The following is a 144,179-nucleotide window of genomic DNA, read 5'->3' on the forward strand; positions in this document are numbered from 1 at the left end:
ATAGTGATTCAATAACGTTCTACTTTGAGGAAAAGGACGTAATGATTAAAATTATCAGTATTGACTGCCAACCTAGAAAATGTGTGAGCATAAAACGCGTTTATCATTGTTTCAATGCAATGGTAGAGATTATCGTCAACGTCAAACGGTGGCAGACTAGCAAATTAAAACTCGTTACTGGTCTTGCCCCAGTGCCTCAATCCGCGCTCCCCACCCTCCTTTTGAGCCGCTGTGCGTGAGGGAGATAACCGCGTCGTCTGCTACGGAGTCTTCCATTACAGACTTTTAGTTTAGCGCTGTCGCTTACGTCGGCCGTCTACCGCTACCGCGCACCATCAGCAGAGCACGCGCTGATTGGTCCCTGCGTGCGACGTCCGCCGAAATTTGACAGGAACAAGGCGTCATCTACCGCCCCCGGGATAATCAGCGCATGCATGCTGACGCTCGCACGCTAGCAGTAGGCGGTAGCGGTAAGCGGTAGTGCTACACTAAAGGTCTCCATTATGCCCACTCCGTAGGCAGGCAGCAGGATCCACGCAACTGCCTGCGCATATTTTTTTTAGTCGATATTTATTGCCTCAGGGCATCAGTAGGGTATGAGATGAAGGATGAATAAATGATTAAATGAATGGAAAAAGGTTGGCTGATTTTATGAAGTCCAGAAGTGAGCGATGATGAGGTCCCTGCGTCCAAGTGACGTGTGAGGCAGGATTGGTTGCTGAAAGGACAGCTATGCTCAGGTGCCGGATTCGTGTTGGCTTGAGTGCTTTGCAGTCCCACAGCAAGTCGTGGATGTCGGCCTCGACATCTTCGTTGTTACAGATCGGACATCCTGTGCGAGCCTGTACATATTGTTGCGGGAAAAGGGGTGTCACTGAGAAAATACGAACAAAGGATCCGGCATCGGCAGCTTGCGCGGCTGGAGTAGGAGTTCATGCGCCGACTCCGCGCCCAGCTCTAGCTTCTTCCCCCATGGTATTAGGAAGGCACCTGTTGGCGCATTTTCTGCTCCAGCAGCAGCACAGCATATGGCGTAAAGGGGTGACCCGCAAAAGTTCGTTTAGGCTCACCTTCGTGTTCTCATTTAGTTCGGCCCCGTATTCTCCTGCGATCTAGCGCCAAGGTCGCCGCCGGTGCACTGAGAACGGGAGTTAAAAGCATTTATGCTTAGCACTTTCATAAAATCTCTGGACAAGGACCCAGCTACCTGACTCCTGTGCATTTTTGTCCTTACGCTGTCACAAGAGGTTAAAGTTTTAATTGGTAGCCTCCTGCGGAATCCAAAGTAAGCGAAAAATATTTCTATTAAATTAACTGCAATATTTAATGTTTTGCTTCAGACAAGAAAAATGGGTATAGGCGGATATTTTTCACCAAATTTAGACGCATTCTTGTTTGTTTTGTGATTTTTTTTTTTTAAATATGGAAAAAACTTCCGGTTTCCGAGTTGATCTTACAATGCTAACTATATACCGCGTGCTTCCTTTTAACTGTTTATAGATCGTTAATTTAAACCATGTTAGATGTAAGTCAGTCTGGTTTGGGGGTAGGTTTATTGTACATTAAGGCGGACATTATGTACATGATAGAGCTCAGTAAGTAGCAAATAATTAAAAATGTTAGCTAATAAACTTTTTTTAGCCTTGAGTTTAAGGGCCCAACGTTATATGAATAAAATGAAGGCCGTCTACAGAAAAGCTGAGTCCAGTTTTTGAATCTCAATGCTTCAATTCTGTTCGAAATATTTAACGTCAAAAATATTAATTTTAGCTAGTAAAGCTGGCTTCCCGTGCTGCACACTTTTAAAGCGGCGACACTTTTCCGGTTTTATCCCGTAGAAGCAGTGAACGTCATTTCCGCTACAATGCCACGCCCAGAGACGCCGTTTTGATAACGTTCAGTGTAGGACGGCAGCTTTACACGCATCACCTGTTGTGCACTTTGTAAACTCCAACATAAAAGATTCTTGAAAAAGGAACCAAAGAGCTGGGGTAAGAAATCCAAGACGAGACATGGTAGTAATGAAAAGGGAGTCTTGCGGCACAACTTATTTTGGCGAGAGGCGTAGAATATAGTTTTATGGCCACCGGCTCTACCCCCTTTGGCAACAGCAGCTGCAGCGGCCACCCGTTCGTGAAGGCATGTCCAGGAAAGTAATATAAATGAACACACGAGGTGTTTCTGCAGCTCTTTAAGTACCCGTTCCATGACAGTTTTTTTTTTCTTTTCGTTCCACATAGAAGATATATGAGGCAGAAACGCAGATTACTCACGATTATCATGCACCATACAGGCTTAGAGCTACCTATAAAAACAAGAAGAGCGGGCGTCGACAGACTCGACAGCGTTTCGCACCGCGGTCGACACGCGGCGCAACCATCACAATGCTCGGGGCGTATATTATATTGTTCTGTTGCTGTCTTCACCGAGTACTCAGTAATTAATTTGATTATACTAGCGTGGTTATTTGTCATTTCACATAAACGAGGTGATTTTTGACGCGTGCGTCCTGTTCTTTTTTGTGTGCGGTGTGCATCTGTTGCAGATGAGTTCTTTCTAATTGAATATTTAGCCAGTTGTAGTAATTTTGTCCTCGACTTGAAAAGGATCAGGTGGCGCCACTTTCTGGCAACGGGTCCTGTTTTAACGTCCAAATAAATAATAACAGCCGGTAAACTGAAAATAACAAACAGGAATAGCATGTACAGAAGAACAACTTAGAAAATCGGAAGATTATTTCAGCGGAAATCAGTGAAAAATCAAATCATTGCAAGCAGCATCAAACAAATATGTATAAAATCAAGTCAAAGGTAAAGCAGTAAAGAAAGGCTTTTCTTTCGCTCTTTTTCACCGATCCCAAATGAACCAATTAAACAAAGACAGATTTTAAAATATGCGTTCTAAACACATTCCCCTTTAGGCACTTTAAAAAGATCAGACCATGAAATATAGCACTCGCAACGATACGCTATTTTCGCAAGCAAACTCCAATGATGCTAAGTCATTTTCTTGCACGAAGATCCCAGAATCCAAAGATTACCGCCCTCCACTTTCCCTTTGCTGACCACAAAGATCCTTTTGGTCTTAAAGTTACAAGGTTCAATTTACTGGCTACGAAGGAAACGCTTCGTTCTAAACTCAGTTACCTGCGTACGCCCTTTGCTGCTGAACAAACAGCGACAAAGTATATATCCAATCCATTTTTACATAAAGCAGAAATTGGGCGGAAATCTTTTCAGTGTTGTTTTAAAGCTTTGAAGCGGGAATCTGTTCTTACCTTCATTCAAATCTCTCGGCTGTTAGCTTGTGTCATCAGCTTTCTTTTTTCAGCCAGCCTTTGCACTTCCGCAATGTTCAGCAATTCATTTAACATGGTATAGGTTAGAAGCGTGATAGAATCAATGCGCAAAGCCATCTGACTTATTATCTGTCAGGTACTGAACTATGCGGTTACTGTCAGTTCTTGGCGTGTACGTTACGGGATACCCATTAAATCTCCTACTCTTCTTTTTTATCTGCGAATAAAGCAGCTGCTGTTTTTGCAGTGTTTATAAAGATGTGGTTATTGACTGCATATCGGTTAAATATATTCGTAGAATCGCACTGGTCTGCACGAATGACGCACCCGTGTATCGGAGTAGCATGTTCTGATTAGATATTCAAAATTTATCACTCTGAGAATAGTGTGCACTCGTTCATTTTCAGTATATTCTTAAGATAACTATAAATCATCCCCCCTTGAAAGATAGCTGCGATAAGAAAGAAATTTTGGGCAAGGTTTACACCTGCTAAACCTAAGTAAACAAAGCGAAAGAGGGGGCACGTTTCGCTCGACCCGCCTCTCTTCGTCTCTGTGCTCCAACCTCTCGGCGAGCTACGTCCACTGGATGATCGGATTCTGCCTGTCGTCTTTGCAACCCCAGAGATGCAGGCAGTTTGCAAGGTGTCCCGCCTGGATCATCCATAATAGCTGCTGCCGTTAAACTGTCGAAAGCTGTTGCGATCCGTTGGCACCGGCTAAGAGCATTTAACCCGACATTTACAGGTACCTGGTCCATTGCCGTGTTTCGCCACCAAAGAATATGGTGGAATCAAAGAAAAACGCAATCAGCCGTCTGGCATTTACCGCTTATGGAAGCATCGGCCCGAACCCACGCGTGAGCGCCCCTGCGCTCCGTCTTTTTCAACAGCAGCGGAGGCCATCTACTAAACAGAGCAAGCGCCACGGCCTCAGCGTAGCTGCGGTGGAGCGACGTCTGGTTTTCACGAGACTAGTCAGAGGCGAGTGCGCGGTTACCTCGGTTTCGACGGTGGTGCTACCGCCGGCGATACCGGCTGAGTGACGTCATATCTGCCACGGGGTTTCTCCTCGGTTGAAGGTCAAACACGCGGGGGGGGGGGGGGGAGTAAAAAGCTTTCGCTTTTTGAAAAAAAAAAATGACAGGTGGTTTTACTCATCCAACTTACATAGTATCGTGCAAAAGCTTCCCCATTTCGGCTGTCCGCCCACATTCAAGGTATTTCTGACCTAAATGTTGGGGGTGAGCTAAGTCGGCCTAGAACGCGGGTCACCTCATTTTTCGAAAGTCAATTTCGAGGGTAGACGAGTATGCTGTAGGCGTTGTCTCTGCCGGAAGCGCCTCATAACGCCGTGGGCACCGAGACCTTTCTTGACGCCATCGGGGATCATGAGGTCCAGCGCCAGGTACGTCTCGGGCGCCCTGCTTCGATCCCGGACGCTTTGAGTCTCGCCATCAAGGCGACAGGCCTGTGGCGCAAGTGGTGTCCAGATCAAGAGGCCTACTTACGGAGGCAGCTGGCCGAACGAGAGCGCGATCTGGAGGCTGAGCGCCAGAGCACCTTTTCACATGCTGTGGAGGTGAAGGAGCTGTCGCAGAAGCTTGATGAACAGGTGACTAAGGTGCAGCAACAGAAGGAGATTTTAAAGGCCCAGCCGAAACTTGGTCAGGAGAGGTCGGCACAGCTGCAGCGGCGGATGCACCATCTCGAGGTGGAGTTACAGCGGGCATGGACCTCGGTGCGTGGCCGCTTATGTTCGCGAGAGGAGAACTGGAGCACTCCTACAGGGAGACCCTGAAGAGCGGGCACGAGAAGCCGGAGGCTCGCCTTGCTCAGGCCCACGGGCATGCCGAAACCCTGGAGGTTGTGTTCGCTCACCAGCGGCAGCGGCTGGACCAGGAGGTCCATGAACTAGCTGCCCAACCCTGTGCCTCCGAGGAGAAAGTGAAGGACCTCATTAAGATGCACCAGATGGAGCTGGAGGTGGAGCGGGTGGAGTTCCGGCACCACCTGAACGCTATGTAGGGGCGCTTCGAGAAGGAAGCCCACCTGACCCTGGAGTTGCGTGCCCGCCTGTCCGAGGTGGTCGAAACCCACAGCCGTGAGGTCAGCGAGCTTTCACGCAAGCAGGCGGTGTTCAAGGGGGCCGAGCAGCAGCTTACTCAGGCCCGAGAGGCTGTTGTCGAGCAACTGCGTCAGGAGTTGTACGATCAAAGTGCCAAGAATCACGAGCTGACCACCAAGAACAGGGAGGTGGTAGAGGTAATGCGGGCGCACGAACGAAAAGCGGAAGCCCAAGTCATGGTGATGAGTACGGAACTGGAGACGCTGAAGACTAGGCACGCAGAGGAAATGAAGCGCCTGGAAGAGAGGTTGTTGGCCATAAGTAAGCGGAAGGAGCGGGAGCTGCTCGAGCGGTTGTTGCCTGCTGTCAGGACGGATGGTGGTCTGGCCCACTCGTTGTGGCCGTGTGCTTTGAGAGGGAGCTGCGAGAATGGCTCAAGAAGCAACAGCTACAGCGTGGTATGGCCGCCCACCTCGCACAGGAGAGCGTTTTCTCCACTGCAGATGTGGAGCGCCTGGAGCAGCTCACCAAGATCAACAGTCAGCTGGACAGATGTGCGTCTGGAGAGCAAATTGTCCAAAAATCGATATGTGCTCATGTTGAAGGCTTGTATAGCAGTTTTGGCTTTCTTCTTACTGGTTTCAGGGAAGGTCTCATGGGCTGAAATAGACCTGGCACTCAGTAGAGAGACCGGAATGAAAGAACCAACTCTGGATGTGGACAAGTCCAAGCTGGCGCCTGAGGTGTAGAAGCCCACGAAAATTGAAGGCTTCGAGGGAGAGACCAAGGTCAGAGAGGGCAGCAGTGGTGACGGGGTCCAGGGAGACCGGTCCATAAAATTGGATACTGAAGTATGGGGACTCCTCATCGAACAAGGAGGGTGAAGAGGAGAACGAGGACAAGGAGCTGATGGTCGAGCCAGACACCACGCCCATGCTAACAAGGTGGACATTTTGGCCATGGGTGTCATTGTCCAGCTGAACGCCTTGAAGCTCAATCAATCGAACTTCGACCAGGTGGTCAACAACATGCGCAAGATGCTCCTCAACTTCTACGCGCCATGGTGTGAGCACTGCGTGAAGTTGGAGCCTGAGTACGCCCGCGAGGCCACCATTTTGAGGCGGCGGGATCCGCATGTGCTGTTGGCCAAGATAGACACCACGGTCGAAAAGAAGCTGGCCAACAGCTTAGTCGTCTTTACGCTCGTCTTCTCGCACCCGGGTAACCTGACCGAATATGAGAACACCTTTTTGACCGAAGGGATCATCGATACGATGGCGGAGAAGACGGACCAGCTGTTTTCGCCACCAGCGGAAGCATTGCTCGAGCTGACCGCAGTGAGCTTCAAGCTCACCGACAGCAATGCTAAGATCATGCTGGCCTACTTCTACGCCCTATGCTGCAGCCACTGCCGTCGCATGTCCCCAGAGTTCGAGCGCACGGCGCTGCTCCTCAAGGAGTACGGCGTCGCGCTAGGCAAGGTGGGTGCCAGCGAGAAATGGCGCCCTGCGCGTAATGACAACGCCTCGCTGCACTTCAGTGAGCTGCCGTTGCCGTGGGAAGGCATTACCTGATACTGCCGTGCGCACCGGCCGGTGCACTTCAGTGAGCTGCCGTTGCCGTGGGAAGGCATTACCTGATACTGCCGTGCGCACAGGCCGGTCTTCAACGGACTTCGACTGGACACTGTGCTTTCCCTGGACTTCAAATTTGACTGTGATTGTCTAAACTTTTCCGATTGCTGTGTTGGTGTGACCTCGTGTGTTATCATCTATTCTGAGTGTAGTCTGTTTGCGCGCGCGCGCGCGTCTGGGTGTGTGTGTGTGTGTGTGTGTGTGTGTGTGTGTGTGTGTGTGTGTGTGTGTGTGTGTGTGTGTGTGTGTGTGTGTGTGTGTGTGTGTGTGTGTGTGTGTGTGTGTGTGTGTGTGTGTGTGTGTGTGTGTGTGTGTGTGTGTGTGTGTGTGTGTGTGTGTGTGTGTGTGTGTGTGTGTGTGTGTGTGTGTGTGTGTGTGTGTGCGTGTCTGTGTGTGTGTGTGTGTGTGGACATGTTCAGTGCATTTCCTGTCCCTCTGCTCCCTCCGCCCCCCCGGTGAAAAGATGTTACGGTATTGAAGACAAAGAAGTGCGGCGCTAGCGCGTACAAGAAAGAGCGTGATGAAGACGATGGAGCCGGTGTTCGGCGAGTGACGTAGCCTCTCTCTGCTCTGTGACTGTGTGTCTGTGTCTGTGTGCTCCTATCCCGTATGCGTTTTTCCTGACGGGCGAAGAAGAAGCGGACAATGGCGTTGGCAGGTGCGCTCGCACTACTTCCGCCATCATTCATTAAACGTCATCTATCATCGCCCTCGGTCATGTTCTGTCTCCTTTCATCATCGGCTTGCCGCCCCGCAACGTTTGGTTGGTGGCGCGGGGTACATCATCATCACTCGTCATCCTGGCCCGAAGCTTTGGCGCCCTGTGTCACCTTGCGCCGTCGGCAACGGGTGCCTGGGACAGCGCATCACCTGGCTGTTCCCCAGCCTGCTGTACTCGACGCCACATCGCCGTTCTCCACCCCCGCCCAGTCCGCCGCCCTGACCAAAAGACACGAAGAAACACAAGCAGCCCAACTTTAAGATCCCACCGACCTAAGACGCCACGAACACGTGCAAGCACACATCACAAGACACAGAGCATGAAAGACCTGACCGAAGGCTCCGACCGACCCGAAACGCCGACCAGATGAACCCACCGACCCGATACAATACTACACGTGAAGACATCGCCCCCGCCTGTGCCGTTTGATGCGTACCTAGGACCCAGCCAAAAAGTCCTGGCGACCGGCTCAACGAAAGCTTCCTGGGCCAGACTTCATTGGTCATCATGGCGGCAAGCCGTTACCTTCTCTCTCTTCTTTCTTCACCGGCCCGCACAAGATCACCGTCATGTCACAAATCTGATCAACTTTCACTTCTTCTTCGTCCACCGATCGGGACGGTCGCTCGGTGGCCCCGGGCAGTGTTACGGGCGAAGAAGAAGCGGACAATGGCGTGGGCAGGCGCGCTCGCGCTAGGTCCGCCATCATTCATTAAACGTCATCTACCATCGCCATCGGTCATGTTTTGTCTCCTTTCATCATCGGCTTGCCGCCCCGCAACAATATAAACCCCCTAAATTTTGGTGCGTAGGTCAAGTCCAGTAGTCCAACTGCCTCTAAAGCTAAAAACACCTTAAGACAGCACTGAGATAGCGGTGTATTTGAGTCCACTGCACGCGGATAAAAATTGATGAGGGTGATATGCAGTGCACAGAGCGAGAGAGTGGCAGTAAAGCATGTGGGGTGATCGGCTACGGTGACAGCGACTAGCTCGAAGCGAAGAGTTGCCTTGTGGTAAAGCTACCTCCTCGCATTCAGAAAGTACCATGTTCGAACCCTGGTGTCGGCGGGTGTACCCAATGGGTGAGAGATTCCTCCTGGCTTGGTGTTAGGCTTTTCTGGGTGGAAAATGTCACAGACCAAAAAAGGGATGCTCAATAATTCCAGAAGCCCATATGTAGCTCTTCTTTTAAGAAGCTTCTCCCAAGCGCACGTCCCCGAGGAAAGCCGAGCGGCAGATCAGGGTCACTTGCATCTATTTTCATCGGTGGGTGTCCGTTGGTGGGTCTCGAACCAGCCACTTCCCTCACCCTAACCACAAAGCCACGACTGCGGTTTCCGTTTTCGCTTGTCATGAGGAATTCCTGTATTCGAGTGCGCTCCCAACAGCGCACTCCTTCTCTTCTCTCTAGTTCAGCAGTCTCAAGTGCCCTACAATGTTCGAGGTTAGGTTCGATCTTGCTAATTAGTGTTTCGGTACTAAAATCTTCGATGCTGCATACGTCCGTTGACGGAAGGACAAACGTATTCAGAGCTGACTAGTGGAGCGTCGAACTGCCAATACGGCGAGCTTTCCTCCAGTTGGGAAAGTGGCTATTGAGGCCGGTCCTCTATAACCAAGAGAGACGTCAATGACGGCATCTGGAAAGCCGCTGTGCACGCTATTTTGCACGAAGGAGAGAGACGACAGAGTTTCCTCTAACTCGGTTCCTCAGATTGCAAGAAATGTTGACACGCACATGAACTCTGCTTTGGCTTCATAGATTTTCATAGTTTATGAGATACAATTCAGCTTTTGAATCTCTAATCAAGCGGTGTTCGCATTTCTGATAGCATGCGAACTCTCCACCGAAAAAGAAATTAGGCGGAACCTCCAGTGTTGTAAGAACGACGGTCGCCTCCGCTTTGGAGTACACTGAAGGCATTGCATATGCGCGAAGTGCGTGCCCTAGGGCAGAGCAATAAATGCCCGAGGCCATGATGGCACTGTGTGAACGAAGTTTTTCCCAGAATTGAGAGAAAGACGGAGACAGAGAACTGTGAGAACAGAGACAGGGTATTTACTTGAAGCCGGCGCTGCCATTCGTAGGGGTTCGCGCTCGAATCTTATTCAGAAGCTTTGGAATGGTTCTTCACGCATAAACGTCATCTCAAGTTTCAGTCTAACTTACCAGCTCTACGTTTTTGCAAAGCTTTTTAGGCCGATCTGTTCTTCAAGTGGTTATTTGGCACAAAGACACTCTTTACAGAAGTGGTGAGATCATCGCTCCATTACTAAAAACTCTTCACACTTAAGATCAATTATGTTGAGCAAATCAAGGCAATCAAAATTTGTGGTTCAACGAGTAAAGTCTGGTTCATTTTGTATTCTAATTGAATTGGAGACACCAATATTCGGACGCCAAATTACTGGTTTAGCTTCCTTTTTCAAGGAAGGTAATTTGGTTGAAAAAAAGTTCAAATGTTTGCAGAAACAGACACCAAGCCCGATCAAATGTGCTCTGTTTAGCCGCGCTTCCCGCATTCAGGTGAAGCCGAAGGGCAATAAAACTCCTGAAAATATTGAAATTAAGACGGCCGGAAAAGCGTGCCGTAAAAACTAGTCTACTGGCGTCTTTCAGGCGACGTCTCTCGGCGTCGTGTCTTATCGGTTTGGAAAGTTGTGCAGTCAAACATCGACGTACTCCAGCACAAATCACAGCTGCTCTTGTTCGGATGATAAACGTACAGCATTACACGATTGTGTTTTGCTCATTGTTTTCTCCCCTCACAGTTCATTAGGCGTTCATCCTGAGCCTACTTTGTAGTAGTATGCCAGTGTTAATGAACTGAAAACTACCGTCTAGCCTGCATTAATGCAATTGATATAGAAATATTCTTTCTCGTTCACGGTTATATTGATCGATCAATACGGCTGTCTGACATCCAAAGAGAGAGACTGAGTGATGATCACTACTATGGCAGAAAGAGTCAGCTTGAAAAGGCATTTAAGAATCTCATAGTTTGAGAGAGCGTCGAATAGCGAGGCCAGCAAAATAAAGTAGATTACGAAAAAATATTGCTAAATAGACGGCGATCGCTAGAAAAGTACTCTGCGAAAAAGTATAATGGCGCTCATCTTGGAAGAAATAAAACAAATACATGCGCATGGAAGCAGAGAGAACTGCAAATGAAGTGGTATTGGCTCACATCCTACAAGTTATTAGAAGGCGATTAAAGGACATAAGGAAGCGGTGCCCATACACTGCAACCGATTTAGCGATCCATAAAAGACCTACGGAGGGATTCTTTTTATATAATGCTATAATGCAAATAATGTCTATACGTGAGCCGCAAAACGTTGGGGTGAAATTCCAAAGCGCCCAGAATCAGTACCAGCCAGACATTGAATTAAAAATTGTCGTTGGAATTCCAACTGAAATTGGAATTTCGTCGTTTCCAGCAATCCTTTATATTATCACAGGGCGCAGAAAGAAGTATGAGCCCGAAACCTGTCCACTTAGCGGAACGTTCTGACACGCTGGATGCGTATCTGCAATGAAACCAGGGCCAATATTTCCTTCTATTCTATTTTATTTTCCATTAGTTCGCTCCTCTGTCACCGAGCCTCCAAGAGAAATAGGCCTTCGACGTGTGCAAATGCTGGTTGTGGCAGATGCACGCACAGGATGCCTACTGGCATGGATGCGTCCTGCACCTCGTTGCACGGTGCGTTGAACGCGAATGAGGTGCTTCATCGGCGCCGCTCGTGCTGCCTTGGAAAAAAAAAGAAAAAGAAAAGAAACCGTGCGTCGGTTGTGCGCTGAACTTGATGTTCGGCAGGAGACCTGACAGAGGCAGAGCCACGTGACAAGACAGGCCATACCTTCAACTGCCGTGCAGTGTTTTCTTCATTATTGAGGTCACGATCAATAAATTGATAGCTCAAATAGACGTTCTCAAAAGAAACGGACGCGCGCGCGCACACACACACACACACACACACACACACACACACACACACACACACACACACACACACACACACACACACACACACACACACACACACACACACACACACACACACACACACACACACACACACACACACGCGCGCGCGCGCGCAAATCAAGCCCGGCAGGTTATTTTTCACTCAATGCATAATGGCTTGAAAAGTGATCTGACATATAGTTGGGTTGCGCGAAAGGACGCGTCCATATAGAGCACGGTAACGGAAGACCGCTCGTCTCATACCCTGTCTTGAATGTTTGTCCTAGACGCAACTAAACCATTTTTGAAGAATTACGCCAATTAGGATGATAACATGATTTACTCGAATAGTAATTATGCCAAGGCTTTGACAGTTCAAGGTACGCTCTTAGAAGGCACCTACGCTTGCATCTGTATACATGCGAAATTCAGCAATATTGTGGCTAAAAGAGGCCCTCGTATGCACCGTTTTCGCAGCCGTCCAGGATTTTCTTCTTTTCGTTTTTAGAGTGTTAGCTCTTTTTACTACTTACCTCGGCCTCGCAACTTCATTGTTTTGTCGCAGTCCGCAAGCACGTGGCAGATAGCAGATGAAAATGTGACGAGAGCAGAAATCCTTCCTTCAGATTTACAGGGAGGAGGGAAGCGGAAACTGAGGGATGGAAAAGGTAATTGGAGGTGACAGTGGCGTGATGCCTTGGATGGTTTCGGCTACAGCGAATAAATGCGCATCCGAAAGGTGGTTGCCACAACAAGAACCTGAAGGGTGGCGACAGTCGAACGAGGAGGTTATGGAGACAGAGTTTGGATAATTTTGAGCTCAAGAATGGTCATTCAAGCCACCAGGTTCAACTATGCAGTCATTTATAAGTTCACATGCCTATCTTAGGACGTATCCCCTGACGCTTACTCCAAAGGAGAGGAGCACATGGAATAGCTGAAAGAAACCTATAGTCAAGCGAAGGAGATCAGCAAATAGGTTCAACGCTAGATGCAAGCCCACCGATAGGAAAGGAACAAGTGACAATAGACTCCATTTTGCCACAAAACTCGCAAAGTTTCGTCGTAGATAACCCCGATTGGCATAAATAAAGATTCTCTCGCAGTATTCTGCAGTGCAGTAAGGCCACAGACCGTTCGCATCACCTTGAACTACAAATAACGCGCGCTCAAACGAGAGGCCTAGTGTTGAAAGTACGCTGCAGCCAGGAGAGGCTCATAGCTCAAGGAGTGCAGACGCTGGAAGCGTCCAAAGAGTGCTAAAGTCAAGTACCCTGTCTCCAGAATCAACGGTATAGCAGGTCCACCTAAGGCGCACTTCCCTAAAAGATCAGCCCTTAGAAACAGTTCCGAAATGTTTCCTTTGATTCTTCGATTGATGTCAAGATGGAAACGATGTATAAAAGTGTAATAACCTGTGAGACGCTCCCGCGCTGTAAAATACCAAACTCTCGCAATATTCTTTGAGTACACTCGACTTCATCAACCAATTCGACTTCCATTCGTGCGACGTGAATTCTAAAACCAAAACCGAAGTGATAATCAAAGTGCTTGCGTACCAGAACTCGCATTTGGACTAATTGTTTCGTTAGCGAAAAAGCTTTCTTTTCTTGGGATGAAGCCTCGCGTTAATTAGCGGGAGAGCCACTGCTGACCTGCTACGATCTAGAGGTTGCAAATTAGAGTGACAAAAATATCCTCTTTATTCCTGTAGCCAAAAAGTGGGAAAGTCGAAATAATGGGATATAAAGAAAACTTCGATACGATTGTCTTTGTTACGGCGTCTCTCATAGCCTGAGTCGCTTTGGGACGTTAAACCCCACAAACCAACCGATTGTCTTTGTTACGCTCTTTATTACTACTTAAGCAGATTCGAATAGACATACGCTTTCACATTCCATCCCAGCGATAAAATTGATCGCGCTAAATTCAGCCCCCTGTTTAATCTCGACAGAGAACAACCTAGATTAACGAGAATACGCAAAGTTGAGCAAAGTGACTGAATTGGCTTACTTCGAATTTAGCGACCAAAATAAATCGAAGAATGGAGTTTAATTTTTAGGTGTAACATTCTTCGATTGTGCGTCGTGGTCGTCGGTGTCACCGTAGTCGTCGACACACGGCCCTGCCCGCCGCGGCAGGTAATGTCAAAGCGAAACACCATCTCACATGGCCAGCATGGTAGAGTCATGAAATGGAAATTTCCTCTTTTATTTCACGGGGGAGGGAAATATAGTGTGAGGAGCAGCCAACAGCTTAGTGGCTTGGGCATTGCGTCGAGGGCGAAGAAATACGCATCAGGAGTGAGCTGCTTCTTCGGATTAGGCCGGAGAATTACCATCATCATCAGCCGGACTATACTCACCGCAGAGCGAAGACCTCTCGCATATTCCTCCAATTAACCTGTGCTCGCCGCATCCAATTGACCCCTGCATAATTCTTGACCTCATTCGTCCAATTAACTCTCTGCTACCTCCTGTTAGGCTTCCTTTCCCTTGGAATCCAACTTATTACTCTAAGCGGCCATCGGTTATCCTCCCTTCGCACTACACGACCTGCTCATGCCCATTTCTTCTTCGTGATTTCCCCTAGAATGTCATTAACATGAGTTATTTCTCTGACCCACTTTGCACGCCTCCTATCGCTTAACGTTACGCCTACCATTTTTCGTTCCATAGCCCTCTGCGTTCTGCTCAACTTCAGTAGAACCCTTCTCGTTAGCCTCGACGTTTCAGCCCCATTGGTGAGTACAGGTAAGATGCAATTGTTGTATACTTTCTGCTTGAGCAATACCGGTAAGCTGATAGACATAATCTGAGAGTTCTTGCTAAATGCGCTCCATCCCAATCTTATTCTCCTTGTTATTTCTATTTCGTGGTCCAGATCTCCGGTTACTACCTGTCCGAAGTAGACATATTCGCCTACTACTTCCAGTGCTTCGCTATCTAACGTAAAGTGCTGTTTTTTCCCGAGGCTGTTGAACATCTGCATGTTCAACAGCATGTTCAACAGTCTTCTGCATGCTGATTTTCAAGTCTACCTTTCTTATTTTTCTCTCTAGGTCATCAATCATTATTTGTAGTTCATTACCTGAGTTACTTAGCAAGGCATGCAATGTCGTAAGCAAATTGCAGACTAGTTATTCTCCATCAACTCTTATCCCTAACTGCTCAAATTCTAAGTCTTGAATACTTCCTCTAAGCAAGCTGTAATACTACTGGGGAGATCGTGTGTCATCATCTGAAACCATTTTTATGGGAATGTTTTTACTTTCTTTATGCAGAACTATGATTGCCGTGCAGCCACTATAGATATCTTCCAGTACTTTCACAAACGGTTCGTCTAAACTTCGATTTCGCAATGCCTGCATCACTGCCGATATTTCTACTGAATCAAATGCCTTTTCGTAATCAAAGAATGCTAGGTATACGGGCTGGGTATATTCCAAGCATTTTCCTATCACCCGGTTGATAGTACGATTATGATCGATAGTAGCGTGCCCTCTCCGAAAACCAATCTGATCTTTTGCTTGATTTAAGTCTAAGGTTGCCTTGATCCTATTAGTGATTACCTTCGTAAATAGTTTATACGTAACAGACAGTAAGCTGATTGGTTTGTAATTTTTCAAGTCCTCCGCATCCCATTTCTTACGAATTAAGATAATTTTTGTGTTCTGCCATGATTCCGGTACCGCCGATGACACAGACATTGCGTATACAAGTTGGCCAGTTTTCCACCTGTTGGCCAGTTGTCCACTCGGGTCGCTCCTTTCATATCAGAATCAGCCTGCCATAACCGTTTGCATTTTCGTTACCCTTATGACACGCAGGCACGTCCATACGGCTTGGTTGAAGCGTGACTTTATATGTGGGCTGGTCATAACTCTCGCGTCATGCCCTGAAAGGATGAGCTTCAGTGTCCCCAATAATGTAGCATTTTACACTGATCGGATGTGATAGAGAAATAATGAAGCAGGCAAAAGAAGCTTCCGCCGTTTCCTTCGCAATTTAACTATGGCTAACCTGAGCTAAACCACAACTAATTTTTGATTGGCTTTGATATCTCTGCCAGTTCTATCCTGTCTCTTGAGTTGGATCTTTGATACTTTGGCGTCTATTAACCAAATCTTTGGTCTCCTTAGATAGTTTACCGGTGCCCTCTCTAACAATCCTATCGTGTACACCTACCGCACGCTCAGTAATGGTATCTGAAATTAAGATCATCACCCTCTGTTAAAGCTGTACTTCTATACTGTTGCGAGATCCTGAATTTTTCTGCCATCCCCTTCACCGCTAATTATTTGATGGACTTCTTTCTTACTAATCTGTTACGTTCCCTCTTCAGAGCTAGACTAATTCGATTTCTTAGCGTCCATTGGTCACTGCATCGCACCTTTTCTATTACTTCTACATCCTGCATAATGCTGGGGTTAGCACACAGTATGAAGTCAATTGCATTTTTAGTCTTCCCGTTACAGCTTTTCCATGTCCATTTCCAGTTCTCTACCCGGAGAATGCGGCTGCCGTGAAAGGAAGTTGTGAGAAGGGGTGAAGAATTCGCAGCCTAAATGTGGTGCTGCAAACAGAAGAGGAGTAGGGTAGGCCTTAGTCAGTAATCTATAATGCATTTTGTCGGCTGATCCTCGGTTTGCATATGCATTGAGAACCAAAACCCAAAATAAAAAAAAAATAACCAAAGGACCGACCCCATGTAAGCAGTAAGTCGCGGGGAGAGCTTAGGATGGCACTCCACTCAAGTACGAGAATGAATTAAAGGCAGAAGAGAGGGATACGACTTGAGAGTAAGGAGTGCAGCGGTGGAAGACGGAAAAGTGGAAGTGGAAGGTGGAGAGCGGAGAAGAAGGGTACGTAGTGGAAGTAGGCGATGTGAGCGAAAAATCTCGAACATGATTTTGGCATGTGTGGAGTTTGTAAGTGGCATGTATTGCAGGCATGAATGTAGTAGAGACTGTTGTTCTAATGTAGAGTTGCTACTTCGGAATCTGGCAAATATAAAGGATGGCTTGAAATTGCTCTTGGGACCCATGGACCTTAAGTGAGACATGTAACCACTTGGCCACGCTGGAGCGTTCATACACCTTCGTTACAGCTGTGTTTTATATCTATGTCGGGTGGTATTCCACTAAAAGCTACCGCTCACTGCTACCCGCTATCTATATGTTTGAAACGGTGTGCGACACCAGAGGCACAAAATAAGAGAGTAGTGACTAAGAGAGTAGCGATGTGCATGAACGTGAATATAAATTTGAAAGGTGAGCCGTCCAAGGGAGGTCATTAACTCTGCGCTATTTGCACCATACTGGTCAAGGCGGAGGCTACGTAATGACAAATTTTTTCGCGCTGAAATGCGTTTGCCCACAAGAAAAACACACCCACGTTGCGCTGGCGCTGCTCGAGGTGGGGTTGGCGAACTATGGCGGCAGTGCCGGCAAGTGTCGCTTTGACTCCTCCTTTACTTTAAAACAGTCAAGGACTAGAAAGGGATTGAATGCCGGTTTAAAGATGAATATACGGGTAAATATAAAGTTTAGGCTTTAATTGCAAATATAAGCAAAGATTTCTGTTTGAAATTTTTATCTCAATTTATATCGAACTTCGCCCTACCGAGTATCGTAATCGTCGGCTATTTTTTTTTTCATCCTTAGCGAAAGAAGTTCAGTCAAAGAATATAAAAAAGAAAACGCATATCATGTTTACGCGCAGGAAGGTTTCTCATTTTGTTAGAAATTGGCAGCAGGAGGAATGGACTTCATCACGGACCAGTTACCTGTACGTATACTCGCGCAGGTGGCCGCGCATAGCAGTGCAAGCGGAACAAAAAGCAACGGGATATTCACGTTGGATACGACTGCCGATGATTTCGTTGTTGTCGTAGGCAAACAAAACTATAATACAGCATATATGCCGAATGTGTTTTCCGAGGTCTAAGAATTTGCATGAAAAGAGAACTTGGTTCAAATTTATTTAAGCCCTGGGGCTGTGCTGGGGGGCTACGGCGAGCACCAGATGAGAGACAGAATGATTTCATTTGTTCGCTAACTATAAAAATAAGCTAACTAAATTTGCGGTTTGGAGCCTTGCTGCAAGTGCGGAATTGGGGCTTGTCCTTTAAATAGTATAAATGAGACGTAAAAAAATCTGCACTGCATTGAGCTTCGTTTAAAAGCTTAATGGCGAAAGCCTTTCCTCCTCCTCTTCTACCTCTCCTCTCTACCTCTTTTCTTCTGCCTCTTCTCTTCTACCTGTATCTTGCATGTTTGTGTACTTAATATAATTTCATTTCTTTCTCTTTTCTTTGGCTTCGCCGTCGTCAACATGGGTATCTCAGGACTCCTCTCCTCAGCATTCGAGAATGCAAGCTTTACCACCCGAATGGGGAAATTATCTCGACGTCAGAAGCCATTGCGACGTCTCGCTGACGCATCTCGCGAACACGGGATTTTCCCCCTGAGGATAGAAAAGCTTTCGCCCAGACCGCTCCCCCCAAAGTTTTGCCCTTCACATTGCTGGCGTCAACTGGGGCCCAGACTGTCACGTAGCGGTATCGTTGACAGTTTTGCTTCGCCCGCCGCTTTTCGATTTTTAAAGGCCGGATTGGAAACTAGCGAACTGGAACTGACGCGATGGCAGCCAAAGAAGCCACGAGTGCCGCAGCGCTAAAAACGATACCTCCGTGCACCCGTCTGGGCCTCAGGTGAAGCCAGCAGTGTGAAGAAAAGCGCTAGGATGATATGTCATACCTGCCGAACTCTGGGCCTCAGGTGAAGAAAAGCGCCAGGAGGAGCGATCTACGTCACACCCGCCGAACTCCGCATTGTTGCGCTGTTACCGCTTATCAGGGCGACATGTGCGCTCCTCGTAAAGCGTGGTAAATTTTGGGGGAATTTTCGACTTTGGAGACTAAGCTCCCATTCTTCGAGTACAAATAGCACCTGAAAACAAAAACTGAGAAAAATAATCAGGCCATTTTCTTCATACCAAACTAATTAGAGCCTTATATCTCTTACATGGTGCCCGCCGTAGCTTTCAGTACAGCCCTGGGGCGAAGGTGATTCTGAAGCACTCAAACTATGACCTTTAAAAGAAGCAATCAGAATACGGCAAAGATAAAGCAGCGATGTAGCTAATGGGGTCTATTTGTTGGCTTTGGTACAGCCTTACCTGGAAGAGACTGTAAGTGAAAGATAGCGAACATATTCATGGTCTATTTTTGAAACAGAAATGACTACATTAAGCCAGAAGATGCTCGTTTCTCCTGATGCAGTAGTTAAAGCACTGTTAATCAGCACCGAATGCAATACTCGCTCATTTGTCTCGTCTTCAAAGCGACAGTTTATTATAATGTATATTTTAGTCACCTACTTTTGGTAGCGAAATTAGAGACCAGTGAACATATGTTTAAACACTGCCAATGTACCCTACTTCAGCGCCCTACTACTGCGCAGCCTCCTGTAGCGAGCTTAAGTTTTCAACTATATCTATGGCACAAACACTTCATTTTAACAACCTTTGTAAGGTCAAAGCATTTCCACACCGCGGAACATCTGTTTCAACTGGCTCGACTTGAACGTGGCATGCGAGAGTGAATCGAATAGAAAAAAGAAAGGTTGCTATTCCGTCCCTGACGCCGTTCCCAATTTTTGTATATTATTGTCGTAAACGCACCAACTACGAGCGCTCTCTCAAGCTCTATTTATTGCATCGGTGCGCAGTGCATCGAGTATGTTGGTACTCACGTCAGTTCCACCAAAGTAGGCTACACGTACGTAAAATCTAGACTGAATTTTGCGAGCTAGGAGCTAAACTGTGCCCAACTTTCCCAGGAAGGCTGCCCGCAGAATTGTGCTATTATTTGTGAATATATCATCGCCAGAGACAAACCTCCATTATTACTGCCATGGACTTCTCGTCTTTAGTTGACCGTGTGGTGGAAAGCCATGGCGAACATTTATGGGACATTAGTCGCTTTCTATGCGAAAATCCCGAGTTAGCTCTAGAGGAGTTCAAAGCCCACGATGAGCTTTGCGGTCTATTGGAGCGTCATGGCTTTGTGGTCCACAGAAGGCACCACTTGGAGACTGCATTCAGAGCCGAGTTCAACGCTCCTGGTGGGACAGACGGTACGCACGCTTCAGATTTCATTTTTTTAATGCTGCAGCGTTTGCTCAAACTTTAACAGTTCTATTCTGGAATTAGAATGACAAGCTACAATATTGAATCAGTCAAGTGAGAACTAGTGTAGCATTTTGTATGAGCTAGGTTAAGGTTCCCTAGATTATACTTTTTTATAAAAAGGCAGCTACAGAATAGGGGGTGTTTGTAGATGCCTACTGAATTCAACACATCTGTATTTTTGCAATAACATTTATCGCGGAGATTTCATGAGTTCTTGTATATTCATTCTTCACTGCATATGTCCACAGTTGCCTCATTAGTTAAACCAAAATTTAGGCAAAATGGCGGAAAATAAAGACCTAAAGCTTCATCCAGGCATCTAAGGTACGAATTAGTGCGACCAAAGTTAAAATTACGCCATAGTTGACGCATATATATCAGTTTCGATGTCGCACGCTTCTTATGGCACAGGCACCATATGGATATACATGAGATGACACTGAGCTCGTGTATGTCTGAGTGATGGCTTCTTTGAGTTGCTTGTTTTGAATGTTTGAACGAGCTCTACGCCTCATTTGTGCCAAATGGAGCCTTTAGAGTCACTGTCATACATTAAACTAACTCAGCGAGCCCCTTTCTCGGTTCGGGAGAAAACGACTATACACAAATATTCGGTGTTCACACTAGCTTTTTCCAATCTATCCTCTCCCGGTGGCTCTATCCTGCAATCCGGCACCATCGTACGAAGGAAGGCGAGGTGCCTTCAGTAAGCATTGCTTATAGGCCCGGCAGGTTGTTGCCCAGGGCTAGCCGAGCCGAGGCTCCAAATCTCCCACAGAGAAGGCTACGAAAGAGCAGCGTTGATGCATGGAAGAAGCCACATCTTGATAGTGAGAGATAAAGCAGCCCTGCTCCAGCCATCGCGCAATTTTTGCGTCAACGGCGTTCAATGAACGAAGCGCACGACATACATTTAACAGCTAATAGCTATAAACAAAATCCACTCCTTGTGTAGAAAGCGGGAATGACCTATATTCCGACCTACCGAGCAAGCCAGTTGTTCCTACACGGCCCTGACACACGTATGTCGAGCAGGAAGACGCAGGGGAAAGCGGTGAACTTACTAAGGACTGTCAGAACAATATGCTGATTGTTCTTATTTCATACAAAGATGGCATGCTTACGAATGGCGATTCACTCGTATTTGATTTACTTCCCCCCAGAGACAAGTGGTAGATACCGCATTCATCCCGCTTAGCTTACGCGATATAGAACACTTCTGGGAGGTTTGGCACCTTTTTTTTTCTGGTCTAAAACATCTTTCCTTTCAAATAAATTGAAAAGTTTCAATAGCGCGGAGTCGAGCACGAGCTTGAGTGGCTGATCAGGCGACATGGGAGACCTAGGAGAGGCTTTTCAGTGGTAACAACCGCGCTAGACGTCATGAAAGGGCGATCAGGTTATGCTTGGTCGCTTATCGTTGCCAAATTTATTCTTTTTTTGTGTGTGTGTATGTTTCCCTTGCTACAGCATCTTTGCGCTCTCGAATAAGCCTTACCAAGTTCTTTCTTGTTGTTCGATCGAAAGGTGCTTCCCGTCGCAGAGGGGGACGCCTTCGTTACTAAAGATATGACGAAGGGATTCTATGCTGCGTAAAAACCAACAGTTACTGAGTCGCCGGTGTCTTCGGCTAGCTCTCCAACTACCGAATGATTGTTATGATAGACGGCAACAGCTAAAGCGGGCTTCCGTCTTTAGAGATTTGTATTATACACGGTGTATGGAAACCATGAAGTTTAGCCAAGCCATTCTTTCTGCGGTGGCACTACGGATCAAATGCGATCAGTATGTGTATCAGTATAGAATTAACGTTGGAGCTCATGAAACAAACATGAAAAGAGAAACAGCTGCTAAATAAAAAAATCTACAAAACTGTGCAACGGCCTTCCTTCCTTCCTTCCTTCCTTCCTTCCTTCCTTCCTTCCTTCCTTCCTTCCTTCCTTCCTTCCTTCCTTCCTTCCTTCCTTCCTTCCTTCCTTTCTTCCTTCCTTCCTTCCTTCCTTCCTTCCTTCCTTCCTTCCTTCCTTTCTTCCTTCCTTCCTTCCTTCCTTCCTTTCTTCCTTCCTTCCTTCCTTCCTTCCTTCCTTCCTTCCTTCCTTCCTTCCTTCCTTCCTTCCTTCCTTCCTTCGCTCCTACTCCAACGTTGTCATGCTGGCACGAATTTCATACCAGACAGCATTTCTGAAAGTTCGCAGTATACACTCCCTCTCTGCGACGCTTCCGGTGCCTCTTTCGCTACTGCGAGCTGTCGTCGGCCACAGTCGGTCATGATCGGCTTTTAGCTTGCGGTACGCAAAAGTTGGTCTTGTGGACATCACCGTGGCCCCTCAAGGGTTCGACGAGTTTCCTTCGCCTAAGCAATATCACTACATCACGGCAGCGGCTGCACGATCCACGTTCGCTCGTCTTTGGTTTGGTATTTTTGTTTCCCCAGCCGCCTGCAGGCGGTATCTTGGCTGAGCTCTCACGTTGAGCATTTATACTTCCAAAACTGCCGCCACCACCCCAGGTAATAGAGAGATTATGTCCGGAAGCTCGGAGAAAAATGAGCCAAATTTACTGGCGACAACATTTCTTTTTCTTAACTTTAGCCTCACAGCTTAGGTTGTATTGAACAAGAGCTGTACGTAACTGATTATTTGTAGATAAACATATTTTACAGTAATTTTGTAGTCAATTGATTACCTTTTAAAACGGTAACGCTTCGAGCAATTCAATTATTTTTTCTGTAATTAGCGTGCAGTTATCAGTTAGTTCTCTGCAGAAAATAGTACAGGACGAGGCGTCTGTGACTACATGATTGCGTCAAACTTTCGGCCACGCGACGGTGGGCATGGCTGTCTGGCATGTTGCGCTCTCCGCGGTCTTCATACTTAATGTAGTTTCTGCTGGCCTCTCAAGAAAATTCAAGAACTCAAGAAATTTCGAACACCCTGGGGTTCTATTATGTATACCGATACCATACAGTACACGGGTGCCTTGATTTTTGCCCCATCGAAAAGTGGCCGTCGCGGCCGCGATTCGACCCGGCTCCTTGGGGACAGCAGTAGAGCGCCTTAACCACAGAGCCAAATATCGGCATTTGACCGCAAAAATATCGACCTCACCTCAAACTGAAAAACATTTTGGCGATCTCACTTAACCTCAACCTCTGCAGTTGATGTTGAGGTCCTCTCAGACGAACTCACCTTAGTTTTCTGGCGACTGCTGGCGACCTCACTCAACCTCACCTCACACGCAAATTGTGAGGCTGAAGTCAGCCGCTCGATCTCAAGAAAATAGAAATAATGAATCAATAAAACAAGAAGTTAATAAAAGTAAATGTGCATTTCTCGATAATCCTGTGATGTATAGGCAAACCAAAATATCTTTATTCTTTATTTATTTTCTTTATTCAATGATTACCCCGCTTAGCCCGAGGGCGCTACAGCAGGGGGGTTACAGAGTGGAAAAAAACACATCTTCATTTATGGAGCACACTTGATGACTTGAAAGCTATTCCATTCACTGATGGATCGAACAAAAAAGGAACTGGCATACATTTTAAAACAATGATCTGTGCGAGCAGAAACATAATGTGGCCTATGTAAGTATATTTCCTTTCGAATGCCTGTTTTGTTGTGGTAAATTTGGTACAACAGTTTAAGTCCTAATTTCCTTCTTCGAGAGGAGAGGGTTTCCCATCCTAATTCACTTTTCATGACGGTGCGGCTATCAGTTCTCGAGTACCGACAAAGGACAAACCTTGCTGCTCTATTTTGAATGTTTTCAATTTTATTGCTGAGTGTTATTTGCAAAGGGTCCCATACGGCACAAGCGTATTCGAGCAGTGGTCGAACGTAGGTTAAGTAGGCTATTGATTTCAAACAAGGCGGCACGTGTTTCAGATTTCGCTGTATAAAGTTTAAGGTCCTGGCGTCTTTTGCAACTACGGTATCCACATGTGTATTCCATGAGCAGTCGGCGGTAAGTGTCACACCTAAGTATTTATGCGCCACTTTTTGTGTCACTACAATACCGCTGATGCTATACTGTGAGGCTAACTTATGTTTTTTACGTGAAAACGTAACTTTTTAGTATTTAACTTCATTTTCCATTGTGAAGGTTGTATATTGACTGTCAATTTTATAAAGGAAGAAACATCGACCCAGGTAACGGCAGAAAAAGTCAAGACTGTGTCCAACTCAGCGGTAAAGTGGCAGTAATAGTTGTCCCTTCCCCCATACCTCCCCTTCTGTGGTCGGTCTCATTTTAAGGCCCACATGGTACCACATCACTACCCATGTGTTCATGACTCAATACAAACAGTTCCCACTGTCCTGCCCACTTGAATACCGTTCTCATAGTCTACAAAGAAAACGAGCCAGTTGTACTTACTATATAATGGCGGGGAATGACGACAATTACACATTGTGTAGCCCCCGACTCGGAAAAGAAGTAAACTTCTGGTTGCCAAGTTTTCTAATTAATTGTACATTATCTGCAACTGAAGACATAAAATCAGGAAGAAAATAGGGATACCTTCAAAAATTTTTGAAGTAGGATGCTGTTGATGTTGCAAGGCCGGAAGATGTCCCTCCCCTCCTCCAGTTCTGCGTTTTCCCACCAGGTGGCTGGCGTGCGACATCAAAGTCATGGGTATCCTTCGAGAACTCTGTGATTTCCATGGCATATTGCAAGAGTAGTCTTAGTTATGTCTTCTAGCATCATGCCTGTATTAAAACAAACGGTGGTCAGAATTATAGCTAGGCAAAACAGTTAACCATGATCAACTCTGCCAGCCGCGAGCACTGGCTCGCCAGTCTAGTTTCACCTCAGCGAAATCTTTGCTCGAGTCCCACTCGGGCGCAAGCGAAAAGGCAGCACAAGTACCCGTACGTCCGAACGTAATTCTGGGTGCCATTTCTCCAACCAGTCTAAGACGACTTTGTTTGGGGAATGGTGTTGCTTTCTTTCAAAAACTGAACTAACGAGTTGCACGTCGGTGTCTCCGAAGCGGCTTATCAGCATGCATCTCGAGTGAATTCTGCGAAGTTGTTTCCCAATGTTAGGGTCCTATAGTTACAGCACATAAAGGTAAAAAAAGAAAAGTCAGTAACAACAGAAGGGAAGGAGCACGCAACCCGGAGGGACCGTACACCCTGCTGTGCACGCGCTCCGCCCTTCGCCGTGCGTCTCTAGAGATCTGGTTTTGCTCTCGCGGTGAGTGCCGAATGTGGTACGTTCGTGTCTCAGCTCCGCTTTCATATACTACACCGCGATCATCATTGCTTGCTAAAAAGATAAATAAATGGCTTTGGAGGGGAGTGGAGAGAGAGAGAGAGAGATTGAGCAATGGGCCTTTGTAAAAATGGCGAAGAAAAAGACAACCGTGAGTGGTGTAGCGTGTCCTCGTTCTTGCAGCACGTGAACGCAACTGATACCTTTAAAGAAAAGAAAAAAAAAAAGAATGCCCGTTTCGACGAAGGTATGAAAATATTCCGCACACCAAAAACAAAAGAATATTCCGCTCCCCAAAGTGCATGATTGGAAGGCTTGAAGCATAGACACAGTAGTGAGTTCCACATCGCTATCATGCAAGCGGTTCTATTCATGCGTATTAATTAAAGAAGAAATGTTGAGAATACACTGCCCCGACATCCGAGCTCGAAAATTTTCGTCCCATCGATCGGTACGTCAGACATAAAATGTATAGCCAGAAAATATCTAAATTGCTTTAGCTCATAAAAAAAATGCACGAAACAGCATCTCGAGTCTCTTTTTTTCTGCGCCTATAAATAAGAGGCCTGAAATCAAATAGCTGCCAAGAGACCTGACGTTGTGAAATTACCGAATCCCTAGCTCTTTCCCTCCTCCTGTGTTGCTAGGTTTCGCTCGCATTCGTGAGACTAACAATAGGCCTTAGTGCGACGAGAGCTTTTTTTTTTTCATTGGGCTTTACTGTACAAGCCCTGAATAAATTGTTTGCTTTTTACTTCTAGGCAAACACTAGTGAACGTTTAACATGCGCAGGCTGCTTTCCTGTACGCCAACCGCATTTTATAAGCTCGACTATCTGTCTCATCTTTTGCATTTTTAAAGCTATATTGATTATGTAATGAAGGCGGTAGTGCGTAATTCACCATTTGATGCTGTGTTTCGGCTTTGCCGTCGTTCGGGATCACTTGTGAATATATGAGAATTAACAAGGAGGACGATATCAAAGAGAGGTTATTCTGCAGAATATAATATTATTGTTGCCATCGACCACTTCACCAGATATGCTGAAACTGCTGCTTTAGCAGCTGCCACCGGCAGTGACGTCGCTGGTGTCGCGTGTTCGCACCTTGCCCAGCTTTATCATCATGACAAACGCCACGACCCAGTCTGTCCCGATTGCACTCAGCACCTCCACCAAGCGTAAGGAGGCGGTTTAGGTAGTTTGCACGGCAATATCGTTGCTGCTTATCGTAGCTGCTGCGAAGGCCAGCGTTCTACAGCGACAGCTCGAGTTTTGTCCGTTTGTCGTCTTCACAACTTCGTCGTCTTCGGCGACGTCTCCGTTTTCCTCTTCATGATGCTTTTTGACCAAGTCAAGTACCTCTCTTACAATAGATATTTACGGAACGGTAATCAAGAAAGATAGCATAACATTGCAAAAGGAGAATTCCAATAAAAGTCTCTGAATCTTAAGTTTTTCCTGCTTTCTTCTTGCTTTTTTTTTTTTGTTCTGCAGGTATCGCGTGCTTTAAACATTTCACTGCGCTAGTTTCTGTTCACTCGCCGTGTAATCGAAAGCGAGATCCTCCTTAGATCCTCCTTAGAACCCTCCACACCATAGCCCATAAATACCCGGGCACAGATGCAGAGTTGATCACCGCCATGCACAAGAAATACATAGGAGACCCTACTCCGGTTTGCCAAACTTCATATGCGGGTCAACCAAACCCCTCCCTTGACTCCCCCATAACACTGGCGGAGGTCTACTCAGCCGCCCGTACATTTACAAGAAACACTGCCCCTGGAGGAGACAAAGTCACCTACGCTATGATTAGGAACTTAAGCACCGAACATCTGCAAGACCTAACGAAGTACATCAACGAAGAACTGTGGGAGAAGGGACAGGTCCCATCAGCTTGGAGACACGCGGATATCATCACCATACCAAAGGCTGGAAAGCCACCGGCTGTGGAGAGTCTCCGTCCTATCTCCCTCACTTCTTGCCTGGGAAAACTCTATGAAAAAGTAGTCCACCTAAGGCTCCAAAATTACATCGACGAAAACAACATCTTTCCTTCCTGCATGCTGGGCTTCCGCAAGGGACTCTGCACGCAAGATGCTTTCCTCCGGATTGGGGAAGAGGTAATCAACACCATACCCCGAAAAGGCGAAAATTTCATTCTGGCACTAGATCTCAAAGGAGCATTCGACAACATTGGCCACCAAACCATATTGCAAGAATTAAACAATATCAACTGCGGAGAGAAAATTTTCAAATACGTGAAGGCTTTCCTCTCAGATCGCACAGCCACCATAGAAATTGGAGAGATCCGATCACCAAAAGTACCCATGCCGAACAAAGGTACACCGCAGGGTTCAATAATCTCTCCAATGCTATTTAACATAGCAATGATAAATTTAGCAAAAAAACTGTTGACCCGCACTGATATTGGTTTCACTTTATACGCGGACGACATCACCATCTGGGCTACTCAGGGATCCTTGGCGCAAAAAGAAGAAGCTGTGCAAGCCGCTATAGACCTAGTCGAGGAATTAGCCGGGGAGAGTGGTCTTCAATGCTCCCCAGAAAAATCCGAACTTATCAGGCTACACAGAAGAAATTACAAGTCCCCAGGAGAAATTCAGCTCCCTCTAGGAGACCAGATAATTCAAGAGAAGGACAAGATCAGAGTTTTGGGGCTGTGGTTGCAAAGCAATTTGAGAGTGGATTATACAATCAAAACACTCAAAACCACAGTCAACCAAATTTCCAGAATGATTAGAAGGGTGACCTGCCACCGGAAAGGGATGAGGGAGGAGGACACCCTACGCCTTGTACAGGCCCTAGTCGTTAGCAGAATTACCTACGGGCTGCCATATCACGAAATTAGATTCACTGATAAAAGGGCCATTGACACTATCATAAGAGGAGCCTATAAAACGGCCCTAAACCTCCCGCCAACAACATCAACGGAACGTCTTTGGGCACTCGGAGTGCACAACTTCGAGGAGCTCAAGGAGGCGGTTCTAGAGAGTCAGAAACAACGCCTAACAACAACGCAGGCGGGTAGGGAAATCCTGTCACAACTAGGGCTATGGCAGGCACTAAGAACTTCTGAGATCAAATCACAAATTCCGACATCCACAAGAAACAACATCTATGTGGACCCGATACCCAGGCACATGCACCATGAGTTACAGAAGGGTCGAAGGAAAGCCAGAGTCAAATCATTGGAAAAACAATTGTCTAAAGACGCGGAAGTTGTCTACGTGGACATAGGGGCTTACGGCGAACCTGGCAAGTTCACAATAGCTGCAGTTGACCACAAGAAGAGGCCAATTATTCAGGCTTCGATCTATGCCAAGGATCCTGCGGAAGCGGAATCACTGGCAATAGCCATCACCATAAAAACACAAGACAACCAAAATAAGTCATCACACGTAGTGACGGACTCCCAACCAGCCTGCAGGGACTACCTGGCCGGAAAACCTCACAAAAGAGCGTGTGCAATATTACGTTCCATCTCCCAGACGCACACAATTACATGGACACCTGGACACGAAGGCCTAGAAGGAAATGAGGTAGCGAATGATCTAGCCCGAGCTCTTACAAACCGGGCGGATCCCCATCCCTACCTCACCCCTCTCCTAGGACCCTACGGCGACAGGCTGGAACACCTACGGTTAGAAAGAAGAATTTTCTCACCACCACACAAACACCTTCCTTCCTCGGACGCTATAGACTGGAGAAAAATACAAACAAACACATTCCCTAATCTTCAAATTTTAAATAAGATAAGCCCAACAAAATACACGAGTTACTGTCCTTGGTGCGGTGCAAGCCCCACACTCTTTCACATCTCTTGGGAATGCCAGGACAAACCTGACCCAACGTTAATAGTGCCATGCCCGACACACGAGCAGTGGGAGGCGGCCCTGACCAGCGACAACCTGGACCAGCAAGCCTGGATTATCCAGCTAGTCCGCAAGTCAGCTGCTGCCAGCTGAGCCCTGGACTAGGGGCACCGACCACCCAGCTCCTGCGAATATTTACTGATTATATGCTCATTGAAAGTTTTCTCTCTCTCTCTCTCCTTAGTGGAATATAAGGTAGCAGCCGTCTTGTTAGCGCCTGGAAACGAGCATGAACAGAAAAAACAGTACAGCTGTATGCCTGGCGCGCAAGAACGAATATCTTGGCCACTTACTTTTTTTTTTTTTTACGGCGTCAGACAAACTAGCGAAGGTCACTGTTAGCTGTGGTCTTTCCACACTTCTGGGTGTTTGAGCCTGCGACAAACATGAGCACCACCAAGGATAGGGGTTGGGGGGCTGAGGTGTTTGTGTCGTGGAAAAAACACTCCTTCCAAGAAAACCAGAGGGAAGCGTCCGCTGCTGGGCTGGGACTGAGCGGACGTTACGGTGGAGCTGGGAGCGCACTGTGGCACCTGGACGTCTAAACGGGAGGGTAGCCGAACAGCTAGCGTCTCCGCATGCCCACCGGCAGCGGTACGCTTGAACTCCGTGTTAGAAGGAGCTCTCTTCGGAATAAGCCACACCAATAGCCTGGACTTCACAATTTTGACCTCAAAGAACGACGACTTCACACAACAACAAACTCACGCTTGATAATGGCGTGATTTTCTGACCTAACTCAAAACATTTCGAGCTGTCGTCTGCCGCACCTCAACCTCACCTCGCTACTTGAGGTTGAGGCCAATCTCGTGCGGTCAAAGCCTCATCAGGTTGCCCATCTTTGCACTGAGCCACCTCGGCTGATCATAAAGGATTTAGAAGCTACATCTAAGAATTGAGCAACGACGACTAGGTGCACTAGGTGTTCTTAGGGTATAACAGCGTTCATACCCTCTAGCGCTTACATGTAGAGAACGTTCAGTGTAGCGGTTGATGTCTTCACGAGGAAACGTCGTAAAATCAGAGACTGCAACATTGAAAAACAAGCCCTGTTGGTAATTAACCGCGTTTAAAAAAAAAGAGCTTCAAGCAAGCCGCACTAGTTCACTGCAGTTTTAAGCAAATTTCTACTACAGCAAGATAGTTCGAAGAAACTTAATGCAATTTTAATATTTTTCTGTTCTGGAATTATTAGTTACCTTTCTGGGTGTAACTGGTCGCTGTAATGAGTTACATTTGAAATGATTTAATTGTAAATGTAATCGAATACTTATTTTCTGTAATGTGCACAAGACTGTATTGACGCAGCTTCCTTTATTCCTCCTCGGGCGTTACTTTCCGAACGACTGCGTAGGCTGTCAAAAATTTGGTTCAGGGTATGAATTTTTGAGACGACTGTAACCGAATGGATATTAGCCTAATCACCGCAAAAGCACAGATGCGCCTCAACTACATAAATCAATATCATGTACTTGGGCCGGTATCTGTTGGCTTCCTAAAGTTTATTACATCGAAATGACAGACACAAACAAGAAATAAAAAAAGACTATCGGTTGCTCTTTTTTCTGTGTCATTTTCCCATCTGCTATTTCGCTAATAACCGTGGATTAAGGAAGCAACAATGTAACAGAAAAACATTTTAAGCTTTACGTATTGTAGCTGGCTTTCATTTCCGTTGTTCATGTGGGAACACTAGAAAAGGAGGCTGCCACGTCGCCTCTTATGCGAGCATCCCGCTACTCCGGTTTTCTTACTTTTGTTGGTGTAGTACCCTAGCGCCCCTTCATGATGACACAAAATGAAAGGCCCTCTTGGTTTTCTGCTCAGTTCACAGCATGTCCCTTCTTAAACACTTCCTTATAAAGAGGGCATAGCATAATACTGTAGAAATGGACCTTTCAAAAAATATTATTTGTTATTCATTGGTACTGCAATGTTGGTATTGGGATTTTAGTACGGTGGGGAGAAAACTAAGCAGCTTAACAAAACGGGTAAAGGCAAATCAAGCAATACAAGCAATATATATATATATATATATATATATATATATATATATATATATATATATATATATATATATATATATATATATATATATATATATACATGCTACTGACGACGATGAAGGATTGTGATGGTGTCAGAAGAAGAGGAAGAAGCTTTGGTTTCTGGCTTCACCTTGTACCGCTGCCACAGCACTGTAAATAAACGCCCCCTTTCTTATTTCCCCGTAACAACTTGGTGGTGACGAAAAATAAACGACACCGACCAAAAGAAGAATGATGGAATGACGTTTCGGCTCCCACACAGGGACCCTTGTTCACAATGAGGCGAAACGGGGAACCGTTGCCTCAAATACGGCGCATCACAGAACCCAGACATCTTGCGTATACAGGGGGCAAATACCATGATTACGGTTTAGCGTATTTGCTGTAGTCTGAATGATCAGCGACTCAAGATAGAGCCGTGATGCTCTGTTGCTTTCTTTCGCTATCACACGTGCCTGTGCCCAGTCAATATTGTGTTTGGCAGATACCGAATGTTCGACAAGCGCGTTCGAAGCCACCCGCTGTTTCCTCACGTCGTTTGATGATCGCGAAATCTTCTTTCAAAATCCCCTGACTCGCCTATATACACAGCTGCGCAGTCGGCACATGGGATTGCGTATACGACGCCTGGGAACTTTTCCTTTCTGAGTGGGTCCTTCACTTGCACCAATTCTCCCCTGAGCTTGTGGGCTGGCACATGCGCAGTCTGCACGTCGTAGCGACGCAGTATGCATGCCAGCGTTTCACTAACGCCTGGGACATATGGAATCGATGCCCACTTTCGGGTGCCTGGGGTCCGATGCAGCACAGGGCGTGCAAGCTGCCGTTCCACTGAGTCAATGAAATATACAGGGTAGCCGCAAGCAAACAAATCATGTCTGCTTGCGACTACCCTGGACATTTTATTGACTCAGTTGCTTAGCCCTTTGCGGGCGCAAGTAAGCAATAAATAGTTAATTTCAGTACCATCATGCCTATGTCTGCTGTCTGCTTTTGGCGTCAACGGCATATATATATATATATATATATATATATATATATATATATATATATATATATATATATATATATATATATAAGGGGGGGTTGAAGCTCGAATGGGTCCGGTAGGGCATACACTTAAAGGAGGTGACACACGGTGGAAAAAACAACACTTTAATCCGACGTTTCGGCCGAGGTCTGACCTTTGTCAAGGAATTTGTATATATATATATATATATATATATATTGTATTGCTTGTATAGAGCAGTGAAACGCCAACTATGTAATATGCTGTAAGAACAACGCCACACTAAGCAACATTTGCATTTAATCGTTATGGTATTCCAATCGAAAATAGTTCGTGGAAGGAGTGAGCAAATAAATCAATTATTACAGACTCGAAAAGGACTTAAACTTTGCTCATGTCGTTGCCGGGTAGCATATACAGACGCAAAATTAAGTTAATCGATGAGTTCAGTTCTGTGGAATGCTTCAGTAATTTGATATAAGAATGTAAGTCGTGCATAACGAATTCACTCAGTTATTATCGTAAGGACATAGTTGAATAAACGGTGTGTTACGTATGTGGTGCGTCGGTAATACTTATATATGTATCACGCAGCCTTCTCTAATTTGTTCACGTCGGTCTGAGTAAACTGGTCCCAAATGATAGCAGCATAATCTAGTTAAGGTAGAATGCATTTATAGGAAAGGGAGCAGACAGATGGGGCATACAGTCCCAATGCTCGTCGTAAGATCATTATTTAAAAAAAAACCTTTGCACGTTATGAAATTCATATAGTTATTTCAGCTAAGATTGTTTCTCACCAAGAGCCCTAGATGTTTATATTTTTTTCGGAAAGTTTCGCGCTGTTAGTACAGTAATCAAAATGGAAGACATTGCTTTCTGTGAGTGATCCTCGTTAATACGATCTTTTCAAAGTTGATGGGCATTTGCCATCCTTCACTCCAGGCACAAATGTTTTTGCAATGCTCCGTTAGTAGTAGATTATATAATACACTGTGGTTTCTACTTGGTCATAGGCCACCAACCACCGCGGCTTCGAGCGTCGCGCGAGCCGAAGCCCCGATCAGCCGTCACCACGCGCACACTGAAACACCGCAGCGTGCACTCAACCTCCACCGGGAGGAGAGCACTTCGCTGCAAGGACACAAAACCCCAAGTTCACGAAGGAGACGTTTATTGAAACGCCATCCTCCAGCGGCACACACACATACACACACGCACACACATCCACATATATACAAACGCACATATACACACACACACTCCGTCACCGTGTTCCGAGAGTGCGTGAGGAGCAAGGCTCCCCTGCGCGCACGAAGTGACACGGAGTGCGCCCCGCAAGCACGCAAGGGCGTGCTGTGATCTCTCTCTCACAGTAACCAAAGGGTTCCTTTGAGAGAAGGAGTGGGCAACCACCGCAAGGTGCGCCTGTCGCGGATCATTGGGTCACGATCGACAGGCTCGAGCTTCGCTCTCAGGTATGACCCGGAGCAGACGAACTCGAGTACACACTGGTCTGCGCGGACAAAGGCCGGCAGACAAGAACAGTTGCGTACGCACTCTTATGACCGTGCATGGTCCGCACTTGCGCGCACTATTGTTCGCCTATGTGCTGTGGATATGTGCTGTTGGTGCAAGGGCTCTAAGTGAGCCTGTTTCCATGAATCTTTTTGTGTGAGCCTGCTTTACTTTGTCGAGACCCTGCAAATGCCAAATTGGCCCCGTCAAGGGAACGTCAAGAAAAATACAAAGAAACGTCGCCGTGTGAGAAATAGCCGGATATGCTTTTGTTCAATTGTTCACCCTTCCCGTCGAGAAGCGCTATTGTCACTGAGGAATGCCTATTGTCCAAAGGAGACGATAGAGTGACACGTCCGCTGACGTACAGGACAAGAAAGGAGCATGACGAATACGGCCATTAGAGGAATTCCCGAGAATGCAGGAAAGATTTGCAATCGCCGGAAAGGGACAATACTGGGAGCAGTATGTGGCGCGCGCACGTGCACTTGGGTTTCTGAGAAGGAAATCCACTTGCCGGAACCACCATATCGAATCTTTGCAGAAGAATAGAAATGTACCTCCTCGCCGTTCCCAAGCTCTACCCGCCAACAAGTGACCACGCCCAACGAAACAATACCGGACCAGTCAGTGCATCAGACCATCAGTGCAGTCATGTGTTCGATTGGATGCCGATATCTGAGGGGCGTGCCCTGGAACTGGTTGGTCAGCATCTTCAGAGAGGGGCTGGACTTAGGGGGTTTTAAGGACGCTTCAGAGCACGAAATGACGCTCTGAGCCCTGGGTAAACGGCTTATCCAGACGCTTCTCGCTATGAACTCTTAACGTTTGCCATTTTGCTGATATACCCTTTTTTCATGTAAATAAGTTGTCTCAAAGTGCCATTAAACCTGCTTGTATGTATTTTACCAACTTCGAAGATTCAATCCTTCATCAACCCGGAGTCTCTGCACGCTACCAAGTGAAGGCCGGGTCGACTTAGCCCCAGCGTCACAACTGGTGACCAGCGTTGGGATCTGAATCTACAAGCCACAACATCTGGTGATTGGAGGTGGATCAGAATCTACAAGCTACGACATCTGGCGATAGGAGGTGGCATCTCAAGCAACAAGCAGGAGGAACAATCGGCCAACAAGAGAGCAGCTCGGAACATCGATCGCATGTGTGGGTGAGTGCTTGGCTTTTCTTCTGATGTGGACCAGGTTCTAGAACAGGGTTAGCTTTTAGAACTGGTAAAGAGTGTTGAAACGCCTTTGGGTTTGGTAGTTTGCACAGTTGTTTTGGAAGTAGCCGACACTCGGAGCGATCATGGACCTACAAAAGCTGCAGAAACCGGAACTGTTGCTATTGTGTGAGGAATTAGGAATTGATACAAGTGGTTTGGCACGAAAACCCTTGATTATAAAGGCAATCATTGATTTGGGAACCGATGATGAGGAGCTCAGTGAAGCATGGAACCTCATCGGACAAAAAAAAAAGGAGGAGAAACTCAGGCAGCAGAAAGAGCGGGAAAAAGACGAAAAGAGGCGTGAAATTGAGAGAGAAGCAAAAAGGCTGGAGCAAGAAATTGAGCTCCGGAAATTAGAACTAGAGTTGAGCAAGAGGTCGGGTAATTGTCCCCAGCTAGCGGTACCTCTTCTCAACAAGGAGGCAGATTTCAAGATGTCAAAGTACATGCAGCCATATGTGATATCAGGGGATATCGGTCTGTATCTGGCTAACTTTGAGCGAACCTGCGAAAAACTGTCCTTCCAGCGAGACACTTCGTCTCAGAGATTATTGACGGTTCTGCCCTGCGAGGCAGCGGAGGTTCTCGCGCGGCTAAGCGAGGAGGACGCGGACAACTACGAGAAGGTCAAAGCTTGCCTTCTGAGAAAGTATAGGCTTAGCGCCGAGGCGTTCAGACAACGTTTTCGGAACGCTACTAAGTCCAGAGACGAGAGTTACCCTGAATTCCTGTACAATTTAAGAGTCAATTTGGGCGAGTGGCTAAAGAGCACAGATTCCTACAGTGATAGGTACGCTGTAGTCGAGCGAATTCTTTTGGAGCAGTTTTATAACTGCCTCCCAGAAAAACAAAGAAATTGGTTACAGGACCGAGGCGATATTAAGTCGGCAACTGAAGCTGCCGAGCTCATTGAGGAGTATGCTTCGCGGCGACAATTCAGCAACCCAGCAGTGGATAGGCCCCGCAATCCCAAGTTGAGTGTGAATAACCGTCAGAAAAGGCACTTTGCTAGATTTGCAAACGAAGAAAGGAAGGCTTCTTCAGGCAAACGCCCTAGAAAGGACGGCAGTGAGAAAAGTGGGGAAGTGACCAACGCGCAGAACACAAAGAATAAGCTTGAGGCTAGGAAGCCGCTCACGTGCTTTATGTGTAATGAGCAGGGTCACATTGCCGTCAACTGCCGGAAAGAAAAGATTGCTTTCTCATATGTCAGTGACTGCGATGAAAATATGCAGCTTTTGGAACCCTACCTGCATGACCTAGTAGTCAACGGGAAACCTTGCAAAGTACTGCACGATTCGGCCGCAACGATGGATGTTGTCCATCCGGCGTATGTGTCGCCTTCCGACTATACAGGACAGTGTGCATGGATCCGCCAGGTAGTGGAGGAACAGTTTGTGTGCTTGCCAATCGCGAACGTGGTCATCGAGGGCCCTTTCGGCGAGTTAACAACCGAGGCTGCCGTTTCAGGAAAGCTTCCTAAGTGCTATCCGTATTTGTTTTCCAACAAATCGGACATGCTACTGCGAAAGAGGGGCATCCTTTCGGAGACAGAGTTGTGCAAGCCTTAACACGTTCAAAGGCGCGAGAACTAGCTACACTGCTCATTCCAGAAAAATCCACAGCGGAGGAAACGGCAGTTAAAACACTGGTCGATCGGAAGATAGCGGGTCAGAAAACTTTGAGAGCGAGGCATCTCAGATAAGTCAACTTGAAAGTGAGCTTGATGAGACGCGGAATGAGGACGTTCTTGAGAGTAACCTCTTGACGCCAGTGTCTAGTAATCTCACGAGACTTTTAAGTGGAACCCGAGAGGACTTAGCTATGGAGCAAACCACTGATCCCAAGATACAGGAGATAAGGGAGCGCCACCGCGCCACTAAGACAGCAAAGAATATTTCTTTCGAGATGAGAAAGGGAGTGCTGTATCGCTTATTCAAGGATAAGCGCGGAGTAGAGCGGGACCAATTAGTTGTTCCCCAAAAGTACCGCGAAGACTTACTGCGACTTTCCCATGGCAGCTCGTGGTCATGTCACCTTGGAATAAGGAAAACAAAGCAGAGGCTGTTTCAAGAATACTATTGGCCTGGATGTTTTAAGGACACGGAAAATTTTGTACGGTCATGCGACACGTGCCAGCGGGTTGGAAAGGCGCAAGATAAGTGGAAAGCTCCGATGGTGTTAGTACAAATCATCACCGAGCCGTTTCACCGGTTAGTAATAGATGTAGTTGGGCCACTTCCTGTGACAGAGTCAGGGTACCGTTATATCCTCACTATGTTCTGCCCAGCCACAAAGTTTCCAGAGGCTGTTCCGCTGCGCGAGGTGACGTCCGAGAGTGTAGTGGATTCGCTGCTTTCAGTGTTTGCACGAGTTGGATTCCCTTCCGAGGTCCAAAGTGATCAGGGTAGCGTTTTCACAAGTGTCCTCACCACCTCATTTCTCGAGCGATGCGGCATTAAGGTAGTGCATAGCTCGATCTACCATCCGCAGAGCAACAGTGTAGAAAGATGGCATTCTGTTCTCAAACGAGTCCTGAGGGGACTGTGCTATGAAAACAAGCGCGAATGGGATACCTGCCCGCCTGCAGCACTTTTCACTTTGCGGTCAGTGCCGCACGAATCCACTGGATTTAGCCCAGCCGAGTTGGTGTACGGAAGGTCACTGCGCTCACCTTTGCGAATGGTGCGCAAAGCCTGGGAGGGGCGCGGAGAAGACCTAACAGTAGTAGAATTCATTCTGAACCTCTTGAATCGCTTACATAACACTAAGGAACTCGTTGAGGCCAGCATGAAGTCAGCCCAGGCTCGTTCCAAAGTGTAGTATGATAAGTCAGCCCGTCAAAGGACGTTTCGTATCGGGGACCAGGTGATGTTGCTGAGAGGTTCAAAGCAGAATAAGCTCGAAGTACAGTGGGAAGGACCTGCTGCAGTCGTTGCAAAGCTTTCTAACACTAACTACGCTGTGAAAATCCCCGGTAGGCGTAAAGAAGTGCGCATTTACCATTGCAATCTTATGAAGCCTTATGTGCAGAGGGAAGCCGTGGTAAATCTAACGTTAAACCTTCCCGAGGAGATGGGGGACAACTTGATTTGCCTCAGCGGAAAAGAAAGCAACGCTCAGAAGCTTCTCAAAAAGACGGAGCAGAGAGGAGAATTCAGTCACCGTGTTCCGGGAGTGCGCGAGGAGCAAGGCTCCCCTGCACGCACGAAGTGACACGGAGTGCGCGCCGCAAGCACGCAAGGGCGTGCTGTGATCTCTCTCTCGCAGTGACCAAAGGGTTCCTTTGAGAGAGAGTGGGCAACCACCGCGAGGTACGCCTGTCGCGGATCATTGGGTCACGATCGACAGGCTCGAGCTTCGCTCTCAGGTACGACCCGGAGCAGACGAACTCGAGTACACACTGGTCTGCGCGGACAAAGGCCGGCAGACAAGAACAGTTGCGTACGCACCTTGCGATGTATCGGAGGGGTCTCTCCCTGAGCTCCGCTCAGACGGTCGCGCGAGCGCAGCCGTCGAAGCGGTGCCGTGTTCCCGCCAAAAGGCGCCAATGGGAACAGCCACTGGGACACCAGGGCGGAGCTGTGGCCCGAATGACAATGACAAGTCGTCCGAGCCTCTCTCCGCCGCCTCAGGCGGGAGAAAGGGAACGAGGAGAACAACTGGGAAGCGGGCGGCGGCCGCGCAAAGGGCAGCCGCAGCAAGCCCGAATCCCACAACACTTCTTACTTCACTATAAATAGCGCAATCATCTGCGTAACGCCTAATTTTTGCAAGAATATTAGCGTTGATATTATTAATGCATATAAAAACTACACAAGCTCAATACCAGAGCGCTGAGGGACGCCAGAGTGAACTGTAAGGCTGTCATAATAATGATCGTCAATAACAAACAATTGTTCTCTATTTTAAAGGTAGGCTGAAGTCTATTTCACTAATTTTTTTGTTATGGTGTATTGTCTTTAATTTAAGAATTTCTCCTTCTTGACTGATCCTGTCAAAAGCTTTCAATAAATGTATAAATAATGCGTCAATCTGCGCGTTGAATTGTTATCGATGAGGCAAAGTCATGTATAGTTTCGACTAGTTGTGTGCAAGTTGAGTAGCCTCTCCTGAACCCTTGCTGCTATTAAGTGATAACATTGTTAGCTTCGAGGAAGTTTGATTTGTGATCGTTAATTATGTTTGCAAATAGTTCTCAACTGTCGATGTGAGAGAAATTGGGCGGTAGCTGTCGGTCAACCGGTTGTCTGCACATTTATGAAGTAGTTTCACTCAGTCTCCCAGACTCACAGAATTTAACCTTCACATAAGAACCTTACTAAAGAAACAAAAAAATGTTTAGATGGCCATTTGGCGTGCCTTTTTATGAAGACATTTTGTCTGTTGTCCGGTCCAGGTGATTGCTTTACATTGAGGTTAAGCAGCGTATTTAAGTATCGTGCTAGCTGTTTGCTAGGTCCTCCAAAGGTGGCAGTGATGCTTCAGATTTTGGAAAGCTATCATTATCGTTCAAAACTGCAAACTTAAAATGTTCATTAAAGGCATTAGATACTGTTTCTGCATCACTGAGCAGAATCACTGAGATACTATTTCTGCATCTTTAATTTCAATCTCATCATTGATCCTTGAGGTTGGGGAAACCAAACACCAGTATTTCTAGGGAGACTCTGATAGAAATTTGGGCTACGATTCTTGGAAGTAACGCTGCTTATCAATGCTCGTTTACTCTTCGAGCTCAGAATGAAAAAAAAAATAATTTTGGTTATAATTCCAGGGAAGGATAATTTGCTTTTTTTTTTTACTAACATCAGTCCCAGACATAGTTTTTTTTTCTTTAGCCGCAGTGTCACCAGGGAGATGGGTTTTTTGCTGTCTTTTAGCAATAACTGGCACGTGGAATTCAACACATTCATATGCCATGGCCTTCAACTACTCCCAAACTTCGTGAACATTGCCAGTTTTATTACAAAGTATGTCAAAACTTAAGAAAAACGATGATGGAAACATTGCCTGCTCTAGCTAAGTTTCTGAAATGAATTTTAAAGCAATTTTAGCAACAGACATGCCGGAAAAGGTCTGCAGAACGGCAGGGGATCAGAAATGTCCGGTACCTCTACACACTTAATTTTAACTCACATTGCTTCAGAAACAAGAAAAAAAGTTCCAATACGGACTTTGAACTCCCTTGTATTCGAGGGGGGTGCTGTGCAGTTTGCATCAAGTCATATGTGAAAGCTATATCGAGCATGGCCTCACTTTATTTGTCACTATGTTTTTAGTACGAGCGTCGACCAATCAATATCCGTTAAATTGAAGTCTCATTCTGTATAACACGAACATCTTATCTAATAAAAGTTTTCATATCTTTATTTAGGGCATCTAATATGGCACTGACTGGCAATTCAGACGCACTATATAAAGCTCCTGCAATATGCCACACATCATTATATGCCTTACAAAAAATGCATTCAGTATTAGTCCCTTCAGGCCTGTTTAATACATTAAAAAAAAAATTAAAGATTACGGCAACTTCACCTTTGCCACCACGTTCTTTCAAAAATACACTGCAATGAGGCGGCTTAAATCCAGTTTCGTGAATGGCATCGTTTAATCCGTGATATCTGCACCTTTTCACAGCAAAATTCCTTACAACTCACTAATTTTGTTTATGATGCTTCTACAAATGGTTTTCAGTGTTTTTAGTGATTTAAGTCTGTGCTCTTGTGTCAGCTAATTTTATTGGTCAGTTTAAAATAGGCACTTTTTGACTTCATCCCAGCCGTACATTGCACTACGGAAAAATTCATTAGCATTTTATTCGCGAGCACCCTTGCACATGCCCTCTCGTATCTCCCTGCGTTCTGGCAGCAAAGTCTTCGGGAATTGATATTTAAGGCCACTTTAGCTTATAGGCTGATTTCGTTGCTCACACTTCTCCTCGATAACCTAAATATTTCAGCACTTCAGGACGTTCGTTATCTTCAGATTTGAGGCTTTCCATGCCAGGGCAGTTCATTTCAATTTCTCCTGAAAAGCCTCAGTCATTACTTTTAACTTCAGCTGCAATTTCTTCGCCTTCTTCAGCTAACTCGTATATAAATTGTTTCTTCGACTTCTATTTCCTAAATTGTTGACTTTGATAAAAAGCGCAGATTAATGTCCATCAAACCTCACAATAGCTCCCTCCATCATTTTCGCACGGCTTCAAAGCATTCTGGTCAGTGCTAAGAGGTTCTTCTCAAAGTCATTTTGAGGCTTCTTCAAAGCATTTCAAGCTGAGGTTAATTTTTCCTGGCACTCCAGCAATTTTGAGATATTTCTTTTCACTCTGCATCGGCACACACTGGTAGGCCCCTTGGCATAGAGATGACATAATTGAGAACATTCATCAATGACTGCGGTTATCGCGTCGACAGCATTTAGCAGGTAAGTGCTTACTACCCTGCAGCTCGAAATAGAAAGGATTACTTAGCATCTTGCCATCGTGCCTTTTGTCATGAGGCACTGGTGAGGCTCGGAGCGGTGTGTCCTTTTATAACAGGGAACCTCGGACGTAACCGTAGCACGCAAAGGCGTGCGTGATGACGGTTGGTGCGCACGGATCTTCCACGAAGCGAATGTCACTGGTACGTGTCGATGGCATTGGATACGCCCCCAGGTTTTCATTACTGCGTGGTGCGGTAAAGAAAAGCCACATGCCAATGGCTCGGCTCGCAGCAGAACTGCAGCAACCTGCAGCACGAAACGAGAGATGCCCTAGCATCAATAGCATGTTGCCATTGCCGCCGAGGCTTGTGTCAAGCCCACTTCCCAGCGAAAAGCGCACATCTAACGTTTACGCATTGATATTGAGCAAACTATTTGAGTAGTTTTGAGTAGATGATAGTCTAGATTTGGTTTATATTTTATTATATAACAGCCTGGGTAGTGCTATGGTGCATGCAAATAAGGTGCTTTTTCGTTTTAATCAGACTCTAATGGATTCGGCTCCTTTAAGAAACGTCCTCATCTTTGCCCTGATTCAACTCAATACACCCCAAAAGGGCGACTGGTACGTCGGTTCCTTGTGTCTCCGTATACTTGACTCATTACTCCAAAACTTCTTCATTTGGCAATCGGTTTCTTATGCGAGGTATGTTGTGCCCGGCGCACCGTTGCGTGTGGATGACTCCAAAACATTCCGCTGAAAAAGCTCTTGTATTGTACAGCTTTCGTTTTCCACTCTTATTCCGGAGTGGCCTGGAAAATGTGAACCGTTCACATTGGAGGAGCGGAGCACTTGCATACCGAGTTTATATGCACAAGCGAATCTGAAAAAAAAAAAAAAGACGTTTTTTGCCCGCTTTATGCCGATGCCTCGCGAACACTCACGAACCTGCGCCTCCGACGTTAATCCAATCACTCGCGCAACTTTTCTTTCTTGTCCTGCCGCCTTTATTCTACTCATATTCCATTTTTCCAAGTACGAGGAGAACGTGTCTAGGCTTCATAATGGTGCGAACGACGTTGACCCAGCAGCGCTACGAGAGTTAAAACATTTCCCTTATTCGGCATATCATGCGTACGACGTGCAGTCGTTGCCAGGCCGCGCTGCTTCTTGTGAGCCGACCATATATGTTGGGGCAGCATTGAAGTTGGAGAGAAACACTTTCCCCCTCCCACTGAAAATATGTTCGTTCTTGTGGTTCCCGCCTTTCTTCAGCCGTTTGCCACAGAATACGATTTGTAAAGATAGACAGCATGCTTCGAGCGCAAGCACCTGCATATGCTGAAATGTTTGCCGGGCCCGTTACAGCCTTTTCCGTTATGTGTTGTAAATACAGATGCGCAAGGTTGTGTTTTGCACAAAACGATTGTTTGTTTTTTGCGTGTGAATAAATAGACATATAGGCACAGACCAGTGGTCTTGCGCGCACACAACTACTGAAACTTCACCGACACGAGCACATGTAGCTTTTATCTAAAGTGTCCGCAATATATGCGGTGCAGAGGGTCTCACAGTAATCCTAATAGTGCAAAGACGATATAAAACAAGTGCTGGAAGATACCTTGTCACGACACGCGTGTTGCCACTCATCCAATTATTTAACAGTACCGATCGACCGTCGACTTCCTGAAGCTGATGCGCCGGAAAGCGTAGGACATGGAAACCGAGGGCAAGGACATTGCCACAATTCGTGCTGCTGCAGTGAGCTTCGTCTGCTAGACTGTTCTGATAAGTGTGAAGCTGTCGCGTCACAATCGACTGGTATATGCGTCGGCGCCCCAAGAAGTTGCCGCTATTCGTTTTCATCCATCGCAAATAGCGCGGATAATATCTGTAATGGTGAACACATATTTGCAATAAACAACCTAGAATGCACAATAACTATTCGCACTCATTAGTTGCGGAACAAATAATTGTCGAGAACAGGAAATATCCGCAAAAACATTAATTTCAAAAGAAACCTCCTTAAGGCAGCACCCGAAAATGGAACTGGGGACAAGTGTACTACTTGAAACGTTGCAGCTTTGCGCCAATCAAAGCCACAAGTCCAGAGCAGAAAGAACAAGCGCTCTCAGGACTAGCACATGAAACTTGATTCTAGGGGTTGCTTCCGACGGAGCAGAACAGTCAAGCAGACGACACTCGCTCGACCAACATGAATGCACCCGAACGTTTGTTCCCTCTCCTTAGTTTTGCTTGTTTCAGCTCGGCGCCGCTACACCTGGCAGTCGACAGTCACGTGTTACTGTTAAAGATTTGGCCGGCTGTACTCAGCCTCTTACGTTTCCGGTGGGGCTGTGGAGTTCGGATCCTGTATGGTTGTTGCTTTCAGCAGCAGAGTGGATTTTAGTACAAGGCAGCGTGGTTATCTTACTCTTGGTAGCCTTCTTTGCGTCCAAGATGGTTGCTGCAGACAAACGCTGCGCTCTGAGAACCGGCCACGTACACTCGTTTTCTTTTGCGGAGGCACTTAAGTTACGGACTGCACAAACCGTGATCACATTGTTCATTTCTTCAGGACCTACAGTCGCCATCATGGCAGAGTACGACGCCCTGCCAAATATTGGCCACGCCTGCGGACACAACCTAATCGCCGAGAGCACGGTTGGTGCAGCCCTTGCTGTCATGGAGGCCATGAAGACTACCGATGCCGTCCGTGGCAAGGTGCTGAACGAAGGGCTTATAATTACGATTGTTACTACACCTTCGAGGATATTCGCGTGTTACACTCAAAACATGCTGGTACACGATGTGAGAGGCACTGATCATTGCTTTTCACTGCGAATGTACTACATTCACTATACATTACCCTCTCCCTTCGTTGTTTTATGAATCACGGGAGAAAAAGGAGAATTTCTTGCGTATCACTGTCATCAACTATGTGGGGTAACTCAGTACTCGATCTTGCAAATAGTCTCAATTTCAATAAATGTACGTGAACTCTATTTAATGCAGGAATATAAATTCTGCTTGCATAAGATTTTGCTACTGTTCGCAAATCAGATCATTTGCAATAAATTCCCCTAAAGAGAACACAAATTATCTAATGTAATGGTCTTATCAAAGGACTCCGTAAAAAAATAAAGCCCTAAAATACCCGGCTTGCATTACAAAATGAAAACAAAATAAGCATATTTCTCACACAAACTCTCAGACGCGGTAAACACAATGTACTATAAAAACTATTGTGATTAAGCAGCTCACCAATATTATTTATCATTAACCCAGTTCTGGGTTTAGTGCATCGGGAGTTCTGACCCTAAATAGATGATGCCATATCAGTTATAGAGCCGATGAAAGACTCAGTTTCTAAAGTGCGACACCATGATGAAATCCAGCGCTTTTCCTGCACAAAACTGAAACTGAGCGTATTAGACGCGCATGAAGCTGGGTGAGAATTGTGGGTGAGGGATGTAGTTACTGCGGCGTTCTGTTTAAACTGCATCCGCTATTGTGTCACAGGAGGGGCATGGTTTGAATTCACGCTTATTTCAAGGAAAAATACTGTCATTGTAAACTGCGAGGTCGTCCTTTTTGATAAAGGTAATAAAGTCATGAAACAAAAGAGAAGCCAGCCCTAAACAGGCGCCGTAATCGTAGCCGCGAACGCGCCGTTTTCACAAAGGTGCTTACGCATCCCAAGCGCAGTTTCGGTTTTGTGCGGAAAAAAGCGCCAGATTTCCCGCGCTGCCAGGCTTTAAAAATCAAGTTTTTTCAAAAAATGTCATTGCATCGTCTTACTCTTACCCGCGGCAGTGGCTCAGTGGGCAAGACGTTCGGTTGCTGAACCAGAGTACCCAGATTCAGAGCCAACCATGTTTTGATGGAGATGAAACGCAAAAGCGTCCGTGTGTTTTGCGATGTCAGTGCATGTTAAACATCCCCAGATGGTAGAAAGTAATCTGTAGTCCTCTACTGCGAGACCTCTTTCTTTTTTCACTGCCACCTTGCTCGCTTTCTTTACGTTGCGCTGCGAGTGGGCACTGAGAAGTGTGACATACACTGCGCCCTTTCTTTCCTTAAAACCAATTTATAAACGTCTTGGCCACGGCTTCGAAATGACCACTGGGACTAATTAACCACCTAAAGTGTTCAAAAAATGTTTGCTAGTACTGTTTACCTATTTATCTACGTAATTAGAACAGTTTCGCCGTCAATAACTTTCGCCACCGCTTGGAGTTTGTTTCTAAAACGCATTTTTCTCTCTCTTTTGAACTCCTTGTTAGATTTTTGAAAGTTTTCCCTGAAACAGCAGTTGATGTTCTCTACGCTTTTCTTTGTCGCTGTAGTATACGCCCCGTCCGTCGTGCATAAAAAAAAATGAAAACAATTGAATGTGCTTACTCTTGCCCATACAATATAGAGCGAATAATGTATAATTACATAGTAATAACAGGATGCTAAATACTATTCTTTAAGCGCTCTCTTGGTTTTTAGAAACACTACTCAAGAAGATAGGGTAAACAACATTTCGAGTAGTACGAATAGTCTGGAATGGCTGGTTCCACAGTTACCAAGGCCAGTTGTTCTGGGATCATCCAAGTGCGCCGACTAGTGTAAAAATAGAAGTAGATCTGAATAAAAAAATAAGAGAATGAATAAACTTTACCTTAAGAGTAAACGCGATAGCGTACTCGCTCATCGCCTCACCTCTTGCTACTAAGATGCTACTTAATCAAAACCTTTTACGTTGACTTTTCAGCACGGTATCTTTGGCTTTACGGACCAACACAACTTCAGCCCTGCCTTTACGATTGTCAGCAGCTTGCTGGCGTTCAATCTCGGTTTCTTCCGCACACTTAAGGCACTTCAGTTTTGTTTCTAATGCTAGTACCTTGGCATCCTGCCTTCACTTAACCGCCTAGCTACCTCATACCGAATGGTATACGAATCCCGACTTACGAATTCTTCCTGGTCGTTGCGCATCATACACCTGAAACGAAGCCCCCACACTATTACACTTATCTGGAATAATGTCCGACACCGCCGACGTACTAGTACCAGCCACAGGTCATCACACGTTTTCAAACTCAGTGACATCTGCACACACGAGATTGCTAGTTTCACTTACTAATCACTAAGCATTAATTATTCAGTCAAGACGAAGAATCGAATCCTGGCCGCGGCGGAAGCTTTCCGATGAAAGCGAAAAATAAGGCGCCCGTGGGTTCTGCGATGTCGTGCATGACCTAGCTAGTTGAAATTTCCGGAGTGCCCACAACGGTGTCCCTCATAGCCAGACCCACTTCGGAAAGTTGCACCGCCTAAATCAACCCACCAAACCGACCAATTCAATCAGTCAATCAATCCACACCAGTATCAAACCCCAATCAATCCACCAACACTTATTACATATATCATATACACTCCATACAACGCATTCACTTTTTCACCGGAATTTTTTTTTTTTTTTTACTCGTCCTTGAAGTAGAAGCGCAGTTTGATGATGCACTAGAACGCGAAGGCGACTTACCTTGGCAAATTCATTCCTTAATTCATAAACCTTTACACACGGGGATGACATGAGGCATAAGGGGAAGTAGTTGGGTTAGATGAGGGTTAGGGTACCGCATTCCGAAATGAAGTCTAGCAGGGCACTAAATGTCCACTTGGCTTCTGTACTGGGGGCCGTCCAGTCTTCTTATGCCTGGATGCAGTGGGCGAATGTAGTGGATGAGGAGCCTTGCCGTGCCAGGACAAGCCTAGACAAGATGGTGCGAATCAACCGAATCATCAGGGCCGTTGGGGAAGCCGTTCATGGTTCGGCGCCATCGACTCAGGGTGGATCCGATGTGTACGCTGCATCGGCTCGCGCCTTGTGAGCGAGAAATTGGGCTGGTAGAGAGAGGCCAGAAGGAATCTGAGGATTATTGTCAGGAACAAGGTCACACAAAGGCTCTTCCGCTTATGTTTAAGGCGTGTGATGACAGAATCAGATATGACGAGAGAGACGGGAGAGCAGCAAAGTGGTCCGAGTTGGATGGGTGCCCGTCAAGACAATGCCGGTGGTCTTCATCTAGCTGCACGCCAGCGTCATCGTGGGCATCCCTTCTCATTCCGTTTTTTACATGTGTCCAAGGAATACTTAAAGAGACTTGGGAGGTATTTTGCCTGTAGCAGCAGCGCTGTTTGATGCGGTGTAATGAGGTTTTGTAAAAGCGAGCGCTCAAAGCCTCTTCATGGTCGGTGTAGATGTGAATGCTACAGCCGATTTCTTTGCTGCCGAGGTGAAGTGCCCCGTCAATGGCTGTTGACTCAAGTTCGGTTGCGGACCAGGACCTACGACCACTGTAGTAAGGGACGCGTAGTTTAGAGCCCTCCTTGTATAGAATGCAGTGGTTGCAAACCTGATACCAGTGTCGTCGTCTTGGTATAGTGCGGTGTCGGTGTCAGGTAACAAACATATCAGGTGGGGACTTCCAGTGTCTAGCGCATGAATACCCCACTGAGATCTTTCCTACGGCAATATTAGGACTCGTCCTTGAAAGCTCCCCTTAAGTCAAGGGTACGGCGAACGGCTTTTCGGCGCAATAAACCCAGTACGCTTCGAGTAAACCTGTACAGGAAAGGTTTGGAGAAACATCATTTAATTCCAAAATAACTGCCAGCTCTAGCTCAGCACTCTCGTCGTTTCCTAAGTAATTTAAAAAAATTAAAGAGCACTACAGAATCTGCACTAGAGTAATGCGACGACACGGATGCTGCTGTTGGTTGCTTCTGGTTGCTTCTAGTTGCTTAATTCACTTCTTGTTTACCCATTTAAGCCTTTGGTACTTTCAAATTGCATGCCAATCCCTTCCTGTGCCCTTTTCGGCTCTACGTCCTGTTGTGTGACGTCACATTCTTGACGTCACCCTGATTGACTGGCTTAATTAACTATTTTAGTCTCTGGTACTTTCAAATTGCGCGCCAATCCCTTCCTATGCCCTTTTTTGGCTCGACTTCAGGTTGTGTGGCGTCAAATTCTTGACGTCACCTTAATTGATTGATTTAATTACCTATTTAGTATTTCATACATCCTGACGTCACCCGGAGTGGCTGACGTTATTATCATTATAGTATTTGATACATTAAAATGTGGCGTCAAGCCATTTGCTAATCAGACCATTTTCGCCTTCACTTTTACATTATTTCCCTCTAATTGATTACCTAAAAAACTTGTCGACTCAATTATTTTTTTGGAACAACATTACGTCACCCTCTATCGATTGACACCACTCGTTAACCTCTACCGCTTCTCAATTACTCACAACTGCTGCGGACACGATTTTGCGGACAGAAATCTGTGAGCATAGCGAAGTAATGCTTTCGCATTAAAAAAAAATCTGAAGCGAGACTTCGAGAAAACAGAAGAATGTCTGCTTATGTTACGAGCATCGCTCAAAGCGAGTGGTCAAGAAACCACAACTTAGCAATGTATTTGGCGCATCTTGTTGCGCCCGAAACACGCTTCTAACTGTGCGAAGAGAAGGGAGAAAGTCACGTGGAAAGTTGAAAGGGCAGAGTGTCAAAACTGGCCAAATATGGAGAGAAAATTTCCATGAAAGCGAATAAATTGCGTGGAACATAAAATTGCGATAGTTACTAATTTGCGACTTTACAGACATGAAACCTGTGTTCAGAAAATGAGCGGCGTTCAAATTTAATTTCAAAGGCGAGAGTGATGTAGTTTTTCTTTGAAAGTATTCATTACAATCTGTTGCGCAATCATTTTGTCAAGACCCTTTCAACTGAAAAACATCTGAGCAAGCGACATCATGCTATTCGACTACGATATCTGAATGAAATTTTTACAGTCAACGGCAATCAGTGTCTCCATTTTTTTCGAGGCTCAACCTTTACATAGACATTCAGTAGTCCTGCGGTTAAAACGAAGTCCATAAACTAAAATAAATATATATCGCTTTGCCAGGGTCAGTTTCCAATGGCGGCCTGTCCAGCGGAGCCAGGAATTTTTAGCACCCCCTGCTGCGTCACAGGTCTGACCGCCGCCGTTGTCAGTTGTTCCGCAGCCGCTGGTGACTGAGGGCCAGGGTTTTATGGAGCTTATCATGAGAGGTTGTGGCCAATTACTGCACCAGGGTGGTCAAATCCTGTTCTGGTGAGAGAGTGCGTTGCCAGAGGTGTTCACCGGCATCACGTCGCACCCCAAACCTGTTTACGCAATTCGATCGACACGCGGATTTTTTTTTTTTTTTTAATCCGCTGGAGAACTGCGTGGCACCGGTATTTGAGCCCCGGTCCCCTTGCATCGAGGTGGATGTTCTACCGCTACGCCACCGCCGTTTAACGCTAGAACCATAGCTAGTGAAGCTAGTTTAGCAGTGCTGTTAGAGGAACTAGAGGGTATGAATCGGAATGTCATAGGACTTAGTGAGGTTTGGAGGTCGAATGAGGCATATACTGTACTGAAGGATTGGCATGTGCTGTGTTATCGAGGCTTACCGGAGAGTCGACAACTAGGAGTAGGTTTATTTGTCAATGAGTACATAGCGGGTAATATAGATGAATTCTATAGTATTAACGAGAGGGTGGCAGGCATCGTAATTAGGCTTAATAAGCGGTATAAACTGAAGGTTGTACAGGCCTATGTACCTACATGTAGTTATGATGACCAGGCAGTTGAAAACTTCTATGAAGATGTAGAATCGGCAATGCGAAAAGTAAAGACGCAGTACACTGTACTAATGGGCGACTTCAATGCCAAAGTAGGGAAAAAGCAGGCAGGAGACCAGGCAGTAGGTGACTATGGCATTGGTTCTAGGAATAGCAGGGGGGAGTTACTAGATGAGTTTGCAGAGCGCAATAGCTTAAGAATCATGAATACCTTCTTCAGCAAACGGAAGAACCGGAAATCGACATGAAAAAGTCCTAACGGGGAGACTAAAAATGAAATGGACTTCATAATGTGTTCAAGATGTAGAGGTAATCGGGAAAGTGCGATGCAGTGACCACAGGATGGTGAGGTCCCGAGTTAGCCTAAATCTGAAGAAGGAACGCAACAGATTAGTAAGAAATAAACCCATCAACGAATGAGCGGTGAGGGGGAGGGCAGAAGAGTTCAGGATCTTGCTACAGAATTGATACTCAGCTCTAACCGAGGATGGCGACATTACCCTAGAGGCAAGGAACAATAATTTCAGAGATATCATTACTGAGTGCGCGGTAGAAGTAGGCGGTCGGATAGTTAGAGAGGATACCGGTAAGCTGTCTAAGGAGACGAGAGATTTGATTAAGAAACGCGGGGTATGAAAACTTCCAATCCAACAGACCAGATCGAATTGGCCGAGATATCAAAGCTAATCAATAAGCGCAAGGTGGCCGATATAAGGAAGTATAACATGGAGAAAAATGAGCATGCTGTAAAGAACGAGGAAAGCCTTAAAGCGGTAAAGAAGAAATCGGGCATAGGCAAATACCAGATGTATGCGATAAGGGACAAGGCGGGCAACGTCATCACGAATATGGATAAGATAGTCAAAGTAGCCGAGTAGTTCTATACTGATCTCTACAGTAGCCAAAGTAGTCAGCACCATAACGAGTTTGGCGGTAGGGAAAAACAGTCAGACGTTCCACCAGTGACGAAGGATGAGGTCAAGAAAGCATTAGAAACTATGAAAAGGGGGAAATCAGATTGAGAGGATCAGAAAACTACAGATTTGCTGAAGGACGGGGGGGATATCGTGCTATAAAAACTGGCCACCCTGTATACGCAGTGCCTGGTGTCATCGACGGTACAGGAACCATGGAAGAATACAAACATTACCCTCATTCATAAGAAAGGTGACTCTAAGGACCTTAAAAATTACAGCTCAATCAGCTTACTGTCTGTACGTATAAAGTATTTACTAAGGTAATCGCTAATAGAATCAGGAAAACCTTAGACTTCAATCAAGCAAAGGAGTCCGCAGGTTTTTAGAAACGCGACTCGACTATCGATCATATCCATACCATTAATTAGGTGATAGAAAAATTCTCGGAATGTAACCAGCCCTTATACATAGCATTCATTGATTACGAAAATGTATTTGACTCAGTAGAAACCTCGGCGATGATACAGGCATTGCGAAATCAGGGAATAGTTGAGCCGTACTTGAATGTGCTGGAAGATATATATATATATATATATATATATATAGTGGCTGCATAGCGACTATCATCATCATCATCATCATCATCAGCCTGACTATACCCACTGCACGGCGAAGGCCTCTCCCATGTTTCTCCACCTAACCCGGTTCTGTGCTAGCTGCATCCACTTGACCCCTGCGAACTTCTTAACCTCATCAGCCCACCTAACTTTCTACCGCCCCCTGCTACGCTTTAATTCCCTTGGAATCCAGTTTGTTACCCTAAGCGACCATCGGGTATCCTCTCTTCGCACTACGTGTCCTGCCCATGTCCATCGGTTATCCTCTCTTTGCACTACGTGTCCTGCCCATGTCCATTTCTTCTTCTTAATTTCCACTAGAATGTCGGTAACTTGAGTTATTTCTCTTAGCAACTCTGCACGCTTCCTATCTCTTAATGTTACCCCTACCATTTTTTCGTTTCATAGCCCTCTGGGTTGTCCTCAACTTAAGTAGAACTCTCTTGGTTAGCCTCCACGTTTCAGCTCCATAGGTGAGTACAGATAAGATGCAACTGTTATATACTTTCGTCTTTAGCGATACCGATAAGCTGCTAGTTATAATCTGTGAATGCTTGCAAAATGCGCTCTATCCCAATCTCATTCTTCTTGACTGAAGATAAAGCGCACAGGAATACGCACACAAGAGAAGAAGACACAGGACACGCGCTAATCTTCTCTTGTGTGCGTCTTCCTGTGCGCTTTATCTTCAGTCAAGTTGCAATGCACCATCTAGCCCAACTTCGTTTTGTTAAACTCATTCTTGTTATTTCCTTTTCATGGTCCGGATCTGCGGTTACTACCTGTCCTAAGTAGACATATTCGTTTACTACTTCCAGTACTTCGCAACCTAATGTAAACTGCTGTTCCTTCCTGAGGCTGTTGAACATTACCTTAGTCTTCTGCATATTGATTTTCAAGCCTACCTTTCTACGTTTACTGTCTAGGTCACCAATCATTATTTGCAGTTCATCCCCCGAGTTGCTGAGCAAGGCACTGTCATCAGAAAATCACAGATTACTGAGGTATTCTCCATCTACCCTTATCCCTAACTGCTCCCATTCCAAGTCTCGGAATACTTCCTATAAGCAAGCTGTGAATAGTACTGGGGAGATTGTGTCTCCTTGCCTAACACCTTTCTTTATGGGAATTTTGTTACTTTCTTTGTGCAGACCTATGGTTGCTGTGCAGCCACTATATATATCTACCAGCACCTTCACGTACGGCTTGTCTACCCCCTGATTTTGCAATGCCTGCATCGCCGCCGAGATTTCAACTGAGTCAAATGCTTTTTCGTAATCAGTTAATGCTATGTATAAGGGCTGGCTATATTCCGAGCATTTTTCTGTCACCTGATTGATGGTATGGATATGATCGATAGTAGAGTACCGTTTCCGAAAACCTGCTTGATCATTTGCTTGATTGCAGTCTAAGGTTATCTTGATTCTATTAGCGATTACCTTAGTAAATCTCTTATACGTAACAGACAGTAAGCTGATTGGTCTGTAATTTTTAAGGTCCTTAGAGTCCCTTTTCTTATGAATGAGGATAATGTTTGCATTGTTCCTTGGCTCCGGTACCGTCGATGACACCAGGCACTGCGTATACAGGGTTGCCAGTTTTTCTAACACGATATCCCCCCCCCCCCCCCCCCCCCCCCCCCCCCCGTCCTTCAGCAAATCTGTAGTTATCTGATCCTCTCCAGCTGATTTCCCCCTTTTCATAGTTTCTAATGCTTTCTTGACCTCGTCCTTCGTCACTGGTAAAACGTCTGACTGTTTTTCCCTACCGCCAATCTCATTACGGTCCTGACTGCTTTGGCTACTGTAGAGATCTGTATAGAACTCCTCGGCTACTTTGACTATCTTGTCCATAGTCGTGATGACGTTGCCTGCCTTGTCCCTTATCGCATACATCTGGTTTTTGCCTATGCCAAATTTCTTCTTTACCGCTTTAAGGCTTCCCCCGTTCTTTACAGCATGCTCAATTTTCTCCATGTCATACTTCCTTATATCGGCCACCTTGCGCTTATTCATTAGCTTTGATATCTCAGCCAATTCAATCTGGTCTGTTGCATTGGAAGCTTTCATACTCTGGCGTTTCTTAATGAAATCTTTTGTCTCCTTAGACAGCTTACCGGTATCCTTTTTAACTATCCTACCGCCTGCCTCTACCGCACATTCAGTAATGTTATCTCTGAAATTATTGTTCATTGCTTCTAGGGTAATGTCGCCATCCTCGTTTAGAGCTGAATATCTGTTCTGTAGCGAGAGCTTGAACTCTTCTGCCCTCCCCCTCCCCGCTAATTCATTGATAGGTTTCTTTCTTACTAATCTGTAGCGTTCGTTCTTCAGATTTAGGCTAATTCGGGACCTCACCATCATGTGGTCACTGCATCGCACTTTCCTGATTACCTCTACATCTTGCATAATGGCGGGGGTTGAACACATTATTAAGTCAATTTCATTTTTAGTCTCCCCGTTAGGACTTTTCCATGTCCATTTCCGGTTGTTCCGTTTGCTGAAGAAGGTATTCATGATTCTTAAATTATTGCGCTCTGCCACGACCGCCTTTATTGCTTGTCGACCTGCTCATCGCCGCCGCCTCCATAGCCCCCGATTTGTTGTGGCTTTTTTAGTTCACCCGAGCGCCGCTGCCCTCCGTGGCGCCACAACTTACTCCCACCTAAGGCTCCTCTAAAAAAATAGAGGAGCCTTACCCCCACCTAGTCTGCCTCGATGCGCGCGCGGGTGTTGAGGCACCCCACCCCACGCTATCGTCGGTCGCGTGTTGTGCTGCTTTTACTGTTGTGTTTATCCCTCGTGTATGCATGTACGCCTTCGCAATGTGTTTTTGGCTATTAAGGCGAAAGCCTTTCTATAGCTCACTGAAGAAATCCAGTGCGCGAGAGTTGTGCGCTGATGTGTCACGATCATCCTGAAGATATTATCAGAAAAATAAATTTCCTGTCTCCATGCTTTCCGAGAACACCGTAGAATATGCACTGGAGAATTACGTAAGCCTGTGCTGTCCACGAAATGCGTCAGTGCGATTCCCCGTACGACAGATACTGCGCCTTTCCCGCTTGTTGGTAAAAAGTCTAAAAAAAAAAATAGCGCAGGGATAGAACGGGGACAAGCAATTATAGAACTTCCCTGTAAAGCAACTCCCTTCCTGTAAAGCAATTATAGAACGCCGGCGAAATTTGATGCGTTCAACGGAACGCTGGTTGTGTTCGACAAGGGGCGCGAGGTACTGAATGTGTGCTGCAGCAGCAAACTCAGGCTTTCGCATTTCTCCTCGGTAGATTCTGCAGTGCTCTCAGATTTTCTTTTTTTTTTTCTTTTTTTTGCGTGGTGCCAGAATACGAGCCGGAAATTTTATTACGGCAAACAGCATTTAATTTTCGTGGGGCACCAATGCACCAAGGACGCAACTGAGCCTCACAGAATGGCGCTTCAGGCTAAAAAGTTAAATTGGTTCACAGGAAAGGAAAGGCGCAGCAACTGTCACACTTGCTCTGTGGACACCCGAACCGCGCCGTAAGGGAAGGGATGAAGGTGGGAGTGAAAGTGGATAGAGAGAAAGGGGAGCCGTAGTGGAGGGCTACGGAGTAATTTCGACCACCTGGGGATCTTTAACGTGCGCTGACATCGCACAGCACACGACGCCTCTTCGTTTCGCCTCCATCGAAACGCAGCCGCCGCGGTCGGGTTCGAACCCGGGAACTCCGGCACAGTAGTCGGGCGTCTTACTTATCCAGAAAATCGGGAGGCCACTTGTTTGGGGAATTTCACCTCCGACCTTGCAGAACAGCATACACAACGGAAAGTCATCAATGCTAAGCCAAAATCACGGAAGGTATTTGAAGTGCAGGAACTTTCCCGCGCTCGCATAAAAAAAATCACATGTTTAGCGCACAAAATCCAGTTTGGCTATCGCTTATTATATTTTTTTTTGTAAATTTCGTTAACGACTACCAGTCCAGTGACCCTCCTGATTACAAAATAGGAGGTGTATGCATGGTGTACATTTTGTTTTAAATAGGCGGAAAACGGCGTGGCGTCACCGCAGCTGCGTTGTTGCATATAGGACGAGCAGAATTTAGTTTTGCGGCTGTGCAGGAAAAAAATGGCTAAGCAAATAGCACTGCAGCCGCACCTACCATACAGCTGCTTTTTCAGCTAGTTCAAGAATGAAATAACTACAGCTCTGGAAAACATCAATATCATAAATGGTTTATGGGAACAGCTAGCTACGAGCTCACCGACAACGCTAAGAGCGGGAGCCTGCTCCGGTTCCTCACAGAAAAAAATTTACATGAGTTTCTATATTATGCCTTATGGCGAGCTCGCGTAAAAAAAAAAAAAAAGAAAAAAGAAAAAGAAAAAAAAAACTGCGAGCGCGAGATGTCGGCTCTCGCAAACGCATGTTCTCGGGTGCCAGCGACCCAGGACAGGCCTCTAAGCTGGCGGCACCCGCTCGTAACATTTATGCATGACCACAGAAAGCTAATATATGCCTATACTTCCAAGTGATTTTGCTCAGCAGCAGCTATCAAGCTAAACACAGCCGGACTGTAGTTGTCCATACTATAGCGGCAGCGACGGCGCGCGCCGAAATGAGGGGAAGTTGTGGCGCCACCTGGCGCGGCGCGCAGTCTCTACTGAGGAATCACGTGATATTTTCGCGGACACGCGCTGCCGTAGGAGGCGGCGCGATGAACAGGTCGCCAAGTAATAAAGCCGGTGGTGCGCTCTGCAAACTCAACTAGCAACTCCCCCTGCTATTCCTAGAACCAATGCCATAGTCATCTACTGCCTTGTCTCCTGCCTGCTTTTTCCCTACCTTGGCATTGAAGTCGCCCATTAGTACAGTATACTGCGTCTTTACTTTTCGCATTGCCGTTTCTACATCTTCGTAGAAGCTTTCAACTGCCTAGTTATCATAACAACATGTGGGTGCATAGGCCTGTACAACCTTCAGTTTATATCGCTTATTAGGCCTAATTACGATGCCTGCCACCCTCTCATTAATACTATAGTATTCATCTATATTACCCGCTATATACTTATTGACAAGGAAACCTACTCCTAGTTGTCGCCTCTCTGGTAAACCTCGATAACACAGTACATGGCCATCCTTCAGTACATCAGTACAGTATATGCCTCATTCGGCCTCCTAACCTCACTAAGCCCTATGATATCCCATTTCATACCCTCTAGTTCCTCTAACAGTACTGCTAAACTAGCTTCACTAGCTAGGGTTCTAGCGTTAAACGTTGCTAGGGTCAGTTTCCAATGGCGACCTGTCCAGCGAAGCCAGAAATTCTTAGCACCCTCTGTTGCGTCACAGGTCTGACCGCCGACGTGGTCAGTTGTTCCGCAGCCGCTGGTGACTGAGGGCCGGGGTTTTATGGAACTAATCGTGAGAGGTTGCTGCTAATTACTGCACCATGGTGGCCAACTCCTGTTCTGGTGAGGGAGTGCGTTGCTGGAGGTGTTCACCGGCATCAGGTCGCACCACAAACCTGTTTATGCAATTCCATCGACACGCGGATTTTTTTTCTTTTTTCTTTTAATTCGGTGGAGAATTGCGCGGCACCGGGATTTGAACCCCGTAGCGGTAGAACATCCGCTTCGCATGCAAAGCGGACCGGGATTTGAACCCCGGTCCGCTTTGCATGCGAGGCGGATGTTCTACCGCTACACCACCGCTGCTAACCTACAGCAACCATAGTTCTGCATGAAGAAAGTAACAAAATTCCCATAAAGAAAGGTGTTAGGCAAGGAGACACAATCTCCCCAGTACTATTCAGAGCTGGCTTAGAGGAAGTATTCAGAGATTTGGAATGGGAGCAGTTAGGGATAAGGGTAGATGGAGAATACCTCAGTAATCTGCGATTTGCTGATGACATTGCCTTGCTAAGCAACGGGGGGCATGAACTGCAAATAATGATTGATGACCTAGACAGGAAAAGTAGAAAGGTAGGCTTGAAAATCAATATGCACAAGACTAAGGTAATGTTCAACAGCCTCGGGAAGGAACGGCAGTTTACATTAGGTAGCGAAGTATTGGAAGTAGTAGGCGAATATGCCTACTTAGGACAGGTAGTAAAAGCAGATTCGGACCATGAAAAGGAAATAACAAGAAGAATAAGATTGGGATGCAGCGCATTTCGCAAGCACTCGCAGATTATGACTAGCAGCTTACCGGTATCGCTCAAGAGGAAAGTATACAACACTTGCATCTTGCCTGCACTCGACTATGGGGCTGAAACGTGGAGGCTAACAACTCAGAGGGCTATGGAACGAAAAATGGTAGGGGTAACATTAAGAGATAGGAAGCGTGCAGAGTGGGTCAGAGAAATAGCTCAAGTTACTGACATTCTAGTGGAACTTAAGAAGAAGAAATGGGCATGGGCAGGACATGTAGTGCGAAGAGAAGATAACCGATGGTCGCTTAGGGTAACAAACTGGATTCCAAGGGAAGGAAAGTGTAGCAGGGGGCGGCAGAAAGTTAGGTGAGCGGATGAGGTTAAGAAGTTCGCAGGGGTCAAGTGGAGGCAGCTAGCACAGAATCGGGTTAAGTGGAGAAATGCGGGAGAGGCCTTCGCCCTGCAGTGGGTATAGTCAGGCTGATGATGATAATGATATCGCTTTAGAACACCTAGATGTTCATGAGATTTAATTCATACCTCTATCATTCTTTGGGCAATAAATTAAAGGAAACACAGCTAGAAACTGGATCATTGCTTTAACTAGCTATAGTCTCTACCCATGCATGCGCAAAAATTTGCCCGATAAGGCTGATCTTACTCTTTGTGGAGACTGCGGGATATTTTTTTTTTTTCTTCTTTTAGTCATTACACAATTTTGTTTCAAAAACAGCGAAATATACGTCGGTACGGCTGTGAAGCTGATAACATAGCAATGTGGGCATTTTACGCGCGGCAGAACTGAACTAAACGACCAATAATTGACCAAAATTATTTAATCATTCTTTTTAAGTCTTAGCTTAAGGGTAATGGTTGTATTGCGAAAGAGAAGAATGCAAAAATCGAAGTCAAGCGCAATTTTTAACAAAACAGCGTTAAGAAATCCGTATCGCAACGAGGCCTACGTCGCCGTCGTTGTCCGTTAGGTAGAAATTCCTGCCAGTGAAAAATCCTGATTGTGGACATAACGACACTACATCACCATGACTTTGTGCGTGAGTCTCAAACAATCCACAACGCTCATGCAAACGTAACGTCACAAGTGAGAAGAAAGGGAATAAGACATGACATGTAATAGAAATGAAAGACCCGCCGCATGCATTATTTTACTAAATGATTATGAAATTCACTTCGTTTAAAAAAAAATTAGGTTGCCTGTGGATTCGAGCCAACGACCTTTATTTTGTGAGCCAGACACGCTACCGATGAGCCCGCGCAAGAGAATAATTTTCTTAGTTCTATATATGGCATTTAATTCAGCGGGACAATGTTTTACGTATATGATCAGGCACGTTAGCACGACTTTGAAACGAGAGAGAGGGAGGAAGAGAGAAACAAAAAACTAAGCCAGGGAGGTTAACTAGGCGGTGCCCAGAAGGCTACCCTACACGTGGGGAAGGAAACAAGGGGAGAAAAAGGGAAGAAAGAGCGGCAATGAAAGCGACACCTGTCCATGACCCACTACGGTAAATGGACCGAAGGCTCACGCTTTAGGTCTAGAATCGAGGACTCGGCCCCGTGTCCTTTAAACATGTTAGGAGCGCCTTCACCGCTTTCCTTTGTGGTGAAGGTTTTGTCCAAGGCCAAAGAATCTTTGCCTATATGAGAGGACGAGAGTCAAAGCGGTGGAGTGGAGCTGTCACAAGTGCAGGTAGTCACAAAGCATGTGCCGAATGGTTTCAGTTACGCATTTTTTTTTTTTCATACATAGTTGTATCTTACGGCTGCATATGCTAATGAGCCTGTGTGAATGTGCAATTGCGAGGGACCCTACTTTCGCATCACACCCTTAAAGGGCGGAGCTTAACTTTCCCCTTATTATTTTTTTTTTTACAGAATTATCACCTGGGGTCAAAAGTCATAATGAATGCTATTTGAGTTCTCTCTCCTAAACGCCTACGCAAATTGGCTCCACTGGCGTTCCAAGAGCAGCAAATGCATATGCAATTAGTTGACGTGGAATACAAAGGAAGAAAATGTGATTTCAATCATGGTGCCACGTGCGCTAATTGAGTGCTGTTTTCTGTGGCCCGGTAATTAAACTACTGGCTTGCTTCCTTCAGTCACACATTAGGAGCGTTGTCTGTAGTACTGTTCTGCTTCAGAAAACTGCGCAGTGTACTTCACGGCGCCGCTCACTAAGCGAATGGATTGGTCAGATACTTTGTTATTGGAGGAAGTGGCCCTAATTGCTTTCGCGATCATGTCTACACGCAGTTGGTCGTCTTGGGGACGCCGGCAGAGGAAAACTGCGGCGGCAAGGCGATACTTCTTCAGAAGGGAGCGTTCAGTGACATTGACGTGGCTATGATGGCCCATCCTGCAGTCGAAGACACGGTCCGACCAAATGCTGTTGCGAGGCAAAAGGTATGAGGTCATGTGGCAAGAATGACAAGCCCACGTCTTGGGTGCAGAGCTCTATAGAAAATGAATGAAAAATACATCTCACCAGTGTACGGTGAAAACGGTAGGATTCTAAGCAGTACCCACATAGGAGCGGGTGGAGGTGGTGGATAAAATATTATTCTAGTTTTTCACAAATGCCCAGAGGTTAAATGTTTTATAGCATGAAGTTGTCCGTGCCATACAAAAAGGAAAGAACACAACGCGCTGTTCTAGCACAGTACTGAAGACGGCAAGAATCTGAACTAGCCGAACAAGTTTCAGTGGAGGCCGAGGTGGTCAATAAAGTAGATCGCTTTGAGTTCACATCTGCCGCCACTGTGGAAACAGTCACTCATCCAACCTTTGCGAGGAGGCTGGGAGATTGTTTTCAATGGAACCCTAATAAATCCTTCAACTCGTTGCAATTTTTCAAAATGCTGCATAAGTCAATATTTTAATATTTATGTCACATACTCTTGCTTTTCCGGTTTGCGATACGCCATTTTATGCGACGTATCACTGCAAAAGTGGAAGTGACCAGAAATACTTTGCAGAAACTCGGCTCTTGCAACAAACTCGATATAGCATCATCGTCGCGCTTGTGACCAACGATATAATAAACATTAATTCTCTCCTTTCATTAGGTCTTCTCGCGCAACCTTCAAGTAGCACTAGGCAGGCATCTAACTCCATTCCCACGCTCAGATTAACGATCAGAACCGAATTGTAGTTGGAGTGACGCGGTAGTGCCCATCATGCGTTAAACCTTCTGCAAAAATGGCGAGAATTGGGCCTAGTTGGTTATTCATATTAATTTCACCGCGCTAACACATTGAACGACAGAAAAGACAAACACCACGGAGCGCGAACTAACAACTGGTTTTAATGGATGAAACGGAAGTCATTTTATACACAAAACGTGATGGTCATCAAACAAACATAAGCAACGAGGAAACATGAGGAAACAATCATCGCAGGGAACAAAGGCATACAGCTAGGCACACTCACCGCGATAATCTAAGCAATTCAACTTCTTTCGCAGACAACGACAGTGATACGTTGCTGATACACATATCGGCCCCGACGGATTTTATTTCAAACGCTTCTGTGATCTCTCTTTCGGTTTTATTATCAGAATGCGAAATAACAGCGGTTTTTTCAAATTGAGGCTTACATTTGCAGTGCTGGCAATGCGTAGCCAGCTTCCCTGGATGAGCGATTGATTTGCAATTGTTAGCATGCTCATTTAGCCTTTTGTTTATGCACCGACCCGTTTGGCCGACATACTTCAATCCGCATGAGAGGGGGATGGAATAAACCACGCCTGTATCGTATTCGACGTGTTTCCTCTCATGGTTGGTGGTGCAACGTAGTTTGGGTGTTTCATCGAGTCTGTTTATTTTTGCGCACAACCCCGATAGCTTTTTGGGTGCCGTGAACACCACAGGAACTTCGGGCCTGCCTGCAATCTTTTTTAGACCTTGCGATACTCCGTGTACATACGGGATGACAGTCGGACGCGTGATCTTCTTGGAACCTTCAGGGTGATTTTTTTCTTTATTTTTTGCGGTCAATGTTTTTAGGATTTTTTCTGAAATCGAGGCCAGGAGAATATCAGGGTACCCGCTATCTTTTAACCTTGCCACCTGTTGGATAATTCCTTGCTCTACCTTATGCACGCATGACTTCCTGATGCTCTGAATTATACATGTATTAGCGATGGACCGTTTGATTAATTTTGAGTGTCCGGAATCATGCCTTAAAATCGCCTTCTCTCCTTTTGTCTTGTAAAGCCTCGAAATTCATAAGGGCCTAGAGCACACGTGTTGGCTTTACAAGACAAAAGGAGAGAAGGCGATTTTAAGGTATGATTCCGGACACTCAAAATTAATCAAACGGTCCATCGCTAATACATGTATAATTCAGAGCATCAGGAAGTCATGCGTGCATAAGGTAGAGCAAGGAATTATCCAACAGGTGGCAAGGTTAAAAGATAGCGGGTACCCTGATATTCTCCTGGCCTCGATTTCAGAAAAAATCCTAAAAACATTGACCGCAAAAAATAAAGAAAAAAATCACCCTGAAGGTTCCAAGAAGATCACGCGTCCGACTGTCATCCCGTATGTACACGGAGTATCGCAAGGTCTAAAAAAGATTGCAGGCAGGCCCGAAGTTCCTGTGGTGTTCACGGCACCCAAAAAGCTATCGGGGTTGTGCGCAAAAATAAACAGACTCGATGAAACACCCAAACTACGTTGCACCACCAACCATGAGAGGAAACACGTCGAATGCGATACAGGCGTGGTTTATTCCATCCCCCTCTCGTGCGGATTGAAGTATGTCGGCCAAACGGGTCGGTGCATAAACAAAAGGCTAAATGAGCATGCTAACAATTGCAAATCAATCGCGCATCCAGGGAAGCTGGCTAAGCATTGCCAGCACTGCAAATGTAAGCCTCAATTTGAAAAAACCGCTGTTATTTCGCATTCTGATAATAAAACCGAAAGAGAGATCACAGAAGCGTTTGAAATAAAATCCGTCGGGGCCGATATGGGTATCAGCAACGTATCACTGTCGTTGTCTGCGAAAGAAGTTGATTTGCTTAGATTATCGCGATGAGTGTGTCTAGCTGTATGCCTTTGTTACCTGCGATGATTGTTTCCTCATGTTTCCTCGTTGCTTATGTTTGTTTGATGACGACCCCGTTTTGTGTATAAAATGACTTCCGTTTCATCCATTAAAACCAGTTGTTAGTTCGCGCTCCGTGGTGTTTGTCTTTTCTGTCGTTCAATGTGTTAGCGCAGTGAAACCAATACAAACCTTCTGCAGTGTACCAATATATATGGTGAACGCCTGATGGAGTTGAGTGAAGCCAGACACTGGAATGAAGTGGCGATCAAGGTACAAACAACCTCAAAAGTTGGACAGTGATATATCGTTTCTATTACTAATCTAATAAAATTCTGCCTAAATCTCCTGTTTTGTGAATTCTCCTTACATGAATTGTCTTCAAATTTTATTTGCAGTACTAATATGTGTGCTAAGCATGTTTGTTTCGTACAGACTACCTAATTATTGTGTTTCGTGTATTTTGCTTGCACTTTGTTGTGTTATTTTCCAAATGTGTACATTTACAGTATGAGGTTTGTGTACGTCATGATTAATTCTTCAGCCCTTCGCTGTATGCGGCTAAACTTGACTGTAATGCTGTAGTTGCACCAGTCATCGGCTCTTCGCACGACCGGTACAACGAACCGGTACGTGCAAAGTGTCAAGGTGCCACGACTGGTACCTCCCCATCCTCTCATTGGGACTTGGGGTGGTCCGGATTTGTACACCAAGGGCGCTCTCTTCTGGACCCACGCCTTGGTCACGTGACCCTGGAGCTAGAAAAGCGGTCTCCAACTAAAAGCGGGATCGTCCTCCTTCAGCGGAAGAGTGCAGCTGTTCAGACCTTCAAAGAGGCTGTAGCCTTTCTTCACTTCTTTCGGGCCGTATGATCAAAATAAAGGCCCATTTTCAAAATTCGCAGAGTACGCAGTCAGCACCTCGCACCAACGCTTTCTAAAAAAAAAAAAAAAAAGTAGTTCCGATACATACATACATGTAGTGCTTCCGTCAGTACCAGAGTTGCAGTGCCCTGAACGTTGCCATTTATGGGCGCCCCATTCACCGCTTTTACAGACAACTGTGCACTTCCGAGGGAAAACAGCTCACGCCGCGGTGCGTCCCTGGGAAGGAGTAAACGCGCTGGATGCGGCCGTGGCCTCGTACGTCAACATCTCCCTGCTTAGGCAGCAGCTGAACCCAAGCAGCAGAATACACGGTGGGTAGGCATTGACTGCATTCCGCTATGGCAGCCGTGTTTCGAATAGTCGTGACCAAAATTTGAAACAACTTAGAGAATACGACTTATTTCTCTTTGTTGCAGTGTGCCTGGAAGGCTCCGTTTTTGCTCTTTTCATTCGGCAGTGTTGTTAGCGAATGCTACACTTTATGCGTGAAGAAGGGCACGTTCGGGATGTCTGATCGGCGTGACGGCTTCACGCAGTACGAGAAAGTCACCTTCGAGCCAACCTCTGATTATATTTTAACCTTAATTGATCTCGTTGTATCATTATAACATACAATACAACGCGTCACCGGCGTTGTACTGTACGTTTTCCGCCGTTAGATGAGCCCTTGCCGACATGAACACAAAAACAAAATATTCCTTAAAAAAAAATCGCCTTATCACATCAGGAGCGAAACGCGTAAAACGTGCATAACATAACCAAACATTTTTTCTACATCTCGAGAAATGAGAAATGGAGGAACAAAAGTGAACGCGTTCAAAGGGCACACATTGCTGGATAATAGTGTACTCGCTGGCAGCAACGCATTGTTATTGAACGTATACGCCTCCTACTGACGCGATCATTGCTTGCGTCTAACTTAGTTCATCTGAAGTCGCCGAGGCACGGTTGCATAAGGTCCTGGATTCCGGATGCGCTCGCCAAATGTGCGAGACCGGGTCAAGTCAAACCAATTGATTTGAGCCTCTAGGGCAGTGGTAACGGGTGCGTTGCGACAGTTTACTCTCTGCAGGTTACATATCATTTCACCAGCAACAGTTGCACCAACGTTAAGGATTTTAATGAAAACTTTATTACTGCAGCGAATAATCTGCAACCTATACAGTTTGTATTAAAGCGTTCGAAAGCAGAAACACCTGTCCGTTTAGAATGTAAGGCGGCACGAGCTTGTACGCAAGCAAAGCAATCTGTGACTTCAGCGGCGGTCCTTTCTTGTAACAAGAGAATGCGCCCAGTTTCACCTGTGCCCATTTAAGCATATCTACTGAGTGGACCCTTCCCGAATATGGCCCCAGGTTCTGCTCCTCAGTGCACTGAAATTTTTCGTAATGTATGTCGAGAGGTGGTTTTCTTGCGAACAGGATTGTTCGTACTGAGGCATCTGGATTACACAGCATGTTCCTAGTGGTGCTGCAATCATGTGCTATGGAGATCCACACTTGAATGGCGACATGCGCCTTCCTTTCCGCGCGTCGCAGTGCATACTACTTTCTCCACTGGAAAGCAATGTAAAACCGACGGTTGACACCATTCAGCAGAGCAAAGTGGTAATAGCTGGAGGCGGATGAACAGAAACGCCAATTTTCAATATTAAAAAACGTCCCCAAATGGAACGCTCATGCGAAAAAGCTCGCACGATGTTTGGAGACGCTGCACAGGGTGTTATCAATTGACACCTTTAGCAAACCGCGTACCGCGTTTACGTCTACGTTCGCGGAATAGCCCGACTGCCGCCAGTGCAGACGCGCTTGATTGTTCCCGATCTCTTCCCGACGCATAGAAGCTCGCCCCGAGGGCGCCAGGTTGCACTAGTTGCCCGTTAGTTGAGCGGCTGCCCCCCTCCCCTGCGTCGGTACCAATCAGTGCGGGAGCACTGCCGGTGGGAGGAGTTCAGGCACTTCATTAACGTAGACGGCTACACGGCACACGCTCTACTAAAGGTGTTTGATGACAAGCCCCTCTCACGCCGGCATCTTGGAATAAAAGGAGTTCAGCATAAAAATAAAGAAAAAAAAAAGGATCTATTGAACTGCACGAAAAAGGCTATGCTGTTTCGATGAAGTCCAGTTTTAGCCCATGTGCTTGCTCCGTAAGGATACGCACGAAATCGTGCACAGTCGGATACATACTCCTGTACGCTGTCCAGAAAGCAGAGCAAGCTCTGCATTGGTTTCTGTCGTGCGTGATAGAAGAGAATATTAATGAAGACGTTGCTCAGCTGCATTCTTTCATGAGGGCGGAAAGGAAAAATTAGTGTATAACACTGGACATGGAGATGAAGACGCTACGTTGATGTTAACTGCTAAACACGCGCTATTACAAGTATGGCCCTGATTGCTGCACACATATGTGCACCTACCACTAAGTGCATATCCTTGTCAAGGATAAGCCTAAATGAATAAATAATAAGCATAGCACACTTGATTTCTAAAAATCGTATGTAGAAATGATTTTTGCTCCATGTCCATCTTGCCCAAGAGGAGCGCGACAAGCGGATTATTTTTCTAGAAAAATTATTTTAGGTTACGTCGAATATCCATTAGCTAAAAGGGAGAAACACGCATACCATGAGAGGGGAAAAACTGAACGTGATTTCACAATTGCATTGTCATTAAGAAAATCAGAGCTAGCCGACATGCGGTAATGATAGAGCAAACAAAGGTACAACTCATGTCATTGCGGGAAACGCATGCAGGGACCGTGTCCGACGTGGATGAATCTCGACTGGGAACATGATATTATGCTTTGCGCACGACCTGGGATGTGTGCTTTGCGAAACGCGATGTCAAGCTGAATACCGTGAGGATTTAGCGAAAATGGCAGCAAAGCAGAGGCATTCAGCGAGCGGATGGCTGAGATGAAAAATGCCGGGAAACTCTCCCCTTTCCCCCTCAAACATGGCTTCGTTCATAAAACCTTTTTACTTCCCTTGATTCAGCACCCTATATACACGTAGCTGGCATTGAGGGGAAATGAGAATAAAACAATCTTTATGGTTGCCAACGCCCAAACACTAGACAGACCCGCGATCCGAGGTTGCGAATCTGCTAAGGAATCTATACTCATACGCTTATATTTTGCAGCTTTCATGATTGAATTAGTTCGTTAGCTCTTTCCGCAAACCCGCGACAAGTTCGCTGAAGCGTAGAGTAGCGTCAGAAGTATGTTTTCAAGAGATAAATGGCTTATTAAGTCTCGTTCAGTTAGCCAAACAGAAGCCAGGTTTATGCGACCCCATTGAGAGCGAAGTTGTAAACAGAGCGGCCTTAAGATTTTAAGTCTTTTTTTTTTTTATTTGTTGTACTGAGCTAGCTGCATTTTAGGGTCGAAGAATGCAGACCACGCCAATAGTGCCTCAGGTGCAGAGCACCAAATTGTTGTATCTACACGCAGTCAGCAATACGACCAAAACTTCAAAGCCTGCCTGTAGGCAACAATAATATGTCGTTCTTTCACACACTGTTACTACAGCTTTATTTTTTTTATAAGTGCAAAGATCTTCAGTGTCAGTTCAGATTATTCGTGCGTTATTCGGAAATGAGCTTCATCTTTCTGGAAACATTACGTTTCATCTGATCATTATATTTTTCTGAAAGCACCTCTTAATTCATAATGTATTTTTTTATTTTTCAATACACTACGAAAACATTTTGTTGAATAGCGTCAGAAGACGAGCATATACTTGCAAGTATGCTACATATCTTCCCATCATTCATACCTGGCATGTAATGAAAGAAACCACAACTTCAATACAAACCAAAGTACTGTGAATACGACGAGCAGCCTTTGTCATCAGAGCGAAGCTACGTTCTCCATACATAATCAATGAGCTGCTGAGAACAAACATTGAAGTCCCGGAACTGCCAGACGCCCGAAATGCCACTTATAGTGGCCGACGTGTTTACGTGGCGGGATGTCACAACAAGAAACCAAGGCGGATGTTACTGTACGGAATGTGGTTGAAAATGCGCTGATTTGTTTCTGCAGCTTTTTTTTTTTTTTTTTTTTCCATTAGTGGGAACTACATATATGGACGGTCGCGTCTCGGCTTAGATTTGTTTTGCTAATTTAATTGCTTAGTGAATGGTCGGCCCTTGCAAATTACCTGTGCTTGCACCTATTCGACCAATTCTCAGCCGTAAATTCTAGTATAGATGTGTCATTTTCATGCAAATCGTCATGGCTAATATCAAAGCACCGGTGTATACCTTCCGCATGCTTGTATAGTGTTGAGCATGGATGGACTCGAATTCCCGGTGTGTGTTTATTACTGTGTTGATCTGTTATTCTATATAGTTCAATTTCGCACGTGTTTTAAAGCGTAATATGTTTGCGTAGCAGGGGGCGGCAGAAAGTTAGGTGGGCTGATGAGGTTAAGAAGTTTGCAGGGGTAAAGTGGATGCAGCTAGCACAGAGCCGGGTTAAGTGGAGAAATATGGAAGAGGCCTTCGCCCTGCAGTAGGTATACTCAGGCTGATGATAATGATGATGATATTTGCCACGTCTGCGTTATGCGAGTTGTGTTGAACCGCAAGTATTTCTTATAAAGTTTATTGCTAAGAGCCTGAACTGCTGCGTATTTTCTGAGCAGAATTTACTTAGTTCTTATTATTAGTTTTTTTGTCTGTTTCTAAATACGACCTTCGTATCTGTAGGAAGTGAAGAAATTGTCCGCAATCTTTCTCGTGATGCCGGAGATATAAACGTTGCCAGTCAGACGCGACAGATAAACAACCGAAATTAACAATTTGAAATGGCTATCGTAACTCCTTTGCAATCTACCTCCCCCCCCCCCCCCCCCCCTCCCCTCCACAACTCCTCCGGAATTTAGACACCCACCCTAGCTAATTCCAAGTCCTGGGAAAATTCCTGCTCTTAGGAGAGGGCGTTTTTAGGATGATGCGCGGCCGCATGAATGTCCAAGGAATGCAGTGGTGGAGAGAACAATGACTCTTACATGATAGGAATAGTGAACATTGATTCGGCCACAAAGTTAATATACTTCGCTCGGTAGGAAAAACGCACGAAAACGACAATAATTGGCGCCAGGCTGGCGTTAGGCGTTTGGCGCCATCTACTTGAGAAAAAATGTACTATTACAAGAGTAGCTGGCTAATCTTATGTCAGAGGGTACTACATACCCACTCATAGGCAGGACCACGGTGCAAGATATATAGGTCGGAACACAGCGTACCGCGCCGGTTCCAGATAAAGTCCCCTAGTTACTCTAAGCCGTACGAGATGGCAGTTCACTCAGCGGCCTGTGACGTAGTGGGAGGCAATGCTTTTCTATGGTGAACACACGCTTTTTGAGAGCCATTTTCTCGTACACTGTGGGCGATGATGAGAGAAAAATATTTTTGCCGCGTTGTTTCTGTCTAGGACCATTAGTCAGCGCAGTGCTATCAATCTATGGCTTCGTGAATGCTTAAATAAAAGCGCAGAAGGCGAATAATGTTTCGCGCGGAATTTGAACCTGCTGCACGCATAAGCGGCGGCACTTTTACAACAAAGCATTAACCTTCGGTCGTTTCATTTGTTCTTTGACTTTGCATCTTTTGTTCGCCCATCAGTGTGCCCGCTCATCCTTAGTTTGCTCCTTACTTTATTCCTTCCTTAAATTAGAGGTCCGCCAACTGGATTCTGCCAGCTCCCACTGAATCCCCCTCTCCGCCCTCTCATTTCCTCTTTACCATTAATTTTCTTAGCTTCTTTTTTCCTTTCCCTTATTCTTTTATCCTCAGGGTATTGGGTACAGTACAGAGGGGAAGAGAATTTCACAACAGTGGAAAAAGAACACCGAGTATAATTTATTCAATACAAAACAATAGAGGTAAAATTACGGTTAACAGCTTTTTTGAATCTACGTTAGATATTGGCGAACAATAGTAATATGATGTGATGCGCCAAAGCCGTATATAAATCAGTTGATGAACGTAAATAGATAGATAGATCGTGAAGCCGTTCGTGCAGTCAGGATGCGTGCAAATATTGAAGACAGTTGAGCTTGCTTCAGGCACAAAAGCCTTAAATCACGCCAGCATTTGTTCCGGTTTTCGTACACATAACTCGTCCGTACTTTCCTTCGCTTGCTTATTCCATTCTTCCACTCAGTTTCCACGTTAGTGATTTATTCGATAGAGAAGTGGTACGGGGCGCTGTTTCATTTCCTTCATTCCTTCATACCATATAAATTTTTATAATTTTCTCCCTTTCGCTCAACCGAACGCAGGATTCGCTTTCGCTGCTCTATTTACGCTATCCAAAGTGAGAAAACTGCTACTCCGGCGCCTTCAATTCAATAACGATGACTTAACGGTTGAGTAATGTTGTACTACTCCCCGATATTTAAATATAAAGTACAACTTCAACCTTTTCTTCACTTCGTTGTTAGAAATAAGTTACGTCAATAGTATTGACAAGCCAATAAATTATTCTGGACTTTGCTTCTGCAGTAATGCAGTGGGCACGGCTTAAGAATAAAGTACCACGGTGATGCTTCTGGCGACGACGGGGAAACAGTTCGGGCCACGCAAACGGCTCATGCAGGAGAAACGCGCCGCGCGATATCAGCAGGTTGCTATCGCAACGGCGTCGTCGATGTATGTGTTTTTTCTTCCAGTGAAGATTCACCGCTACATCGACGCTGACGCTGTGATCAGCGGCCCGGTTCGGAGGACCGTGGCTGGTACTTTAGCTGGAAACTTGCGTCCAGTGCCTCGCCCGTGCTGTGTCCCCACCTAAATATTCTTACACCGTGGGCAGGACCAGGGTGGGCAGAAAGTTCAACGTGCTGCGCATGGAGCTGTGGGGAGGAGGGGAGAAGAAGGTGTATAGCGGGGGGGGGGGGGGGGGGGGGTGGGGGGGGGGCTTTTTTCATGGATTCGACTAACTGGGTCACTTAACGTACACAGATGTCTGATACCAAGCAAGCGTCCGCGGGTTTTTTCTCCGTCTAAGCGCTTTCGCTGAAGGCTGGTTACAATTTCGCGTCCGGGAGGTTTGAAGCGGAACGCCTGGCTACTAAGCCACCGAGATAAATGGCGGTTCGGAAATAGAGGCGCGAAATCTGTAAAGGGCGCCCCTTGAGTGGATAGCGTAAATTCTTATTTCAAACATGTGCATGGAGCATTCTGCATGTGGGAATTTCATTACAGATGCTTCGGAGAAACATCTAATAATCTTGCAAACGAGCTTTTCAGTCGTGGCCCTAATGACACCATCAGGCATCCGTTAACGAGCCCATCTAAACGATTTCGAGAAGTTCGTCAATTCGTTCGCGGTCAGTAAGTGCATAAAAAGCATGACAGATGTGTCCCTGGAAAAAATGAAATATCAATTCTGCTGCCTATATGCTTTTACGTTGGGGAATAAAGTTTACAGGACGAACACTGTCACAGAAGTATCGAATTGGAATATGCCCAACTTAGCGTCTTTTGGGAGTACAAAGGCATAACAAGCACAAACAGGCCCGAAAACATCTGCACTTACCAAATTTAAATAAGGAGCCTTCCGTGGGCATTCATCGCCCCGCTGAACTCTGTAGCGATATTTGCTACTGTTGTTTTTTTGTGCTTTTTTTTTACCAGCTAAGCTATCAAAATAAATATTGTAAGAGTATATATATATATTCGTTATACGAAATACAAATCCGATTAGGCCTTTCTGTGACTTCCTGACAGCTGAATACCGCAATAATTGCTGGTGCCAAAGAAGTTTGCTGTGCTCTTGCTTCAAGTTGGACTTCTTGCTTATCACAAAAATAGGGGCCTATACAGCAAATGCACAAAGGCACTGGGCCGATACATTATTGGGTTGCAATTTTTGATAGGAATGCCGTAAGTAGTCTTTTTGTTTGTTTTTTTTTACAAAACTTCCATCTTTCACGGGTCATGTAAAAAAAAAAAAAAAAAAAAACTTTGTACGTGCACTGTTCATGCGAAGACTGTAAATTAGAGACTACTTGTGGTGTTCGAAATAGGACAAAAAAATCTTTGTGATCATCTCCCTTGAGATCGATTGCAGAAACCAACTGCCATCACAGTAGATACACAAATTTTTATATCATATGTCGTGCCGCGTAAGAAAAAAATCAACCTTCAAGCTCCGCATGTCGCGCGCCCGCGTTAATTGCTTTCATGATCACTACCATTTGACATCAAGTGCCACCAATCAGCTCCGATCGTTCAAGGGTACACGAACAATGAGTCTTCTGAAATAGCATTTCGCGAAGTTTGTGTCATTTTCAATTCCGTTTTAGCAGTAATGACCCCATTAGGTGTTAACTGAATTTTGTTTTTCCACAACGGAGCAGCTTAACGTGACCTTCTGAGTTCTCGACATCAGCTTTCGTTACTTCAAATTTAATGCCCTTCAGCGCCGGGATATTTTCTTCCCCGTAGCGCCATTTTTATGTTTCAAACAGGCACCACGCAAAGGCTCGTGAAGGCGAGCTGCTCTCAAACGCTATCGTCGAAATTCCAATGACAAATCATGCGTCTCCAACCGAACGATACCACCAAATTTAAGCACCTACATTTCCGCTGCGAAAGGGCGAGAAATTTATACGAACGAGGGAACCAGCGAAACACTTGTGGTTTGGCCCCTGAGGGTATAGTGCGCATTAACAGTCAGTGCCAGGAAGCCGGCGGTTTTTTTATATTGGGTCTTGTTTCGCGGAATGAACAATTTTTTGGTCACTGTAGTGCCAATGTGGTAAATGGAGGAAGTTTTCTTCAATGCTCGTGCCACAGATTTTTTCTTTGCTTGTTCGATCATACATGCATCTTCTTTGCAGGTACTATCATGGAATCGGGAAGCTACCCTAACATCATTCCGGAAAGCAGCAAACTCGTGTACAACATTCGTGGAGCGACGATCGACGAACTGAACAAATTAGTCGCCAAAGCTGAAGGCTGCTTCAGAGCAGCAGCGCAGGCCACTGGATGCACTATGACGCTAGAGCGTGGGATGCAGTACAAAGACCTCGTCCACAACACGGCTCTTTCCAAGCTCTACAGGAAGCACGGTCACGCTCTTGGTAAGTAGCCGCTAAATGTGCTCGGAAATTGCTGCTGTATCCTAATTTGTGACGTTTCATTTTTTTTTTCCTGCTGAGTTAGAATGCTAGTGGAAACCGTTAATCGACGTGGCTTCCAGATGAATATGAATGATATGAAACTTCACTACGGGAAATAACTAAGTAGGCACGATGTTTGATAGAGGCTGTAATTAGGACAAAATAAGGAAAAAACAACAACAAACGAATGACTCATACGTCAGGAAGCGCAACGTCTAGCCTGGACGTAGCGCATGCATGCAAGCACTATTTTTATAGGAACGTTTGGTTTGGTTTGGGGGTTTAACGTTTCAAAGCGACTCAGGCTATTAGAGATGCCGCAGTTGAGCGCTACAGAAATGTCGACCCCCTGGGGTCTTTTAAAGTGCACTGCCATCGCACAGAACACGGGCCGCCTTGCTTTTCGCCTGCATTGCAAAGCGGCCGCCGAAGCCGGGATTCAATCCACCATCCTTGGACACAATAGTCTAGCGCCGTAACCACTGCGCCACCCCGGTGGGTTTTTATAGAAAGGCACGCCAATTTATTTATGCGTGATGCGTGAAATTCAATTCGCCGGTCTTTTTGTTGCTCATTGATTTACGTTCGATATTTCGACCAACAACTCCGACTAATAAAATTTAAAAACGGGACTCACCTTTGATATCGGAGGCCTTAAATTTCGCTATAAAACAGTGCCCTTTAAAATCAGTATTAAAGGACCATAGACATCAAATTTTGGTGGCATTTTTCTTCTTGTTAATGATGTGCATGTCATTCCTGTATGTCAATCTTCACACAGTTTTTGCAGAAAGAGGAAGATAGAGACGTCGCGCGCCGAAGCGGATGAAGTGGCGAAGACGACAAAGCGGACGACGCTCGACCTGTCGCTGTGAACGCTGGCCTTCGTAACAGCTACGAGCCATCTAAACCGCTTCATTACACCTGGTGGAGCTGTCGCCTGTTCCCAGCCTGGAACTCCGCCGTCGCATCTTGCCCAGCTCTAAGGTCACGACAGACGCCACAACCCAGTCTGGCCAGCTTGTTTCAAGCGCTATCATCTGTTCTGGACCTGTGCGGCAGCGCGACCCACCTATATTCACCGGCACGGACGACACCGACGTAGAGGACTGGCTGACTACATACGAGCGTGGGAGTGCTTACAATAAGTGGGATGACCGCGTTAAGCTCACCAACGTCATCATATATTTACGTGATGTCGCCAGCTAGCTTGTGATTCCGAAACCACAAAGCTGATATTTCTACCTGGGCAGCACAGTCTCGCGGAGGTGTTCGGTCGCCCCGCTGTCCGGAAACTTCGCGCTGAATAACGGTTGAGTTCTCGCGTCCAGCAGAAAGGCGAAAATTTCACGAGCTACATTGAGGGTGTTGTCGACATGTGTAAACGTTTTAATCTATATGTGACTGAAACACAGAAGACCAAGCATGTCCTCAAAGGAATTGAATTGGACGCATTCCACATGCTCGCCACCAAAGCCCCTCAAACAGTTTCTGATGTCATTTCTTTGTGCCAGAGTTATGACGAGCTCCACAAACAGCGTATCATTACGCACCGAACCATTTCATTGAATGAAGCACTATCGACACTGGATCTTCCTGGTGCCCTCCAGGATCACCCAGTGCTTCTCCAGCAAATAAAACAGTTTGTGCGGGGAGAGGTGGCTCGACAGTTGTCCTCGGTTACCTGCTGGCCCGATTCTTCATCTCTGTCGCCTCCTCTGCAGCGTGTCGTCCAGGAGCAGGTTGCCGAGATCTTGCCAAGTACCAACCCACCCCATACGGTGGCCGCTCCGCTGACGTACGCTGAAATCGCAAGCCGCCCACCGCTTTCACCCGAAACGCCAACGTACTCGCCCCCAAACCACGGCTTCGATCGCCCGCTGCCCGTGCGTCCTGTACCACCTACGCAACCTGCTCGGCATCGCACCGGTCTCCGCAATCCAAATCCGTGGCGCACACAAGATAATCGACCAATATACTACGTCTGCGGTGTAGCTGGCCATGTGGTACGGTGGTGCCGTGCATGTGCATTCCATTTTTATGACTACTCGCGCGCTCCAGCCTACGACGTACCTTTTTCCGTACCTGAATCCAGTCGTCCGCCGTCGCATCACTCTCCGACACGTTCCGTTTCATATGCCCACCGGTCGCCATCTCCCCCCCGTCGGTCCCGCTCTCTTATGACCCGCCGATCACTACTCCTTCAGCCGGAAAACTAGGCGTCGCAGTTCCAGAGGCAAGAACTGTGCCCTCAGTAACTGTGTCAAGGCCTGTAAACATTATCGAGATTTTCGTCAAAGGCGTTGCTGTTGATGCGCTTGTTGACACTGGTGCTGCGGTGTCCGTGATTAGTTGCAACCTGTGCCGCAAACTTTAAAAAGTGACGACGCCCATCCATGACATTTCATTGCGAACCGCGAGCGCCGAAAAGATTCGACCAATTGCTGCGTGCACCGCACGACTCAGCATACAAGGTCTCTCCTATACGTTATTGAAATCATTGTTCTCGCTAACTCTTCTCATGAAATCATCCTCGGCTGGGACGTTTTGTCCAAGCATCATGCCATCATCGACTGCGCACGTGCGCATATTGATTTGTTGCCGCTATGTGACACTCTCGTAGACACAACCCCTGCTCCAGCTGCGCCCATCTTCGCTACCGACGACGTCGCTATCCCTGCCTCCTCTTCTGTTCTTGTGCCTGTGAAATGTGACGCCATCAATGACGCTGCAGTAATGTACACACCGTCCGTCCGTTGTGCTCATCGCAAGTATATGTTGCTCTCGCATGCCGTGCTAACAATTTCCGGTGGTATTAGCGCTCTGTACGTCGCCAACCCATTGCCTTTTTCAACGACATTACTTCGAGGAGAATCACTTAGCGCTGTCAATATCATAGATCCCGCCAACGCCTCTAGTGTTATTGCAGACCCTATAGTGCATCACCTTACTGCCCTCACTCCCCTCATTGGAGTCACCACTCGACCACATCTGACATTTTCGAGCGTTCTGTCGACGCATCTTTGCCGCCTACCCAGTGCTACTAGTTCGTTGCCTTAATTGCTTCAACGATTCAGTGCCTCCTTTGACTCTACCAAACTTCGTTGGGGCGTACCAGAGCGGTCCGCCATCATATCGACACCAGCCTCCACGCGCCACTGCATCACGAGTCTCGGCCACTAAACGCCGCGTAATCGATGGCCAAGTGAGTGACATGCTCGAGCGCGGAGTGATCCAGCATTCTCATAGCCCGTGGACTTCACCCGTCGTGCTAGTCAAGAAAAAGGACGGCTCCATTCGGTTCTGCGTCGACTACCGTCGGCTCAATAAGATTACTCGGAAGGACGTTTATCCCCTCCCATGCATCGACGACGCCCTTGACCGTTTGCAGGGAGCTGAATACTTTTCTTCGCCGGGCCTCCGCTCTGGCTATTGGCAGTTGTCAATGGCTGAAGCCGACCGCCAGAAAACTGTATTCATAACGCCAGACTGTCTATATGAATTTTATGTCATGCCTTTTGGTTTGTGCAACGCTCTAGCCACATTTGATCGCATGATGGACAACATCCTCCGTGGGCTGAAGTGGCAGATATGTCTCTGCTACCTAGATGATGTTGACATCTTCTAGAAGGACTTTCTATCTCATCTTCTTCGCCTACAGAGTGTTCTTCAATGTCTGAGTGACGCAGGCTTGCAGCTAAACTTGAAGAAGTGTAATTTTGGTGCTCGACAGCTGGCAATACTCGGCCATGTCGTGTCCAAGGACGGAGTCCTGCCGAACTCTGCCAAACTTCATGCAGTGGCAGAATTTCCCAGGCCCACCTCACTTAAAGAACTGCACTGCTTTATAGAACTTTGCTCGTATTTCCGCCGCTTCAAATTTGCCGAAATTATTGCCCCCTAGCTTGACCTGGTCACATGAATGTGCTGACACTTTTACTACGCTTCGCCGACTTCTGACATCCCCACCCGTCACATCGACCCGTGCGCTCCTACCGAGCTCCACACGGACGCCAATGGCATCGGTATCGGTGCTGTTGTCGCTCAGCACAAACGTGGTTTCCCTGAGTACGTCGTAGCTTATGGCAGTCATGCCCTGACCAAAGCAGACAGCAACTATATAGTAACAGAAGAAGAATGTCTGGCGATTGTTATGGGCCATCACTAAGTTTCGTCCTTACTAATATGATCGGCCATTCGATGTCATCACCGATCACCATGCTCTCTGCTGGCTGTCGTTCCTCAAAGATCCTTCCAGCCGCCTCGTCCGCTGGGATCTCCGTTTACAAGACTATGGTCGACATTCATGTCCTTTATCGCTCTGGTAGCAAGCACTCCGACACAGATACCCTGTCACGCTCCCTGTGACCTCTGACCTTGAACCACACGCTGTCACCGGCCTCACTCCTCTCTCCCTTGAAACCATAGATATGGCATCTGAGCAGCGCAAAGATCCCAGGATTGTTACACTCATAAACGTTCTGGCCAACCTATCACAGCGCCACCATTCTCGAGCTCTTCGATGTCAGGCCCATCACTTTACAATCTGTGACAACCTCCTTTACCGTAGAAACTACCTCCCTGATGGCCGAAAATGGCTGCTTGTTATTCCTCGACATCTCCGATCTGTCATTTGCGCGAGCTTTCACGATGACCCACAGTGCGCCCATGCTGGATTCCTGAAAACATATACCCGCCTACATCATCGCTACTACTGGCAGGGCATGTATCGTTTTGTTCGCCAGTACGTCCGCTCTTGTATGAACTGTCAGTGTCGAAAGAATCCACCACGCCCTCAAGTTCCCCTGCAGCCTCTACCGTGTCCACATCGGCCATTTGCACGTGTTGGAATCGACATTTACTGGCCTCTTCCCTGCTCTTCTGCCGGCAACAGATGGATCATTGTTGCCATCCATCACCTCACCAGATATGCTGAAACTGCTGCTTTACCAGCTGCAACTGCTCGTCACGTCGCTGGTTTCATCCTTGAGAACCTTATCCTGCGTCACGGGGCACCACAGGAATTACTTAATGGCCGTGGTCGTGCATTTTTGTCTGATGTCGGTGAAGCCCTTCTTCAGGAGTGCAGTGTTGTTCATCTTACGACGTCTTCCTACCATCCGCAGGGACATGCAATGGTCGAGGGATTTAATTGAATCCTTGGAGACATGATGGCTATGTATGCTTCATACACCCACTCAAATTGGGACCGTGTGTTACCATTCATAACCTACGCCTACAATTCTACTACGCAAGCGACTACCGGTTTCTCGCCTTATTACCTTCTGTACAGCCGCGAACCTTCTTGCGCAATGGACACGATCCTACCCTACCACCCCGACCTCTCCAAATTGACACCCATTTCTCAAGACGCTGCCTATATGCCGAAGAGTGCCGTCAGATCTCACGTCAAATCACAGCTCGAAACCAGTACCACCAGAAAAAGAACCGAGCCGGATCCTCATGTCTGCCGCTGCTTATCGTCCAGACTCATTGGTGTGGCTATGGGTGCCCTCTTCTACTTCAGACCAGTCGCCCAAGTTTCTTAGTCGATACCAGGGACATTATCGTGTGCTTAAGCAGACTTCCCCGGTTAATACCTTATCGAGCCCCTCACACCATCAACAGACCACCGCCGAGGAGGACGTGGAATTCTCCAACTTGACCGCCTCAAACCGTACTATGACCCTTCCATCGTGACCTCCGCTTAATCCGCCAGGATGGCGTCTTTTCACAGGGGGAGTATTGTAAGAGAGATGTGTGGTGTGCGGTATCCGGACGGAGGGAACGAACAGGCGCAGACCGCAGCTCAGGGTAGACTGTTTATTTACGTCAGAGTGTGAGCGTGTGAGCTCGAGAGAAGAGAGAGAGAGAGAAAATGTGCTGATGATAACACTGGTGTATGGAAACGAAACCGAAACTTGTGCGGGATACAACATCACCTTCCGCTTAAACAAAAACACGAAACACACGTAAAAGCACAGTATGCCCAAGGGCAGAAACAGTAAAGTCAGTATTGAAGTCTGTCAGGTGGGCGACGGTCTCTTGCACTTCGACGCAGCGTTTGTCCTGTGTCGTTGCTTTGCGGAAGAGTTGAACTTGATTCAACCACTGGGGACTGCGGTTCAGATGGTGCTGGTTCCGCGCGATCTTCAGAAGTAGTTGGATCGTTGTCTGGAAGCAGTGCCCGGGACGGTGTAGAGTCAGAGCTGTTTTCTGGTACGCCAGATAATTTAGATGCATTCCAGATGCGGCCGTCACTTAGGAGAAATGAATTCCGGCATCTTTTTCTGACTACTTTAAATGGACCCATGTATGATAGCGATGCCTTGCTTCCAGCTTTGGGTCTCCTTACTCGAACGAGGTCACCGTTTCGAAATGTTGGGGCCCTAGCACCGCGTCTTCTATCCGTATACTGTTGGGTGTACGACTGCTTAGCTTGCACCCTCTCGCGAACGGGCTTCAATACAGCATTAGAGTGTACGTCGCTCCCAGAGGGCATTCCAGCAATACTGAGCCGTGTTCTGGGTTGACGACCATGTAGGAGCTTCGCAGGTGACAAGCCAGTCGTCGCGTGCGGAGTTGATTTATATGTACCGAGGTAGTCAACCAAGGAAGTTTTCAACGGGCGTTTTTCCAATCTCGCCATTTGTATCCAATCTTTGAGAACCCTGTTGAATCTTTCTATTGCACCGTTTCCCTGAGGGTAGTACACTGAAGAGCAACGATGTATAATGCTCCTCTCGCGCAAGAATTCCTCGAACATTTGTGACTTGAACTGCGGTCCGCTGTCAGCTACAATTTCGTCCGGGAAACCCTCGCGGTTGAATACTCCCTGCAGGAACTCAACAACAGTATGCGACGTTACTGTCGGTGCAAATGCAACTTCAGGCCACTTCGAGTGGTAATCAATCAGGGTTATTATGTATCGACAGTTGAAAGGTGACCATTCAAGAGGACCTACAATGCCATTGCGTGCTTTTGCCATGGCTTGTCTGGGAACGCCACAGGTTTCAAAGGCGCGAAAGATGGTTTAGCAGACTTGTCGAGTGTCTGACAAATGTGACAGTGACCTATAGCTTCCTCAACTTGTTTGTCCATTCGAGGCCACCAATAGAGGTCACGCAGCCTTTGCCTAGTTCTCACTATGCCAGAGTGGTTTTCGTGTGCGAAGCTGACAAGCGTAGCCTTCAGCACATCGAGGATTACAATTTTTTCCCCTCGGAGTAACAAGCCATCCACCTGAGACAGTTCCTCTCGCACGTCAAAGTAAGGAAACACATCAGGTGTCAGGGACGTTTTCGGCGGCCACCCTTTTGTGACATATCCCACAACCTTTTGCAATAGTTCGTCTGCAGCGGTAGCAAGCTGCAGCTGCTCTTTTGTCACAGATGATGACACGACCGAGACTATTTCTTCGTCTACGGTTTATTTGAAGCGCTTTCAATAGGCAGGCGTGAAAGTACATCTGCAATGACGTTTTGAGACCCTTTGTGATACTCGATCGAAAAGTTGTAGTACATTAAGCGAGCAGACCATCTGGATAATCGAAGAGGCCGACGTTCTGCGCCAGCTGACGAAAGCAAAGTTAGCAAAGCCTGATGGTCTGTGCGCAACACAAATCTTCTTCCCCAAAGGTAGACATGCCAATGCTCGCATGCAAACAGACATTCCAAAGCCTCTCGTTCACCCACAGAATATCTTCGTTCCGCCGCGGTCAAGGCTGTCGATGCAAATGCAATGGTGCGCATTTCTTCACCGTCGCGTTGCTGAAGCACAGCACCCAAGCCCTTTTCCGAAGCATCTGTGGTGACGATTACATCTAACTCTGGGTTGAACATCTGTATGACGGGACTAGCTAATAAGGAGCTTTTGACGAGATCAAAACTGCGTTGAGCTTCCTCATTCCAATCAAACTTTTGATTTGACCTCAAAAGCTTTCTCAACGGTTCGACCAAATCAGCAAATCGGGGAATAAAACGGGAGTAGTACCCTACAAGTCCCAAGAAAGAACGCAATGTTGAGAGATCATGAGGGGCAACAGGCACAAACCTTTCCCACTAACGACATGTCCCAAAAAAGTGCAGCTCAGGAACAGTGAAAAGACATTTATCATTTAGCTTCAATCCTGAAGCGCTTATACGTTCAAGTACCTGCTTCAAATTTTTGTTATGCTCCTGCCGTGTCCTTCCCCACACGATTATGTCATCAATGTAACAGAGCACACCCTTGCAGTCCTTCAGCAACAGTTGCATCATTCTCTGAAAAGCCGCAGGAGCAGAGCGGTAGCACGTGCCATGCGAGGGGTCGAATGATTCCGTTTTTTTTTCTCGCACGCGGTTCACAGGAGCGCTGACGTTGAATTCTTCTAATTGCCTTTCTGCCTGCTCGATCTGCTTTCCAATGTCAACTGCGCGTTAAAGAGTGAGAGACGATCCTTCGTAATGTAAGCGCTCTCGTATCTTTTGCGAAGTTGTTCCCTCAAGTAATTGTTCACGGATCATGCTGTCAGTTGCAGTTCCGAAATTGCACGTTGCGGAAGGTCCTCGTAGACCGTTTACGTAGGCTTGAAAATTCTCACCGGGTAGTTGCTTGCGCTGACGGAACCCGTGACGTTCCACCAGGTCGTTGGTTGCTGTTGCGAAGTGGACATCCAGCGTTGCGACAGCAGCATTGAAGGGGTCTTCGTGAGCACTTGACGTGACACTTGCCCAAGGATCTGCGGTGCTCCTTGTTGCGTCGAGGCTGTGGTACACAAGTTGGCCTTCGATTCCGAGGGAGTTAGCAGTATTGCCTTGCGACGCTTCGGCTGTAGCTCGTCGCCTCCCAACGCTTCCAGGAAGTTCAGGAAGACCAGCTTCCAATGTTGCCAAGGTACTGCAGGTTCGCCTGGCGTAGGCAGGAACGGTGGGGGCGGCGGGTAAGATCCGCCCAACATGTTGGCGAATGTACAGTTTTCGGAAATGAAAACTATGCTTGAATCGTCGTCGCTATTCTGTGGTGTCCGGTATCCGGACGGAGGAAACGAACAGGCGCAGACCGCAGCTCAGGGTAGACTGTGTATTTACGTCAGAGTGTGAGCGTGTGAGCTCGAGAGAAGAGAGAGAGAAAATGTGCTGATGATGATAGCACTGATGTATGGAAACGAAACCGAAACCTGTGCGGGATACAACAAGATGTCTGACCTGCAATAAAGCACAAAGAAGAGGAAGATAGAGACATCGCTCGCCAAGGGGATGAAGTGGTGAATACGACAAAGCGGATGACGCTCGAGCTGTCGCTGTGAACGCTGTCCTTCGTAGCAGCTACGAGAACACCAATATATTGCTCTGCGAGCCATCTAAACTGTATGATTAAAATATTGATTCGTGGCGAGGTTAGTGCACGAGGTTAGTGCACGTCCAGCGATGCAGGGCATATATGTGACAATATATATACTGTTACGACCAAACATCCGCATTTGCGCGCTCTATTGTTCGCCTGTGGGCATGGATAAGTTTTGTGAATATGTGGTGATGGTCCAATGGCTCTAAGTGAGCCTGTTTCCAGGAATCCTGTTTTGTAAGCATGTTTTGCTTTGTGGACAACCTGCAAATGCCAAATTGACCCTGTCAAGAGAACGTCTGGAAAAACACAAAGAAACGTTCCCCTGCGGGAAATAGCAGGAAGTGCTTTCTTTCTTTTGTTCACCCTTCCAGTCGAGAAGTGCTATCCTCCAGTGATGAATGCCTCCTATCCAAAGGAGACGACAGAGTGACATGTCCGCTGACGTGCAGGACAAGAAAGGAGCATGACTCATACGGCCATTAAGTGATTTCCCGGGAATGCAGGAAAGATTTGCAATTGTCGAAAAGGGACAATGTTGGGAGCCCTATGCGGCGCCACGTGCACTCGGGTTTCTGAGAAGTAAAACCCCTTGTCAGAACCAGCCTGTGGTTTCTTTGCTGAAGAATAGAAATGTACCTCCTCTCCTCGCCGTTCCCAAGCTTTTCCCGCCAACAAGTGATCACGCCCAACGAATGAATGCCGGACCAGTCAGTGCTTCAGACCATCAGTGCAGTGATGTGTTCGATTGGATGCCGATACCTGAGGGGCGTGCCCTGGATTTGGTTGGTCAACATCTTCAGAGAGGGGCTGGACATAGGGGGGTTTTAAGGACGCTGCAGAGCACGAAATGTCGCTCTGGGCCCTGGGTAAACGGCTCATCCAGTCGCTTCTCGCTATGAACTCTTAACGCTTGTCATTTTGCTGATGTACCCTTCTTTTTCGTGTAAATAATCTTGTAAATAAGTTTCTCAAAGTGCCAGTAAACCTGCTTGTACATATTTCACCAACTTCGAAGATTCAATCCTTCTTCAACCCCGAGTCTCTGCACGCTACCAAGTGAAGGCCGGGTCGACGTAGCCCCAGCGTCACGACAACTGGTGATCAGCGGTGGGATCTGAATCTACAAGCACAACGACTGGTGATCAGCGGTAGGATCTGAATCTAGAAGCCCCAACACTGGTGACCAGCGTTGGGATCTGAATCTGCAAGCCACAACATCTGGTGATTGGAGGTGGATCTGAAGCTACAAGCCACAACATCTTGTGATCGGAGGTGGCATCTCAAGCAACAAGCAGGAGCAACAATCGGCCAACAAGAGGGCAGCTCGGAACATCGATCGCATGTGTGGGTGAGTGCTTGGCTTTTCTTCTGATGTGGACCAGGTTCTAGAACAGGGTTAGATTTTAGAACTGGTAAAGAGAGTGTGGAAACGCCTTTAGGTTTGGTAGTTTGCACTGTTGTTTTGGAAGTAGCCGACACTCGGAGCGATCATGGACCTACAAAAGCTGCAGAAACCGGAACTGTTGCAATTGTGTGAGGAATTGGGAATTGATACAAGTGGTTTGGCACGAAAACCTTTGATTATAAAGGCAATCACAGATTTGGGAACCGATGATGAGGAGCTCAGTGAAGCATGGAACCTCATCGGTCAAAAAAAGGAGCAGCTCAGACAGCAGAAAGAGCGGGAAAAAGAGGAAAGGGAGCGGGAAAAAGAGGAAAAGGAGCGCGAACGTGAGAGGGAAAGAGAGGCAAAGAAGCTAGACATTGAGCTCCGGAAATTAGAACTAGAGTTGAGCAAGAGGTCGGGCGATTGTCCCCAGCTAGCGGTACCTCGTCTCAACAAGGAGGCAGATTTCAAGATGTCAAAGTACATGCAGCCATATGTGATATCAGGGGATATCGGTCTGTATCTGGCTAACTTTGAGCGAACCTGCGAAAAACTGTCCTTCCAGCGAGACACTTGGTCTCAGAGATTATTGACGGTTCTGCCCTGCGAGGCAGCGGAGGTTGTCGCGCGGCTAAGCAAGGAGGACGCGGACAACTACGAGAAGGTCAAAGCTTGCCTTCTGAGAAAGTATAGGCTTAGCGCCGAGGCGTTCAGACAACGTTTTCGGAACGCTACTAAGTCCAGGGACGAGAGTTACCCTGAATTCCTGTACAATCTAAGAGTCAATTTGGGCGAGTGGCTAAAGAGCACTGATTCCTACAGTGATAGGGACGCTGTAGTCGAGCGAATTCTTTTGGAGCAGTTTTATAACTGCCTCCCAGGAAAAGAAAGAAATTGGCTACAGGACCGAGGCGACATTAAGTCGGCAACTGAAGCTGCCGAACTCATTGAGGAGTACGCTTCGCGCCGACAATTCAGCAACCCAGCAGTGGATAGGCCCCGCAATCCCAAGTTGAGTAACCGTCAGAAAAGGCACTTTGCTAGATTTGCAAACGAAGAAAGGAAGGCTTCTTCAGGCAAACGCCCTAGAAAGGACGGCAGTGAGAAAAGTGGGGAAGTGACCAACGCGCAGAACACAAAGAATAAGTTTGAGGCTAGGAAGCCGCTCACATGCTTTAGGTGTAATGAGCAGGGTCACATTGCCGTCAACTGCCGGAAAGAAAAGTTTGCTTTCTCGTATGTCAGTGACTGCGATGAAAATATGCAGCTTTTGGAACCCTACCTGCATGACCTAGTAGTCAACGGGAAGCCTTGTAAGGTACTGCGCGATTCGGCCGCAACGATGGATGTTGTCCATCCGGCGTATGTGTCGCCTTCCGACTATACAGGACAGTGTGCATGGATCCGCCAGGTAGTGGAGGAACAGAGTGTGTGCTTGCCAATCGCGAACGTGGTCATCGAGGGCCCTTTCGGCAAGTTAACAACCGAGGCTGTCGTTTCAGGAAAGCTTCCTAAGTGCTATCCGTATTTGTTCTCCAACAAATCGGACATGCTACTGCGAAAGAGGGGCATCCTTTTCGGAGACAGAGTTGTGCAAGCCTTAACACGTTCAAAGGCGCGAGAACTAGCTACACTGCTCATTCCAGAAAATTCCACAGCGGAGGAAACGGCAGTTAAAACAGTGGCAGATGCGGAAGCTAGCGGGTCAGAAAACTTTGAGAGCGAGGCATCTCAGATAAGTCTACTTGAAAGTGAGCTTGATGAGACGCGGAATGAGGACTTTCTTGAGAGTAACCTCTTGCCGCCAGTGTCTAGTAATCTCACGAGACTTCTAAGTGGAACCCGAGAGGACTTAGCTATGGAGCAAGCCAATGATCTCAGGAATAAGCTCGAAGTACAGTGGGAAGGACCTGATGAAGTCGTTGCAAAGCTTTCTAACACTAACTACGAAGTGAAATTCCCCGGTAGGCGTAAAGCAGTGCGCATTTATCATTGCAATCTTATGAAGCCTTATGTGCAGAGGGAAGCCGTGGTAAATCTAACGTTAAACCTTCCCGAGGAGATGGGGGATAACTTGATTTGCCTCAGCGGAAAAGGAAGCAACGCTCAGGAGCTTCTCAAAAAGACAGAGCAGAGAGGAGAACTAAAGAAACCCCAGCTGTCCGATCTGGGCGAGATAATAACAGAGTTTGAGGCCTGCTTCGTGGACAGGCCAGGCAGAACTGATTTGACTGAGCACGATATTGAGCTGACTTCAGACGTGCCAGTGCGATCAAGGTGCTACCGATTTTCTCCAAGGCAAAGAGAAATTCTGGATAGGGAAGTAACTCGCATGCTGGAATTAGGAGTAATAAAACCCTCGGAAAGCGATTATGCTTCGCCTATGATCTTAGTAGAAGCTCCAGGTAAAGACCCTAGGCCTGTGGTAGACTACCGAAAGCTAAATTCTCTCACCAGGGATCAAGTGTATCCTATTCCGAATATTGAGGAGAGAGTAGAACAGGTCAGTAGAGCGGCATATGTGACTACGCTGGACCTTACTCGAGGATACTGGCAAGTACCGCTCACTGAACGCGCCAGCAGATACGCGGCTTTCGTCACTCCGACGGGCAGCTACCAGCCAACAATGATGAGTTTCGGGCTCAAAAATGCTCCATTTTGTTTTTCCCGACTCATGGATAGGGTTTTAAAGGGGTGTGAAACATTCGCGGTGCCTTATTTAGACGACATTGCGGTTTTTTCCGACTCATGGGCGGACCATATGGTACATCTAAGAGCTGTACTGAGCCTTTTGCGTCAAGCTGGACTAACCGTAAAGGCCGAGAAATGTTGCCTGGCAAGGGCGACCGTGGACTACTTGGGTCACAATGTAGGTCAAGGTTTCAGGAAACCCAGCGAGATTAAGATTTCTGCGGTAGCAGACTACCCGCGGCCGAGCACGAAGACGGAAATTCGAGCATTCCTGGGTCTGACTGGGTACTACAATCACTACATCCCTAACTATTCAGCTTTGGCTAGCCCTCTGACCGACGCTCTCCGCAAGACAGAACCGACAAATGTAGTCTGGGACGAACAAAAGGAAGCCTCCTTCGTAAACCTGAAGGCTGTGCTGATTAGCCGTCCGGTATTGCGAGCTCCAGACTATGACCGAGAATTCACGGTCCAGTGTGATGCCAGTGATCGAGGGTTAGGTGCTGTTCTCTGCCAGAGAGATGACGACGGTAATGAGCACCCCGTGCTCTACTTGAGCAGAAAACTGAGTTCTAGAGAGAGGGCTTATTGCGCGTCAGAGAAAGAGTGCGCTTGCATTGTATGGGCCATTCAAAAATTGCAGTGCTATCTTGGAGGGGCCAAATTCACCGTAGAGACGGACCATTGTCCCCTGGCTTGGCTGCAAACTGCGACATCGAAGAATAGTCGCCTTCTTAGGTGGAGCTTGATTTTACAGCAGTACAATTTTGAAATAAGATACAAAAAGGGGAAGTTAAATGGGAATGCGGACGCGCTTAGCCGCTCTTTCTAAGCGGTCCGAGATGTTCCTCACCCTGTATCCAAATTGATAATCAGGTTTTTTTTTTTTTTTTTTCGTGCGCTTGTATATGTGTGGCTATGTAAAGCAGCACGTTTGGTTTTCTAGGAATACGTAGGTCCTAACGTCTTGAGTGTGGGCTTTTCTCGAACAACAATGGCAGTTTTCTTTTGACCTGGTCTCTTCAGACGGGAGCCGAGTGCTTGCTTCGACATGTGGTTGAGTTTCAGATAGCTCAAGCAATTTGGCCTACAACAATCAAGACAACGCGACAAGCAACAGCGAGCTTCAAGCGTTCACGTGCAGGCCATTAAGTCGTCTCTTCATGCAGCAGCTGCGGCTGCTGCCCTCCGAGTCTCTTCTGGCGGGGGAGGAGGCTGTTACGACCAAACATCCGCATTTGCGCGCTCTATTGTTCGCCTGTGGGCATGGATAAGTTTTGTGAATATGTGGTGATGGTCCAATGGCTCTAAGTGAGCCTGTTTCCAGGAATCCTGTTTTGTAAGCATGTTTTGCTTTGTGGACAACCTGCAAATGCCAAATTGACCCTGTCAAGAGAACGTCTGGAAAAACACAAAGAAACGTTCCCCTGCGGGAAATAGCAGGAAGTGCTTTCTTTCTTTTGTTCACCCTTCCAGTCGAGAAGTGCTATCCTCCAGTGATGAATGCCTCCTATCCAAAGGAGACGACAGAGTGACATGTCCGCTGACGTGCAGGACAAGAAAGGAGCATGACTCATACGGCCATTAAGTGATTTCCCGGGAATGCAGGAAAGATTTGCAATTGTCGAAAAGGGACAATGTTGGGAGCCCTATGCGGCGCCACGTGCACTCGGGTTTCTGAGAAGTAAAACCCCTTGTCAGAACCAGCCTGTGGTTTCTTTGCTGAAGAATAGAAATGTACCTCCTCTCCTCGCCGTTCCCAAGCTTTTCCCGCCAACAAGTGATCACGCCCAACGAATGAATGCCGGACCAGTCAGTGCTTCAGACCATCAGTGCAGTGATGTGTTCGATTGGATGCCGATACCTGAGGGGCGTGCCCTGGATTTGGTTGGTCAACATCTTCAGAGAGGGGCTGGACATAGGGGGGTTTTAAGGACGCTGCAGAGCACGAAATGTCGCTCTGGGCCCTGGGTAAACGGCTCATCCAGTCGCTTCTCGCTATGAACTCTTAACGCTTGTCATTTTGCTGATGTACCCTTCTTTTTCGTGTAAATAATCTTGTAAATAAGTTTCTCAAAGTGCCAGTAAACCTGCTTGTACATATTTCACCAACTTCGAAGATTCAATCCTTCTTCAACCCCGAGTCTCTGCACGCTACCAAGTGAAGGCCGGGTCGACGTAGCCCCAGCGTCACGACAATACCATCCGACCTGACGAAGGCTGATCCACAGCCGAAATGTCAATAAATTGTTTCACACGGTTGGTCTTCGTTTTTCTCTGTTATATACATTATATTGTTATGTTATATATATATATATCCCGGCAAGCAGTCGCAGGTCATCACTAGTAGCTTAACGGTATCGACCTAAGGCGCTAAAACGTGGCGTCTAACGAAGAAGGATCTATTTAAGTTAGGACACAGCAGAGGGGTCATCATCATTATCATCATCATCAGCCTGATTATACCCACTTCAGGGCGAAGGCCTCTCCCATATTTCTCCAATTAACCCGGTTCTGTGCTAGCTGCATCCACTTGACCCCTGCGAACTTCTTAATCTCATCCGCCCACCTAACTTTCTGCCGCCCCCTGCTACGCTTTCCTTCCCTTCGAATCCAGTTTGTTACCCTCAGCGACCATCGGTTATCCTCTCTTCGTACTACATGTCCTGCCCATGTCCATTTCTTCTTCTTAATTTCTACTAGAATGTCGGTAACTTGAGTTATTTCTCTGACCCACTCTGCACGCTTTCTATCTCTTAATGTTACCCCTACCATTTTTCGTTCCATAGCCCTCCGGGTTGTCCTCAACTTAAGTAGAACTCTCTTAGTTAGCCTCCACGTTTCAGCCCCATAGGTGAGTACAGGCAAGATGCAACTGTTGTATACTTTCCTCTTGAGCGATACCGGTAAGCTGCTAGTCATAATCTGCGAGTGCTTGCCAAATGCGCTCCATCCGAATCTTATTCTTCTTGTTATTTCCTTTTCGTGGTCCGGATCTGCGGTTACTACCTGTCCTAAGTAGACATATTCGCCTACTAATTCCAGTATTTCGCTACCTAATGTAAACTGCTGTTCCTTCCCGAGGCTGTTGAACATTACCTTAGTCTTCTGCATATTGATTTTCAAGCCTACCTTTCTACTTTTCCTGTCTAGGTCATCAATCATTATTTGCAGTTCATCATTTGCAGAGGGGTATGGAACGAAAAATGGTAGGGGTAACAATAAGAAATGGGAAGCATAGCAGTGGGTCAGAGAAATAACTCAAGTTACTGACATTCTAGTGGAAATCATGAAGAAAAAATGGGCATGGGCAGGACATGGAGTGCGAAGAAAGAGTAACTGATGGTCGTTTAGAGTAACAAACTGGATTCCAAGGGAAGGAAAGCGTAGCAGGGGGCGGCAGAAAGTTAGGTGGGCGGATGAGACTAAGAAGTGCAGGGGTCAAGTGGATGCCGCTAGCACAGGGCCGGATGAATTGGAGAAATATGGGAGAGGCCTTCGCCCGGAAGTGGGTATGATCAGGCTGATGATGATGATTATGCTGATTGTCATCACTCGCGTGACCTAGACTCGACTGTGATGTCACAGCAATAGCTCGGCTGTTGGAATCGAAACCGAAACAAGTGAGAAAGAAACTCGATTATAAATCATTCTGTAGTCGTAGGCTGATGCGATGTGGTGTTCCGTGTACAGTAATTTGCTAGGCATCATTACAAATGATAAAACACGATCACAAAAATTAGATCTCTACAGTCCTTTAAGAAACCTTGTTTTCTAATTTTAGCCAGTTCATCATCTGATCATTATGCTCTGTAGCGCATAGACAATGTCCACCTTGCCGTATGATCCACCTGAATTGATCGACCGGTTTGTAGTTCGGAACCTTTGAAAGAAAACTTCCAATTGAATAATTTTGAAAGCCCTGTATTATTTTTTTATATATATAACGTGGTTCAGAATTCAACAGGTTGAATAAATGAAGTGGTAGAATGGTTTGGTTTGGTTTGGTTTGTGGGGTTTAACGTCTCAAAGCGACTCAGGCTATGAGAGACGCCGTAGTGGAGGACTCCGGAAATTTCTACCCCCTGTGGTTCTTTAACGTGCATTGACATCGCACAGCACACGGGCGTCTTGCTTTGCGCCTCCATCGAAAAGCTGCCGCCGAGGCCGGGATTCGATCCCGCGTCCTTAGGAACAGCAGTCGAGCGCCGTTACCGCGGCGCCACCCCCCCCCCTTTTTTTTTCTGTATTGCCAAATTTATTATTAGATTACACGTAAAGAGCATTCTCCACAAACACACAACATGGGTTAAAACCATGCGATTTGGGCTAAGATGACCACTGCGCCACCCCGGTAGGGTGGAAGTGGGGCAATAGTTTCATGTAGTGGTGTAACGTCTCCAAATTAAAATCGAGATGACTTAAGAGCTGCATTGTCCAAAAATTTTACCACTTCCCAGTGATTTTTTAAGTATCAGTAGTAAATGTCTGGGCACTCACTCCTTGTATCATATGAAAAAATAGTTTGGTATAGTTTATTGAATTCATTACATTTCGACGTCCATGCATACTAACAACGACAGTATACCTGCTTCAGAGAAAGGAATATCAGGAAGCCCATAGCTGCTGCTTGGCGCCTGACAGCCAACGGTTGATTTTCATCGTTGTGTAGTGTGAAGACTGACTGGAAATGTCCGGTAAATGTTTCACCTCTTTCATACAAACATTAAAGCACAGAGCTGTGTTCGATGTCACGTTGACGTTTAGCTGTTATTGTTCTAAGACACAGTCTTCCACGCTTACCCGTTGCCAAAGCCACAACGTGATTCCCGAACGCGCACAATGAAAAGAATTGTGCCATTTTGTTTCACTTATATGTAGCTGAGTATAATGTCTCATGTTTTTATGTTTACTTTTTTAGGTTACGAGATGTTCCTTTGTGTTAAAACTGGATATTCTGCCATATTCTTTTCGCTGACTCGCGGTGTCTTGTATGCTGGTATGCTGATACTGCTGATACTGCCTGCCTTTCTTTTTCTGCAAATGATGTATATTTTGTCGGGGAGGCTAGAGCCCGTCAATCTACACTCCTAGCTTTTTCCCTTTGCCTCCCTCATCCTTGTGATGTGAGAGGAATTATTATTATTAATATTATTATTATTATTATTATTATTATTATTATTATTATATTATTATTATTATTATTATTATTATTATTATTATTATTATTATTATTATTATTATTATTATTATTATTATTATTATTATTATTATTATTATTATTATTATTATTATTATTATTATTAATCACCATAATTTATACGACCATATTTTCATAAAGATTTTAAGATTTGAATATCCGTGCTTCGCTTTCTTAATTGTTATTTCCAGATCGCTAGTCAGCTGTAACATGCATTCGCAGGTGTCGCGTTTAGTGACGAAGACATGGGGCAAGTGGCTTTCTTGGGCGCGGCCACAGACGCGGGGAACGTGTCGCACGAGCTGCCCACCTTGCACCCGACGTTCACCATTCCGACCACTGGCGGCAACCACACCCGCGCTTACGCCCAGGCCGCCAACTCACCCGCAGCCCAGGGGCCCACTCGACGCGCGGCCAAACTACTTGCGCTTACAGCTCTCGACTTGCTCACCGACCCTGCACAGCTGGCGCAAGTTAAACGGGAGTTCTTCGAGTGGAAAGCTCGTAGTGCTTGAGACGAAGGCAGCACTGTATGGGCGATTGTTATTAGAAACAAAAAAAAAAGTATGTTATGAAAGTGCAGCTCAGCCTCGAGTAGTCACAAAGACAAGCTCACTTGCCGCAGTAAAGGTGCCTGTCCGCTTCAGCTACGAAATAGCGATATAATAATGAGCAAGTTTATAAAGGAAAATTTGTTGGGTGTTTCCACAAAGGTCATGATGTTTTGTTTTTGTTTTCAAAGCTCCACGTCCACTTCCTTTTCCCGTAAAAAGCTTCTTTTTAGGGGGTTAAGCTACCTCCCTCCTTAAACCCGACATGGATGGCAACATTTCACGCGTATCGTATAAAGTAACAGCGAAGCGCCCTTTTGATGAAGCTTCCTTGGAAAACACAGCTTTGTGCAACGAAATTTCGGACATTTTTCGTGGAGAAAGCCTTGCTTGACGTTACTGTGAGTGCCAATTCCCTGGATTTTTTCGGAATTTCGTGTTCGAGGTTTGAAACGACCTAAAACAGAAATAACATATTTTGCTTTATTGGTCACTTTTGTGTGAATATTTGTGTGTATGTAAGCGCGCGCCACGGGGCACATGGGAAAAAAGTATAATAATGATTGTGTGTGAGGTTACTGCTGAGAAAACAATTGCTTCAGTGCTCTCTCTAATCGGTTTTTACTCCACAATGTATCGACGAACAATGAGTCTATGAAACCAATCTTCTTCGTTTTTTTGCGACAGCCATGTAAAAATTTCGGTAGGCACATACGGCTGCTTCCGTGCTATCGTGTAACCCGCTTGTTCTTTTGTTCTTAAGCCGCATACAGCGTGCGTTGCCATTAGCTTGTTTGCCTTACAATCCAAAGGGGGTTTAAATTCCACCCATTACCGACATTTTCTCATGACGCGACATCAGGTAATTTGTAAAGTTAAATCATTTGAGGGATGGGCATGCGGTGGCCTTTAAATCACGTTGCATGTCAAGTATCAATCATTGCTGCCATCCCACACGTAACGTCACATGGGTCATGAAATCCTTTCAAAATTGGCGCCAGTTGCTGATTTGTCTTCGAGACGACGCGGCAGGATCTTGTTTGACCAATCGGGGGTTTTCTGGACCACTCTTCCTGGGCGCCAACAAAGTCGGGTTTCGTTGCTAATTAGCATATAAGGCCTTCGCCTTAATGTGAAATTATTCCTGGCGCCTTGCTCCATGTTACGCAGCAATAGCGGTGAGAAAGATTTCCCATTATGCGTAGAGGGCACTATGGCGGGTTTGCCAAAGGCTTCGAGTTGAGGGCTGTTCCTTGTTTCTAAGAGCAATATGCAATGCCTGCAATAAGAAATGGTTTACGGAGTTTGACGTCCCAAAGCGACACAGGCTATGAGAGAAGCCATGGGGGAGAGCTCTGGAAATTTCGGCCACCTGGGGTTCTTTAACGTGCGCTGACATCACATAGAACACGGGCGCCTTGCTTTTCGCCTCCATGGAAAAGCGGCCGCCGCGGCCGGGATTTGAACCCCCAATCTTGGGCACAGTAGTCGAGCGCCCTATAACCACTGCCCCACCACGGCCTTGCAATAAGAAATGTTAAATAAACATCACAAAATAATGTTGAAATAAACAACAGAAATCCGAAACTCAAAGCGCAGTGACGGTGACGTATGGGTAGGTTAATTGGTACAGCTGCCCGGGTCTCTCGCATCAGAAATACCAGCGTGCTTTCCACCTCTGTCCAAATTGCTAGAAGAGCGCAAAGCAGCAGCAGCAGCAGCTTTTCAGAAACTAATGTGTCCTCAGCTTTTCATCGAACGCTTTTCGACGGGATGAGTTGCCCTTCCCGTACGACCGCCGCCGTGAGAGTCAGCAGCGTCGCATGACAGGCCGTCTCCTCTCTGACGTAAAAGCCACCTATTACTATTTATGGTTTGTAGGTTCCAACGTCCCGAAGCGACTAAGCCAATGAGGAATCTCGCAGTGGAGGGTTCCGGAAAATTTCCACCATAGGGGGTTCCACGTCTACTGACACCGCACAGTAAAGCGGGCGCCTTGCTTTCCGCTTTCATCGAAAAGCGGCCGGTATCGAACCCGCGTCCTTGGGGTCAACAGCCGAGTGCCCTAATCAGCCATCATTGAGCTAGTGTTCTTGTATTGCGCGCGGGGATATACCATGGCGCCACCTCTCGGAAGCGCCCGCATGACGACGTATGTGGGATAACGCACTTTGAACGGCTTCTGTTGGACGCTTTCCTAGGCAGTTCAGTTGCGCGTTAGCATTGCGTTCATTTATTTATTTAATGTATACCTCGGTCTGGGCATGTATAGGCGTATTTTGAGGTATGAAACGCAGTCATTCTGCAAAAAAGCACTTCACCGTATCAGAGTTATCGTAGTTAGCGAGCTTTACTGCTACGGCGACGCGCACCGGCTGCAGCATTTTTGCTGTTATGAAAAAAAAAAAATGAAGCTACCACACAACCAGTCAGATGTAAGCAGGCAGTGCACTGGTAATGGGATTTATCTACAAGAGCAGAGGGCTGTCAGGAGCCTGACAGATGCTGAGCGCCTTCGCATAGCGCCGGTGCAAGCGGCACCTTTTCCCTGCTCCCTTGAACGTAGTAGTGCAAACAGGTTTGACTGCGGGAATGACATGATTAAATTTTTTAGCAAGTGTGAAGACGTGTGTTCCACGCAGCGAATTCTTGCGCACTGACTACCGCCATTGGCACTTTAGATTAGAGCGCACACAGTAGTTTTTTTTTTTTTTTACGCATTTGTCGACCAGCACATCACAACATGCTTGCCGATGCTCTATTTTTCGTTTATTCACGGACTCTGTCATTTGAAATTACTACAGTACTGGAGACACTGGCTTAGACAACTCACCATCATACGCTGCCCGAGGCGGCAGAATCATCCTAGTTCACTTCAGGGAAACTTCCGTGTCAACGCGTTCACTTAGAACAATTTGAGACCTTCTGGCCTTCGCACGATCCCTCCTTTGTTTGGGAGGTTAGTGCTACACGAAAAAGCCAGCATCTTTTCCATCCTTCCAGCAATCGTATCGTTAGCTCCACAAGTGTTAAGCGCAAATTAAAACGCGTGCGCTGTTTCTTCTGCCGCTCCCCGAACTTTAAGCCCCAACTCTATAAACAAAATCTCGCTCGCTGAAATGTCTACAGCGCACATCACGAGAATGGTCACTTGCTGATTTGTCCATTAACATTTTATTTAAGAAAGGAGAATTCTGGGAGCCTATGTTTCGGGTAGCAATGGGAGCTTGCGCCTAGTTCCCTCGCTTACGTCCGGGTACAGAGCAGTAGCGGACCGCAGAAACAGCCTAATAAAAAAAGTTCAGCAGCCTCAGTAACTATGCAAGATCAAAAAGTGCAAGGCTGGAACTCTATATCAACCCTAAATACAGAAATAAACGCGACTATTAGCTTTTAAAACACACACATTCAATCGAGCGTCTGCTTCAGCAGCAGTAAGAGCAGTCACGTGATCCCACTTTCTCCCCTAGGTCGACACTAGCGCCGTTCGCTCCAGTGGTGGCGCTCGCGACCATATCGCTACACTGAACCACGGCCGGTCTCGAGGGAGAGCGCGTTTCTCTCTTCTCTTACGGCCTGTCCAATGGGGTCTGTTTCCACCGCCCGCCGCGCCTCGGTGAGGTCGCCACCGCCCCACTGCTGCTAAAGGGGCTTTAACTGCTGCTCCTCCGCTACAGCCGTTCACGCGCAAGGGAAACGCGCGCTCGCTCTTCGTGGTACGCAACAGTACACACCATCGGCGCGTCGAAGAGTCGGCGGTGAGCAGTCCACACAACACGTAATCAGCTTGGAACGGGTCGAAATTCAAGGCACAAAGCACAACGCTTGCTGCAGCAGCATAGTGCGATGAGAGCACGCGGCGTGTGCACCAAGTCCAAGAGAACAAAGCGCGAGTCTCGAGAAAAAGCCGGCAAAGCACGGGCTGCCGATCGCTTTGCGCTCAGGCGAATGGAAGGGAATGGAAGTTAGATTGGCGCGCTTTAGCGCACACGTTCATGACTTTAAAGCAGCGTCCCAGATGGTTCCTGTGAGTGCTTTCTTGATGGCACCCGAGTGCATCTGTGTGCACGGGCAAGAAGCGGGGGAAAAAAGGAAAAAAAAGAAAAGACCCAATCTGTCTACCACGTGTGCGGTACGCTTTCTGGACGCCGCTGCCCGTGCCCTCCTCAGGTGCCCCAGGGCACGGGTGGCCGCCACAACCCTGTAACAATCGTGTAGCGGCCTACCCGGCGCCTCTCAAGTGGGTTTGTTTAAAAAACAAAAAAAAAAGAAAAGAGGCAGACATCAATATTCCGCAAGACCGTGTACATATAGGTCAGACCGGAAATTTATCTACCAGCTAAAGTTCCTCGATCGTTAACATATAAGCCGCGTTGATATGGACAACTCGAATTTTGGGCAGTTTTTCTGGGGACCAAGCTATTCAATCGCATGAACAGCCGTGGTAAGAGTAAGTCATCTAGACATAAGATATGCCATCAAGCGTATAAATATCCAGGCGAGTGAAGCGGAACTATGTTATTTCAGGCATAATTACAACGAGGATAATGAGATTGGAGCGGCAAAAATATTCTCTAATTCCAAATTCAATGAACCCCACTATGCGCAGAAGCAGATTCTATAATGGCATAATATTTGAAAAAATCTTATTCGCGATTCGTTATTACGGACAACTCGTTTTAAGGACAAATTTGCTCGGGAACAAAACTGTCCATATTAATGAGGCACGACTGTAATTAATTTTTTTGTTCTCCTCCATTTCGGCCCAGCTATCGCTCAAAATATTACAGTAGTGTTCAATTTCAGTTTTGGTCAAGTGTTATTTCGGTGTTCCTAACTTTCTTTTTTTTTAACGCCTAATAGAGCTATAAATAAATGTTAGCATAGCCTTTATATAAACAATTTAACAACATATATCTAATATATATGGAGCATTATACTAGCGTTCTTGAAAATGATAAAACAACCCTGCACGAGCATGTAGCCTACCATTGGTGACGGTACACAACTACGCAATACAGCGCGACATACAACTATAGTCACCTCTGAATAAATAGCACAGAGAAAAGTTTTTATATCCATCATTGAGGAGTGTCCCTTGAGTAACAGTGGCGAATGTGTAATAAGCAAAGCATTCTACCAAAATAATGGGGCAGCGATTGCTCTCTAAGGCAGGCATTACTGCACAGATAGTTACAAAAACTATTAGTTCAAAAACATACTAGAAAAAGAAAGAAAATATTGCTAGGAATTAGTGCTTGAAATAGATTTCCTGTTTTTTTTTCATGAAATAATCATGATATCAGGTAAACATTTCATTAAACCAACGTTTCTTTACAAAATTAAAATAATGTTTATAATACAACATAAAACATTTGCTGGTCTATAAATTATAGCAAAATTGATTAAATTATAGCAAACTAAAGTTTTTACTCTGACTGTGCTATTACTTTATGTCATGTAAGCATTGTGTAACTTACATTACATTTTTATAAAATTATTTTCATCTTCGGTGTTACCTCGATGGTTTCTCATCTAGCGCTGAAAGACGGTTTTGCTATTGTTGCTGTTATGTTTGCCTTGAAGAAGCTTCGATGTGATCACTGCTCATTCATTTTTTTTTCTTCTTGTACAGACTTGGGAAAAAAATTCAGATTAAAATGAACAAAAGTAGATACCATGCCGCAATACATGTCATATGCTTGTCGAACGTTTGCTGAGCGACAGTGTTTTTTTAATATAAAGACTCCATTCACGTGTGTAGCACGTTGACAGGATGCTGCTGCAGCATCTACCTTCTGTAATCTTTCATTTAAGGGCTGTACTCACCACGTTACCCGCGGGCGACAGCGCGAAACCAGGCAAAAGCCACCCGCCGCCACTGAAGCAGATGCGGAGCGAACAGTGAGCAGGTCACGCCCCTTGCGGCGGCGGAGAGCGTGACTCAAGGAGAAAAATTCCCATTGTTCACGCGGCGTTGAGAAGGCCGTAAGAAAGAGCACGCGCTCTCTCCCTCGAGACCGGCCGTGACTGAACCACCACGAGGCGTTGCCTGTTGGACTTGGATAAAGGCGGGGACACATGTCCGAAAAGCGAGGGCGATCCGCTCCGGCGCGCCGCGTCCGGACGAGTCCGATCCGGCAAACCGGCGCTCGCCGCCCGCGTCCAACCGGGCAGATGTCTCCGGCAGTCCGCATGCGAAGCGACGCTCCGGCGGGCGACGGTAGCCAATGCGAGCGCTCATAGCGCCGACGTCATGGTGACGTAGAACCCTTGAACACTAACCTGGCGGTATGGGGTCGGCTGGATAGCTCTTGACCACGAACTTCTTCTAGTTCACTTTACTTTTGCCTACTGATTCAGCCATGAGCGCATTCAAGAGATCACGGATTAGCGAAAACGAGCTGCTGATATCGGCAATACGGAGGCACCCAGCTATATGGGATCAGAGAAACGTGCTATACAAAGACATTGACCGCAGGTTCGCTAGCTGGGTGGCCGTCGCCAAAGAAGTTGGATTGGAAGGAACACCAGGTACGTACCCAAGCGAATACCCTGCATGTATAAGCAGCGGTTTGCCTGTTTCAGCGTTTTTTTATCTATTCTACCAGTAATGTGAATTGTTTGGGCCAGAAGCCTGCGCATCCTCGTGTGTGAAGAGCGCAGCGCTCAGCAGCGTCAACAGCGCGCTATGTGAGGATGAGGCCTGCTCGCAAGCTCTGCACGACTGAAGCTACGGCTGTGCTACCGCGATCTTTCTTAAGACAACACTCCCTATAGATTGCTGGACAACATTTTAGCGGTAGATGAAAACAGGAAATGAGTTTCTGACGCAATTTTGCTACCATCGAGTGCTTCCGCGAACGGTCAATGCGAACGAGTTTGCGGCATGCGGGTCCGTGAAAAAAAAAAAACTGTCAAGGCCTGTTCACACTTGCAACTCGCAGCGGTCGCGCGACCGTTTTGATCGAAAAGCGACAGTCGCAAATGGTCGCAGCGGTCGAAAAGCAACTGCCAACGTAAGTTTTACTCTATGTGGTGAACAGTCAGGTAGATACGATGTAGAAAGCAATCCACAAGTGTGAACATCGGTTGCTCTGGTCGCACGCGACGGCCGGTCGCGCCTCCTTCACGAGTCGCAAGTGTGAATAGACCTTCAGTCAAAGGTATCTTATAAACAGTACCGGATCGTGATGTACATACAAGCATGCTCTAAAAATAGAGGGGAGACGCAATTTTTTCCCGCGGCGCATCCGCAAACTTGTCCATGACTCTGCAGCGTGTGATATGCCAGCACCGATCCTTCTATTAAAATGTTCCACCTTGCAAAACGCCGATAACGCGTGCATGCTTTCCCTTAAGGAACCTAGCAAGAAACCGTGGTGTCATTTTTCGCGATGCCAAAACATATTTTGCAAAGGGCAAAATTATAATCAAGTTCTACTTCTTAAAACATAAGAAGCAACAATGTTTTATTTCAGATCACTTACAATACTGGTAGTATCTCCGGTGGGCCCAAACAGCCATTTACTTTTAAAAGGCAGTCAAGCTGTGTGCTGTGGAGCACATTAAATATTGATGCAGTTGGTTTGCTGGGACAAGGTGCTTGTGCCCGTGCAGTTCTCATGTATGTTGATATGAACTAGACTAATAGCATTTTGAGTGAAAGTCAGTACTTTTGAATTCTACTTTATTTTCTCTGTACAGCACTGCTTAATCACTACTAAAAGCAGTCTTGTTCTGGAATGTCATTATTTTCCTGACAAGGTTTCCTATCCTTCTCAATGGTCCATAGATGATGTGAAGACCGTGACCCAGCGGTGGCGGAACCTAAGAGATACATACTGCAAGAAAGTAAAAGAACTGAAGAAGAAAAGTGGCTCTGCTGCAGGAGACGCAGCATCATCATGGCCATATTTTGAAATTATGGCCTTCTTGCGGGACATAGTCGAGCCTCGTGAGTAAGTAAAACAGTTCAGACTTAATTGTTGCCCTTTGATATGCTCTGAATGCTCACTGTTCAGGTTTCCTTAGCACATGTTTGCCGTTCTTTACCTAAGCAACTCAATAGAATATGTATTGCAGTTGACGATACTGATGTGGAGCAGAAATATTGCTTTAACTGAAGACGACATGGAAATGATGAACAAAAAACATACTAAAATAACTGCATATGACTGCATTAGGTAGTGCAGGTTTGTACTGTGATAGATGGCCTTTGTCCTGCAAAGGACCTTATGAAATGCCAATTGAATATGTATTTCTACATCATTAATTTACGACCACTGCTGTGCAAAGGCTTCTCCGATGTCCCATCAGTGAACTATCTTGTGCCATCTGTGCTTGCCTTCTCGTAAACCTCTCTCATTGGACGATCAGACTTTCTTAAATTAGTGAATGCTTTATTTTGCATCTGCAAATAAAGGGCCCCAGTCGACCTGCTTCAAGCGAGAAGCTCGACGTGCTTGTGGCCATTACACATTCTGGCATTCAATGTACTCAAAGGCATTCTAACTGAAAATAATGTCTTGTCTTCTTGTCAGCATGGATTTAGGAAGGGTATTTCTACTGTAACACAGCTTACCTCTGTTATCCATAACTTTGCAAGTGTTTTGAATAAATCAGGCCAGGTTGATGTTATATTTTTGGATTTCTGTAAAGCATTTGATCTAGTTTCACACCGTAAGCTAATTCACAAACTTCATCTGATCGGTCTTCCAAACTTCATAATTAGCTGGGTGTCTTATCTGACTAACCGAACTCAAGTTGTTTGCATAGGTGATCATTTCTCTAAACCACTTCCAGTAACATCAGGAGTGCCACAAGGTAGCGTACTCGGGCCGCTGTTGTTTCTCATTTATATTAATGATATTATCAATGCAATAGCTGACCCTATTCAAATTCGGCTCTTTGCAGACGATTGCATTCTTTTTCATGAGATTAACGATCTTAGTGACCAATTACTCCTTAACTCTAGCCTTAATAAAATTCAAGAATGGTGCAGTGAGTGGGATATGAAACTTAACACAGATAAAACGGTCTTCATGAAAATAACAAAGAAGCGAATCACACATTCATTCCAGTACAATCTTCCGTCTCATCCTTTAACTGAAGTCAGCGAATACAAATACCTTGGAGTCACTATAACTAATAAACTTAATTGAAACCGACATGTTTCTAACATATGCGCATCTTCATTTAAAAAACTATCCCTTTTACGACACAAACTAAAGCAAGCTCCGCCTAATGTAAAGCTGTTAGCATACTCGTCAATCATAAGACCCAAGCTTGAATATGCCTCCACTGTTTGGGACCCGTACACAAAACGCAACATTCATGCACTCGAAATGATCCAACGCAAAGCTGTTCGTTTTATTTTTTCCAAGTATCGTGCAATGGATTCGCCAACTGAACTAATGAAGCAACATAACATCCCAACACTCGAATTACGAAGAAAGATTCAAAGACTCAAACTTCTGTTCTTGCTGAAACACAATAAATTGTTAATGAACTCCTGGCCTTACCTGAAACCGTTAAACACCCGTCTGACAAGCAATCGTCACGAACATCAATTAACTCCATACAATTCTAGAGTAAATGCTTTTAAATATTCCTTTTTTCCTCGTACTATAGAAGACTGGAACTGACTGCCACCTCGCCTAACAAATAGCATCGACTCGATTGACCTAATTGAGTCTTGACTACCTTAACTAACCTGTTGTTGTGCTGCTGCTTTAAATATTTGTGTGTTTTAAATAACAAAAAAAAATGTTATCCCTTGTACTGCCGATTTCACTGACGTTTTTCATTTGATTATTGTACCAAATGTTCGATTTTTCTACCCCTGGCTGCCATGATTATTCTGTTCTAGCTGTGTATAATTTTTTCTTTATATATGATGTAATAATATTATTGTTGCCACTCCTGCTTGGGCCCACCAAAGGGCCTGCAGTATATTGTAAATAAAATAAATGACAACAATTGTGAAAGCAGCAAGACGTGGTTTTTTGCACAAAGATAAAAATGTCAGTGGAAGCAGTCCTGGTCCATACACAAGCCTGGCAATAATGCAGCAAAGTAGAGAAGTTACACAACCACGATTACAGATTGCAGAATGACAGATCATATCTATTTACAATATACGATTTTTAACCTCATGCAAAACCTTCATGTTGTGAGTAGAAAGGTAAAAATAAAATTGGCACAGTATATCCGCTGTATCTACGTAGAGTTGTGAATCAATGGCATAGACTTCTATGGTGGTGTTATGCTGATGAAAACCCTATTATTTCTCCTTAGGTCCTCCAGCAATGTTGCGGGTCTCAATGCAGGCAACTTGCGTGCAGTATTCGTTGACAGCGACTCAGTTGATGAAGTCCTGCTGGGTTGTGAAGACGACCTATTGATAGACTCCCCTGCACAGCACTCCCCTGCACAGCACTCCCCTGCACAGGAAGTGCTACTAAAAATGGTATCGGAACGGGCTAGTTGCAACACGCAAGAAAACTGTGCATCTTTTTCCCAAACTTCTACACCTCTGGCTGAATTGTCAAATATTTCACCATGCCCTTCACTTCCATCTCCTCGCAACATTTCAGTAGCATTAGCAAAACCCGCTAGGCATCAGCCATATACCAGCCCTTCAAATGAAAACAAAAAAAAAAACAAGCAAAAAAAAGGGACACATTTGATTCGGAAATAGAAAATATAAATAAAGAGCTACAAGAAAAATTGGATCCAAACGAACACTTCTGCTTGTCCCTGGCAAAGGAAATCAATCAGATACCAGAAGAAATGCAGGGTTAGTGCAAGATCCACATAATGGATGTCATTATGCAATATAGGTTTGGCAAGGTGCCTACCAGTTTGGTGCAGTTGCGGCAGCCAGACGAGTTGTGATTTCAGTTAATACTTTTGAAGATTCCTAAACATAGGAGTTCAAAATGGAAAAAATATTTGCAAGGAACATTTTGAGCATCGATGGATACAATTTACTGCACCACACTCCTAATCATTAGCTAATTAATTGAAACTCACTAACTTTTTAATTGCTACACTCCTAATGTTAATGCCAATGAAGAGTTTGAAGTTGTGGACAAGAATATGCCATACGAGTTGTTGAAACAATAAACCAGTTTTCTGAAGCCCTGCAGTAGTAGCAATTCCATCGTTTTTATTTTATCGTCATTAAACCAAAACTGGGCATATTACATGCGCAGGAAGCTTGGTGCATATGCCCAGGAAATCCACACACGCAATAAAAAAACAAATATGCGCATCCAGATACATTGCATACAAGACGATGCAAAGGCAATACTCTCTAGTACAGCACGGCATCCTGCCAAGGCACTCGACCAATATGGCTACTAAAATATTGACAGTACATTTCCCGAACATACCGGGCTCTCTGTCCAAAATTCCGCGCATTGCAGCGCGCCACTTGCAAGGGTGGCTGTACAAGCAACTGACGGCACTGGCCAAGCCTCCTTTGCCCGTTCCCATTCACTACATCGGCATAGCCAGGGGCACAGTAGACATCCCCCTCTTCTGCACTTCGGTCCATCAAAAAATTGTGCACAACACACAATGCCTTCACGAGCTCTTCAGCATGCCTGGGAGTTTCCCCCAGTGTCCTTTCAAGTATTCTCCAGCGGGTCACGAGGATGCCAAAGGCATTCTCAGCGCACCTCCTGTTTCAAAGAAAAAAAAATTATTTCATGCTTGGATAGTGATGCTTTACCAAGCTGCACTTTTTATATGCGAAAACCTTTTTGTGGTTTTGCTGCAATCGCAACGCAAATACCACAATTTACCAACAAATTCAGTGCTTACAAAAAACAACAACAAAGAAAATACCACATGCGCATCTAGCCACAAATTTTGTATTTAATGCTTATGCAGGTTTTCATACACTGCACAAGCAGGGTTTGTTAAGTGCATCAAAGATAGCACTTATGAACTAGGAGCACTAGTACAATTCCAGAATGCTGGAGTGTCTGTACAGAATGTATGTGATTATTTTTACAGTATCTACCATCAATTGCTACTGCCATGCCAAAATGCTATTCCAGCAACAAAGAACCGCAACAATTGCAAGGTAGTGCCTAATGTGCATGACTTTGATTTATTCCTTCAATTGTGAGGAAAAAAAATGATGGCCTGCCCATTTTCCATTTGTAACCATTTACCACCTACTATAAATACATAGTGTTCACACGTTTTGCACATCTGCCTCAACAGCATTTTCAACTGAGTCCGGAAAAATGCGGTGCAGCATCTGCAACGAAAAAGTTGCTTTTGAGACACCTAAATGAAGTTAATAATGGTCCCGGAAACTGTCCGAATCGAGTTTCTTCATTAGCAGCGAAACGTGTGGGACACATGTGGTAACCGAATGGCTCTCCTGGCCATGGATTTGACAGCAGCAAAATAATACTGCTCTTTGAGACAAGGACTGCCATGTGCAATAACACGCTTTGTGTCTATACTTTGTTTCACAAGTTGTTGGCAGCACTACAAAAGGTAATGGGGATCTGGGCCAATCAATACGGCTGCATTGCACGACTGTGCTCTATACCAGCCAGTGCCGCCATAGACGACAGGTGCGCGAGAGCACAATTATTCAGTGTGGTCATCGTGATTGGCCCAGATCACTCTTACCTTGTGTAATGCTGCCAACATCTTGTGAAATGAAGCACATAAGCGTGGGCATGTTGGACTGCATACTTATGGCTTCACAACTGGCGATGCCAAGCTCGTGCTCCTGCTGCAACATCAAAATTGTAGAATGCTCACCTGAAGCAAATTCTGCAACCAGGGGCCTTCACTGGTGCTTTCATTAACCGCGTTACTTCAATTGGAGCTCATTTGAGGCTGCTGGAATTGCACTGCTGTCGCAATCACGGCAATTTTCAAACCTCAAACGGCTAATTTCAAATATAAAAAAGAAACCGTGCTAAAATTTGAGAACATCTATGGGGACAAATCTCAAATGGGCGTTTCTCAACTGTCGGCAACTTTCCAAGTGTGCGTCTTATTAAACCGTCTATCCAGCATAGCTGTTGTACAATAACGCAGTCTGTAAATTTAGACTGTTCGTGATCTTTTTTTCTGTGGCACGCCTGCCGTGACAGCACGCCGTAGAGGTCACTTGGGTGGCTGGAAGGTATCAGCGTTAATATCATACGTACAGAATCATGTGGCAGGTGTGGACACTTTGATCGCTAACTCTGTTCAGGTCATGGCACTGGTCACGCAAACAACCTAGCTACGCAGATGGAGAATGGTCTAAAAACAGCCGCCTATAGGTTAGGACAACTATCTGCAGCCTTGCACTATTTTGAAGTTCACGCATTGTAAGTTTGTAAATCTCGGCACAAAGCTGAGACAGCGTCACATCCACACAAAACATGAGAAAACTGCTCTAAATTGAATTTGCACATGTTGAAAAGCCTTCTCCAAAATATTATTGCTCACTCTCACTACTGAACCAGATACTAAGCCAAACTTTGTGCATGTTTTGCATGTTACTGTCAATGTACTGGAACTAAGCAAAAATTATGCACGCAATATTTGAGGCCGAATCGATTTTAGGAGCGGAAACTTCAGTGCTGTTACCTTGCTCGGCTGAGGCGATAGTTGAAGATCCGCTTGCTGGCCTCCAAACCGCGCCCAGGGTACGGCCTCAAAAAGTCATGTCGCAGCTGGAAAGCCTCATCTCCGACAAATACACAAGGCGCACTGAGATCTGTCCCAGGCAGACGCAGGTCCCTAGGCAAATCTAGTTGACCTGCTTCCAGACGCTTTCCGAATGTTGACTCCTGGAGTACCCCTCCATCGCTCTGCTTGCCATAAGCGCCAACGTCTGCAACAACAAACTTGTAGGCACTATCAACTACGGCAAGCAGAACTATGGAGAAGGTGCCCTGAAATGAAAAAAATGTTGAAATGCTCAGTTAATGTAGCGTCCACAATCTTGCACAGCATATGGAACATGTCCAACGGGCACCTTTCAAATGTAGTTTAGCAACATCTGCAGAATGACTATGTCCACTGTAGGATAAAGGCCTCTCTCAAATCCTTCGAATTAACCCTTTAATGTGTCTTCTATAGCAGTTTATGATTCATAAAGTATAAACACAGTTTCCTGGACCGCCTATTACATATATCAAAGTTCTAAGATAGCAATACAAATCTTCCATTGGAAACATACCTTGTAGTTGAAATACATACTGCCAGACTTGGCGGGGGCTTTAATCTGGACGTGTTTACCATCCGCAGCCCCGATGCAATTTGGAAACTGCCAGGTACGGCCACATCCTTCTGCGACACGCAGCCAAGTCATGAGATCTGGATCCTGAAAAAAAAAAAAGTTGAAGTCCATAAAGAAAGGAAAACATGGACACTGAGGCAAATAGCAATAAGCAATGTAGCAGGTATTGATCGAGAGGCCTTATTAATAATAGTAATATATGTTACTAATAGTTTTACGAAGCATTAGTCTTGAAATTAATCTTGAAAGCAAATGGGTGTGTATGGAACGCATGATGCCAGACCACCAAGTGTTTTTGCAGGTATTATGCAGGATTATATTATCTAATCATTAAAGCACACAGATGGGGCAACTTGATTCTGATCTTGGAAGTTGCACCTGTTCAACCTACACACTGAGTGCTTCATTCCACTGTGCGCACATGGTAAATAAAGGAATACATTACATAAACACTTCTATGATTACACTATATCCTTAAAGTTGCCGTGCAGAGAGTAATACCACTGTCGCATGGGCATTTCGAAGGCCTCCAAACTGGGAGTCTATAGCATAAAAGGTTATGAGCAGGGCTACACAGGCGGTTTCAATGGCCATCAAGCAAATAACAGTTTTAGAATAGGGTTGGAGTGCTTAGGGAGGCACTAGCCACACCCTTTGCACATTCAGCACAGCATTCTGTGTAGGTGCACTGATGCCCCACTATTACCCTAGCTCCTAACCTATAATGTCATGATATTCCAAACTTTCCAGCAATGGTGGCACCACAGAACGTTGATCTGAGCTGATGGATTCTCTTGATGGTGATCAAATTTGCCATGAAGTAGTAGCACAACTCATTCGAGTTTGGTAGCGATTGAGAATCTTGAAGGCTCTCGACTTAATAGCCTTTGTATCCTTACTACGGGTATAACACAGACTTCTGAATTTGAATCAGGGTGCCTGGATGATTTTCCTAGCTATGAGTGCAGCAGACTTCTTTAAATAGAATAACAAATGCAATGCACAAATACTCATATTTGGCTGCAGTGTTGATGGTAAACTTTTCATAACAAGTTTGAAAATGCTTTGTTTCAATAGGCACATTTTTTTTAACCATAATTTCATGTTTATATCACATCTGGCCACATGTAATGAAGGTCTACATAATCCGAGCACTCACAGGCATGTACAAAGGCTGGAGCCTAGCCCACAAAGCTCGACATGTCACGCGGACTGCGGCTCGTGCTGTAGAAATTCCCACCCGAAAGGACAGGGCTATGTCCCGCATGAGGTCGCCCGATGACAGGTACCTGTAAAATTGGTGTGCATGCAGTTGATGTAGGGAAAGAATTGAGCGGACTAAGTTTCATGCATGAAACAAATTACTTTACTTAGAATGTGATGCCAATGCCTTCCAAAAATTGCAAGATTGATGGGACATTCAGAAAAAAAAAAGCTCCCAGCTGCTGCAGAACATTTAAGTGATGGACTAGTTGGTTTGATGACATTATATTCTTCATTTGGCACAAGCAAACACAGGGCCAAAAAAAAAAAGAAAAAAGAGAAACACTGTTAAGCCAGGCGGTCAAAATAGTCATGTGGCTTTGCATCCCCTTAAAAGATTTTTTACCTTGCTTCACTACAATAAAATTTCTGTTCTGCATATCAAATAACTTAGGAAAAGAAATGCACACAAATACATGGACAAGAAGAAAATAAGCACAGGCGCAACTATATAGCAAACGGTTCACGTGAATGGTTCACATATATTTCAAGTTTAGCAACAGCTGCAAGTTCGCAATGTGATGCTTGAAAATAATAAATGAGCCTAGCATTTAATGTACCTGAGTGTGATAGCCAGCCTTTCAGCTGGGCATATTGGTTCTCTGACCACGTGGTTCTTCACGAGGTCCTGCCTCACCAGGTCCAGCACAAAGTCGAATTCTTCAGGAGACATGCGGTAATATTTTTGGAAATACCCCAAGTCCCCTTCTCTCATCTTTTTCATCTGAAATAAGAAAAGGGAACAGCGGTTACCCATGCTTCTCACTTCTGGGAAAAAAATGCGAGGATGACGAGGCGTCATTCAAGTTTGTCCAGCCAGAATTCGTATAATTTTCACATTATTAAAACGCGACTGGTCAACACAGGCCACGGTTTGAGCAGTAAACATGCATTGATAGCAGCACATCGTGGGATGACTGTTCGTGCTCACATGGTTGTACTGAGTCGGATTTTCTGCTTTTATTGCAGTGGCTGACCATGAGCAGCCAGTTGCCTATCTTTGTATGATGCATACGTACGGCTCGCGGCGGTGCAATATGCCATGCAGCAATCGAAAAAGAAGTGGTGGGGGGGGGGGGGGGGGGGCAACAAAAGCCAAGAAGCATGAGCGCTCGAGCGGTGAGCTGCGGAGCAAATGAGCGAAAATTGAATGCACCTGCACCTGCTTTGCTATGAAGAAGGTGCATGTGCATGGATGGTTTGTGCATCTAACCGCGGATGTACAGGAGCGCAATTATTTCTAAAACTCAGTAAATGCTTTCAATTTGCTCCGCAGGGTACCGCGAGCGCTCTAAATTTCCGCGCTTCGCCTTTCTGCGAGCATATTGCAGCGTTGTGAGTAGGAAAGCAAGATGCGTTGCTTCGTATGCCAACGTCCTTGGTTGATTACGTATAAAAAAATATCGGAGCTACCTAAATGATTACAACGATTCTTACCGTAGTGAAGAATTCGCTCTCCGTGCGGCGAGCTCTCCAGGCTGGTCGTACCCACCACCTGCGCTTCACTTTCTCTTGTTTGGCTTTTAGGAGCAGCAGCTTCTTCTTTAGAAGCAGCAGCTTCCTTCGCCGGGAAAGGTGCACGGACATGTTTTAACAGACGGAACGAAGACGCCCGAAAATTTGCGGCTCAACTACGCTAGCTGCGTCGCTGCGTCCCTCAAGCAGAACAAAACATAGAAGAGGATTGTTACCAGCGACTTAACAAGAGTTGGCTAATACTTCTGACATCGGCAGTACCATAACATGTAATAAGCACCAGAAGTGATAAATGAATTCTTCATTTATTTTTAATTAATTACACAGAAATCCGGTAACATTGTGTGTAGGCGGAGCCTGAACGCGCCGACGCCGCTGACGTGCTGCTGCCGTCTCCGCTCCCATGTGTCTCCGTTGGCAGTGCTGCGGCAGTTCGGAAGCGACGATCCGTGCGGCGCGTCGCTGAAGTTTTCGCACATGTGTCTCCCGCTTAATAGACCGATCCCACCAACTGATCTGCGCATGCGCCGGTTTTCCGGAAGTTGCACCACCGCTATGTTTGTTGTAGTCGGCTGTCGGCTGGTCAGCGCGCGCACATGCGACGGCACTATTTATATATCCGGTCCACAGGAAATCAACGCACATTTCCCATACCTCACTGCCGAGTTTACAGTGACTGTTACAGGCAAAGCAAGCGTTCTAAGAGCCTTAATTTTGTTTTGCTTTTGACCAGCAGCCTCGTTCAGTTATGAAGAGCTTGTCGGAAATAATCGAGGGCTGCGTACAAAAATCGTATCATGGTAATTTGTGGTTCTGGTGATTGATGTTTGATTAGTGTGTGATAGGTGATGGTGAGGTAAAGAAATTATTGTAAATAATTGATCAATTAAAGAAAATAAAAATGAATGATTTGAATAAACGGGGGTTTAACGGTGTCAAAATGCTTAGAATTAAAAGCCAATGCATGATGATGCTTAAGAAAATTTAGATTCTCTGTTTGATCAATTAATTAAGTGAACTAATTGAAAAAATGAGAAATGGGAAAAAGAGATTTTAAAGGTGTCAAAACGCTCAAATGAAAAGCCAATGCTTGATTAGCAAATGAAGAAAACCTAAAGTGTGTAATTGCTCACAAAATTGAAATAACAAAAAAGAAAAATAGGGGTTCAAAGGTGCTATTGCATAGAACGAAAAGTCAATGCTTGACATACTAACTAATCAAGAAAAATGTAGGGTGTAAAACTGACCAATTATTTATTCAAAACAATGACAAACTGAAAATTATGAAGAGGGGTCAAATACACATAATGAAAGATAAATGCTTAATGATGGTAATGAAAAAATTAGTTTATAAGTGACCAACTAAACTTTCAGACTGTATGAAAAGAAAAATTGCATTTACCGATGCCAAACTGATTTTGACACTTTAAACCGCATTTTCTAATAACACAAGATTTTCAATTATTTCAATTATTTGATCAATTACACTTTATAAATTTTCTTATTTAGCACCGTTTAGCTTTGAGTTTTCATGCCCGGGCAAGTCGACACCTTTGAATCCCCTTTTTCGAATTTTTACTTTTTCAATTATTTCAGTTAATTAACCAATTAGACTTCATTTTTTTGTGAATTAGCATCATCACGCATTGGCTTTTCATTCTAAGAATTTTGATGCCTTTTAACTCCCTTTTTCTAATTCTTAATTTTGAAGTATTGCAATCACTTTATTGATCAATTACACACTCTAAATTTCCTTCCTTGCAATCATCGATAATTGACTTTTTGGTCTCAGAATTTTAGCACCTTAGAACCCCGGTTATTTTTCAATTTCTCACTTCTTCATTTGTTAAAGAAATATTCGATTAATTACACACTAAATTTTCTTATTTCACATGAGCAAGCATTGGCTTTTCATTGTAATATTATTGACATCTTTGAGGGCCCATTTTTCAATTTTTTTTTTTCAATTTAATTACACATTCTAAATTTTCATAAACAACACCATCTAGCACTGGCATTTCATTCAGATAATATGACACAGGTTTTCATTTTTCAGTTATTTCAACTAATTAGGTGGCATATTGCACTACATTTTCTAAGTAAGCATCATCAAATTAGCTTTTCATTCTAAGCGTTTTGAGACTTAAACCACCCATTTTCCAATTTTTCTTATTTCCTTATTTATTCAATTAATCACATTGATTCCATACCTCGTCGTCGCCTATCAAATACCAATCAATTATCAAACATTAGAAGGACAAATTACCATGATATGGATTTTTAGGCAGCCCTCCTTATTTCCGACATGCGGCGCCGACAACTATTACTTCTACTACTACAACCAGAGCCGTACATTCCCAAAGCTCTGACTACAACGCCAACGGCTTTTCGGCCGAACGGGCTGTATAAGCTATTGCCTAAATACATAAATCTAGACTAATATATGTACCATGTGCTGTTATAGCGCCCAGTAACGAGACAAGTGAATTTTCCCAATGCACTACGGCATACACACGAGCTAAAAATCGTTCGGAAACACGGCACGCAAGCTCTCCGGGTGGCTGGAGTGGCCGGTTGACTACATGTACCAGCATGCACTGCGAGAGAGCGGTGGCGTCGTGAAACTGGCAGCTGAGATCGGTCTATTGGTCATCTCATTTCGTGCGTGTGTATTACCTTACACGATTGTAGGGGTGAAATTCAAAGTAGCGCTGCTGCTTACGGATATTCGTGTGGAGAGCGCCGGCCAACTGAACTTGACAGGGGGTCTTCTGCCGGAACTTTTCTGCATCACTACACTGCACAACGGTAAGAAAATTGGAGTATCGATCCACCCGTAACTGCCGGTATCTGCGTTTCGGTGCAGGCGAAATGGAGAGGCGTCCGTGTGCTGTGAAATGTCAGTTCACGTTAAATATCTGCAGGTTGCCGAAATCAGTCCGTGGCTCTCCACTACGGTTCCTCTTCCTCTCTCCGCTTTCACTCCCACCTTCCTCATTTCCTTTACGGCGGTGTTCGATGTCCACGGAGAAATGTAACAGGTATTCAGCCTTTCCTTTTCTATAAGCCAATTGACAATTTTAAGCGCGGTTCACGTGAATTTGGTGCGGCAGAGTTTCGTCTACCCGCGACAAGGTCACATCGACACCGAGTGTTTACACTGGCGTCCGACTCGCTTCGCGACAACCCTCTCTCCGTATGAGATTTGCACGAAGAGCCGACTTTCGCACCTTTTCGGCTCCTATCGTCTGCTACGCGCTTGATGTAGATCAGTTCGTACTCCTCTCAGGTATGAATAATAACAATTGGTTCACAGTAAGGGAAAGGCACAGTATCTGTCACACTTGCTCTGCGGACACCTGAACCGCGCCGTAACGGAAGTGAGGAAGGTCGGAGTGAAAGTGGAAAGAGAGAAAGGGAGCCGTAGTGGAGGGCTGCAGAGTAATTTCGACCACCTGGGGATCTTTAACGTGCGCTGACATCGCACAGCACACGGACGCCACTTCGTTTATGAATATGCACAATTATTTCCGCGAGGAAGAAATTTTTAGGACCATAAGATTATGCCTATGTGCAGAGCTGTTTCGGCATCCAAAAGCGGTCTAGTTCGGTCTCGCGAAGTAGCAGATCATTCCGGAGCGTCGAGTGCATGATGAAGAATACAAGTACAAACGGAAATAATTAGGCTTCATTCTCGCAGTAATCGTGATGTGTGCCCAACAATTATATGTGCGCAGCACGTCGTACACTTACGAACATGCACTAGAATTCTCCCGCCAAAGGAAGGAGCCCCGCGGATTGGCTGAGGAGTACTGCGACTTGAAGTCGCGTCGAAAGAAATCAGTCAGCGAGCGAGATGCTACTTTTTTTTATGTTATTGTAACCGTGATGCATTTGAGGCTATGAAGCATGATGCATTTGTGGATATGAAAAGCATGCGATGCCAGAAGTAATGAAGACGAATTTAGTGCCGTTGAATTGGCAGTTACTGCCATGCATAGAAACGATATTCGCGTGTTTCACTGCTTATTCGCCGCGAGGGTCAACCTAGACGTGGCTCCACCGCCGCTCCCATGTCGTGGATTGGCAGCAAGCGGCGCTTGCAGAAACGCACACGGCAGGGTCATGGTTCCAAATTTGCGGCGTGTTTTCGCGAAGAAAACGAGTACATCACTGATGCAATGCATCAGTGATGTACTGCTTAGTGTGTTCCATTAGTGCAGAAAAAAAAGTTATGACCAATGTGCGGGAATGAAGTGCGGTTTTTACGAAAACAAAGTACGCAACCACTGGTCATTTAGATTAACTGGCATTGTTTTGCAGGCGCTTCCCGTTGTACCACACGCATGGGCCTGATATTTTTGTTATGTACCACTTGGCTAATGACAGCTTTGTTTTTCTTATCGCCTTTTTAACAGTGTGCGCCAATCTTACACGCGTATTAGACAGGCACTTTTGGTGTTAAGCCCACAAGATGCAATGTTCATGCTGATCTTCACTATAGTGAGTCGAAACAAAGCCTGTGAAATGTGGATTTAATGGTTGGCTGGAACGTCTAGCACTGGCAGTACTTCGGGCACAGCAGGGTCGAATTACCAGCCGCAGGGCACAGCTTCAGCGCGAGCGAGATGGGCGCCGGAGACAAGCGATGGTGATGGCGATGCCGCAGCGTTTTTCTGTTCTTTGTCTTCTTTACATTTCCCCCGCGTGAAGAGAGAAGAGGCGACCAGAGGGTTGTAATATGGCTTGAGGCGGCTAACGTGGACAACCTCGCGGCCGCGACGGCGGTGGTCGGAAGAAGGGGTGACTGGCTCGATGACGTAGTTCACAGGGGATGTGCGTTCCAAGACGCGATAAGGTCCGTGGTATTTGGTGTCTAGTTTGTTGGTGGCAGGAACGCATAGCCAAACGAAGCTGTCGGCCAGGAACGTGGGAGCAGGGGTATCGGTATCATGCTGATCTTTGCGATAGCCTTGAGTGTTGGAGGTAAACGTGCGAGCTAGCTGACGGCATTCCTCAGCCTTCTGTGCAATATCTGACAAAGCACTGTACTCAGAGGCATCTGGATGGTATGGCAAAATTGTGTCCAGAGTACAAGATGGTTCACGGCCATATAAGAGAAAGAAGGGCGAAAACCCAGTTGTTGCTTGGGTGGCAGTGTTGTACGCGAACGTTACGAATGGCAGTACCTGGTCCCAGTTGGAGCATCCCGATTCAGATGTAACATATATTGCGAGCATGTCCCCAAGCGTACGGTTGAAGCGCTCCGTGAGGCCGTTTGTTTGCGGGTGATACGCGGTTGTAGCCCGATGTATCGATTTGCAAGACGACAGGAGCTCTTGAACTACTTCGGAAAGACACGACCTCTGTCACTCAGTAGCTCGCGAGGGGCGCCGTGTCGAAGAATAAAGTGGTGCAGAAGAAAATGGGCGACCTCTCGGGCTGTCGCCGCGGAAAGTGCAGCAGTCTCGGCGTAACGGGTCAGGTGATCGACTGCGACGATGACCCATCGATTACCAGCGGCAGTGCATGGTAGCGGACCATAAAGGTCGATTCCCACGCGATCAAACGGGCGAGCTGGACAAGGTAAAGGCTGGAGAGGGCCAGCGGGGTGGCGAGGAATCGTGCGTTGTTGACAGGCGGTGCAAGAGCGAATGTAGCGGCGTACGAAATTGTACATTCCCCGCCAGTAGTACCTCTGACGAATTCGATCATAGGTTTTGAGGACGCCGGCATGAGCGCTTTGAGGGTCAATGTGATGGTGGGCACAAACCTCGGAGCGGAGGTGGCGCGGAATGACAAGAAGCCACGTTCTGCCGTCTGAGTTGTAGTTCCTGCGGTAGAGAAGGCCGTCCCGAATGGCGAAATGGGAGGCCTGTCGGCGGAGTGCCCGAGGATGCGTAGCCGCGGAAGTAGTGCCAAGGATATCCAGCAGGTTAGAAACCCAAGGATCTTGTCGTTGCTCGAAAGGCATATCCTCAATGGTGAGTGCTGACAAGAATGCTTGAAGAGGGGACGATGAGTTAGGCGAGCGCACCGGTGACCGAGAAAGAGCGTCGGCGTCAGAGTGCTTGCGGCCAGAGCGGTACACTACACGGATGTCGTATTCCTGAAGCCTGAGAGCCCAGCGCCCGAGACGGCCAGACGGATCCTTGAGAGACGCGAGCCAGCAGAGAGCGTGATGATCTGTAACTACCACGAAGGAGTGGCCGTATAAGTAAGGGCGGAACTTCGTTACAGCCCACACGATTGCTAAGCACTCCTTTTCGGTAACGGAGTAGTTGGACTCGGCTTTGGTGAGAGCACGGCTTGCGTAGGCGACAACGTATTCGGAGAAGCCAGGCTTGCGCTGGGCGAGGACGGCGCCGAGGCCGACACCACTGGCATCGGTGTGAAGTTCTGTAGGTGCAGTAGGGTCGTAATGGCGAAGGATTGGTGGTGACGTCAGAACATTGCGCAGTGTCGCGAATGCATCATCGCAGGCTGGCGACCAAGAGGAGAGGTTAGGGGTGCCTTTCAAGAGCTGTGTAAGGGGGGCTATGATGGTTGCGAAATTCCGAACAAAACGACGAAAGTACGAGCAGAGGCCCACGAAGCTTCGCAGTTGTTTCAAAGTGGTCGGTTTCGGAAAGTCAGCGACGGCGCGCAGCTTCTCAGGATCAGGCAGAACGCCATCTTTACACACAACATGTCCGAGTATTGTGAGCTGGCGGGCACCAAAGCGGCACTTTTTGAGGTTCAGTTGAAGACCGGCGCGGGTTAGGCAGGTGAACACCTGGCGAAGTCGAGTCAGGTGGGTCGGGAAGTCGGTTGAAAAGACGACGATATCATCGAGGTAGCATAAACAGATGTTCCATTTCAGGCCGCGCTGTACAGTGTCCATCATTCTTTCAAATGTGGCTGGGGCGTTACAGAGTCCGAATGGCATAACATTAAATTCGTATAGTCCGTCTGGGCTAATAAAGGCGGTCTTAGGACGATCCGCCTCTGCCATGGGCACCTGCCAATACCCGGAGCGTAAATCGAGTGAGGAAAAGAATTCTGCGCCTTGCAAACAGTCTAGGGCATCGTCGATTCGTGGGAGGGGGTACACATCACGACGAGTGATTTTGTTGAGGCGGCGATAATCAACACAAAATCGTATGGAGCCATCCTTCTTTTTAACTAGGACCACAGGAGACGACCATGGGCTACAGGATTCTCTAATTACTCCGCGTTGCAGCATGTCATCGACTTGTTGGGCAATAACACGGCGCTCAGTCGGGGACACCCGATACGGCCGCTGATGGAGAGGTGGGTGAGCGCCAGTGTCGATGAGGTGGGAAACGGTCGTCGTGCGGCCCAAGGAAGATTGCGGAATGTCGAAGGAGGCGCGGAATTGGTGTAGAAGGTCAAGAAGTTGCTCGCGGTGGCGCGGTTCTAGAGCGCTGTCCACGGAATGGTCAAAAAGGTCCCGCTGTAGCGGATCTGAAGCCACACGAGTTGGAGTCAAGACGTCAACTTTGCAAACAGGGAATGACACATCATTAAAGGTGAACAGAAGGTCCACGGGCTCGATGCGGCCGAGGCACTCCCCTTCGATCAACATAGCGGAAGACGGAAGAGGATTGGCTACCAGAAGTGTGCTAGCGCCGTTTTTCATGTCAAGGACGGCAAACGGCAGCGGTAAGTGGCGGCGGCGGCAGACAACGTTAGAGGGCACAAAGAGGACTGTCGCGGCGGTGGTAAAAGAGGCAGTGAGGGGAACCAGAACAGCGCTAACGGGTGGGATGGTTGTGTCATGTGCTACGACGAGTTTGGTCGCAAAACGAGGACACGGCTCGTGGAGCAGGGCATCAGACGGTGCATCACTCGATTCAATGAGCTCTACTTGAGGACTGGCGCAGTCAATGATAGCATGATGCTGGGACAGGAAATCCCAGCCGAGAATGACGTCATGAGAACATGTGGGGAGAACGACGAATTTGATGATGTACAAGGCTGCAGCAATGACGACGCGAGCAGTGTAGATAGCTGTCGGCTGTATACTGTGAGCGGATGCGGTACGAAGCGATAGTCCCTCGAGAGGCGTAGTCACCTTTCGGATGGAGCGGCAGAGTTTTTGGCTGATAACTGATACAGCGGCACCGGTGTCCACGAGCGCAAGCGTATGAACACCTTCAACGATTACAGGAATAACATTCGCGGGATTAAGACGAGGACTTTGAAATTCGGTCGGATACGCAGTTCGTGCCTCGCGAACTGCGGCGGTTAGTTTTCCGGCTGGGTAGCGGGTCGTCGGCGCATTGGCGAAATGGAGCGGCGACGTGGTGATGGCGAACGACGAGGGCGGAAGTCCGGAGGTTCAGAGGGTGCTGTTGGAGGACCCGATGGGACTGGGAACTGGGGGGCCAAATAAGCTGGCGCAGGCCGTGCAGCAAAGGCCATATTTATTCGGCGCCTGCAGTAGCGTGTAGTGTGCCCAGGGATGCCGCAGTGGTAGCAAATAGGCCTGTTGTCTGATGTGCGCCATGGAGATCGTGTCGGAAGCAAGGGGGGAGCAAAAGCTGTTGGTGCCGACCGCATGGGGGGCGAAGCACAGGCATATGCTGGCTCAGGCGGTGGACTTGAAGTGAGGAGTTTTCGGACGGCGGGGCGGCCAAAGACATCAGAAAATTTCGTCTTGAAATTCGCCCAGGTGCCAAAGTCCGACTCGTGGTTTCGAAACCACAGATTAGCGACGTCGCTCAAGTAAAGGTGACATTGTTGAGCTTACGGTTGTCGTCCCAGTTATTGTGACGGCTGACCCGTTCGTAAGTGGTCAGCCAATCGTCGACGTCGTCATCGCTGCTTCCACTGAAGGTAGCCGGGTCCCGTTGACGAACGGCACCTGTGCAGGTGACTGGCGGATGTAGGTGCAATGAAGTCGGCTCCGTCATTGGGGTAGTCAATGTTCTGCTGCGAAGTTCCAGGGCGAGATTGGTACAGGGAACCTCAGATTGACCTCCACCAAGTGAAATGTGGATTTAATGGTTGGCTGGAACGTCTAGCACTGGCAGTACTTCGGGCACAGCAGGGTCGAATTACCAGCCGCAGGGCACAGCTTCAGCGCGAGCGAGATGGGCGCCGGAGACAAGCGATGGTGATGGCGATGCCGCAGCGTTTTTCTGTTCTTTGTCTTCTTTACACCTGGTTCACTATACCGTACTTGACTCGAGGATAAAGCTGGTTAAATGTAGCTCCGACAGTGTACTGTCTGGCGAGTTGCCGGATATTTAGTGCACGTCTACTCTGGCTAGAGAGCCAGGCACAAGTATTCTCCACAAATGAGGAAATCTCGCCGCACAGGACAGCTAACTGTTCACATGTAGAGCGCTGAGTTGATAGTTTGCAAAGCTCACGACAAAGTGTATGCTTCTTGTGGTCAATGTAAGATAATCTGATAGTGTAACGCTGCGCCAATACCTGTAAATTATTTCTTGAAACCGAGGAAAGTATAAGGAATTTTTTATGCGCCTGATGTTGATAAATAAATGGTAAATTAGTAGTGCAATGATTTTTTACAATGCCAATAAGTTTCACTGTCGGAGAAAGTTTATATACTTGACAAAATTTAGGACTATCAGCGATTAATTTTCAACAACGGTAAAGTGCAAGCTACGAATCTGTCGCTGTGAAGACATCGTGAAACACGGCTCATGGACATGTTTTAGCAAAGAAATTTGAGAGGCTGAATATTTCTTTATCCCTCTTATCACTGAACAGTGACTCAATCTTATACGAAGCAAAATATTAGGACTACTTGGAAAGCAAGTCCCGGATATAAAACTGTCCCGAAAGAAGTGGAGTTCATCTTATCATGCGGCAATAAGGATGTATTTTTTCGCGAACAAAACACCGATAATTATATAAACACATATGAAGCCATTTTTCTCCCCTGGTCAGGAATAAAATTGCTGGGGAGACAGCAGTGACTTGGACGAAAACATATTTTAGTGGGCTACCAGTAAAGTACATTGATTTAAATGGATTATGCATATTTATTGTAACAATTAGGACTGTGAAGATTTTTTTCAATTGTTTGAGCATTTCCCTAAAACAAAATTTGTTCACTGCCCCTGTGATACGCAGAAGCCTTCAACAGCAAAAAAAAAAAAAAAGAAAAAGAAAATTGACGACGATTACGTTACTTCAAGAAAGCATTAGAAACTATTAAAAGGGAGAAATCAGCTGGAGAGGATCAGATAACTACAGATTTGCTGAAGGACGGGGGGGATATCCTGCTAGAAAAACTGGCCACCCTGTATACGCAGTGCCTGGTGTCATCGACGGTACCGGAACCACGGCAGAATGCAAGCCTTATCCTCATTCATAAGAAAGGGGACTCTAAGTACCTTAAAAATTACAGACCACTCAGCTTACTGTCTGTTACGTATAAGGTATTTACTAAGGTAATCGCTAATAGAATCAGGACAACCTTAGACTGCAATCAAGCAAAGGATCAAGCAGGTTTTCAAAAACGGCACTCTGCTATCGATCATATCCATACCATCAACCAAGTGATACAAAAATGCTCGGAATATAACCAGCCCTTATAAATATAGCATTGATTGATTACGAAAAAGCATTTGACTCAGTAGAAACTTTGCGGTGATTCAGACATTGCGAAATCAGGGGGTAGATGAGCCGTACGTGAAAGTGCTGGAAGATATATATAGTGGCAGCACAGCAACCATAGTTCTGCATAAATAAAGTAACAAAATTCCCATAAAGAAAGTTGTTAGGCAAGGAGACACGATCTCCCCAGTACTATTCGCAGCTTGCTTAGATGAAGTATTCAGAGACTTGGAATGGGAGCAGTTAGGGATAAGGGTAGATGGAGAATACCTCAGTAATCTGCGATTTGCTGATGACATTGCCTTGCTAAGCAACTAGGGGCATGAACTGCAAATAATGATTGATGACCTAGACAGGAAAAGTAGAAAGGTAGGCTTGAAAATCAATATGCACAAGACTAAGGTAATGTTCAACAGCCTCGGGAAGGAACGCCAGTTTACATTAGGTAGCGAAGTATTGCAAGTAGTAGGCGAATATGCCTACTTAGGACAGGTAGTAAAAGCAGATTCGGACCATGAAAAGGAAATAACAAGAAGAATAAGATTGGGATGCAGCGCATTTCGCAAGCACTCGCAGATTATGACTAGCAGCTTACCGGTATCGCTCAAGAGGAAAGTATACAACACTTGCATCTTGCCTGCACTCGACTGTGGGGCTGAGACGTGGAGGCTAACAACTCAGAGGGCTATGGAACGAAAAATGGTAGGGGTAACATTAAGAGATAGGAAGCGTGCAGAGTGGGTCAGAGAAATAGCTCAAGTTACTGACATTCTAGTGGAAATTAAGAAGAAGAAATGGGCATGGGCAGGACATGTAGTGCGAAGAGAAGATAACCGATGGTCGCTTAGGGTAACAAACTGGATTCCAAGGGAAGGAAAGTGTAGCAGGGGGCGGCAGAAAGTTAGGTGGGCGGATGAGGTTAAGAAGTTCGCAGGGGTCAAGTGGATGCAGCTAGCACAGAACCGGGTTAAGTGGAGAAATATGGGAGAGGCCTTCGCCCTGGAGTGGGTATAGTCAGGCTGATGATGATTATGATGATGATGATGACGTTACTTCCAAATGTGAAATTTTAGAGCAGCTCATCAGCTGTTTCACCTTTTCGGTAGATTGAGGCAAAAAATTTCGAGCAAGACATGTATGTACAATTTCTGGCTTTTTTTTTTCATTTTTCACACATATTCCTTCAAGAAACACTCCACTAACAGTTCTTGACTGTAATGGCTTTGTGGTTGGGGAAATGGAGAAATCAATTAGGTTTATTGGGAAGTCGCGGGAGGCAGCGTGTGGGGCCACCAGAACGTTGCACGGAGGTGACTCAGGTGACTGACTGATGCCGCTAGCGAGTCGAGCCGACGCGTCTCGGCTTGAGATGCACGCTCCGTGATCCGCTGATAGCGGAATACCGTCGCCGCCACGCATGAATAGAGAGTTTTAGCTTACCGTGATCCGCGATCCGCTACTGGGATCCGCCACCGCGCGTTCTACTGCGCATGCCCAGACCCGCCTTGACGCCGACAGATGGCGCCACATACTGGATTTCGGAACACAGACCTGCCGCGTCGGGACCAATCAGCTTGACCGCCCCGCCCACGCGCGGTAGAGAGCCACGGTGGCGGATAGCGGATCGCGGCAAGCTAAATCTCTCTTATAGGAGGGGGGGGGGAGGGGGCTACACGCGACAAACGGTGGCGGGAGGAGCGCGCGCAGCAGTCATGGGTAGTATCGAAGATACATGTATCTTCAATTCTATCTTCAGAGACATTTTGGGTATCGTTATTAGGTATCGTGTGCTGAAAATGAAAGTATCGGAGTATCGGTATCGAAAATACATTTTGAAAGCATCGTGTATTTTGAAGATACTCGATACTAAAGAAAACTTCAAATATTGAAACCGCTGTGAGACTTTGGGTTGACGGCACTCGCTCAGACGGTATACAGTACCGCCTCGAGTTCCCTACAAATGCCTCGGCCCCTCAGCTTCAACCACATTTCCAGATTCTCTTTCTTTAAAGCTGAAACAGGCAACGGTAAGTAAGTGCTTTCGAGGTGCTTTACTTTTGAGTACCGAGTGCTTACCACTAAGCTGTTAAGCCTGTAACAGACACACAGAGATATGAGCAAAGCGGAAACGCAAGGCGAACACTCAGTAGTGATCACGTACACTGCTGCACCCGCTCTTCCCACCCTTTACCATCGGCCCCCCGTCTCTGCAGCGTCTTATTCTTGTCAAGCAGTGCCCTTGGTGTGCGGTCGGACACAGTAACTTATGCACAACCCAAAATCCCTGGGCTCCGCGTACCGACTCTGCTAGGCGGCAGGAACACAAGCTTGTAGGACCTCAGTTCACTACGATGCAGTCGGCTAACCACGTTTTTGTAGTTATGGCGTTTGACTGAAAACAAATCCATTCTTTGTAACTGCACAGGGAATAAGCTTCCATTAGACTTTTTTTTTCTGGAAAAAATATTACGTCTAAAATTTTATTAAAACCACATGCAGGCTATGAATGCAATTTTCGAGCACAGTTGGAATAACAAATTATACGTTTAAAAAATTTTTGTTTTTTGAAAAACATTTGAGCAAACCATGAATAAAACTTGTAACGACATTTCTATTAAAAAAAAAAAACGTTTTTAAATGTGCGAATTGATTGACATCATATTAGCCACTTTCTGTTAAAAAAGATACTTCTATCTTTTATCTACAACCAGCCGTAGTTCACCGACGACGCTAGTGAACCTCGAGTTTCCTAACTACCTCCAGGATGCTTGAGTCAGCACGGCTATGGTTCACTCTTACACGCTAAAAAAAGGCATCTTCATCTAATACAACACTGCGGTGTGGTCGTCTGCGTATGTAGAGAGGCTTTTCTCATTTGTGTTGCTTTTTGCGCGCCCACATCGCGCTCTTTTCGGACTCAGTAACGTTCAGCCATTTTATATTTCTTGTTTTCATTCTGGCTTCTAACAATCTACAGAGCTTCAAAAGCTTGTTATCGCACTAATGGCAATATAACTGCTCAGTTTCCAAAACCAACGCAGGTTGCACCTTTGTATTTGTATGTATATTCAAGTGCTCACGGATCGGTTTTTATGAAGAGCATTAGTTTAAAGAAATATTTCGCTAGGCTGCTTGTGGAAGCAATCGCTTAACTGTAACCATGGCTTTAATTTAATGTGAAGTTCTGACAAGGAAAGCCGCCCAAATAGTAAATCCGTTATTAATTTAAACAGCGCGAACAAGAAGACCCAGGACAAGATATAAGGAAGCCACAGTACAAGCGCTGTGCTGTGACTTCCTTATATCTTGTCCTGTGTCTTCTTGTTCGTGCTGTTTAAATTATCAATGGATGTTTAGCAACTCGTCCAACAAAGTATCTTAGTAAATCCGTGCTAGCGTATTCGTTAAGCCCTTTCAGAAAACCTGCGCTATAGGAATGCTCTAAGGATTCCAGAGAGCACGTTATGATTTGCAAATGCTGCCAATCGTATTACCACCTTTATTATGCTCAAATTTCAGAGATTTATCGAAGTACTGATGATACAGTACCGAGTATCTGTATCGAAACTCCATTTCGATCCTGTATCGTGTATCGGCATCGGAAGTACAATTTTTCAGGGTATCGAGTATCTGTATCGAAGGTACTTTTTCGGAGTATCTTTCCCAGGCCTGGCGCGCAGCAATCGGAGAACACGCGCGGTCGCCGCCACGGAGAAAGAGCAAGGGGTGCTTTGCGGTATTCACACGAGGAATTCCGATGAGGATGGATGTGGAAATGAGGTGCACGACGTCACGGGCTGCGCAACGGAACTCCCGAACCCACACATTCACACGGTTTCAGCCGCACGCAGCAGGACAGGAACAGAAAAGTACACAAGACAGCCGTTTCTAACCCACTAACGTTGTTTTGCCAGTCAGGCCACGGCCGGTCTCGAGGGAGAGCGCGTTTCTCTCCTCTCTTACGGCCTCTCCAATGGGGTCTGTTTCCACCGCCCGCCGCGCCTCGGTGGGGTCGCCACCGCCCCACTGCTGCTCCTCCGCTACAGCCGTTCACGCGCAAGGGAAACGCGCGCTCACTTTTAGCTTCGCCCGCCTCAGTTGCAACCGGCAGGTTCTGATATTTCACCCCTTATGGCTTATAGGAAGAAGCCGTAATCAGCGTCTGATTTATCGTGTATGAGCAATAAAATAGTCAATAATGCGCGTGCGCGCGAGAGCGCGCGCGCCTTCGTCAGTGCTGTCGCGCACGGTCGAATGAAGTTTCGGGTGCACTTACATCAACACTTTTTGCCCCTAAATTTTTTACAAAACTATATGTACCATTTTGTGCAGTGTGCCTTTGAAAGCTGTAAGCAGGTATAGCGCGACCTGACGCTAGTCTGCATGGCAAACTGTTCGGTGGATATTCAAAGTATTCTGTCAACCGCTGCCGTTTTCGTTTAGAGCAAAACAGGCACTGACGAAAATTCATAGCACGTCTCAGATTCAGAGTAAGGAACAAAACTTTACGCATACAGTTAAAATTTCAGTTGTCTAGTGGAGTGAGCTGTTCTAGCTTCGCTTAAAATAAATCAGTAGGTTGAAAGACAGCAGATGTATACGTGGGCTCGCGACTGACGCACACGTAGACAGTCGTAGTCAGTTTAATACCAGTAATAAAAAAACATTTAATCAAGGAAGTATGGGCATAAACAGATATGCATAATTGAAAAGAGCAGCAAGCAATAAAAAAATATCCTTCAAAGTTAACACATTGCACTCATTCATCAAAACGGTGCATGCGGCTAGAAAATTAAAGACTCAAAATATTTTTGGACGGTTTGTGCACATAAGGAGCTGGCCTTTCGTTCCTGTCTGTCACCTTCTTAACATTATTGACAAGAAGGAGTCTGATAAATTTCTCACATATTAATGAAGCGGTCCTTGGCTATTGTCAATGCCTTCCGGGCAACTCAGCAAAGGTGAGTTCTCAAGTGCTGGCTGGATTAAGATTTGAAGGACTTCAAGGACATTTGTCTGTGGTAGGTGCACGACAGCTTTTTCAAAAAAAAACACAACCTTGTCCAAGACGGCTATACAAACTCTGGTTTTGGATTTTGGATAATGCAGTCCGCTAGAATCTTGTCCTCGCAGAATAGTGTACATGGGGCTGCTTCTTTCGCTGGTTTCAAGAAGGATAGCACAAGCGTCACACCCGAAGTCACTGATTAACTTCCCAATGTATCCAGCGACGTAAGCTAAATCAGAATACGTGACAGCGGGTAATGGGATGACAGGAGATACCATCACTTCTTTCAGTTCTTCGGTTACTGATTGCGGTAGAGCTGAAATGATTTCGTCGGTGTCGACACTAGGTGCCTAGGCGCGCAATACAGCGCGACATACAACTCCTATAGTCACCTATGAATAAATAGCAGAGAAAAGCTTTTATATCCATTATTGAGGAGTGTCCCTTGAGTAACAGTGGCGAATGTGAAATAAGCAACGCATTCTACCAAAATAATGGGGCAGCGACTGCTCTCTAAGGCAGGCATTACTGCACAGATAGTTACAACTATTAGTTCAAAAACATACTAGAAAAAGAAAGAAAATATTGCTAGGAATTAGTGCTTGAAATAGATTTCCTTTTTTTCATGAAATAATCATGATATCATGTAAACATTTCATTAAACCAACGTTTATTTGTAAAATTAAAATAATGTTTATAATACAACATAAAACATTTGATGGTCTATAAATTATAGCAAAATTGAAAACAAAACTTGAAATCGTTTACTCTGACGTTATACTACTAACACTTTATGTCATGTAAGCATTGTGCAACTTACATTACATTTTTATAAAATTATTTTCATCTTCGGTGTTACCTCCATGGTTTCTCATCTAGCGCTGAAAGACGGTTTTGCCATTGTTGCTGTTACGTTTGCCTGGAAGAAGCTTCGATGTGATCACTGCTCATTCACTTTTTTTATTCATCTTCTTGTACAGGCTTGGGCAAAAATTCAGATTAAAATGAACAAAAGTAGATACAATGCCGCAATACATGTCATATGCTTGTCGAATGTTTGCTGAGCTACAGTGTTTTTTTAATATAAAGACTCCATTCACGTGTGTAGCACGCTGACAGGATGCCGCTGCAGCATCTACCTTCTGTAATCTTTCATTTAGGGGCTGCACTCACCACGAAACCCGCGGGCGACAGCGCGAAACCAGGCAAAAGCCACCCGCCGCCACTGAAGCAGATGCGGAGCGAACAGTGAGCAGGTCGCGCCGCTTGCGGCGGCGGAGAGCGTGACTTAAGGATAAAAGTTCCCATTGTTCACTCGGCGATTGAGAAGGCCGTAAGAAAGAGCGCGCGCTCTCTCCCTCGAGACCGGCCGTGGTCAGGCAAACAAGTTGAGAAAAAAAACGCCCCAAATAAAACAAACTCGTCCGAAAGTGAAAGGGGACCGTGTAAGAAGGGTCGAGTACAAAAGGCCAGGGTGAGGATGATCGTATCTGCTCGCACACCAACGCCCGCTTTTTTTCCTCCCGGGATCTGTGGGGGAGTCCGGGAGCATTTGTGCGGGCTAGGGTAGCGACCGGCTGAGATGTCCCTCTGCCCCGAGGCGGCAACCGGTGGCGAAAAACCGGAATCTGCGAGGCCCAGCAGCCGTTCCACGGCGTGACGTCAGCACAGTCGCCCTCGCTTAGCGACGCTCGTGTATGGAGCGCGCGTTGCCCCGGCTACGAGCTGGTTACGAGGGAGAACGCCGACAGCGACGACGATGGCGACGCGGAACGTAGGAATGGGAGCCAAAGAGCAGCGCTCTAAAAAGCATATCGATGAGAGAAAGAAGAAGTGTCTTCCTGCTAAGGTGGCTTCATCGCTCCTCTGAAAATTCTTGCCGTCCTTGTAAGCACCTGTCCTGTCTACAGAGAAGTGGATCTTCTATTTCCGAGGAAGCTCCAGACGTCCTCTACGCGTCAGGTTGCGAGACCTCCGGCGCATGCTACTCATGCATGATTGCAGCTCAGGTCGGCACGGAGGCTAGGCCTAATGCTGCCGCTGCCACGCTGGCAGAGGTAGCTTCGCCGGAGTTGCTCGCTGCAACTCCTGCCCTGCCGTCGACACCTCAACCTGACCATCGGCCTCAGGTCCAGCTTGGTGCTCCCGGTTCTTCAGCACCAGCGCCTATTCAGCCTTCCCAAAATGGACAACAGCCCGTAAGTGAACTGTTCTCTGGGCGGAGCACGGCTATGGCCACTCAGCTAACACAACGAGATGCACATCCAACAGTGCGACCTGAGGAGACAAGCTCTCCAATGGACCTATCGGCTCCACCATCCGTATCAACGAGTACCCGTGCCCCTCACAAGCGTTCTTCGGAAGATAATCAACCGAATTCGTCCCCGGCAAGTGGTGGCTATCAAGGAAAGCGCTCCTGTTTAACTATCGAAAACCAGGTTGCATCTACACCGGGATCGGCATCTTATAAAGTGGCGATTAAATCTCTAGCCAACAAAAGCCTGACCGATATACCAAACAGGATCATCCAGGCCAACTTGGACGCGTGTCTCGGAACCAGAGGTTTTCGGGGCTTCACGGCAAGGAAGAAGTCAAACACTATAGCTGTGTGGCTCCCGACACTTACTGCGGTGGAACGTGTCCAAACGCTTAGTTATATTTCAGTCACAAGTGAGATCTCAGTGCCTGTGCAAGTGTATCTAGTCGAAGGCTCCGACTTGCAGCGTTGTGTCGTTTACAACGTCGACATAAACGAAGATCAAACCACCCTTCAACGTGAGCTGTACTGCCCAATGCACCGAGTCATACAGGCCCGACACATAGGAAAGGGGCGTTCCTGCATGATCACCTTGCAAGGCCCTCCGACACTCCCAGCCTGTCTGTACTACTACGGCTGCATATTAAGGCCACGGCCGTATAAACCGAGTGTGGTTTACTGTTATAACTGTTTTCGGGCAGGGCACATGCGCAAATCTTGCCCCTTTGCTACTTCCGATGAAGGTGCGTCTGAAGAAAAAGTTACGTACCGATGCGGCCTCTGCAAATCGGATGACCACGAGATAACATCTCCAAGTTGTCGGACAAAGCAAAAGGCAACGCAGAAGGCTCGTCTTCGGAACACTAAGCGTTGGCCAATAGAGGACATGACACCGGTGCAGACATCCAATCGCTTTGCAGCTCTTCAGTGGGATGATGACGAGTGGCCAGAGCTTCCTGAGCCCGCTTCGAATGCACCTCCAGCTAAGACAAAGTCTAATGATACGGTGCTCAAGAAACGCCGTCGACAACAGCCAATACAGCAGCGTACTGATCTACCAGACGACGATATGGCTGTAGTGGATGAGCAAATCAATCGTCTCTTAGCAGAGGTCTCTAAGCTCCGACAACACCGCGAAATGCTAGCTCGACGTCGGCGAGCTGCAGAAGTAACCGCCAAATCTAGTAATTGCCCAACACATCCGCCTTCATCCCGCGCAACAGGGCCATTTGCTGCCTCTTCCCAGAGTACCACAACGCCCAATGATAACTCTGCAACATCGCTGCTCCGCTATATGGTCAACCAGTTGTCCAACCTGACATCTGTGATACTACAGCGCTTGGACTAGCACACAAAAATGGCGAAATCCGGTCGTCCTGGTGTACTACAGTGGAACTGTAGAGGTATTTCCACGAAGGTGGCCGAGCTCAAGACCCGACTGCGATTTAACAAGCTTCGGGTGTGGGCTATGTTACTTCAGGAAACGAACGCCTTACCATCTATTCCTGGCTTCAGCGGCTACGTGTCTCCTTCAATGACCGACCGTCGCGTGCAGACTGCTTCTCCCCCGGGAAAGGCGGCGATATATGTTGAAACGCGTATTCCTCATGTACGCCTTTCTCTCGAAAACTGGTGCACATCATACCAAGAGGTAGTAGCAGTTGCTGCGAAATTTCTGAAAGGAACCGTTGTTCTTGTTTCTTATTACGTTCGACCAGCTGGAGGCGCCTCTTCCCGTATTAATCTTGGCTGGTTATTAAGTGTTCGTCGGCAATACCCCGGGTGTCCAATTTTAGTCGGAGGCGATTTTAACGCCCCTCACCCAGATTGGGGTTATCCGACTGCAAGCCCTCGTGGTAGGCGTGTGCGGGACGCCTTCACTGATGCCCTGTTTGTTCTGCTTAATCACCCTGGGACAGCAACACGGCCTGTGCGTCACATACGTAGTGCTGCCTATGCTCCAGACTTGACGTGGTGGTTGGCCGCAGGAACTCCCTCATGGCACATGGAGCCGGAATGCTGGGGAAGTGATTACCACCCTATCCTCATTGGTCTCCATCCCTCCCGTCTCCGCCCTTTACGCCGCAAATGTTCTGTGATAAACTGGGACAGCTTTCGCTCATCTCTCGACAGTATGTCTTCAGATTCGCCGTCACACCTTGTTGACCGTATACAGACAGCACTAAACAGCGCAACGACTACTACCTGGATTGCTGTAGGTCGACCGGCACCAGATCTCGGCCTGCTTAACTTGTGGGCAGCCCGCCGTCAAGCTGAGCTGGCTGCTACGCGAGACCCAAGGGCGAGACCCTACTTCGGGGCAGGCACGTACACGACTGAATTATCTTACCGCGAAGGCTCGGAGATATGAACGCGATCTCTCGCGACGCCAGTGGCATGCATGGTGTGAACAATTTTCTGATAAATCATCGAATGCCTCACTATGGCGAACGTTTCGTGCAATGGAACATGGTCGTCGTTCTACTGACGCAGCAGCAACAGCATGCTTTGCAGCTAATCTGTCGCCGGGTGATTTCGCCAAAGAAGCTGCTCGAAAATTTTTCCCAAAATACGATATACTGCCTCCTTCAGCTGTAAACCTTAATTTGGCAGGTATCCCTGCAGACGCATGGAAACTACCATCTGCTGCCGACGCAGATGGAATTGCGAGCCCCTTTTCGATGTGCGAGCTGCTGGCTGCAATTGACGATGTGAAACGGAAAACAGCGCCCGGCCTGGACAAAATTCAGTATGAGGTTTACAGGAACCTCAGTACTGCTGCACTTCCTCAACTACTAGACACCATAAACAAAGTGTGGCTTGATGGTGTCGTACCCGAGAGCTGGAAAACCGCTGTCGTGATCCCTATTCCCAAACCTGGGAAGCCTCCAACGGACCTCGCCAACTTACGACCAATCTCCTTAACATCAACGCTTTGCAAGCTCGCAGAGAAAATGCTAGCCACACGACTTTCTTGGTGGCTTGAACAGCACGGTTTTTATCACCCTGCTCAAATTGGATTTCGTCCATACATAGGTACAGAGGAGTGGTTGGCTGTCTTGGCATCAGCAGTTCTGTCATCTACCCACAGTCGCAATGTACGTACCATATTAGCAATGGATGTTGCAAAGGCATATGACAACATCAGTCATGCTGCAATCCTGAATGCCATTGACATGCTTCATCTCCCTCCGAGAGTACGCACTTTTGTGCATCATTTTTGGACGGAAGAAAATTTGCAGTACGCCTCAGCGGTAACACTGTTGGTTCATTCGTTTCACTACGTGGCGTGCCCCAGGGATCAGTATTGTCTCCGACGTTATTCAATATTACTTTCATCCCATTGGCGTGGCGCTTACATGATATCCCTGAAATCAAGTTTTTGCAGTACGCAGATGATATCACGGTATGGAGCACTCACCATGATCTTCTCACTCAAGAGGCCGCCCTTCAGTCAGCATTAGACGTAACCTCTGATTACGCATCCTCCATTGGCCTTCAACTGTCTGTGTGTAAAACTTCATACACGTCAGTCGCCAACCGCTGGGGACGCCGTAAACTTGCCTCAAATCCAATTCGTCTCTCTCTATCAGGCACGCCAATACAAGAAAGTTCGAGCCTGAAAATTCTGGGCTTAACAATTCACCAATCAGGATCAGCGACTGCTTGGCTCTCTCATGCAAAAAAGCAAGCACTTCAAACTATAAGTTTAATAAGAAGAATTGAACCTAAAACGGGTGGCGCTGGCTCGTCTGTTGCACGCCAGTTAGTGAGGGCGGTTCTGCAGCCCCGTATTGTTTACCAGGCACAGTTCCAGCATCTTACAAGGGCACAATGGGATCGCCTTGAAGCCGTAAATCGAGAGGCTATGAGGATCATAACACACCTTCCACGAATCACACCGGTCGTAGCGTTACAGGAGAATGCGCAGCTCAACACCATCGATGAATTGGTGCAGCAGCGCCGTGATGCTCGCAGACTCAAGGCCACTTTGTCACATTCCACGCAAGCACTGAGGGCGTATGCAACGTCCCACATTATTCTTCAGCCACCTGCGCCAGTTCTCCCTCACTGGAAATTTATACAGTTAGGAGACAAGCCAACCGACATCCGCAGACCGACGTCTGCCAACTCTGCATCGTTGCTACGCCAGAGATTTGAAGAGCAAGATACTAACCTGCCTCAAGATTCCATAGTAGTGTACGTAGATGGAAGCCTACAAGGCTGTGAAGCCAAAACGGCAATCTACTGTCCACGGAGACCTAGCCTGAATCAGACAACTACGTTTCAGCTTTCGGAACCACTTACATCTTTCTGCGCTTAGCTTGTGGCAGTTCAGGAGGCACTCTGCTCCGTGGCTTCTATAACCATGCTCCCTACAGCCCACATTGTCATCCGCACTGACGCACTTCAAGCAGTACGTCTCCTCCGACGTGTCAGCCGCTGCCCTAAAATTTGCCAGGACATCCACCAGCTTGCGGCGCGCATCCCACAATCAATACGCATTGAGTGGGTCCCACGAGATCTGCTGCCTTCCCAAAGTCAAGCTGATTTTGCAACCCGCCTCGTCAACCAAGACGCATCAATCCCACGGCTTCTCGAAGTCGACGACGCTACCCTCCTTTTGTCAAGAAAGGAGCACCTCCGGCGCCGCACACGTGCACTTATCCCTCCGTGTGCGATATCCCTTCCCCGCGGTCTCACCCGTGCAGAGGAGGTTGCGCTTAGGAGGATCCGGGTCGGTGTTGCCCTTACACCAGCTGTAACTAGGACGTGGTCATACTTCCAACACTTATATCCTCGCCCAGGATGCCCGATCTGTAACAACGAAGATGTCGAGGCCGACATCCACCACTTGCTGTGGGACTGCCCAGCACTCAAGCCAACACGAATCCGGCACCTGAGCATAGCTGGCCTTTCAGCAACCAATCCTGCCTCATACGTCACTTGGACGCAGTGACCTCATCATCGCTCACTTCTGGACTTCATAAAATCAGCCAACCTTTTTCCATTCATTTAATCATTTAATCATCCTTCATCTCATAACCTACTGATGCCCTGAGGCAATAAATATCGACTTAAAAAAAAGCATATCGATTTAACGCATCAAACCACTATGTGCTATGGCGGATGATATAGCATCGGGCTCCGGTGTCGATGACCACTTGGGATTGTTTAGCATGCAGTCAAATTCCCCAGCAGAGGAGCGCTTTGCGAAACGGCTGCGATTGAAGGCCCCGTTCTCGAACTCAGCAGTCGAGTGCCCGATCACTGAGACACTACGACGGAGGTTTAACAGGAAGAAAAGTAATAATAAGGCGAAGACAGTACTCAAACAACTCTATCTCGTGCATACAGAAGGCACAAAGTAGCCTGTTCAAACTGTATTCTGCTACGGAGCAGTCTGCGGTCGCATGCTTCAGTAGCTATAATATTCGAAACAGGGCCAGGATTATGGGATTTCCGAGCATTTTGAATAAGTTCTATCGACGGCGGTTGCCTCTTTTGTTTTGACATCGCGCCTAACGACACCATTGCTTCGTTTGAGACACCGCGCGTCAAAGAATCTGAAAGGCCGAAGGCAGACCGATGATGTCCTTATCCAGCATGAACTCGATATGGACAAGTATTTTCTTTGTTTTTAATGGAGTGTTCACATTTCTTTTGAAAGGGGCAGATAGGTGAGCAAAAGTGCACCGAAACCATAAAACAAACAAAAAACACGTTGGTAGCCGCCGTAAGCAAATCACTGCTGGCTGGCACACGACGCCAACACGCATCCACTGAGTAGGGTTCGCCGCTGCGCCGCAAGGTAGCTACTCTGCTCGATGTCGAGGACAATATAGAGCACCACGAGGCGGGCAATATGGCGGGCGACTGGATGTTCGCGGCTGCCTCACAGCTCCGACGAATCTATTTTTGAAGCTTTTCTGGCATGGTATGAAATGCCTGTGCATTTCTTTTTTATATATTTCCGATAGCCATTTTACGCGCTGACAATAATAATGGGCCCGCTGCCCGAGGAAATCGAAAGCGCTTAAAGAAAGTAAGTTTAGCGCAAACGTCAGATACAAAAAAATATCTTAGTGTACGGCGATGGGCAGTCGAGCGGTAGAAAGACCCTGCTCCCACATTGATGGTTTATTTAATTCATAAAATGTAGTGCGACTCAGGATGGGGCAGTTCTTTTTTAGCCACATAAACCGCGCATTTAAGAATAGCGGCGAACACAGAAGCGTATAGTGTGCGATGTTAGTGAGCGTCAACTTAGGAACGAAATAAGCAGCTTTCCTCCTCCCGCCGTGAGGCTCAACCCAGTTTTGGCATAAAAGGTTCAATGTACAGCTTTCCTGTGATTACCATAACTAAAAGCAAGTCGGAATCCGCGCCACTGACGACGGTCCAAGGTCAATCTCGGGAATAAATTTTCCTTAAAAACGAAGTTTCTTTTTTTTTTGCACTTGCAGCTACCAATTGTGTGAACGCAAGCTGAGGTAACAAATTAGAAAACGCAGTATGTAGCTTTTAAAGGGCCACTGTCCAGGGAAGGACCTTTTGGGCGAAGGAGCCCTGTGTTTCGATCAGGTACCGGAGATAGTCTGTGCAAAATACTACAGTGACACGCGCGCCGCAAAGCAACGAAAATACAAATCAAAGCTCTCTCATGCTCTCCTTCGGGAAGCCAGCTTCCCCGTTTCCTGCACTGGCCCGTCAAGCCACAGTAATGACGTATTTCCCGCGAACGACGTCCATTGGTCTGTCTCGCTGTCTGAGGGTGAAGGATGGGTGTCTACCGCTCGCTGGTCGCGCTCCCTCGCCCGTTTTCTTTCTTTTTTTTTTCGCGCAGGCGGAGTGCCACGCCCCACCTCCCGCCAAACGCGGAGGAGGAAGGGGAATTTGTCTTGCGGAGGCTAGACGACCGGGTAGGAGAGTGAAAACCCTTTGCGAGGGAACGGAAGGAGAGAAACACGGCAGAATCGGGTAATTGGGGTGACTGTAACTGCGTTATTAGCTACCCTTTTTAAAAACATTTTGTGGCTTTGCGTTCTGGGGGCGAAGTCTCACAGTCACCGGGAAAGAAAATATTTTAGACCGGAGGGTGGACAGTGGGCCTTTAAACACACCCACATGCTGTTTTCGTCAACGCTAAAACTAATTAAGAATTCGCAGGTGTACACTGTTAGCGGAGCGAACCCCATGTATGTTCGATCCTCATGTAATGGGCTTCATTTATAATTGCTAACCATCCTAAAATAATATTTGGGAAAGAAAGGTGAACCTGCGTCATCATCATCTCGTCGAGCTAGAATCTCCCAATAAAACGCGATGTAATATTGTTTGAACAAAGCTCTAGTGAAAATGCTGCCTTGCGTTAAGGTAAGATGTTCCTTGCCAGATAATATATCGACACACTGGGCAGTTCCCACTAAGATTAAAAACAAAACAGTGATGCGTTTACCATTTTCAGTACAACATATTTCAGTTACTAAGCAAAGGTTGCTTATACCTATGCGGTGTTGAAGCAATCGCTTTTTCAATTATACAATTCACGTCTTTCGGCTTGAAAGTTGAAGTTGTATAATTTATCCTCAAAAATATAAAAGAAAGAGGTTAATACAAACACTCACCAGTCGCCACTTGTAAAATTTCTCACTCAACCAAAGTCGGCGTTAGGACTCTCTCGATAGATACTCACCCTATGAAGAAAAAGTCCCCCCCCCCCCCTTTTTTTTTTTGTCCGGAGCAAGGTCCCTCTCACTCACGAAGAAACTCTGATGGTAATCTGGCTGGTATATCAATTGGAAAATGTTTTATGTTTCACAAGCACCGCACATAACTAGAGAACAAAACGCCGAAAGCTGTCGCTGCCTTGCTTCGCCTCCATCAAAAAGCGGCCGCCGCGGCCGGGATTCGATTTCCCATCCTTTGGCACACAAGCCGAGCACCCTAATCACAGCACTACCATGGTGGGTCATCTGAGGAGAGATCAGTGACGAGGATTTCATGTGTACGTGCCCGTTAAAAAATAGAAAATTGTGAATGGTGTTGACAGGATGAGACGAAAAATAAAGGCGTTATGAAACAAATAATTTGGTAAATATTAAAACGTTGTTCACCCTCATCTGCATATTTAAATACAGGTAAAAAAATCAGAACGAAATTCAGAATAGCTATGGAAGCAGTTTGCTGAGCAGAAAACGTGCGTGAAATACAGTAGCCTGTAACGTAAAACGAAAGAGCAGGCTATATACTCCATCCAGGTAAACATTAAAATGTGCCAGATGTAGTCTATATCTCAGTATTAGAAATTGCGTTTTGAACTACAATGAAACAATAAAGTAGCCCGTATGTGCTATCTCGGTGGTATTTGGCGTTCGAATGCTGCGGTGAAGAAACAAAGTGTCGTGTACTAATCAGATGTCAGTGCAGGTTGATCAAATCTCAAGGGTTTTAAATTTCTGATACCCTCCAACACGCTTCATCACAGCCGATGCCGAGAAATTGCAGAAAAGGACAGTGAATGTGACATTGGTTGAAATATGCGACGGTAAAGGTTTCTCAAATGGGAAGAGTGCGGAGCTTCAGGGTAAGTATAGAGCAGAGATAAGAGATAAATAAGCAAAGTAATTGAAGGTGTGTTTTTGAAGGCGCTCACGCAGAACCGCCAAGAGCAGCATCGCTCTCGGCGGCTCTGCGTGAGCGCTCAAAGTAACTAGCAGCAGCTTTGGATACTTTTGAGTAAGAACAGAGCTCGAATAGTATAGCGCAGGTGAACAGGATCTGACAGCGCGGCTCCCCTGCGTTCGACTTAATATGGCAAGAACACGGAACAGCGTGTCTAAGGTTCTTCTTTTTTTTTTTTTTTTTGGGGGGGGGGGTACAAAAAAACTTTAAAGAGCTGTAGACGTTTGTCCACACACTATTCGTCGCGCCACCGAATAGTAACACGAGGATTAAGAACTATACAAACGAACTGATCGAGTTTCAAAACAAAAGTGCAACGCACGTCAGCCGCGAAGGCGATCTGACGCCGAATTGGTTCTACTTCAATTTCCATGCCGTTCATCTCATACGATGGGAAGAAATTTTTACAAACAGGAGCCATTTTCTTTCTTGTGCCTATTTGATGCGCCACTGCTTGCCGCTATGTAGGGAATTATGCTCGAAAACACAGCAAGCGCTGCACATCCAATCCTGATAGCCTTTTGCGCCACGAAAGGTGCTTTCGCCAGCGCTGGCGATCTCCAGCTACGGGCTGACGCTTGTTTATAGTTTCGCACTGAAACATTCCACGTGTTTACTGTCCCTACGTATGACGATACTTAATTCAGTACCAACCTCTAAGTACAGATTAAAAATTCTCTGTACTTAAAATAATTGGGGTGGGCTGGGCAAGCCGTGGAAACATGCCTGTTTTCATAGTCAGACAACAATTTAAAAAGTATGAAGTAAATTAGAGAGTCTGAACAGTCACCATTAGGACAATATTTTTTTTTTTTGGGGGGGGGGGGAATTATCCTTTCTCTGCGCTCTGTATGGACAATCAAGCAAACATTTATCCTAGCACACCCTGTAGATATATGTATGTAACAGAACACTTCTACTTATCCCGAACACACCATTTTTTTCTTCCAAATACGACTAATTTCCCTTCCAGTTGAGAGATCCTTACAAAACGCACGTGCCTTGCCGCGCGCTTGAAATACCTAATTTCTGTATGTGTTTATAGTGCTTGCAACAATCACAGTTTACCCAGTTTCATGCAATAAAGGCTTATTATCGACTAGTAATACACCGCTATGTAGCGTTCGAACATCACCTTGCACAGATTGCGTGAAGCGGCAGTACATATATGGTCTGTACAGAAGCCTCCACAACAGCAGTGCTAAGCATGCCAACTTATACTATCGAGTACCGTTAAGCGGCGGGAGCTTGCCCTCTTAGCCACATGTGCGTGAACACAGCGTAATAGGCATTCGAGCATTCAGAGGCTTGCGACCCCTTCCTAAAATAAACCACAGCTTTTACAACATGCTCACACCATGGCACGCAGAAAAAAATAAGAAATGCCATTTCCCTTTTTTTTTTCTCAATCCGTTCGTCTCGGTCCAACCCCTACTCCCGTCCTCAAGCGCCCACTGCCTCCAAGAGCAAAAAAACAGTGACTCTGAAAAGCGCAAGCAGGTCGCGAAAACCCCGCAAGACCAATGGAGAACTGCTGAAGGTGGTGAGGCAGGATGCTCAACGGCTCTACCCTGCTCTCCCACGCTTCCAACTGTTGTCAAAGAAGGTGAGGTGAGAAAGACTTGTGAGCTGGGAGAGCAGAAACACATGGAATGTCATGTGTTGCTTTGAATTCAAGGGAAATTTTTATTCCTGGGAGATGGCACAGGGCCCCCCAAACGCGGAAACCTTCAACAGTGGAAGCGACCCCCATCGCCTACCTTTTGTAGCATTCAGATCGAAATTAACTCCAAGGTAGCGGCCAGCAAGGACGTTCAAATGAACTCCAAGAAAGTCAACCGGTTTCCTGAGCCATATCTCGTAGCCAGGCTCCCCTCGACTTGCTGTGGTTCAGCTGAGCCGCGGAGAAGCGACAGAACCAGCGGGCGAGGTGTACACCTCTACCACCTGGGATGTGGCGGTGAATATAAAGGAGACGTCGCCAGTGTACGCCAGTACACGATGTTCGTCCATGCCTAACGAGATAGATGTCGAACCAATTAACGACCGAGATGGTGGTGCGAGATATGCATCGAAGAGGAGAGGAGACATGGGCCAGCCATGCCGAACCGGCCTCTGTGTTTAGCGTATCAGGTATCTAGCCACTCAATCATGTCGTCACCGATATTCCAGTAACAGAGAAGGTAAACAAGATGGCCCTGGTTGACCTGATCGAATACTTTCCTGAAATCGATATAAAAAAGAAGAACTGAACAAGGGTAAATAGGGTACGCCTCAGGTCGCAGATGAGCCAACGTTTCGACAAGTGGACTTGTCTTCGTCTGGGCATCGTTCCTTTTGTTCTACCTGATTCCTGAAATCGAGTTGGATTAAGGCAGGCGTGGAGGGGGGGGGGGGCATTTTTTGGCTCCGCCCCCTCAGAATGGTGTTTATTGGGTGGAGATTTGTTGTGAAGTTCGGTAAACTTTCGCGCCATTCGGTTTCCCGCACAGAGTGTACGAACCGAGGTAGATACTTTGAGATGTGCACCTGCCCCCGGTCGCAGGTTTACCAAACTGGTGGAACCAAGGACGCACGACGGAGACGTGGTGGCGGCTCTATTGCTGCCGGCGCAGAGCGCTCGTTCCCTTTGCGCTGTGTTAAGTGTTGAATGCCATTTCTGTGGCCAGTGGACGTTTTTTTTTATGAATTCTCTTGCGCGTCTTTCCCTCTGGTCATGTGCCTATAGCCTTTGTGGGGAAGCAGGTGCACGGTGGCTGACCAGTGCGCGATGAGGCGCCAATGGGTCGTTTGAGCTGCAGATGCCCAGAAGAAGCGTTTGGCTGAGGTGAAGTTGGCACTGAGCGTTTGACCCCGCAGCGACAGCTAACCTTAGCGATTATTCCTCCAGAATTTGCCCTGTATGCACATGTGCAGAGAAGAAACGTAGGGGAAGTCAGAGGTTTCGATTGCATTCACTTCAGTGCTGTTTGTGGTTCCCTGGGACCTCTCCTTTTCAAAGTATCTGATTAGCCGATATCCTTTCTCCAATCTTTGATTAGCTGACGGAAACATTATTTTCCTTTCCCTAACCATCGGTTAGTGGAAAGGGTCGCCTAATTGCTTATTGGTGGCTGTCCCCGCCTACGGCGGAGACAGCTGGCTTAAAAGTAAGCGCTCTGGGTTAAACTAGGGCTGATTTCGCAGGATCAACAGGTCAGTCATGGAAATAGTTTTCTCCTTGCGCGTTCCTTCTTTTTTTATTTATGCGTAAATAAATAGTTAATCTTTCCCTCGTGCTATCAAGTAACGTGAATGTTTGCGAGTCCGAATATTCAATTTATCAAGAGCATCGATATCTTCAAGTGCTTCCTCACCTAGCTTCCTGAAGGGGAAACTCAACATTTGTGTTAACAGAGCTGCTCTCGACACCACAGGTTTGATGACCGCTAACTATACCCCTGAGGTCTAGCTCAAAAGGACGGACGAGAATTGGGGCAAATATCTTGTAATCAGTGGACAGTAGACGTATCGGCCGGAAATGCGCGATGCCGGGGATGGAGTCATTGTCGGGTTCTTTAAGATATACCCCTTCATGGATCACTGCCTTGTCGTGGCGGAGGGGCTTGCGAAACTCGATGAAGTCGTGAGCTCTGCTGTGTAGGGCCACCCAAGATAGACAGGTCACGGCAGAGAGTTCTGACAAAATGTGATTCACTGGAGAAGGTAATGGCAACCCACTCCAGTATTTCCTGCCAAGAAAACCCTATGGCCAGTCACAATACCATTATCGATATGGCGCCGGAAGATGAGCCCCCCAGGTTGGAAGGCGTCCCACATGTTACTGGGGATGAACAAAGGGCGATTCCTAGTTGCTCCAGGACGAATGAAGCGGCTGGGCTAAAGCCAAAAGGACGCTCAGTTGTGGATGTGTCGGGAAGCGACCGGAAAGTCCGATGTTGCAAGGAGATATATCACATAGCAACATGGAATGTAAGATCTATGACGCAAGGTAAACTGGATATCGTCAAGCGAGAAATGGACAGATTGAACATTGATATCTTGGGTATCAGCGAGCTCAAGTGGACCGGAATGGGAGAATTTAACTCCGGCGACCATTATGTCTTTTATTGTGGGCACGAATCCAAGAGAAGGAATGGGGTCGCTCTCATAGTAAACAGAAGAATGGGCAAAGCAGTGCTAGGGTACAACCCCAAAAACGACCGAATGATTTCACTTCGGATCCAAGGTCACCCTTTCAACATAACAGTTATCCAAGTCTATGCACCGACCACTGCTGCTGAAGAAGCTGACGTTGAGAGATTTTATGCGGACCTACAATGCCTTTTAGACCGCACCCCATCATCAGACGTCGTTTTTCTCATAGGAGACTGGAATGCTAAGGTCGGGAGTGAAGAAATATCCGGAATTACAGGCAAGTTCGGTCTTGGTGAGCCAAATGAAGCTGGGCAGAGGCTAGTAGAGTTCTGTCAAGAAAACAACCTGACCATAGCGAATACTCATTTTCAACAGCACAAGAGGCACCTGTACACATGGATTTCACCGGACGGTCTGTACAGGAATCAGATCGATTATATTATTTGCCGGCAGAGATGGAGAAGCGCTATACAAGCAGTAAAAACAAGGCCTGGGGCCGATTGTGGCACCGATCATCAGCTTCTTGTTGCCAAAATTAAGCTTCGATTGAGGAAAACGCAGAAAACTAGAAGGCCTTTCAGGTATGATCTGGATCAGATTCTATTAGAATATGCTGTGGAAGTGAGGAATCGATTTCAAGAATTAGATCTAGAAGACAAAGAGCCCGAAGAGATGTGGACTGATGTTCGTGAGCAAAAGAAATGCAAAAAAGCAAACTGGTTATCTGAAGAGGCTTTGCAAATAGCTGAGGAAAGGAGGATGGCAAAAGGTATGGGGGAAAGAGAAAGATACAAGGTTCTCAATGCGGATTTTCAGAAAATAGCAAGGAGAGATAAGAATGCCTTCCTGAACATACAGTGTCAAGCAGTTGAGGACAACAGCCAATTAAGAAACACAAGAGCTCTGTATAAGACAATCAAAGATATCAAAGGAAGCTTCTGTGCTAAGCTGGGCGTGATAAAGGACAAACGAGGCAAGGACCTCACTGAAGCCTCAGAGATAAAGAAGAGGTGGCAGGAATACACAGAAGAACTGTACAAGAAGGACCCGGATGTGCAATCCCAACATAGGACGGTTGTGATTACTGATCTCGAGCCGGGCATCCTGAAGAGTGAAGTTGAATGGGCCTTAGCCAGCCTTGCTAAGAACAAAGCAAGCGGAATTGATGGTATTCCAGCTGAGTTGCTTCAAAACCTCAACCACGACGCTGTTAACACACTGCATACATTATGTCAAAAGATTTGGACAACCCTGCAGTGGCCACAGGATTGGAGGAGGTCAGTTTACATCCCCATTCCAAAGAAAGGCAGTGCCAAAGATTGTTCCAACTACCGCACGATCGCGCTTATTTCGCATGCTAGCAAGGTGATGTTAAAAATCCTGCAAGGTAGGCTGCAGCAGTATGTGGATCGGGAGCTTCCGGACGTGCAAGCTGGGTTTCGCAAGGGCAGAGGAACTAGAGACCAAATTGCCAACCTTCGCTGGATCATGGAAAAAGCAAGAGAGTTCCAGAAACCCATTTACTTCTGCTTTATTGATTATGCGAAAGCGTTTGACTGCGTAGATCACAGCAGATTGTGGCAAGCTCTCCGAGAGATGGGAGTTCCAATTCACCTCATCTGTCTCCTCAGGAACCTGTATGAAGGGCAAGAGGCCACAGTCAGAACTGGGCATGGTCTTACTGATTGGTTTCCGATTGAGAAAGGGGTGAGGCAAGGCTGCATACTGTCGCCCTGCCTATTTAACCTATATGCAGAGTGCATCATGAGGAAGGCTGGTCTGGACGAGTCTTCAGCTGGAGTGAAGATTGCTGGAAAACGTATCAACAACCTTAGATATGCGGATGATACCACTTTAATGGCAGAAAGTGAAGTGGAACTCAAGAGACTTCTGATGCGCGTACAAGAAGAGAGTGAGAAGTTTGGGCTTAAACTGAACATTAAAAAGACGAAGATCATGGCGTCTTGCCCTATCAAGTCCTGGAGCATCAATGGACAAGAAGTGGAAGCTGTGACAGATTTTCTGTTCTTGGGCGCCAAGATTACCTCGGAAGGAGACTGCAGCCATGAAATTAGGAGACGCCTGCTTCTGGGAAAGAGAGCAATGGTTAGCCTTGACCGCCTAGTAAAGAGCAGAGACATTAGTCTGCCAACCAAGATCCGTATAACCCGTGCTATGGTCTTTCCAGTTGTGATGTATGGATGCGAGAGTTGGACTGTGAAAAAGGCTGACCGCCGAAGAATTGACGCGTTTGAATTGTGGTGCTGGCGAAGACTCTTAAGAGTTCCTTGGACTGCCAGAAGATCAAATCAGTCGATATTGTCGACCATAAACCCTGACTGCTCATTGGAGGGTCAAATTCTAAAGTTAAAGCTCAGCTACTTTGGTCATCTGATGAGAAGAGAGGAGTCGCTGGAGAAAGATTTGATGTTGGGAAAGGTTGAGGGTCGCCGGAGAAGGGGTAGGCAGCGAACGCGATGGTTAGATGGCATTCTCGAGGCATTGCAGATGAAGCTATGTGATGTTAAGAAGATAGTGAGAGACCGGAAAGCGTGGCGTGACATGGTCCATAGGGTCACGAAGAGTCGGACACGACTGAACGCCTGAACTGAACTTAAGATATAAGGACAGGGTTGCATCGACGGATTGAAGGCGGGAAGAGCTTCTGATTCCGGATGTCTTCAAATACTGCCGCCAGTATGGGACTGAGTTCCTCACTGAAAGTCTGATAAAATTCTGAAATTTCGCCGTCGACACTCATACGGGCTGATCGGGGCAAATATAACGTCTCGAATCTTTGTAGGAACTTGCGGGAGCTAGTCGGTAATTTCTGTCGGTGTGCTGCTTTGTTAACCTTGACTTTTTAAAAGGTTGAAGTAGTAATTAAATAAGGTTCCATCAACTTCTTCGTGCCCATTGGTGGAGCTACCAGAGTGCCGACTTGATCGATAGAGTTGCGTGCCATCCGCTCAAAGGCACAGAATACATTAGATGGTTGGGCCTCGTACTTAAGCCCTTGCTGACAGCTGCTGAATAGGGCGCCCCAGGAGAGCTGCTCTAGGTCATCTTAAAGCTCTTTTTTACAGTTTTACTGTCTTCTCAGAACTCAATTGGCTTCTCCTCGTCCACTTGCAAGAGTCCACAAAGAGTGCTCATAGCCGCTGAATCGTGTCGTTATTTTGTGCAGCTACACTTTGTCCGATTCCTGTAACTATACTGATTGAATTCTTGCTTTGAAGGGCCCTAATGTGACAGCGCTGATAGGAGCTGAATTTAAGCCTCTATTGCCTATTTTACCTGATCGCTGAGTTCCTTTTTTTTTTTTTTTTTTGAAGACGCTTAAATTCATAATCCAGCTCTTTTCTTCGAAAGATTCCAGATGCTTTTTGCGATACTAACTGCGCATTGCACAAGCCCGTGGTCAAAAAAGCAGACAGGAGCGAGACTGTATCCGGTCGCTTCCGCCACGCAGTCGCCCGGGACGTAAATGCGGTCTTAGATGACCCTTTCCATTTTTTGTAGGGAGCTGCGGACCACGAACACGCCTGCATCATTTCGACCAAGTCGCAATCGCGAAGGAGGGTGTTCAGCGTTCAGACTGACGCATCGGCACCACCACCGCGACCTGCACGATCCCTTGCTTCACGACGGAATTCAAAACTGCCACCAAAGACACTGTCCCGAGAACAAGGAGAAAATATCTATGCGAATCAAACAGTTCTGCACGAGTCGCTGCTTCATTGGGTGCGTAGACGCTGTTAGATGTGGGGATCGAGTCGAGCATGATCCGACCATTATTCCAGTTGTTTAGATGTCGGAAGTTGGTGCCAATTGAATCAGTCTTTACCAAGACGACGTCCGATAAAACCGGAGCGAGACTACGGGCACGACTCTAATCCGTGGATCAAGGCTCCTAGTCCACGAAACGAGCTGAAGGAAAAGGGACTTTATACATTAATCTACAGGCATGACACAGGATATAACATAGGCGCGGAGGTCGAAAGCTACTGGTTACAAGCGACTGCCTTCTCATAGCGACGGCCAGGGAGAATCTGGCACGTCACCTCCGGCCGAGTTGCACAACACACGATGAACTCTCACGGCAGTCTCCCTCCACCACCAGCCAGCCGAGCGCCTTCTTTTATGGGCTAGAAAGCTGTTGGCATTGAACTGTCAAATCCGGACGCAGTAGTTGGCTTCAGGCCAAGAGGACCAATAGCGAGCGAGCTGGTTTCCCGTTGCAGATCTGTCGGAGCGCGAGAGGGCAATAGGGCGCGCCTCTATAGCGCCGGCGGTCGTTGAGGCGCCATGGGGCCAACGTATTCAGCCAAGCCCGTCGTTGAGGCTTCTCGTCGATGCATATCTGTCATGCGGAGCAGCATGCAGGGCACGTAAAGGCCGCTCGCGCACACCCACTCGAGTCCAGACGTCAGCCGCTGCTGGAGCTGCGTAAACCGGGGTTAGAAGCCCGATCCTAACAACGGAGATGAAACGCGCAAGCTCTCTCCCTACGAGGGCGTCCACAATACAGAAAGGTCCATAGTCTGCTCACTCACTGTCAACAGTAATCATCGAGTATCGTTTCTGAATTAGGATGCGGTTCCACTACCTGCTTGAATTGCCGTGAGTGCACGAAAACCGCATAAATC

The 144,179-nt window shown here is 46.5% G+C and overlaps 2 protein-coding genes and 1 pseudogene across 2 annotated transcripts; all 3 read left to right on the top strand.

Moving 5' to 3' along the window:
• Positions 1-1,576: 1,576 nt before the first annotated feature.
• LOC146171833 (uncharacterized) lies at positions 1,577-6,114 on the top strand (annotated as a pseudogene).
• Positions 6,115-6,324: 210 nt separating this feature from the next.
• LOC146171834 (protein disulfide-isomerase A4-like) lies at positions 6,325-6,939 on the top strand. The gene has a single exon (XM_084586346.1). It carries the CDS (start codon positions 6,325-6,327, stop codon positions 6,937-6,939), a length of 615 nt encoding a protein of 204 aa, XP_084442472.1.
• A 12,668-nt stretch (positions 6,940-19,607) lies between these two features.
• On the top strand, positions 19,608-91,800 carry LOC146171835 (xaa-Arg dipeptidase-like). Its single transcript, XM_084586347.1, has 6 exons — positions 19,608-19,833; positions 43,814-43,959; positions 59,859-60,008; positions 63,711-63,852; positions 72,399-72,641; positions 91,508-91,800. Exons 1-6 carry the CDS (start codon positions 19,611-19,613, stop codon positions 91,798-91,800), a joined length of 1,197 nt encoding a protein of 398 aa, XP_084442473.1. The 5' UTR covers positions 19,608-19,610.
• The last annotated feature ends 52,379 nt before the right edge of the window (positions 91,801-144,179 follow it).

This window comes from Amblyomma maculatum, unplaced genomic scaffold, assembly GCF_055883805.1.
Source record: "Amblyomma maculatum isolate TAMU_Amacu unplaced genomic scaffold, ASM5588380v1 scaffold_18, whole genome shotgun sequence".
NCBI lineage: Eukaryota > Metazoa > Arthropoda > Arachnida > Ixodida > Ixodidae > Amblyomma > Amblyomma maculatum.

Bases quoted from the DNA above. Each gene is read 5' to 3' on its own strand.
- LOC146171835 (XM_084586347.1), top strand. From the start codon at position 19,611: ATGGACTTCTCGTCTTTAGTTGACCGTGTGGTGGAAAGCCATGGCGAA. The intron at 43,960-59,858 runs GTGCTGAACGAA...GTCTACACGCAG, and splicing joins CCGATGCCGTCCGTGGCAAG to TTGGTCGTCTTGGGGACGCC. The intron at 60,009-63,710 runs GTATGAGGTCAT...CCGCTTTTACAG, and splicing joins ATGCTGTTGCGAGGCAAAAG to ACAACTGTGCACTTCCGAGG.
- LOC146171834 (XM_084586346.1), top strand. From the start codon at position 6,325: ATGGGTGTCATTGTCCAGCTGAACGCCTTGAAGCTCAATCAATCGAAC.